The sequence below is a fragment of the Somniosus microcephalus genome, chromosome 12 (genome assembly GCF_052327205.1).
Source record: "Somniosus microcephalus isolate GS21.2 chromosome 12, FLI_Smic_1.0, whole genome shotgun sequence".
In the NCBI taxonomy this organism is placed as follows: Eukaryota; Metazoa; Chordata; class Chondrichthyes; order Squaliformes; family Somniosidae; genus Somniosus; species Somniosus microcephalus.
In genome coordinates this window covers 2,805,173-2,949,351 of record NC_140998.1, presented here as the reverse complement: position 1 = coordinate 2,949,351, position 144,179 = coordinate 2,805,173, and the positions used below count along the sequence as shown (strand labels likewise).

At 50.0% G+C, this 144,179-nt stretch overlaps 1 protein-coding gene across 2 annotated transcripts; it reads left to right on the top strand.

Annotated features, from left to right (window-relative positions):
• The first annotated feature begins 54,972 nt into the window (after positions 1-54,972).
• On the top strand, positions 54,973-126,515 carry LOC147108984 (jun dimerization protein 2-like). Of its 2 annotated transcripts, XM_086002530.1 has the most exons (4): positions 54,973-55,133; positions 120,415-120,659; positions 122,790-122,897; positions 124,022-126,515. In XM_086002530.1, exons 1-4 carry the CDS (start codon positions 55,049-55,051, stop codon positions 124,202-124,204), a joined length of 621 nt encoding a protein of 206 aa, XP_085858656.1. In that variant the 5' UTR covers positions 54,973-55,048; the 3' UTR covers positions 124,205-126,515. The 2 variants fall into 2 exon arrangements, with proteins under 2 accessions (XP_085858656.1, XP_085858655.1); XM_086002529.1 differs by lacking the exon at positions 54,973-55,133.
• Positions 126,516-144,179: the final 17,664 nt, after the last annotated feature.

Genomic DNA, 144,179 nt, shown 5'->3' with positions numbered 1-144,179 from the left:
TTCATAAATATGACATCAATAGGTGCACCAAGCAATCACATTGTTTTTGTGTTGAACTTGGAACACATAGGAGATGCCAAGTTTGCTTACAACCAGCTAAGGTGACTTAAGAATTGAATAGAAGTTCTTCGTAAAAATGGCATCGAATAAAAAACTACCGTCACCTTGTTTTTATGATAAGTTTTGAATACCTACACAGCAGACAGAATTCTGCAAGCTACCAGCCAAGTTGACTGTAAGAATAGCAGGAGTCAACAGAAAAATGACTAGAGATAATTAGCTTACATCAGCAGAAAACTTCATAGGATATACCACTAAAAAAGGGTATAAAATATAGAACTTTCAAATAGGAAGACAGAATTTGCTGGAAGGGGCAAAGTGATACTCAGCTTCAGAGACAGGCTCTGAAAGCCTACAACTCTTTGAGTCTCGGGTAATTAAAGGTATTTGATTTATGGTGGATATCCTGGATTAGAAATAAGTAAGAAATGCAAGAATGTAACGAAGTTAAGATTTGAGAATAAGGATCTCTGAGAATAAGAATTGTGAGCTATTTGTATTTTGAACTGTTAAAGTTGCGATTGAATCACCAGCTGTAATTACATGTCGGTTCTTTAATAAATCTATATATTTTTAGAATTGTCTCACATAGCACTTCTGTATCAAACTCGCAAACTCAATCTCTGTACACTCTTTGGTGAGGAGTTGCAGAATTCTGGGGTAGTTTTCCAAACCGTCATAATATCCAGAAGGTTACAGTCTAGCTAAACTTATTAAAAGTGCTATCTGGAGGACGGTAACATCTTCAGGTCGTTCCTTTCCTTTAGGGAGAGATAGTCTGGACCTTTAGACCCAATTAAGCATCTCTAGGATTCAGCTAGCTCTAACTTTAGTTGAAGGTGAACGTCTGGGGAATACGCCTGATCCGAGCTAGCCCAAAAAGGGCTAGGACTAGTAATTATCCCTTCACATCTACCTTACTATAAATGCTTTGTTTTTTTGTACTATGGCTCTATTTGTCTTATTACCATTTTTTCTTACCCGGACCCTATTTGTTAGTGCACTCCTTTGTTTGTACGCTCTGTCCCTTCTTCACACAATCTGGTTATCCTTACCCCAATCACTTTCCTGCACTGCTTCCTTGTCTTTTCTCTTTAGCATTCTAGATTTCTCTCCACTGCCCCCCCCCCCCAAACCCCTTATTTAGTCTAAAGCCCTATCTACCTCCCTAGTTGTTCGATTTGTTAGAATTCTGGTCCCAGCATGGTTCAGGTGTAGTCCGTCCCAACGGAACAGCTCTCTCTTTCCCCAGTACTGGTGCCAGTGCCCCATGAATCGAAACCCACTTCTCCCACACCAATCGTTGAGCCACACATTCATCTCCCTAATCCTATTGACCCTGTGCCAATTTGCTCGTGGCTCCGGTAATAATCCAGAGATTATGACCTTTGTGGTTCTGCTTTGTAATTTAGTCCCTAGCTGCTCAAACTCTCTCAGCAGAACCTCTTTCTTTGTCCTACCTATGTCTTTGGTACCTACGTGGACCACGACAACTGGATCCTCTCCCTCCCACTCCAAGTTCTTCTCTAACCCGGAGGAGATGTCCTTTATCCTGGCACTGGGTAGGCAACATAGCCTTCAGGACTCACGCTCCTGGCTGCAGAGAACAGTGTCTATCCCCCTAACTATACTGTCGCCTACTACAACCACCTTCCTTTTTACTCCCCCCACTTGAACGGCTTCCAGTACCACGGTGCTGTGGTCAGTTTGCTCGTCCTCCCCGCAGTCCCTGCACTTGACCACAAGGGTTGCAAGAACCTCAAAACTATTGGACAAGTGCAGAGACTGAGGCTCCTGCAATACTACCTCCTGAATCCCCATACCTGCCTCACTCGCAGTCACACCCTCCTGTCCCTGGCCATGTGTCAACACTAAAGTATTTAATCCAAGGGTTGTGGCTGCCTCCTGGAGCAAAAGGTCCAGGTAACTTTCTCCCTCCCTGATGTCTCGCAATGTCTGCAGCTCGGATTCCAGCTCCTCAACTCGGAGCCGAAGTTCCTCGAGCTGCAGACACTTACCGCAGATGTAGTCGCCCTGGACAAAAATGTCCACAAGCTCCCACATATTGCAGCAGCAACACATCACCTGTTCTCCCATTATTTTATTTGTTTAATTAATTAGTTTAGTATTCATCAAATTAATTACCTCGTTTAGTTAATTAAATTAAGTTTAATTTTTAAAATTATGTTATATGTTAACTTAAAAATTAGCCCACAGTCACTATCTTAAAACTTAGCCCACAGTCACTACCAATCACTCACCTATCTTACCTGTGATGTCACACTGCCATTTTCTCTTGTTGATGCTGGTCTGTTGCTGCTTTTATCCCCGCTCTCGGGCCTCGGTCTGCTCCCGCTCAGGTCTGCTGCCGCTCTGCGGGAGAAGTTAAGAAAAGCAAGCACCTCCTTCCCCCACTTCACCAAACTCCCTCACTTACCAAACTCCCAGTTGTTCACTCAGTGCTGGCTGCACTCACAGGTCCCTGTGTTTAAACTGTTTGTGACTCAGATGATCAGCACTGCTCTGCTACTGTTTCAGGAACCAGTTTAATCCAGTTAGCTAATTCACTATCTCCAGCGGGAGATCTTGCTTGTTTGTCTCTGCTTAAGCCTGAAGAAAGTTTAAATTTTAACTTAAACAGTTGATCTTACTTAAGAGCTACTAGCAATTACCACTAGATTTTAAAAGAGATTAACCCTTAAAACTCCCACACTTACCACTCTGTGCTCAATGACTGAGCCTCCGCAGCCCTCTGGGGTAGAAAATTCCAAAGATTCACCACCCTCTGAGTGAAGAAATTTCTCCTCATCTCAGTCCTAAATGGCCGACCCCTTATTCTGAGACTGTGACCCCTGGTTCTAGACTCCCCAGCCAGGGGAAACATCCTCCCTGCATCTACCCTGTCAAGCCCTGTAAGAATTTTGTATGTTTCAATGAGATCACCTCTCATTCTTCTAAACTCTAGAGAATATAGGCCGAGTCTACTCAATCTCTCCTCATAGGACAACCCCCCATCCCAGGAACCAGTCTGGTGAACCTTCGCTGCACTCCCTCTATGGCAAGTATATCCTTCCTTAGGTAAGGAGAACAAAACTGTGCACAATACTCCAGGTGTGGTCTCACCAGGGCCCTATATAATTGCAGTCAGACGTCTTTACTCTTATACTCAAATCCTCTTGTAATAAAGGCCAACATACCATTTGTTTTCCTAATTGCTTGCTGTATCTGCATGTTAACTTTCAGTGATTCGTGTACAAGGACACCCAGGTCCCTCTGAACACCAACATTTCCCAATCTCTCACCATTTAAAAAAAACTCTGCTTTTCTATTTTTCCTACCAAAGTGGATAACTTCACATTTCTCCACATTATATTCCATTTGTCATGTTCTTGCCCACTCACTTAGCCTGTCTACATCCCCTTGAAGCCTCTTTGCATCCTCCTCACAACTTACATTCCCACCCAGCTTTGTATCATCAGCAAATTTGGATATATTACATTTGGTCCCCGCATCCAAATCATTGATGTAGATTGTGAATAGCTGAGGCCCAAGTCACTGATCCTTGCGGTACCCCGTTAGTTACAGCCTGCAACCCGAAAATGACCCGTTTATCCCTACTCTCTGTTTTCTGTCCATTAACCAATCCTCAATCCATGCTAGTATATTACCCCCAATCCCATGAGCCCTAATTTTGTTTAATAACCTCTTGTGGGCACCTTATCGAATGCCTTCCGAAAATCCAAATTCACCACATCCACTGGTTCCCCTTATCTATTCTGTTAGTTACAACCTCAACGAACTCTAACAGATTCGTCAAACACGATTTCCCTTTCATAAATCCGTGTTGACTCGGCCCAATCCTATTGTTATTTTCTAAGTGCCCTGTTACCACGTCCTTAATAATAGATTCTAGCATTTTCCCTACTACTGATGTCAGGCTAACTGGTCTGTAGTTCCACGTTTTCTCTCTCCCTCCTTTCTTAAATAGTGGGGTTACATTTGCTATCTTCCAATCCGCGGGAACTGTTCTAGAATCTATGGAATTTTGGAAGATGACAACCAATGCATCCACTATCTCTGTAGCCACCTCATTCAAAACCCTAGGATGTAGGCCATCAGGTCCAGGGGTTTTATCGGCTTTCAGTCCCATTAATTTCTCCAGTACTATTTTTTTACTAATACTAATTTCTTTCAGTTCCTCATTCTCGCTAGAGCCTTGGTTCTCCACTATTTCCGGGTAGATTTTTGAATCTTCGTCTGTGAAGACAGACACAAAGGCTGTGATTTTACCATCAGCGACGGGTTGGAGTCAGATTGGCTGTTCGGCGGGTTCCGGTCCCGCTGCCGGTTTAATCCGCTCTGAATTAACGATTTTCCCTTAATTGGGCTGATTAAATCGTCGTACGAGCTACCTGGCCCAATCTGTGTGTTCGGGTCTGCTGCTCGCCTCTGCTGACATCTTTCATCCAGCTGCATTTAAGGGGCCCATGCAGCCTTGTTGTTTTTCATTCCTATTCTGATGCTTCTCGGTGTGGCACATAGTGAAATGACTGCTTCAAGAACAAAGGCCGCTCCAAGATTCGATGATGACTCCCTCCATGCTCTTGTGGAGGGAGTGAGAGGGTACAAAGAGGTTCTGTTCCCCTCAAATAGATGGAGGAAACCTCCTCAGCAAACCAAGGCAGCCTGGCTGCAAATTGCTGAGGAGGTTAGCGCCAGGTCATTGTGTTCACGCACCTGGGTTCAGTGCAGGAAAAGGTTCAATGATCTGCTACGCTCAGCAAAAGTGAGTATAACATCACACTTACCTTCAATCTGCTCCCCATCTCCTCTCATCACCAGCACTCTGCATTGTCAACCTACTCCTGCACATCCCATTTTACCCTTACATCCCTTGCACCCTTAACCATCCCTCTCTCTCTATGTACAGAATCACTCCACCATTCTACTATGCACCACTCACACTCGCTATCACTGTTATGCAATGACAACTGTTTTGATTTCTTTTTGGGTTCAATAAAGACTCATTTCTGAAAGAGAATGTTGTTTAATCTAAAGTCTTGTTCAAGACTTTCTACAGCTTTTTACAGAACACACTATGCTGTGATGCAGCTAGAATCAAACTGAAAGTAAAACTCCTCTGGACTGCTTGTCTCTCACATGACCTCTGCTGGTCAGGCACAAGTAATCAAAAACACAGACCAATATGCTGTAAGGCATAAGTAATCAAACACAGACAAATATCATCACTATTTGCTGATATCATTACATCTCCCTTTCTTAAAACAAAAGTATTTTACTTTTAACTAACAACATTTAATCAACTTACATTATCATTATCATGATCGAGGTTTTTTACCCTTGCTTTGTGTGTTCACATGAAATATGTCAATACACTAGAACTTGAAGAAAGAATAAGATAACATTACTTCCTTCTTTAACAATAGTCCTTAAATTTGCTCAATGAGTCTCTCAGGAGGCTTCACGTGTCTTGAGGATTTTCTGATTGATTGTCCTTGAATCTGAGTTGTTGCCTCAGATGATTGGTTCTCAGCTGTGTGATCAGGTTGTTCACCAGTATTAGTCTCTTGACCTGCTGTGGCTGGTCCCATGAGAAGATCTCGACGATTTCTTCTCAGAACAGCACCCTCATCTGTCTGAATGGTGTATGATAGAGTCATAGAGTCATAGAGTCATAGAGTAATACAGCACGGATAGAGGCCCTTCGGCCCATTGTGTCCGCACCGGCCATCAAGCCCTGTCTAATCTAATCCCATATTCCAGCATTTGGCCCGTAGCCTTGTATGCTATGGCATTTCAAGTGCACATCCAAATGCTTCTTAAATGTTGTGAGGGTTTCTGCCTCCACAACCCTTTCAGGCAGTGAGTTCCAGACTCCAACCACCCTCTGGGTGAAAAAGTTCTTTCTCAAATCCCCTCTAAACCTCCCGCCCTTTACCTTGAATCTATGCCCCCTAGTTATTGACCCCTCTACTAAGGGAAAAAGCTCCTCAGCATCCATCATATCTATGCCCCTCATAATTTTGTACACCTCAATCATGTCCCCCCTCAGCCTCCTCTGCTCCAAGGAAAACAAACCCAATCTGCCCAGTCTCTCTTCATAGCTGAAGCGCTCCAGCCCTGGTAACATCCTGGTGAACCTCCTCTGCGCCCTCTCTAACGCGATCACATCCTTCCTGTAGTGTGGCGACCAGAACTGCACACAGTATTCCAGCTGTGGCCTAACCAGTGTTTTATACAGCTCCATCATAACCTCCTTGCTCTTATATTCAATGCCTCGGCTAATGAAGGCAAGTATCCCATATGCCTTTTTTACCACCTTATCCACCTGTTCTGCCGCCTTCAGGGATCTGTGTACTTGCACACCCAGATCCCTCTGACCCTCCGTCTTGCCTAGGGTCTTTCCATTCATTGTGTATTCCTTTGCCTTGTTAGTCCCCCCAAAGTGCATCACCTCGCACTTTTCCGGGTTAAATTCCATTTGCCACTGTTCCGCCCATCTGACCAACCCATCTATATCGTCCTGCAGACTGAGGCTACCCTCCTCGCTATTTACCACCCTACCAATTTTTGTATCATCCGCAAACTTACTGATCATACCCTTTACATTCATATCCAAGTCATTAATGTAGACCACAAACAGCAAGGGACCCAGCACCGATCCCTGTGGTACCCCACTGGCCACAGGCTTCCAGTCACAAAAACAACCTTCGACCAGCACCCTCTGCCTTCTGCCACTAAGCCAGTTTTGTATCCAATGTGCCAAGGCACCCTGGATTCCATGGGCTCTTACCTTCTTGACCAGTCTCCTGTGCGGGACTTTATCGAAGGCCTTACTGAAATCCATGTATACCACATCCACTGCGTTACCCTCATCCACACACCTAGTCACCCCCTCAAAAAATTCAATCAAATTAGTCAGACATGATCTTCCCTTGACAAAGCCATGTTGACTATCCCTGATTAATCCTTGCCTCTCCAAGTGGAGACAAATTTTGTCCCTCAGGAATTTTTCCAATAATTTTCCTACCACTGATGTTAGGCTCACTGGCCTGTAGTTCCCCGGTTTTTCCCTACTACCCTTCTTGAATAATGGTACTACATTAGCAGTTCTCCAGTCCTCTGGCACATCCCCTGTGGCCAGAGAGGTCCTGAATATATGTGTTAGAGCCCCCGCAATCTCCTCCTTTGCCTCACACAGCAGCCTGGGATACATTTCATCCGGGCCTGGGGATTTATCCATTTTTAGGCCAGCTAAAACCGCCAATACCTCCTCCCTCTCGATGTTAATATGTTCGAGCATATCACAGTCCCCCCGCCCTATTTCTATGTCTACATCGTCCTTCTCCATAGTGAAAACAGATGCAAAAAATTCATTTAGAACCCCTCCTACATCTTCCGGCTCCACACACAGATTGCCACTTTTGTCCCTAATGGGCCCTATTTTTTCCCTAGTTATCCTCTTACCCTTAATATACTTATAAAACATCTTCGGATTTTCCTTTATTTTGCTCGCCAGTGTTATTTCATGGCCCCTCCTTGATCTCCTAATTTCTTTTTTAAGTATCCCCCTGCACTTTTTGTACTCCTCTAGGGCTTCCTCCGTCTTTAGCCTTTTGTATCTTCCAAAAGCCCTCCTTTTTTTCCTAATCCATTCTCGTATATCCCCTGACATCCAAGGTTCCCTGTGGGTTTTGGAACCACCCTTGACCTTTACGGGAACATGCTGCCATTGTATGATCTCAATCTCCCTTCTGAAAGCCTCCCATTGCTCCGATGCGGATTTTCCTACAAGTAGCTGATCCCAGTCCATTTTGGCCAGATCCTGCCTTATCCTATTAAAATCGGCCTTCCCCCAATTTAGAACCTTTATTTCCGGCCCATCCCTGTCCTTTTCCATGACCACCTTAAATCTTACCATATTATGGTCACTATCACCAAAGTGCTCACCTACTAGCACTTTTTCCACTTGGCCGGCCACATTCCCTAGAATTAGGTCCAGTACCGCCCCCTCTCTTGTAGGACTTTCTACATGCTGGCTCAAAAAGCTCTCCTGGATGCACTTTAAGAATTCTACACCCTCTGAGCCTTTCACACTCTGACTATCCCAGTTAATATTGGGGAAGTTGAAATCCCCCATTATTATTACCCTATTATTTGCACATTTCTCTGAGATTTGCCTACATATCTGTTCCTCTATCTCCCCCTGACTGTTTGGAGGCCTATAGTACACTCCCAGCAAAGTGCTTGCCCCCTTTTTGTTTTTAAGCTCCACCCATATGGCCTCATTAGAGGACCCTGCTAATATATCATCCCTCCTTACTGCAGTCTTGGTTGAACTTCACTCAGGACAGTTCCCTTCTGAGTCCATGTGTTTGTTTTGTCTTTCAACCTTACTTGGTCACCAGTGTGGAGTTCAGGTAGGTTTTGTGTTCCTCTGTCATAGTAGTACTTTTGCTTTTCTTTCTGTTGCTCTTTGAACTTCCTCACTTTCTCCCCCTCTTTTGTTTTCAGGAGGTTCTCCTGGATGGGTAGGTTTGACCTTAGCTGACGTCCCATCAGGAGTTGGGCTGGTGACATACCACACTCGAGCGGCGTTGTGCGGTATACAAGCATGCTTTGGTAGAAGTCAGTGCCACTGTCTTTTGCCTTGTACATCAGTCTTTTCACTGTCTGGACTGATTTTTCCACTAGTCCATTGGACTGTGGATAGTGAGGACTTGACGTTGTGTGGACAAAGTCCCACTCTTTGGCAAAGTGTCGGAAATTTGCATTGTTAAACTGGGGTCCGTTGTCTGTGAAGACCTCGCTTGCCACGCCATGTCTGGAGAATATGGCTTTCATACTTCTTATCACAGCTTCTGCAGTGGTGGTGTACAGTCTACAAACCTCTGGATACAGGGAGTAATAGTCTGTGACGACAAGATAGTCCTTCCCTTGACATACGAATAGGTCAGCGCCTACCTTCTGGTAAGGTCTGTCTAGTGCTGGGTGTGGCTTTAGTGGTTCTACCAGATTGCTTGCTCGATATTTCAGGCATATTGTGCAGTTTGACACCTCATTTGTCACATCTTGGTTGATTCGTGGCCAGTACATCACCTCTCGTGCTCTTTTCTTACACTTTTCGATTCCCAGATGTCCTCCATGGATCTTTTTTAGCATCTCTCTTCTCAGACTCTTTGGGATAACTATTTTACTTCCTTTGTAGATGATGTCTTCGACCACTGATAGTTCCGCCCTGCAGTTCCAGTACTCTGCTATATCAGGTGAGCAGTCTTGCTTCATGTTGGGCCATCCATCCAAGATGCTTTTTCTCAGTCGTCTCATTGTTTCATCTTTGTTTGTTTCAGTCTTTATGAGCTCCATTTTTGCATCTGCTATGGGCAGTGCACATGTGATCATGTCCACGTAGGCGTTCACTTTTTCATCCATTGTGGTGTTTGCGGGCTCACTTGGGTCAACAGCTCTGGACAACGTGTCTGCTGTATACACCAGCTTACCCGGTGTGTACGCAACATTCAGTTCATCATAGACTGTCTCTCTTTCGCTTTCCACAACGAGGACTCTCTTTACCAGGTTCAGTCTCTCACAGGCTTTTAAACCTAGTATGGCTTGCACTTCCTTTGGCACCACGATTAATGCTAGCGTGTGCTCTCTGTCCTTGTGTGTTACTTTGACAATGCATTTTCCTTTCACTGGTATATCAGTACCTGAGTATCCGGTCACTTTCACTTGTATTCCATGTAACTTTGGTCTGGGTCTAATTCTCTTAAAATCGGTCTCTGATATCACATTAACTTGTGCTCCAGTATCCAATTTAAATGGAATGTGTATATCGTTCACTTTTAGTGTCAACATCCAGTCTCTTTCTTCTCTTTTGTTTTCAGACACAACATCTACATAGAATTCCTCTAGGTCGCTTTCATCTACTGCATGGACCTTGCTTTGTTGCACTTGGTTCTTGCAGCAACGGGCATAATGGTTGTTCTTGTTGCAACTATTGCAAGTTTTACCATATGCTGGACACTTTCTTGGTGGATGCTGTGTACCGCATCGACTACATGACTTCCGATTGTCCCTTTCATTTTTGTTTGCTGGCCACGTCTCTTTTTTCACATTGGCGTTCTCTTTGTTAAACGGTTTGTATCCGTTCTTTCTCACTGCATCCACGTTGCAGCTACTGTCACTGAACAGCTCCTTTGCCTGCAACTTCACAGTCTCTGTAACCCTACACAGTGCTATGGCTGTTCCCAGGTCTAGATCTTGCTCTCTTAGCAGTCTTTCCCTTAGACCATTATCTCGAATACCACACACCAGTCTGTCTTTTATCAGCGAGTCTGTGAGTCCCCCAAATTCACATGATTTGCTCCGGTTTCTCAGTTCAGTCACATACTGATCAATAGTCTCACCGATTTTCTGTACACATGTGAAAAATTTGTGCCTCTCAAAGGTCACGTTGCGTTTAGGTATGCAGTAGGCCTCAAACTGTTCCATTATTTTATCTAGCTTCATTTTGTCTCCATCAACGGCAAATATGAAATTATTATATACCTCCAGCGCTGCATCACCCACTACGTGTAAAAACACGGACGATTTCTGTTTATTACTTTTATTGTCAGCTCCGATTGCTGATAAATACAACCCTACACGTTGTTTGAATCTCCTCCAATTTTCAGCCACATTACCGGTCAATTGAAGCGTCGCCGGTGGGTGTAAACCTTCCATTTTTCACTTCGTTAGCTATTCTCTAATGGTAAGCAACGATGTTCTCTTCTGGCTTGCTAATATGTGGAGAGCTGATTTCGCTTACTTGCCACAACTGCTTTCACTGTCCCATCAAGTTGCTAACTTCAGATTTTTTCTCTTTCAGCCACTTCTGACATCATGTTTTGATTTCTTTTTGGGTTCAATAAAGACTCATTTCTGAAAGAGAATGTTGTTTAATCTAAAGTCTTGTTCAAGGCTTTCTACAGCTTTTTACAGAACACACTATGCTGTGATGCATCTAGAAAGAAACTGAAAGTAAAACTCCTCTGGACTGCTTGTCTCTCACATGACCTCTGCTGGTCAGGCACAAGTAATCAAAAACACAGACAAATATGCTGTAAGGCATAAGTAATCAAACACAGACAAATATCATCACTATTTGCTGATATCATTACAACAACAACTAACAATGCACAGGGAGGGCCCTTGGTATTGGCACCTCGCTCCATCTTTGTCTCCCTCTGAGCATCTATGCTCTGGATTCTCTACACTCACTCCAACATTCTCACTCAAACTCCACTTGTGTCCCTCATTGCAGGAAAAGAGAGCCCACAATAAGAGGGAGCGGGGCAGGACAGGAGGAGGGCCACCTTCCATGGCACACTTGACCACCGCTGAGGAGGCTGCTCTCGACATCATCGGAGCTGCTGAGGAGCTGGAAGTGGGGGACAGAGAGATGGGCGCAGTAGAGCAAGCTGGTGACAGAATAGATTTGCAACTCTTTCATTTAGATTGCATGAGTGACTGGTATGGCATCTGATGTTCATACAGATTGAGTTCTGATCATCTGCACAATGGGATGTATCTGTTATGTTAATGTTACATGTCTAACTCATGCCTTTACTCCCCCACAGGACCATCGAGAGGCCCCCTCCCCACTGTCCAGGAGGAAGAGCCGGAAGACTCCTCACAGGAAGCTGCAACCTCTGAGGGTGCAGAGTTAGCAGAAATGAACGCACCCAGCACCAGCGCAGATACGCACACCTCGGTGGGTCATTCGTGAGATAGATTAGTGTTGTCACCTGGTGTATCACAGCTCACAAGTGAGCATCAGCAGATGGTGGAGACAGGGACAGCAGTGGAGAGTCCTTATCGGAGGTCGCAGGATGCTCCAACTCTGCTCAGCTGCATGTCGACCCTGTGCCTCTAGGGCCATCCAGAAAGAGAGCAGTGCTGGAGTTTCAGGACCAAGTGCAGGAGGCTCTGACAGGGTTTGCACCCATGGTAACTGCGAGTGTGCAGAGAATGGAGGAAACCATCTCAAATATGAGCAATGCCGTGGTGCACGCAATGGCGAATGTAGGTCCTGCCATGGAAAGGATGGCAACCTCCATGGAGGACATAAATCGCCAGACACAAACCAACATGGTGACTCTTCTAAATAAATGGGTTGCTATGGAGGATAGATGGGCATCTATTGAGGAGAGGAACCAGAGGTACATGGACGTCCCCATTATGAGGGCTGTCAGTACAGAGACGGGTTCTCATGGCCCCACTGATGTGCAGCAAGGTGCTCGCCAGCTACTTGCCAGCAGTGAAGTGCTGGCGACCCATGAGAGGGATGTTGGTGGTCAACAACAAGGAAGTGTGGGCTCCTCTCCAAGCGCTCACACTCCCATGCCACTGCGGAGCCCTCAGTGAGAGCCCCAGATTCCTCACCCAACTGAGATGGCCGTCTCAGCCCCTGCACAGCCGTAGGAGGAGCAGACTGTTGCCAAGCCCTCCCAGGCTCCCAAACCCAGAGGATGCCTGCCAAAGGAGCCAAAGCAGGAGCAGCATGAAAGTAAGCAAGTTGCCTGCACATCTGCACTAGCCACAGGGGAAGCACCACGCAGAAGCACGCATAAGAGAAAGTTAACACACAAATAGTCACAAAGGTAGCCACTTGGGTGTTTTGATGTAATACAAAGTGAAGATTATCATCGTTATTTCAATTGTAATAAAGAAATGCGATGGCAAAGATTCAAAGTGTTGGCCTATATGTGCCCAGAAATGGAAGTGTCACAGTGAGGTGTCAGGGCGCCTTTCATCTGTAATGATGGTGGTGAGAGTGATAGGAACCCACAGTTTATTGTACAGTTGGTGTATGGTGTGTTAAGAAGGTCGGCCAGACACTCATTTCCATGTGGCTGCCACATGTGTTTGCTTTGTAATCTTAAGCGAATCTGGCATGGATTAATGCATCCCTTGCCTCACGGCCAGTAATGTGCTCGCGTGCTGGTGGAACTGGCACATCTGCCTCCGCAAGGTCTTCCTCCTCCTCTTCCTCCTCCTCCTCCTCCTCCTCTGAGGAGGCTGTGCACTGAGCCACTTATTCCTCAGGCAGTGGTAAGCCATGCTGCTGTGCGATGTTGTGCAGTGCACAGCAGACCATGATGATTCTGGAGACCCTGGCTGGTGAGTACTGTAGGGCTCCACCTGATCTGTCGAGGCATCTGAAGAGCATTTTGAGCAAGCCGATGGTTTGCTCAATGATGCCTCTGGTGGAAATGTGCCTCACATTGTAACGTTCCTCAGGTTCATTTGATGGTCTCCTCATCGGTGTCATTAGCCACGTCTTCAGGGGATAGCCCTTGTCTCCAAGTAGCCATCCGGAAAGATGGGTTGGCAGATTGAACAGCTGAGGCACAGTAGCCTGCCGCAGGATGAACGAGTCATGGCAACTGCCAGGGAACTTTGTGCAAACGTGCATAATGTTCTTCCTGTGGTTACACACCAGCTGGACGTTAAGGGAGTGGAAGCCCTTGCGGTTGACAAATACAGCTGTGTTGTGATGGGGTGCCCTAATAGCCACATGTGTGCAGTCGATGACGCCCTGCACATTTGGCAAGCCTGCCATATTTGCAAACCCAACTGCCTGTGCGGTTACACTTGCTTCATTTGTGGAGAAGTAAATGTAATTGTGCGACTTTGCAAAGAGGGCATCGGTAACCTGCGTGATGCAAGTGTGTGCGGGTGACTGGGAGATGCCGCTGATGTCTGCTGATGATCCCTGGAAGGACCCTGAAGCAAAGAAGTTGAGTGTGGTGGTGACTTTGACAGCCACTGGTAAGGGGTGTCCACTCGCTCCTCTGGGCTCCAGGTGTTGGTGCAGCATTGTGCAGATGTCAGCGACTACCTCTCGCGAAAGTCTCAGCCTCCTTTGGCACTGTTGCTCAGTCATGTTGAGGAAGCTCATCCTCTGCCTGTAAACCCTGTGTTGGGGGTATCTCCTGCAGCGTGGTGCAGCCCTGCGCTGACGCCCTCTGCCCTGTGCAGCATCAGGTGGTTGAGGAGGAGGTTGGCGCTCCTGTTGTTGCTGCTGCTGTTGTGCCTGGTTCTGCTGCTGCCACAGCTGTTCTTCCTCCGATTCTGAGGACCAGGATGAGTGGATATAAATGGTTCCCATTCCCCTGGTATATATCTCAGTTGAGGAATAGATGTTATAAGTGCTCAGTCAATGTGGGGTGAGGGTTTTCCAAGGAGGTCACAATGCACATGGATCTCAGTAAACACTTACAAGCTCAATAGACCTGCAAAATGTGTTCCAACACCTCAAAACACAAAGTCCTGCCATCTGAAAGTCAGCCACGTTACAGGTCCGCTTTTATGATGCAGGTGCACCTGTCAAGAATTTAGGTAGTTGCTGAACCCGACACAATCAGCTGGCGTGTTTGGCGCATGACGTGGAAAACGCTGAAAATGTCATAAAATGGGAAGAGCCTGGTAAAATGGGATTATGTAGGCAGTTAACAAGCTGTTAACTGCCTTAAGTGCCTCTCCCACCGCTTGGTGTCGGGTCTGATGGGGACTCGCAGACCCGACACTTTGCAAAGTTGCATGGAGGCGGGATGGTGGTGGGTTCGCAACCCACCATCTATCATTTAGATTTTCACTCCTAACCTGCACCCAAACCCGCCCTCTGAGCGCTGGCAAAATCGCGGCCAAAGTATTTGTTTAATTTCTCTGCCATTTCCGTATTCCCCATTATAATTTCCCCTGTCTCGGCCTGTAAGGGACACACATTTATTTTTGCTAATCTTTACCTTTTTACATACCTATAGAAGCTTTTATGTCTTGCGCTAGTTTACTCTCATTCTATTTTCCCTTTATTTATCAATTTCTTGGTCTTCCTTTGCTGAATTCTAAAATCCTCCCAATCCTCAGGCTTACTACTCTTTTTGGCAACATTATAAGCCTCTTTCTTTGATCTAATACTATCTTTAACTTCTCTTGTTAGCCACGGGTTGGATCATTTTTCCTGTTGGATTTTTGAGCTTTAAAGGAAAGTATATTTGTTGTAAATTATGTATTAATACTTTAACTGCTAGCCATTGCTTGTCTACCATCATACCTTTTAATGTTGTTTCCCAATCTACCTTAGCCAACTCGACCCTCATACCTACATAGTTTGCTTTGTTTAGATTTAAGACCCTAGTTTTGGATTTAACGAAATCACTTTCATACTCAATATAAAATTCTATCATATTATGGTCACTCTTCCCTAAAGGCCCCTTTACTACAAGGTTTCTCATTGCACAATACTAGATCTAAAATAGCCTGTTCCCTAGTTGGTTCCTCAACATACTGATCTAGAAAACTATCTTATAGAAACATAGAAACATAGAAGATAGGAGCAGGAGTAGGCCATTTGGCCTCTCGAGCCTCCTCCGCCATTCAATAAGATCATGGCTGATCATCCAAATTCAGCACCCTGTCCCTGCCTTCTCCCCATATCCCTTGATCCCTTTAGACTTAAGAAATATATCCAACTCCTTCTTGAGTATATTTAATGAATTGGCCTCCACTGCCTTCTGTGGCAGAGAATAACACAGGTTCACCACTCTCTGGGTGAAGAAATTCCTCCTCATCTCAGTTCTAAATGGCTTACCCCTTATCCTTAGACTATGACCCCTAGTTCTGGACTCCCCGGCCATCAGGAACATCCTTCCTGCATCTAGTCTGTCCAGGCCTGACAGAATTTTATAGGTTTCGATGAGATCCCCTCTCAATCTTCTAAACTCCAGTGAGTATAAGCCCAATCGACCCAATCTCTCCTCATACGTCATTCCTGCCATCCCAGGTATCAGCCTGGTGAATCTTCGCTGCACTCCCTCCATGGCAAGAACATCCTTCCTCAGATAAGGTGACCAAAACTGCACACAATACTCAAGGTGCGGTCTCACCAAGACCCTGTACAACTGCAGCAAGACATCCTTGTTCCTGTACTCGAACCATCTTGCTACGAAGGCCAACATACCATTTGCCGTCTTAACCGCCTGCTGCACCTGCATGCTTACCCTCAGCGACTGGTGCACAAGAACACCCAGGTCTCTTTGCACCTCCCCTTCTCCCAATCTATTGCCATTCAAATAATAATCTGCCTTCCTGTTTTTGCCACCAAAGTGGATAACCTCACATTTATCCACATTATAGTGCATTTGCCATGTTTCTGCCCAATCACCCAACCTGTCCAAATCGTACTGGAGTTTCACGACATCCTCCTCACAGCATACCCTCCCACCCAGCTTTGTGTTGTCGGCAAATTTGGAGATACTACATCCAATTCCCTCATCCAGATCATTAATATATATTGTGAACAGCTGGGGTCCTAGGACCGATCGTTGCGGCACCCACTAGTCACTGCCTGCCACTCGGAAAATGACCCGTTTATTCTAACTCTTTGCTTTCTATCTGCCAACCAGTTCTCTATCTAAGTCAATACCTTGCCCCCAATCCCATGTGCCTTAATTTTACAAGCTAATCTCTGATGTGGGACCTTATCGAAAGCCTTCTGAAAGTCCAAATACACCACATCCACTGGTTCTCCCTTATCTATTCTACCAGTTACATCCTCAAAAAATTCCAGTAGATTAGTCAGGTATGATTTACATTTTGTAAATCCATGTTGACTTTGTTCAATCCTGTCACTGTTTTCCAAGTGCGCTGCTATTACATCTTTTATAATGGACTCTAGCATTTTCCCCACCAACGATGTCAGATTTACCGGTCTATTATTCCCCGTTTTCTACCACCTTTTTTAAATAGTGGGGTTACATTAGCTATCCTCCAATCCATGGGAACTGTTCCAGAGTCTATAGAATTTTGGAAGATGACCAGCAATGCATCTACTATTTCTAGGGCCACTTCCTTAAGTACCCTAGGATGTAGATTATCAGGTCCTGGGGATTTATTGGCCTTCAATCCCGCCAATTTCCCTAACACTATTTCCCTACAAATACTGATTTCATTCAATTCTTCCCTCTCATTAGACTCTATGTTCCCCGACATCTCTGGGAGGTTATTTGTGACCTCCTTTGTGAAGACAGAACCAAAGTATGTATTTAATTGGTCAGCCATTTCTTTGTTCCCCGTTATAAATTCCCCTGATTCTGACTGCAAGGGACCTACGCTTGACTCTTGACTTCACCAATCTTTTTCTCTTCACATATCTATAGAAGCTCTTACAGTCAGTTTTAATGTTCCCTGCAAGCTTATTCTCATAATCTATTTCCCCCCTCTTAATTAATCCCTTTGTCCTCCTTTGCTGAATCCTAAACTGCTCCCAATCCTCAGGTTTACTGCTTTTTCTGGTAAGTGTGAGATGATCCATTTTGGACCAAAAAAGGGTGAGAACCGAATATTATTTTAATGGTGAAAAGCTGGGAACAGTGGCAATCCAAAGAGATTCAGGGGTTCAAGTGAACAGATCACTAAAATGTTGTAGTCAGGTAGAAAAAAATAATCAACAAGGCTAATGGAATGTTAGCCTTTATAACTAGAGGGCTAGAATATAAAGGGAAGGAAGTTTTGCTGCAGCTATACAAAGCCCTGGTTAGACCACATCTGGAGTACTGTGAGCAGCTCTGGGCACCGCACCTTAGAGAGGATATATTGTCCTTGGAAGGAGTGCCGCGCAGATTCACCAGAATGTCACCAGGGCTCCAAGGGTTAGATTATGAGGAGAGATTACAGAAACTAGGCTTGTATTCCCTGGAGTATAAAAGGTTACGGGTGATTTGATTGAGGTTTTTAGGATTTTGAAAGGAATTGAAAGGGTAGAGAGAAACTTTTTCCACTGGTGAGGGAGTCTAGGACAAGGGTACACAACCATAAAATCAGAGCCAGGCCGTTCATAAGAACATAAGAAATTGGAGCAGGAGTAGGCCATTTGGCCCTTCGAGCCTGCTCTGCCATTCAATGAGATCATGGCTGATCTTCTGCCTCAACTCCATTCACTGGCCCTATCGCCATATCCCTTGATGCCTTTACTAGTCAGAAATCTATCGACTTCTGTTTTGAATATACCCAATGACTGAGCCTCCACAGCCCTCTGGGGTAGAGAATTCCAAAGATTCACCACCCTCTGTGTGAAGAAATTTCTTCTCATCTCAGTCTTGAATGGCCTACCCTTTACCTTGAGGCTGTGGCCCCTGGTTCTAGACTCCCCAGCCAAGGGAAACATTCTCCCAACATCCACACTATCAAGCCCTGTAATAATTTTGTATGCTTCAAAGAGATCCCCTCTCATTCTTCTGAATTCAAGAGAATACAAGCCTAGTTTACTCAATCACTTTTCACACGACAGTCCCACCATCCCAGGAATCAATCTCGTGAACCTTCATTGCACTCCCTCTATGGCAAGTATATCCTTCCTTAGGTAAGGAGACCAAAATTGTACACAGTACTCCAGGTGTGGTCTCACCAAGGCCCTATATAATTGGAGTAAGACTTCTTTACTCCTGTACTCAAATCGTCTTGTAATGAAGGCCAGCATACCATTTGCCTTCCTAATGGCTTGCTGCACCTGCACATTCACTTTCAGTGACTCATGTACAAGGACACCCAGGTCCCTTTGAGCATCTGCATTCCCCAATCTTTCATCATTTAGGAAATACTCTGCATTTCTGTTTTTTCTACCAAAGTGGATAACTTCACATTTATCCACATTATATCCCATCTGCCATGTTCTCGCCCACTCACTGAGCCTGTCGAGATCCCCTTGAAGCCTCTTCACATCCTCTTCGCAACTGACACTGCCATCTAGCTTTGTCTCATCAGCAAATTTGAAAATGTTACATTTAGTTCCCTCATCCAAATCATTGATATAGATTGTGAATAGCTGGAGCCCAAGCACCGATCCTTGTGGTACCCCACTAGTCACAGCCTGCCATCCTGAAAAAGACCCGTTTATCCCTACTCTTTGTTTTCTGTCTGTTAACCAATTCTCAATCCATGCTAGTACATTACCCCCAATTTCATGTGCCCTAATTTTGTTCACCAACCTCTTGTGTGGGACCTTATCGAAGGCCTTCTGAAAATCCAGATACACCACTTCTACCGGTTCCCCTTTATCTACTCCACTAGTTACATCATCAAAGAACTCCAATAGGTTTGTCAAACAAGATTTCCCTTTCATAAATCCATGTTAACTCTGCCCAATCTTACTATTAGTTTCTAAGTGCCCAGTTATTGCATCCTTTATAATAGATTCCAGCATTTTCCCAGCTATTGATGTGAGGCTAACAGGTCTGTAGTTCCCCATTTTCTCTCTCCCTCCTTTCTTAAATAGTGGGGTTACATTTGCTATCCTCCAATCCGGAGGAACCGTTCCAGAATCTGTAGAATTTTGGAAGATGACAACCAATGTGTCCACTATTCCAATGGCCACCTCGTTCAAAACCCTAGGATGTAGGTCATCCGGTCCTTGGGATTTATCGACTTTTAGTCCAGGAGTGACGTTAGGAAACATTTCTTCACACAAAGAGTGGTAGAAGTGTGGAACACTTTCCCACAAAAAACAGTCAATGCAAGCACAATTAATAATTTAATATCTGGAATCGATAGATTTTTGCTAGACAAGGGTACAAAAAGGATATGGAGGCGGGTGGATGGAGATAGGAAACAGATCAACCATGATCTCTTTGAATGGCGGGACAGGCTCGAGGGGCTGACTGGCCTACTCCTGTCCCTATGTTCTGAGGATGGGCCCCGTACCCCAGTGAGAGTCAGCACCTTCAGGAGAGGAGGGGACCCATACCCCAGTGAGAGTCAGCACCTTCAGGAGAGGAGGGGACCCGTACCCCAGTGAGAGTCAGCACCTTCAGGAGAGGAGGGGACCCGTACCCCAGTGAGAGTCAGCACCTTCAGGAGAGGAGGGGACCTGTACCCCAGTGAGAGTCAGCACCTTCAGGAGAGGAGGGGACCCATACCCCAGTGAGAGTCAGCACCTTCAGGAGAGGAGGGGACCCGTACCCCAGTGAGAGTCTGCACCTTCAGGAGAGGAGGGGACCCGTACCCCAGTGAGAGTCAGCACCTTCAGGAGAGGAGGGGACCCGTACACCAGTGAGAGTCAGCACCTTCAGGAGAGGAGGGGACCCGTACCCCAGTGAGAGTCAGCACCTTCAGGAGAGGAGGGGACCCGTACACCAGTGAGAGTCAGCACCTTCAGGAGAGGAGGGGACCCGTACCCCAGTGAGAGTCAGCACCTTCAGGAGAGGAGGGGACCCGTACCCCAGTGAGAGTCTGCACCTTCAGGAGAGGAGGGGACCCGTACCCCAGTGAGAGTCAGCACCTTCAGGAGAGGAGGGGACCCGTACCCCAGTGAGAGTCAGCACCTTCAGGAGAGGAGGGGACCTGTACCCCAGTGAGAGTCAGCACCTTCAGGAGAGGAGGGGACCAGTACCCCAGTGAAAGTCAGCACCTTCAGGAGAGGAGGGGACCAGTACCCCAGTGAGAGTCAGCACCTTCAGGAGAGGAGGGGACCTGTGCCCCAGGTGAGAGTCAGCACCTTCAGGAGAGGAGGGGACCTGTGCCCCAGGTGAGAGTCCGCACCTTCAGGAGAAGGCCATGTACAGCGGTTGGTGCTGTTCCCTGCATTTCTCTTGTAATTGACGTGTGGTGAAGATCATGTCCATTGTGCCCCTTAGTGGGCAGAATCTGCATTGCGACTCTGGGAGGAGCTCTTCAGCCACTGGGAGAAGGCGATTGAGAAGGATTCTTGTGATGACTTTCCCTGTGGCAGACAGCAGGGAAACTCCTCTGTAATTACCGCAATCGGACTTGTCACCTTTCTTGAAGATGGTCACGATTATGGAGTCCGAGATCCCCTGGCATGCTCTCCTCCTTCCGGATAAGAGAAATTAGTTCATCTATTCGCGCCAGTAGTGCTTCTCCATCATGTTTTAGTGCCTCGGCGGGGATTCCATCTGCTCCTGAGGCCTTGTTGGTCTTCAGTTGTCAGATGGCCTTTTTAACCTCATACCGCGCTGGGGTTGTGCTGAGGTGGTGGCAGGTAGCATGCTGCGGGATGGAGTTGAGGACTCTCGCGTCGAAGACAGAGTCTCGGTTAAGGAGATCTTTGAAGTGCTGCTTCCAGCAGGCACTGACTGCCTCTCTGCCCTTGATGAGTACCTCTCCGTTCTTGGTCCGCAGTGGGGAAGGGCTGTGGGTGCTTGGGCCGTAGGTGATCTTGACTGCGCTAAAGAATCCACGCATGTCGTGGTTGTTGGCTAGCTGCTGGAACTCCTGCACTTTCTCCACCCACCACCTGTTCTTTAGATGGCAAGTTTTTTGTTGGACCTCGGCCTTCAGGCGTCTATAGAGCTGCTTTCTTGCTCTCAAGTTCTGTTGCTGTTTCCAGATCAGGAATGCCTTGCGCTTGCAGCTTATTAGCTCCTGGATCTCCTGGTCATTCTTGTCGAACCAGTCTTGGTGTTTCCTGGTCGAGTGACCGAGCATCTCTTCACAGGTGCTGATTATGGAGGCCTTGAGTGCAGACCAGGCGCTGTGGACACTCTGGCCTAGAAATTGGGTTTTGGCGCAGCAACGGCTTTAGCGCCGGAAGTTAGTGCCGGAGCTAAGTCGCGCTGGTCGGGCCAAAAATTCACTACTTCTGCGCCCAAACGGCTGCCGGCGCTGCTGAAAGCTGTTAGCGCCTGAAAACTGGCGCTATGCGCTGAATTTCGGCGCTATTCCGGCGCTGTGGCGCCCGCTGCGGTGCGGCAGGTTCGGGAAGTGCAGGCCTCCTCCTTCCCTTAAGGAGGACCTGCCTGCACCCGGCCGCGGCCCGCGATAATCTTATTAAAAATGAGCCCGGCACCTCGGACAAGTGCCGGGCTTGCTTCTGTTCCGGGGGGGGGGTGGGGGGGAAGTCCGGGGAGGGACCTGCGGCCAGGCGGGCGGCGGGAAAGCGGCCGGCCGCCGCGGGGCCTTTAATGCGCCGGCGCAAACTTGTGCAAGGCACCTCTGCCAGAACGTTGCTTGCGGCTGCCACGGGCGAGGCGGCCGCAAGTCAATTTCCCAGTTCGGGCGGGTTACCATGGCAACCGGGATGCTGCGCACACCGATGACGTCATCGGTGCCGGCGCAGCGCTACCGGTCTACCGCGGCGGAAGGGCCCCAGGCAATTTAGGCGCCGGCGCCAATTGCAGCGCTAGGCCCTCTAGCGCCGCAAATTCGGCGCTAAGGGCACTGAATTTCTAGGCCTCTGTGTCTCTGAATCACTGGGAGTCATCAGGTTGGTTGTGAGGCACAGGCTGAATAGGGCTTTCTTAGCAGGGTCTTTGAGTGCTCCAGCGTTGATTTTCCTGCGGCATTGTTTCTGTTACCGCCGCTGTTTTGGGGGTACATTGATGGAGATGACAGAGCGGATTAGGCGGTGGTCTGTCCAGCAGTCGTCAGCTCCTGTCATGGCGCGGGTGATGTGGACGTCCTTGAGGTCCCTCGCTCGGACGATGACATAGTCCAGCAGAGGCCAGTGCTTGGAGCGAGGGTTTTGCCATGAAGCCTTGTACTTGTCTCTCTGACGGAACAAGGTGTTGGTTATGACAAGGCCATGTTCTAAGCATTTCGTACATGCCTGTATCCCAGTCAGAGTCCGCACCTTCAGGAGAGGAGGGGACCCGTACCCCAGTGAGAGTCAGCACCTTCAGGAGAGGAGGGGACCCGTACCCCAGTGAGAGTCAGCACCTTCAGGAGAGGAGGGGACCCGTACCCCAGTGAGAGTCAGCACCTTCAGGAGAGGAGGGGACCCGTACCACAGTGAGAATCAGCACCTTCAGGAGAGGAGGGGATCTGTACCCCAGTGAGAGTCAGCACCTTCAGGAGAGGAGGGGACCCGTACCCCAGTGAGAGTCAGCACCTTCAGGAGAGGAGGGGACCCGTACCCCAGTGAGAGTCAGCAGCTTCAGGAGAGGAGGGGACCCATACCCCAGTGAGAGTCAGCACCTTCAGGAGAGGAGGGGACCCATACCCCAGTGAGAGTCAGCAGCTTCAGGAGAGGAGGGGACCCATACCCCAGTGAGAGTCAGCACCTTCAGGAGAGGAGGGGACCCGTGCCCCAGTGAGAGGCAGCACCTTCAGGAGAGGAGGGGACCCGTACCCCAGTGAGAGTCAGCACCTTCAGGAGAGGAGGGGACCCGTACCCCAGTGAGAGTCAGCACCTTCAGCAGAGGAGGAGACCCGTACCCCAGTGAGAGTCAGCACCTTCAGGAGAGGAGGGGACCCGTACCCCAGTGAGAGTCAGCACCTTCAGGAGAGGAGGGGACCCGTACCCCAGTGAGAGTCAGCACCTTCAGGAGAGGAGGGGACCTGTACCCCAGTGAGAGTCAGCACCTTCAGGAGAGGAGGGGACCCGTACCCCAGTGAGAGTCAGCACCTTCAGGAGAGGAGGGGACCCGTACCCCAGTGAGAGTCAGCACCTTCAGGAGAGGAGGGGACCCATTCCCCAGTGAGAGTCAGCACCTTCAGGAGAGATGGGGACCCGTACCCCAGTGAGAGTCAGCACCTTCAGGGGAGGAGGGGACCCGTACCCCAGTGAGAGTCAGCATCTTCAGGAGAGGAGGGGACCCGTACCCCAGTGAGAGTCAGCACCTTCAGGAGAGGAGGGGACCCGTACCCCAGTGAGAGTCAGCACCTTCAGGAGAGGAGGGGACCCGTACCCCAGTGAGAGTCAGCACCTTCAGGAGAGGAGGGGACCCATACCCCAGTGTAACTGTAACAGTGAGAATGAGTAGAGGGCTGACGCTCAGCCTTGTATGGTATGTTGGTTCTAAGACCCTGGAGGCTGTGCAATGTCTAATTTTAGTTATGTTTCTTGTGAAGGCTGTAAAGCGAGTGAGCATTCACACTCCTGCTCTTGTCCCGGGCCCAGAATTCCATTCATTCCTGCTGCTTTCTGGGGGTTACAATCCACTCCAACTCCTCTCAGATGCAGACTGAAAACAGTAATGTTTGGAAACACATGAAATCATGGCACATCAATCCATTGCTCTCTCTCTCTCTCTCTCTCGAGTGGAAATCTCCAACAGAATCATAGAAGTTTATGGTGCATTCGGCCCATCTTGTCCGTGCCAGCCGACAAAGAGCTACCCAGCCTAATCCCACTTTTCAGCACTTGGTCCGTAGCCTTGAAGGTTACGGCACTTCAAGTACTTATCCAAGTACTTCTTAATGTTGTGATGGTTTCTGCCTCTACCACCCTTTCAGGCAGTGAGTTCCAGACCCCCAACAGGGGTAAAAACAATTCTCCTCAAATTCCCTCGCATTGATCTACCAATTACTTTAAATCTGTGCCCCCTGGTTATTGACCTATCTGCTTGGAGAAATCGGTCCTTCCTATCCACTCTATCTAGGCCCCTCATAATTTTATTCACCTCAATCAAGTCTCCCCTCAGCCTCCTCTGTTCTAAAAAGAACAGACCCAGCCTCTCCAATCTTTCCTCATAGCTAAAATTCCCCAGCCCAGGCAACATCCTCGTAAATCTCCTCTGCACCCTCTCTAGTGCAATCACATCTTTCCTGTAATGTGGTGACCAGAACTGCACGCAGTACTCTAGCTGAGGCCTAACTAGTGTTTTTTTTTACAGTTCTTGCATAACCTTCCTGCTCTTATATTCCATGCCTCGGTTAATAACGGAAAGTGTCCCGTATTTTTTTTTATTCATTCATTGGATGTGGGTGCCACTGGCAAGGCCAGCATTTATTGGCCATCCCTCATTGCCCTTGAGAAGGTGGTGGTGAGCCGCCTTCTTGAACTGCTGCAGTCCGTGTGGTGAAGGTACTCCCACAGTGCTGCTAGGGAGGGAGTTCCAGGATATTGACCCAGCGACGATGAAGGAATGGCGATATACTTCCACGTCAGGATGGTGTGCGACTTGGAGGAGAACTTGCAGATAGTGGTGTTCCCATGCACCTGCGTCCCTTGGGCTAGATTTTCAGTATAGGCAGTTTTGGGGCGCTAACCTTAGCGCCCGCCCGAAGTTAGCGCCCGCCCCAAAGTAGCGCCCCGTTGCCGGGAATTCAGTGGCTTCGCCCTAAGAGGTTGGTGGAGCGCTAAAAGAGGCGTTCCACTACTCTCTTTAGGCGCTAAGCCGGCGGTGCAGAGGGATAGCGCCCAGGCGGGGCGCAGCGCAGGTGCGGTCATTTTTGGACTGACAGCAGACCCCGTGGCGCCGACCAGCTCTTAAAGGGGGAAGGGACGAATTGGTCTGCTGCCACGCCCTGCACACTGCAGCCTTGCAAAGAGGCCTCAACACTGCTGCTCAGCCCCAGGGAGTCATGGCAACGCCAGAGAAGGCCCGTCAGCGTGCCCTGCGCTTCTCAGAGGGTGATCTGGACATAATGGTCACAGCTCTGGAGGTGAGGCGCAAGATCTTGTTCCCAGAGAGTGGGAGGAATCCAACCCACCACGACTACACCAAAGCCTGGAAGCAGATCGCCCAGAGGGTGACGTTCACCGGCGATGCCCCCAGGACCCACAAACAATGTCGTAAAAAATACAACGATCTGACCAGGATTGTCAAGGTGAGTAGCCTTTCCAGTCTCCTCCTCATTCTTGCATGTACACCTGACATGATGGGCAAAGGGAGCTGAAAGTCCTATTGGCCAGCCCTCAGCCAGCAGCATTGGGACAGTCATGAGCATCAAATGGCCATTCGGCACTCTACACTTTGGCCAAGCTATTCCACCATGGGAGGCTGCGCACACTACATCAGGGCTTCACTCTGTCCAAGCTATTCCACCATGGGAGGCAGTGCACACTACATCAGGGCTTCACTCTGGCCAAGCTATTCCACCATGGGAGGCAGTGCACACTACATCAGGGCTACACTGCGCACTTACAGCCCGTCCTTTCTCTTGCAGGCTAAAGTAGCATTTAATCGCCAGGCCCATGCCAGGGGTGGCCGCGCCAAGCTGCAGAAGCTCACTCGGCTGGAGGAGCGCGTGTGTGTGCTCATGGGAGCCTGTGTGATTGTCCCCACAGCGTGCGGAGTATCCGACCCTCCACTGCCCGGCAATGGTAAGGACCTCGCCTTTTGGCCCTCTCGCGTCGCACTGGCCCATCCGAGCTACCTCCTTTGCCACTGTCCCACCAATGCGCTGAATGCTACCAGTCCTAACACCCTCGCTGACGCCGTCTCCTCACTCTGAAGCTACTCTTGTGCATTCCTGCTTTCAGCTGGTGACGACCAGGACCCTGAAGCTGCCAGTGACAGCACCTCCGAGCAGGAGGAGGAGGAGGAGCAAGCCGGACCATCGGGGGAACAGTCACGTCCCGCAGGAGAGGAGGAAATGCTTGACACCTCCTCACTGGACGAGTGCCTGGAGGAACTGTCGCAGGGCAATGCAGCTTCTGGGACCAGTGGCGTCCAGCCACCCAGGAGCCGTGCGCGTGGCCCGCGGCCTTCCCCCCAAAGGGGGGAAGGATCAGAGGGGAGTGTTGCTGATCGGCACACTCGCCGCCACCAACGTGGCAAGGGTCCCTTAGTTCGGCCCCCTCCTCCCCAGCGGGAGAGTTGCGACTCCAGTCCGGACACCTTCACCTCGGAGGAGGTGCAGAAGCTGGATAAGATGGCCGAGGATTCGGACCGGTGCCACACGGAGCTCATGAGCGTGGTGGGGCGCATGCCTGAGGCCATCGAGTCGCTGGCGACCAGTGTGCGCGAGTTCGGGGCAGCAACTGCCGCGAGTGGCCGCATGCTGACTGATGCCGTCAAGACCCTGGCGGATGTGATGCGTGCGCACACCAGGACAACAGGGGCACTCACTGCTGCCACACGCGCTGTCTCAGGCAGGCATCGCCAGGGCAGCCGCCGCGCTGGACCATCCCAGCAAGCCGCCCCTCGGCTGATTGTTGCGGATCCTGCAGTGCGGGCCCGGCCGAGTGCCACCGCGCCACAGCACCAGCCAGCGCATCCCAGACGCCAGCTGGCCCACATTGCGCCATCTGTCGCCGCCATTCCCCCACTGGGGCGTCAAGGGCAATCGGCTGCAGCTGATGGTGGCCAGGCTCAGGTGCGCCACTCAGCAGACGGCCCCTCGAGGCCCAAACGCCGTGTAGGCCGCCCCCCAGCGGCATCTGGCGGAAGGGCATCTGAGCCTCAGGCACCTTCCCCCAGCCTCGCAGCAGCCACTGGGCAGAGCTTGCGAAGGAGCAGCAGGCCGGGCAGGGGAGGCAAAAGGCTGGGCAAGGTCTCGCCCTCGCGGGCCACTCAGTAGAGGGTGTGGCCAGCTTTCCTTTTATATGGCGGTGGCCATCTTTATTTTGCTCATGGTTGTGTTGTTGGAGGGCTTATTTTTTGCGTTAGGCCGACGTTGAGGCCCGGTTTGAAGAAAGGTGGAGTGACTCCTCCCCAGTTTGTGGGAGTGAGTCGTTTGTTGGGCTTTTTGTGGGGCCCGTTTATTGTTTTTGGGGATTCATGTGGGAAGGGCTTTTCATTTTTGTGTAATAAAAAATTATCTTTATTCATGCAGTCTCCATGGTTGTTCTTCTTAGTGTTTGTTGGCTTCGCCAGCTGAGGGGTTGCGGAGCGGCTGCATTCATCTTCCCTCATGGCCCCTGGCCATTCCCTGACAGGGGGCTTAGAAGTACCGTGTAATAAGGTGGCGTCGTGCGGCCCTTGGCCCTGGTCGCTCCCTCCTGGGAACGTACTCCTGCTCCTCCTCCTCCTCCTCCTCATGCTCCTCCTGCTCCTCCTCCTGAGGTGCTGGTCCAACGTCAGGTGGCAGTGCCTGAGTCCTGCGGATAGCCAGGTTGTGTAGCATGCAGCAAACCACCACAAATTGGAGACCCGGTCCGGCGAATACTGGTGGTTTGATGGCTCTCGTTGTAGGCCTCTTCAGCAGCGGTCCTGGGCGCGCGGAGTGGGGTCATGAGCCAGGTGCACAAAGGATAGCCTTTGTCCCCGAGTAGCCATCCTCTTGGGGGAGGCTGTGCCTGGAACATGTCATGCACAGTACTCTGCCGCAGGATAAAGGCATCGTGGCTGCTGCCTGGGAAGCTGGCATTGACTGCCATGATGCGCTGCTTGTGGTCACAGACCAGCTGCACATTCAGAGAATGGTAGCCCTTCCTGTTGCGATACTGCTCGCCATGCTCCAGAGGGGCCCGCAAAGCCACATGCGTACAGTCAATGGTGCCCTGCACCAAGGGGAATTCCCCGAGTCTGGAAAATCCCAATGCGCGCTGATGCTGGCTCTCCAGGGCCATGGGGAAGGAGATGAATTGGCTTCTCCTTCTGAACAGTGCTTCGGTCACCTGGCGGATGCAGCGATGCGCGCCGTACTGGGAGATGTTTGCTATGTCCCCAGCAGCGTATTGGAAGGAGCCGGTGGCATAGAAGTTCAATGCCACCGTCACCTTCACTTCCACCGACAGAGACGTCCTGCACCTGAGCTTTGGCCGCAGATCTCGGCGAAGCAGGTGGCAGATCTCTGCAATCACCTCCTTTCGGAATCGGAGCCTTTTAACACATCGCGCGGCACTCATGTTTAGGTAGGAGCGCTGCTGGCGGTATAGCCTGACTGGGTAAGGCCTACGTGGCCGACGCCTGTAGCCCCCTCTGCCTCTAGCCAGGGCTGCCCCTCTCACAATGCGTCTGCGAGCCCTACGGACATGGAGCTGCAGCTCCGCGTTGGCACCCCATGCAACCCCCATCAAATCCTGGCAAACACTCAAATTTCCAAAAGGCCACTTGCAGCGCTCTGGCCTGAGTCCAAAAATACCTGAGCTCTTGCTGCTTGAAACCAGTTAGCTATCCTCCTTGTTGTGTCTCCAGAAATGCGTTGCACAAGAGTGTTTTCTGAAAAAAGGCTGGCCTTTATACTGGAGAGCACGTCCCCTTTAATTTGCGCCCCCCGGGGCCCGCGCTGGTTGTGTTGCGTTCCTTTTTCCAAACGCTCCGGCCGCCAGCCGCACAATGGGGCGGTCCGACTGAAGTTTGGAATCGGGGCGCACAAAGGGCGTTGCACGAGGATGTGACGTCATTTTCTGCGCGCGCATCCGGGCGGGCGCTAAACTTTGCGCCGGCGCTAACGGGCAACTTAATTTGGGGCGGGGCGCAAACTGCGCTGCGCACGGGTGCTACACGCATAGCGCCCGAAAATCACTTCTCTTAAGGCGCTAACTGCTGGCGCTATCAATTGAAAATCTAGCCCCTTGTCCTTTAAGGTGGTAGCAGTCGTGGGTTTGGGAGGGGCTGTTGAAGAAGCCTTGGTGAGTTGCTGCAGTGCATCTTGTAGATGGTACACACTGCAGCCATGGTACGCCGGTGTGTAGGGTTCTCAAAATTCCCACATTCCCCAAAAGTTATGGATAAAGGGACCCTGTATGGACAAGTTATTAAAAAGGGTACCCAAAACGGCTTCTGAAACCTCATGACCAAAATGTACAGGATTTTAAAAGCAAGGCCCTGCAAAAGGCAGGCACTTTCAAAACCTGAAACGAAACCTAACATGCATGGATCTGTGAAAGACTTTGTAAAGCCAGACAGCTAGGTAAACACAGAATATGCATTATTCATCTTGGAACAGATCAAGTCAGGATGGGCCTAATCTTGAGGCCATTAACGTTCTGCATACATAATCGGTAACATATCAGAGTAGCTACCAAGCCAGGAAAAGGACAATTAAATTTCATAAATAACAAACAGCCAGGATATCGAAGCCATTAAACCAGGAGACAACCGCCCCAAAAGCCGTTAAAGTGGATGACCGTAATCACTTTGGACAAGCCTGCCAAAAATTAGACAAAGGACTGACCTGATTTGGCGCACAGATAAGGGATGAAGAACCGGGTATAATTGTAGGCCCACCGGTAGCCAAGGTCTCTTGCTTCTTGGTCTCTCCGCTCTCTCTTGCCTCTCGCCTCGTTGCGGGCTCTCTTCTCCCTCCCCGCGCTGCTCAACACCAAGGACGCCCATTACTACACCGGGGGCCATATGCGGGAGGAGAACGAGACCCGAATCGAAAACGCACAGGACACACGGGGCCATGAACGGGCAGACGAGACGAGATGAGACGAGACAAACGGTAAAACCGATAAAGGCAGAGAAGGGCAGCGGAAATGACGCATTGGGGACGAGCGGGTACACACCCCGGTCTAGTTATAAGCTGGCGTTCGAAGCATGGGTAGGAAGATCAATTGACAATACAAATCGCCAACCGAGCCCCAACTGCAACAAAAAACATCGGCGACCAAACCGCCACCAGAAGAAGAAAACCCAACGAAGACGTTAACGGAGGAAAAGGAGGGTACTTCGCTCAGACGACTCCATCGCCGCGCCCTGTGACCACGTGAGGGCAGCGGACCCCAAAGGACAACAAGTGCGAACCCCAAAACCCACAACCGGTATAATCAACAGGTTTCGAATTGGTGAGCATAAATCCCTGGCCCCTCATAGCTTAATCTAGTTAGGTATTGGGGGTGGGACAAGGGTAGGGGGATTTTAATGTGTTTGTTCCCTCGATGTGCCGTGTGTTCCCCATTCCCAAATAAGTGTACTTTTATATACCTGTAATTATCCTAGTAATTCTCAGTGTTGTGACTTTATTTTGCCTTTAATAAAAATTACGGTTTTCTTGCACCAAACCAGTTGTCTACTCTATTTTCTGTATTGCCGCCTGTACCTATGTCCAGTGTCTAGAACCCAGGGGTGTGGGGGCGATTCGAACCGCTCAGGGACAGTCAGGGGCAGAGCAGACTGGGCACACGCCGCCCCCTACAGGTGGTGGAGGGAGTGAATGTTTAAGGTGGTGGATGAGGTGTCAATCAAGCGGCTGCTTTGTCCTGGATGGTGTCGAGCTTCTTCAGTGTTGTTGGAGCTGTACTTATCCAGGCAAGTGGAGAGTATTCTATCACACGCCTGACTTGTGCCTTGTAGATGGTGGAAAGGCTTTGGAGAGTCAGGAGATGAGACACTCGCTGCATGTATAAATGTATGTGTTACTACTTTTAGTCTTTTTACCTCAGACATTCTCCTAGAGTTGAGTGCCAAAGCCCATCCTGGTAACTGAGTCCTCATTTCTTAGTATCAAGAACATCCTGCCCAATATGTAGGTAATAGCGAGCTCATGGGTTGAACAGCAACTGTATTTGGACTTGTCACTGTATTTCAGATATATCACAGTCCACCATTTGATCTCGACTCCAGAAAGCAGTAGAATAAACTCTCTGCCAGCCCATGGCCGAGGCTATAAACTACAGAATGAATTTATTAAGAATAAATATATCTGTCATTGGGAAAATGCAGGTGTCCATCATTAAGGAAGTTGTAGCAGGACATTTAGAAAATCATAATATCGTCAAGCAGAGTCAGCATGGTTTTATGAAAGGGAAATCATGTTTGACAAATTTGCTGGAACTCTTTGAGCATTTAACGAGCAGGGTGGATAAAGGTGAGCCAGTGGATGTCATGATTTGGATTTCCAGAAGGCATTCGATAAGGTGCCACATAAAAGGTTACTACACAAGATAAGAGCTCACGGGGCTGGAGCTAATATATTAGCATGGATAGAGGATTGGCTAACTAACAGAAAACAGAGAGTTGGGATAAATGGGTCATTTTCAGGTTGGCAAACTGTAACTAGTGGGGTGCCGCAGGGATCAGTGCTGGGGCCTCAACTATTTACAATCTACATTAATGACTTGGATGAAGGGACCGAGTGTAATGTAGCCAAATTTGCTGATGATACAAAGATAGGTGGGAAAGCAAATTGTGTGGAAGACGCAAAGAATCTCCAAAGGGATATAGATCGGCTAAGTGAGTGGGCAAAAATCTGGCAGATGGTGTTTAATGTGGGAAAATGCGAGGTTATCCACTTTGTTAGGAAAAATAAAAAAGCAAATTATTATTTAAATGGGGAGAGATTACAAAATGCTGAGGTACAGAGGGATCTGGGGGTCCTTATACATGAATCACAAAAAGTTAGCATGCAGGTACAGCAAGTAATTAGGAAGGGAAATGGAATGTTGGCCTTTATTGCAAAGGGAATGGAGTATAAAAGTAGGGAAGTCCTGTTACAACTGTACAGGGCGTTGGTGAGACCACACCTGGAGTACTGCGTACAGTTTTGGTCTCCTTATTTAAGGAAGGATATACTTGCATTGGAGGCAGTTCAGAGAAGGTTCATGAGGTTGATTCCGGAGATGAAGGGGTTGTCTTATGAGGAAAGGTTGAGCAGGTTGGGCCTATACTCATTGGAGTTTAGAAGAATGAGAGGTTGTAGGAATCAACGGATTCCTATCTAAATCACTGAGGTCGAGGCAGTTCAGTAAATTAATCAAATTTAATTAAACTGGTGAACAAAACAAAAACATGCAGGAGCAACAGCAAACAGGTCTACACAGTAACTAGTTCCACGAGGTCTGAACCCAGAACCTCCCACCTCTGACGTCATGACGTCATCACCTTTTCCGCCACTCGGGGCACCACGTGACCAACGTGATGACGTCATCGCGTTGTTTCAGGGTTTTTACAGAAAACTTGTTTACACTCAGCAAACGGACATAGGTGCTGTAACATTGCTTTAAAGACAGTTATTCATTTGTACAGGAGTTCATTGGTGGTTTTACCACATGCGCCCCCCCCCAGAAGTGTCTTTAATCATCAAAGTCAATCGCCGAGGAGGTCGGACAATCCTGTCGGAGCGACTCCGATATTCCCGGAGTGGAATGGATGGTGCAGGAGAGGAGCTGGGCCGCGGGGCCGATGGGCCAGGCATAGCGGCCGCGGGCGGTCGTCCACGACGCGGCGGTTGCGCTGTTTCGACTGGCTGGCCGAGGTCCAGGTGTGCAGCCTTGAGGCGGTCCACGGAAATGTAGTCAGGCGTCCCGCCGACGTCTACCAGAAAACTCTTGGAGCCCGCCTTCAGTACCCGGAAGGGGCCCGTGTATGGAGGCATGAGGGGACTACGGTAGGCATCGTGCCGTACAAAAACGAATTTAGCCCTCATGAGCGTTGGCAGAATGTGTGACGCAGGCAGTCCATGCTGTGAAGTCGGAATGGGCCGGAAAGCGTGCGCCGCGGCTCGGTGAGCCTTCAGCTGTTCAGTGGCGGACCACGGACGCGTCGGCGACGGGAGAAACTCGCCGGGGACCCTGAGCGGCTGGCCATAGACCAATTCAGTGGCCGACGCCTGCAGGTCCTCTTTAGGCGCCGTGCGCATCCCGAGCATTACCCATGGCAACTTATCCATCCACGCGGTCCCTTGGAGGGTGGCCCACAGCGATGCCTTCAGAGAACGATGGAAGCGTTCACATAACCCATTGGCCTGCGGGTGGTAAGCCGTGGTGCGATGGAGCTTGGCGCCCAATTCTGAAGCCACGGTGTTCCACAGAGCAGAAGAGAACTGCGGCCCGCGGTCCGATGAAATGTCCGACGGCACGCCGAAACGGGCAACCCAGGACGAAAGAAAAGCCCGGGCGACGTCCGCGGAGGTGGTGGACGTCAATGGAATGGCCTCTGGCCATCTGGTGGTACGGTCGACGATTGTCAGCAGATGCGTGAACCCTTGTGACGGTGGTAGTGGGCCCACGAGGTCGATATGAACATGATCGAATCGCCGCTCCAGTACCTCGAAAATGGCGACAGGAGCTTTAACGTGGCGCTGCACCTTGGCTCTCTGGCACACGACACAGGTGTTGGCCCAGTCGCGCACATCTTTTCGCATTCCCCTCCAGACAAACTTGGATGCTAACAACTTCTGTGACGCCCGCACACCCGGGTGGGCGAGGTTGTGCATGATATCGAAGACTTTCCTGCGCCAGGATGATGGAACGATCGGGCGTGGGTCTCCCAGGGAGACATCGCAGAGCAAGGATGTGCTGTCTGAGTGGAAAAGTATGTCCACTGGCTGCAGGCGGACGAATCGGAATGGAAAGCGTGCGTCTCCGGGTCAGCCGCTTGGTCGACCGCCATTAGTGAATAGTCGAGACCCAGTTGGACGGCCTGGACGGCCGCACGCGAAAGGCAGTCGGCAACCACGTTGTCCTTGCCGGCCACATGACGGATGTCGGTGGTAAACTCGGAGATGAACGTGAGTTGCCGTTGCTGTCGGGCCGACCACGGCTCAGTTGTCTTGGCCATGGCAAACGTCAGGGGCTTGTGATCCACGAAAGCGACGAATTGGCGTCCTTCTAATAAAAAACGAAAGTGGCGGATGGCCAGGAACAACGCCAACAGCTCTCGGTCAAATGTGCTATAGCTACGTTCGTTACTACGTAACTGGCGGCTAAAAAACGCCAGCGGTTGCCATGCCCCGTCGACCCATTGCTCTTGCACGGCGCCGACGGCGTAGTCCGACGCACCTGTCGTGAGCGCGATGGTGGCGCCGGGCAGCGGGTGCGCTAACATCGTCGCATTGGCGAGGGCCTCCTTCGTGTCCCCAAATGCATGGTCCATGACCGACGACCAGATCACCGGTTCTTTCCCCGGTTTCCCTCGGAGTGCCTCGTAGAGCGGCCGCATGAGCTGGGCGGCCCGGGGGACAAAGCGATGGTAAAAGTTTACCATGCCGAGGAATTCTTGGAGCGCCTTGACGGATTGCGGCCGCGGGAACGCCGCGACGGCTGCCACTTTCGCCCTGAGTGGCAGTGCCCCTTCCGCGGTGATGCGGTGGCCCAGAAAATTGATCTGCCTCAGACCAAATTGGCACTTATTTGGGTTAACTATAAGGCCGTGCTCCTGGAGACGACGGAAAAGGACACGCAGGTGACGTAGGTGTTCTTCCTTTGACGCGCTGGCGACGAGGATGTCATTGAGGCATACGAAAAGGAATTTGAGGTCCCGGAGCACTGAATCCATGAGGTGTTGGAACGCCTGCGCCGCATTTTTAAGCCCGAAAGGCATCCGTGAAAATTTAAAGAGGCCAAATGGGGTAATGACCACCGTTTTCTGGATGTCCTGAGGGTGGACGGGCACCTGGTGGTATCCGCGGACGAGGTCGATCTTGGAGAACCACTATGTGCCGACCAAATGGGCGGAAAAATCTTGAATATACGGTATCGGGTACCGGTCTGGAGTTGTGACCTCGTTGAGGCGCTGATAATCACCACAGGGCCGCCACCCGCCGCCGGGCTTTGGCACGATGTGTAGCAGGGACGACCAGGGACTGTCAGATCGGCGAACGAGGCCCAACCGCTCCATAGTGGCGAATTCCGCCTTCGCGGCCTCGAGTTTACTGGCCTCTAATCGCCGAGCCCGGGCGTAAACCGGGGGGCCGGTTGTCGCGATGTGGTGTTCAACACCGTGTTTGGCGGTCGTCGCAGAGAAAGTGGGTCGAGCGAGCTCCGGAAATTCCTTGAGCAGGCGGGCGAACTCGTCGGGCGGCGACTCGGTGCGGGCAACCGCGTGGGTCGCGCCGAGGCCCTGAAAACCGGGGATGGGGGCTCGTGAGGCGGCATGGATCAGGTGGCGATTACGTACGTCGACTAGTAGGTCATGCGTGCAGAAAAAATTGGCACCGAGGATTGCCAGTGGTATCGTGGCGGTGATAAACTCCCAGTGGAAGAGTTGGCCGCCGAGACACAATTGGATACGCCACTTCCCGTACGTACGGATGGTGCTGCCATTGGCGGCCTGTAGTGGAGGACCGCGCCGCCCAGATCGGACGTCGAGAACCGAAGCGGGGAGGATGCTGCACTGAGCGCCCGTGTCGCATAAGAAACGCCGGCCCGAAATGGAGTCAGTGATGTACAACAATTTCCCGGAATCACCAACTGTCATTGTGGAGGCAAAACCGACCTCGGGGCTTCCCTTCCGGTCGCGCAATCGGTGTTGCTGCTTTCTCGGTGCCGGTGGCACGAATTTACACGGGGGTCGGCAGCATCTGGCTTTCTGACCGAAACGGGCGTGGTAGTAGCAAAAGCCGGTCTGTGGAGGTGCCGAGGCGAGGTTCTTGGAGGCGGGGCGCGTTGAGGTGGTGCAATACTGTTGCATCACCGCGTAAATGGTGTCGGCTTCGGCCGCGAGCGCCACACCGTCCGTAGCCGTTGACCTGGCCAGGGCTGCTTGTACCTGCTCAGGGAGCTGGCTGAGGAACAGTTCACGAAATATAAGACACTGCAGCTCAGACCCGAGGAGGGTGAGCATGTGGCTCATCAACTCGGAAGGCTTAGCATCGCCTAACCCGGGGAGTGCGAGCAAGCGTCGTGCGCGCTCCGCCTTTGTGAGACCGAATACCTGCAGGAGGCGCACCTTGAGCGTTTTGTACTTGTTCTCCACGGGCGGGGTCTCCAGCAGGCTGATAATGCGGGAAGCCATCGAGCTGTCCAGTGCGGAGACCACATACGGGTAACGGGTCTGATCCAGCACTATGTTTCGCAGTTGGAACTGAGCTTCCGCTTGAACGAACCAGGATGCTGCCTGTTGTTCCCAAAATTGAGGGAGCTTCAAACTCGCTGCATTTACATCCATCTTGTTCTCGAGCTTGTCTCCGCGAAAATCGTCCGCGAAGCTTCGGGGTCACCAATGTAGGAATCAACGGATTCCTATCTAAATCACTGAGGTCGAGGCAGTTCAGTAAATTAACCGAATTTAATTAAACTGGTGAACAAAACAAAAACATGCAGGAGCAACAGCAAACAGGTCTACACAGTAACTAGTTCCACGAGGTCTGAACCCAGAACCTCCCACCTCTGACGTCATGACGTCATCACGTTTCCCGTCACTCGGGGCACCACGTGACCAATGTGATGACGTCATCGCGTTGTTTCAGGGTTTTTACAGAAAGCATGTTTACACTCAGCAAACGGACATAGGTGCTGTAACATTGCTTTAAAGACAGTTATTCATTTGTACAGCTCATTGGTGGTTTTACCACAAGGTGATCTTATTGAAACATATAAGATTCTTAGAGGGCTTGACAGAGTAGATGCAGGGAGGATGTTTCTCATCGTGGGGGAATCTAGAACTATGGGGCACAGTTTCAGGATAAGGGATCGCCCATTTAAAACGGAGATGAGGAGGAATTTCTTCTCCCAGCCAGCGGCGCCCAGATCCCATAAACGAATTAGAAAAAATGGTCCTTTTTCATCCCTGACTTTTCTTATCTGCTGAAACTTTGCAAGATGTTCTAAAGGTGGTCGTCCAGTGATTTCAGTGTTAAAATGACCAAATCAAATCCTTCTCCCCCAAAATCATCCAAAGCTTGAGCTCCCTGGATGACTAAAGATATAGAGATTAAAATGAAACAGAAAAAAGATTATGATAAATGTCAGACTCATAATTCAGAAGAGAACCAAGCGGAATACAAAAATTGCAGGGGAGAACTGAAAAAGGAACTAAGAGGGGGCAAAGGGAGTGTACGAGAATAGATCAGCGGGTAACATAAAAGGGAATCCAAAAGTCTTTTATAAATACATCAATAGTAAAAGGGTAGACAAAGGAAGGGTGGGGCCGATTAGGGACCAAAAAGGAGACCTTCTTGTGGAGGCAGAGGGCATGGCTGAGGTACTGAATGAGTCCTTTGCATCTGTCTTCACTGGAGAGGAGGATGCTGCCAGTGTAGCAGTAAAGGAAGAGGTAACAGCGATATTGGAGAGGATAAAACTAGATAAAGAGGAGGTACTTAAAAGTTTGGCCGTCCTCAAAGTAAAAAAGTCACCCAGACTGGATGGGATGTATCCTAGGTTGCTGAGGGAAGTAAGGATGGAAATTGCAGAGGCTCTGACCACAATCTTCCAATCCTCCATTGATATGGGAGTGGTGCCAGAGGACTGGAGGATTGGAAATGTTACATCCCTGTTCAAAAAAGGGGAGAGGAATAAATGTGGAAACTACAGGCCAGTCAGCCTAATGTCAGTGGTGAGGAAACTTTTAGAGACAATAATCCAGGACAAAATCAATTGGCATTTGGAAAAGCCTGGACTAATAAATGAAAGCCAGCACGTATTTGTTAAAGCCAAATCCTGTTTGACTAACTTGATCGTGTTCTTTGATGAAGTAACGGAGAGGGTTGATGAGGGTAGTGCGGTTGATGTTGTGTATATGGACTTTCAAAAGGTGTTTGACAAAGTACCACATAATAGACTTGTTAGTAAAATTAAAGCCCATGGATTAGAGGGACACTGGGAGCGTGGACACAACATTGGCTGAGGGACAGAAAGCAGAGAGTAGTGGTGAACGGTTGTTTCTCAGACTGGAGGGAAGTGTACAGTGGTGTTCCCCAGGGGTCGGTATTAGGACCGCTGCTCTTTTTAATGCATATTAATGAGCTGGCACAGAAGAGATTTTCTAGAATAGTACCAGGGATGAGGGACTTCAGTTATGTGGAGAGACTGGAGAAGCTGAGGTTGTTCTCCTTGGAGCAGAGAAGGTGAAGAGGAGATTTGATAGAGGTGTTCACAATCATGAATGGTTGTAAGAGAGTAAATAAGGAGAAACTGTTTCCAGTGGCGGGAGGGTCAGTAACCAGAGGACACAGATTGAAGGTGATTGGCAAAAGAACCAGAGGGGAGATGAGGAAACAGTTTTATTATGTAGCAAGTTGTTATGACTCTGGAACAGTTCCCATAGATTTGAGGGTAGCTATTGTAACCCCACTATTTAAAAAAGGTGGTAGAGAAAAAACAGGGAATGAAAGACTGGTAAGCCTGACATCGGTGGTGGGGAAAATGCTAGAGTCCATTATAAAAGATGTAATAGCAGAGCACTTGGAAAACAGCGACAGGATCGGACAAAGTCAACATGGATTTACAAAAGGTAAATCGTGCTTGACTAATCTACTGGAATTTTTTGAGGATGTAACTGGTAGAATAGTTAAGGGAGAATATAGAAACATAGAAGATAGGAGCAGGAGTCGGCCATTCGGCCCCTCGAGCCTGCTCCGCCATTCAATGAGATCATGGCTGATCATCCAAATTCAGTACCCTGTCCCTGCCTTCTCCCCATATCCCTTGATCCCTTTAGCCTCAAGAAATATATCCAACTCTTTCTTTACTATATTTAATGAACTGGCCTCCACCGCCCTCTGTGGTAGAGAATTCCACAGGTTCACCACTCTCTGGATGTGGTGTATTTGGACTTTCAGAAGGCTTTCGATAAGGTCCTGCATAAGAGACTAGCGTGCAAAAAAAAGCACATGGGATTGGGGGTAAGGTACAGACTTGGATAGAAAACTGCTTGGCAGACAGGAAGCAAAGAGTTGGAATAAACGGGTCTTTTCCGAGTGGAAGGCAGTGACTAGTGGGGTACCGCAGGGATCGGTCCTAGGACCCCAGCTATTCACAATATATATTAATGATCTAGACGAGGGAACTAGATGTAATATCTCCAAGTTTGCAGACGACACAAAGCTGGGTGGGCGTGTGTGATGTGAGGAGGATGCAGAGAAACTCCAGTATGATTTGGACAGGTTGGGCGATTGGGCAGCTGCATGGCAGATGCAGTATAATGTGGATAAATGCCAGGTTATCCACTTTGGTGGCAAAAATAGGAAGGCAGATTATTATCTGATCGGCAATAGATTGGGAAAAGAGGAAGTGCAACGAAACCTGGGTGTCCTTGTGCACCAGTCGCTGAAGGTAAACATGCAGGTGCAGCAGGCGGTTAAGAAGGCAAATGGTATGCTGGCTTTCATAGCGAGAGGGTTCGAGTACAGGAGCAAGGATGTCTTGCTGCAGTTGTACAGGGCCTTGGTGAGACCACACCTTGAGTATTGTGTGCAGTTTTGGTCGCCTTATCTGAGGAAGGATGTTCTTGCTATGGAGGGAGTGCAGCGAAAATTCACCAGACTGATACCTGGGATGGCAGGAATGACGTATGAAGAGAGATTGGGTCGATTAGGCTTATATTCGCTCGAGTTTAGAAGAATGAGAGGGGATCTCATCGAAACTTATAAAATTCTAACAGGACTAGAGAGACTAGATGCAGGAAGGCTGTTCCCAATGGCGGGGGGAGTCCAGAACCAGGGGTCACAGTCTAAAGATAAGGGGTAACCCATTTAGGACTGAGATGAGGAGGAATTTCTTCACCCAGAGAGTGGTGAACCTGTGGAATTCTCTACCACAGAAGACAGTTGAGGCCAATTCATTAAATATATTCAAGAAGGAGTTGGATATATTTCTTAAGGCTAAGGGGATCAAGGGATATGGGGAGAAGGCAGGGGTATGGGGAGAAGGCAGGGACAGGGTACTGAATTTGAATGATCAGCCATGATCTCATTGAATGGCGGAGCAGGCTCGAGGGGCCGAATGGCCTACTCCTGCTCCTATCTTCTATGTTTCTATGATCTGGAATGCGCTGCCTGAAAGGGCGGTGGAAGCAGATTCAATAGTAACTTTCAAAAAGGAATTAGATAAATACTTTAAGGTGGAAAAAAGAGTCGGGGAGTGGGAAGAATTGGATAGCTCTTTCAAAGAGCCGGCACAGGCACGATGGGCTGAGTGGCCTCCTTCTGTGCTGTATCCTTCTATGATTCTACGAACGGGAGAGAAACAAACACAGAGAATGAGAGAAACAAAGGCCGCGAATTAAATCGCGCTGAGGGGGCGGGTTTGGAGGCGGGTCCACTGTCAAAATCGCAAAGATTGAAAGCGGGTAGGAAACCTGCAGTCAACCCGCCTCCATGCGAGTGTCCCAGGTGTCGGGTCTGTCAGCGCAGAACTGACCCGACACCAAGCGGCGGGGGAGACAATTCAACTACTTAAATAGCTTGTTAAGAGCCAATTTAAGAGTATTTTGAGGCTTACTTGTAATTTTACCTTCTCCCCCACTGGTTACCCGCTGTTCAGGGAACACACCAGTGTTTTGAGTCTGCACTGATGTTTGTGAAAAGCTGACCGCTGCAGAAGTGGTGTCAAGGATGCCATGTTGCAGATGGTGAGTTTCAGAGCACAGAAAATATTGGTTACTGCATTTGTAATACATATACAGATTTCTTTAGCTTAAAAGTTTTTAGTTCCATATGTATGTCCAGTGCCACCTCATTGGGAGAACCTCTCTCACCAGTGACAGATCGCTTCTGTCATCTCACCTGCAGCTGCCTCTATTGCAGCAACATCGGAGCCAATGAAACAATCAGACCGTGGTCCTCCGAATCCTTCCACCATCAGCCCCAACACCAACATCACCAGGCACACCAACACCACCAACAACATCACCAACCTGCTCCGCCATCACCTGATGCTGCACTGGACACAGGGCATCAGCCCCTGACAACATTGCTGCCCGGGAGGCCATGATGGCATCACCATGGCCAGATTTTCTTCACTTGACGCTGTAAACCCACGCCAGCACCGTGAAGGATCCCTTTAATGTCCAAGCCATTCCATGCACACTCATCACTACAGCCAGCGGGGTGGGTGGGGGGGGGGGAGGGGGGTGGGGGGGGAGTTATGACTGAACAATCACTGGAACTCAGTAAGACACTTCTCAAGGTGCGCTCAGATCTGTCCAATAAGGGGCACTTTTTGAAAAAGAGATTTCTCTGTATGACAACACATTGCCAGAAACTTCACATGGACATTGGCTAAACCTATCAAGTGCCTACCCTTGTGTGTTGTTAGTTGGTATGCTTGCAGTAGGATGAGGGTGAGTGTGAGGGGTGGCTAGTGAGATGGGGAAGTGATAAAGTAGATAGAGAGGGTTGGGTGGAGGTGCAAAGTAAGTTGATGTCCTGGGGAGGTCTCTTCCACCCTTGGAAGGGAAGAGAACCTCCCTACGTGCTGTGACTCCCTCCATATCATTGGAGAGCCTGGGTGCAAGTGTTCACCTTTATGCAGTGCTTATCAGTGTTTGCATCACCTGAATGTTGTCAAACACTGACAGAACAACTGTCAAACTCCATGTGGACGTGATCCCTCAAAGGAAACCGGCTGATGACGTGTCATCAAATGACATCATCAGACCCGCTTCCTGTTAATTGGCCGGTAAGCCCGCAGGGCGGGACTTAACCAGGCCAATCAAGGTAAAATCACTTCTGCAGCTGGGAGCGGGACCGGAAACCGGAAACCAGCTGTCCTGCCCCGATTCCCGCCTCCTTCATTAAATTCGCGAGCCAAGACAGAGAAGTGAGCTCGACAAAAGGGAGGATAGACATACATGGGGAGATTAGACCTGTACACGGGGAGATTAGACCTGTACACGGGAAGGTTAGACCTGTACACGGGAAGATTAGACCTGTACACGGGGAGATTAGACCTGTACACGGGAAGATTAGATCTGTACACGGGGAGATCAGACCTGTACACGGGAAGATTAGACCTGTACACGGGAAGATTAGACCTGTACACGGGGAGATTAGACCTGTACACGGGAAGATTAGACCTGTACACGGGGAGATCAGACCTGTACACGGGGAGATTAGACCTGTACACGGGGAGATCAGACCTGTACACGGGGAGATCAGACCTGTACACGGGGAGATCAGACCTGTACACGGGGAGATTAGACCTGTACACGGGGAGATTAGACCTGTACACGGGGAGATTAGACCTGTACACGGGGAGATTAGACCTGTACACAGGGGAGATTAGACCTGTACACGGGGAGATTAGACCTGTACACGGGGAGATTAGACCTGTACACGGGGAGATTAGACCTGTACACAGGGGAGATTAGACCTGTACACGGGGAGATTAGACCTGTACACGGGGAGATTAGACCTGTACACGGGGAGATCAGACCTGTACACGGGGAGATCAGACCTGTACACGGGGAGATCAGACCTGTACACGGGGAGATCAGACCTGTACACGGGGAGATCAGACCTGTACATGGGGAGATTAGACCTGTACACGGGAAGATTAGACCTGTACACGGGAAGATTAGACCTGTACACGGGGAGATTAGACCTGTACACGGGGAGATTAGACCTGTACACGGGGAGATCAGACCTGTACACGGGGAGATCAGACCTGTACACGGGGAGATTAGACCTGTACACGGGAAGATTAGACCTGTACACGGGAAGGTTAGACCTGTACACGGGGAGATTAGACCTGTACACGGGGAGATCAGACCTGTACACGGGGAGATCAGACCTGTACACGGGGAGATCAGACCTGTACACGGGGAGATCAGACCTGTACACGGGGAGATCAGACCTGTACACGGGGAGATCAGACCTGTACACGGGGAGATCAGACCTGTACACGGGGAGATTAGACCTGTACACGGGGAGATCAGACCTGTACACGGGGAGATCAGACCTGTACACGGGGAGATTAGACCTGTGCACAGGGGAGATTAGACCTGTACACGGGGAGATTAGACCTGTACACGAGGAGATTAGGCCTGTACACGGGGAGATTAGACCTGTACACGGGGAGATTAGACCTGTACACGGGAAGATTAGACCTGTACACGGGGAGATTAGACCTGTACACGGGGAGATTAGACCTGTACACGGGGAGATCAGACCTGTACACGGGGAGATTAGACCTGTACACGGGGAGATCAGACCTGTACACGGGGAGATTAGACCTGTACACGGGAAGATTAGACCTGTACACGGGGAGATTAGACCTGTACATGGGGAGATTAGACCTGTACACGAGGAGATTAGACCTGTACACAGGGGAGATTAGACCTGTACACGGGGAGATTAGACCTGTACACGGGGAGATTAGACCTGTACACGGGGAGATCAGGCCTGTACACGGGGAGATCAGACCTGTACACGGGGAGATCAGACCTGTACACGGGGAGATCAGACCTGTACACGGGGAGATCAGACCTGTACACGGGGAGATTAGACCTGTACACGGGGAGATTAGACCTGTACACGGGGAGATTAGACCTGTACACGGGGAGATTAGACCTGTGCACAGGGGAGATTAGACCTGTACACGGGGAGATTAGACCTGTACACGAGGAGATTAGACCTGTACACGGGGAGATTAGACCTGTACACGGGGAGATTAGACCTGTACACGGGGAGATTAGACCTGCACACAGGGGAGATTAGACCTGTACACGGGGAGATTAGACCTGTACACGGGGAGATTAGACCTGTACACGGGGAGATTAGACCTGTGCACAGGGGAGATTAGACCTGTACACGGGGAGATTAGACCTGTACACGGGGAGATTAGACCTGTACACGGGGAGATTAGACCTGTACATGGGGAGATTAGACCTGTACACGGGGAGATTAGACCTGTGCACAGGGGAGATTAGACCTGTGCACGTGGAGATTAGACCTGTGCACGGGGAGATTAGACCTGTACACGGGGAGATTAGACCTGTACACGGGGAGATTAGACCTGTACACGGGGAGATTAGACCTGTGCACAGGGGAGATTAGACCTGTACACGGGGAGATTAGACCTGTACACAGGGAGATTAGACCTGTACACAGGGGACAATGAGGCCTAATTTATCTGGATTTTCAAAAAGTTTTTGATAAGGTACCCCATAATAGACTGATGAACAAGATCAGAGAATGCGGAGTCAGGGGACAAGTAGCAGAATGGATTGTTGGCTGGCTTCAGGACAGAAAGCAGAGAGTGGGAGTAAAGGGTAGCTATTCACAGTGGCAGAAGGTGGGTATTGGTGTTCCACAAGGATCAGTGCTGGGACCACTGCTGTTCACAATTAACATTAACGATTTAGACTTTGGAATCAAAAACACAATTTCTAAATTTGCGGATGACACCAAATTTGGGGGGATAGTCAATACTGAGGAGGACTGCAACAAGTTACAGGAGGACATTAATAAACTTGCAGAATGGGCATATAATTGGCAAATGAAGTTCAACATAGATAAATATGAGGTATTACATTTTGGTAGGAAGAATAGGGAGGTCACTTATTACTTGGAGGGTGCGAGTCTAGGTGGGGTAGAGGAACAAAGGGATCTCGGAGTACAAATACACAAATCACTAAAAGTAGCGACACAGGTTAGCAAGGCCATAAAAAAAGCAAACCAAGCACTAGGGTTTATTTCTGGAGGGATAGAATTGGAAAGTAGGGAAGTTATGCTAAACCTGTATCGAACCTTGGTTAGACCACACAGAAGTGCCAGGCAATGACTATCTCCAACAAGCGAGCATCTAACCACCTCCCCTTGACATTCAACAGCATTACCATCGCTGAATCCTCTACCATCAACATCCTGGGGGTCACCATTGACCAGAAGCTTAACTGGACCAGCCACGTAAATACTGTGGCAACAAGAGCAGGTCAGAGGCTGGGTATTCAGCGGCTAGTGTCTCACCTGCTGACTCCCCAAAGCCTTTCCACCATCTACAAGGCACAAGTCAGGAGTGTGATGGAATACTCTCCACTTGCCTGGGTGAGTGAAGCTCCTGCAACACTCAAGAAACTTGACACCATCCAGGACAAAGCAGCCCGCTTGATTGACACCCCATCCACCACCTTAAACATTCACTCCCTCCACCACCGGCGTACCGTGGCTGCAGTGTGTACCATCTACAAGGTGCACTGCAGCAACTCGCCAAGGCTTCTTCGGCAGCACCTCCCAAACCCGCAACCTCTTCCACCTAGAAGGACAAGGACAGCAGGCGCATGGGAACACCATCACCTCCAAGTTCCTCTCCAAGTCACACATCATCCTGACTTGGAAATATATCACCAATCTTTCATCATCGCTGGGTCAAAATCCTGGAACTCCCTCCCTAACAGCACTGTGGGAGTACCTTCACCACACGGACTGCAGCGGTTCAAGAAGGTGGCCCACCACCACCTTCTCGAGGGCAATTAGGAATGGGCAATAAATGCTCGCCTTGTCAGCGACGCCCACATCCCATAAACATAAGAAATAGGAGCAGGAGTACACCATTCGGCCCCTCGAGCCCGCTCCGCCATTCAATAAGATCATGGCTGATCTGATCTTGGCCTGAACTCCACTTTCCCGCTCTCTCCCCATAACCCTCGACTCCCCTGTAGCTCAAATATCTGTCGATCTCCGCCTTGAATATATTGGCCCTGAAATTAGGATTGGGGGCTTGCCGCGCGTGCAAGCCCCCGATGTGCACTCACCCTGCGCGCCGACATCTGAAGCCCGGGCCTGCTCGCATTTCCTGTCACAGGCCCGGTTCAGATGTCGGCGCGATGTGCTTACCTGATCCAGCGGCGTAGTTAGTGCGATGTGCCAGCTGGGATCAGGTGAGCACTGTGCAGCCAATCAGGGGAGGGGAAACTCATTCATGAGTTTGACAGTAAGAACTGTCAAACTCATGAAAAGTATGGGCTGCCAAAACACTACTTTAACTTTAAATAAAATTTAAAAAAAATCCCACTGATTATATTAACTATAAATAAGTTTTTAAAAATGTTTTAAACAATTAATCAATTTTTTGAAAAAAATAAATTTTTTAAAAATAGGGTCTAAAACTAAACTTACCTTACTGTAAATTCTTTAAAAATAACAAACCTGTGGAAAAAAAATTCTACATTGTACTAAAAGCCCACTTACCTGTAAAACTAAGTACTTACGTCTGGTTTTTCCACCCGTAAAAACCGGAGGCCTTTACACTCGGGCAACTCTGGAAAAAAAAAGGAATTTCACTGCGCACGCGCTGCCTGTGCAGTCGCACGCGTTCTGCCTCTTAACCCCTTGGGTCAGAGGACAGGAAATGCCGGTTTTCAGCGCATGCGCTGTGCATGCTGAAAACCAGCAATTCCTCCAGGCACACGCGTGAGTACCCCGTCCGTACTCACACGTTGTGCCCGGAATTACTGGGCCATTCAATGGCTTCGCCTCCACAGCTTCACGACCCTCTGAGAGAAGAAATTCCTCCTCATCTCCGTTTTAAATGGGCGACCCTTTATTCTGAAACTGTCCCACAGCCCCGCTTTCTGTGGGGAACCCTGTCAGTGCCTCATCCTCCAGGACCATCCAACTCCCGTTTAAAATTACTGCTGGGATCAGCTTCCACCACCTGTTCAGGTCGAGCGTTCCCGATCCCCACAACTCTCAGTGAAAACATTTCTCCTCATCGCCCCTCGAGATCTTTTACCAATGATTTTAAATCTGTGACCTCTGGTTATTGACCCACTCGCCTGAGGGAATCGTTTCTCGATCTACTCGATCAGAACCTCGGATCATCTGGAAAACCTCGATTCGGTCACCTCTTCACCTTCTCTGCTCCAAGGAGAACAGTCCGAACTTTTCCAACCTCTCCGATAACTGAAGTCCCTCATCCCTGGTAACATCCTGGTAAACCTCCTCTGCACCCGTTCTAAGGCCTTTACATCTTTCCTGAAGTGTGGGGCCCAGAGTTGTCCACAATACTCCAGCTGAGGCCGAACCAGTGATTTATAAAGTTCCAGCAGGATCTCTTTGCTTTTATATTCTATTCCTCTATTTATAAACCCATGGAACCCGTATGCTTTTTTAACCACCTTATCATATGTGAATAGGCAGCCTGCCTATCCCGAGGGGTTGTGCGCAAGCAGCCTAATGCACGACTTGGATGTGGAAGTCAGCGAGTTGGAGCCGGCTTCGTGACGCGCTGGTATATTTACCGGATTGAACCCCCCCACCTGCCCCCAAACCCACGCGCTCCTCCAGGTTAAAATCCCCCCCACCCCGATGTTTTTCTCTTCCTTTGTTCCACACCCGGTTTCTTTCTCTGCTCCACTCTCTCTGTTTGTTTCTCTCTATTCCCACTTGGGATGTTTTTTCTCAGTCTGTTCTCTCTTTTTATTTCTCTCCCCCTCTCTTTCTGTTTTTCTCTCTTGTCTGTTTCTCCCCCTTTCTTTCTCTCTCTCTGTTTTTCTCTCCTCTCTCTCTCTCTCTGTTTTTCTCTCCTGCTCTCTCTCTCTCTCTCTCTGTTTTTCTCTCCTGTTCTCTCTCTCTCTCTCTGTTTCTCTCTCTCTGTTTCTCTCTCTCTGTTTTTCTCTCTGTTTCTCATAAGAACATAAGAACATAAGAAATAGGAGCAGGAGTAGGCCAATCGGCCCCTCGAGCCTGCTCCGCCATTCAATAAGATCATGGCTGATCTGATCCTAACCGCCAATCCACTGTCACAGAACCATCTCCTGAATCTAACAGAATTAGACACACGAAATAGGAGCAGGATCAGGCTACACGGCCCCTGGGCCCGCTCCGCTACCCACAGGGCCATGACCGATCCGAACCTAGACTCATGTCCAAATTCCTGCCCGCTCCCCATAACCCTTTATTCCCTTTACTTCTAGGAAACTGTCTATTTCTGTTTTAAATTTATGTAATGATGTAGCTCCTACAGCTTTTTGGGGCAGCATATTCCATGGACCTACCACCCTCTGAGTGAAGTAGTTCCTCCTCATCTCAGTTTTGAAAGAGCAGCCCCTTATTCTAAGACTATGCCCCCTAGTTCTAGTTTCACCCATCATCGGGAACATCCTCCCCGCATCCACCCGATCCAACCCCTTCACAATCTTATATGTTTCAAAAGGATCGCCTCTCATTCTTCTGAACTCCAATGAGTAGAGTCCCAATCTACTCAACCTCTCCTCATATGTCCATCCCCTCATCCCCGGGATTAACCGAGTGAACCTTCTTTGTACTGACTCGAGAGCAAGTATGTCTTTTCTTAAGTATGGACACCAAAACTGTACGCAGTATTCCAGGTGCGGTCTCACCAATACCTTGTACAACTGAAGCAATACCTCCCTATTTTTATATTCTATCCCCCTAGCAATGAAAGCCAACATTCCATTGGCCTTCTTAATCACTTGCTGCACCTGCATACTAACCTTTTGAGTTTCGTGCACCAGGACCCCCAGATCCCTTTGTACTTCAGTACTTTCCAGTTTCTTGCCATTAAGATAATAACTTGCTCTGCGATTTTTCCTGCCAAAGTGCATAACCTCACACTTTCCAGTATTGTATTCCATCTGCCAAATCTCTGCCCACTTACTTAGCCTGTCGACGTCCCCTTGCAGGTTTTTTATGTCCTCCTCACTCACTACTTTCCCTCCCATCTTAGTATCATCTGCAAACTTTGATATGTTACACTCAGTCCCCTCCTCCAAATCGTTAATATAGATTGTAAAGAGTTGGGGACCCAGCACTGACCCCTGCGGAACACCACTAGTTACTGATTGCCAGTCTGATAATGAACCATTTATCCCAACTCTCTGCCTTCTGTTAGATAGCCAATCCTCTATCCATGCCAGAATATTACCCCCAATTCCGTGATTTTTTATCTTAAGCAATAATCTTTTGTGTGGCACCTTGTCAAATGCCTTTTGGAAGTCTAAATACACTACGTTCACTGGTTCCCCTTTATCCACCCTATATGTTACTTCCTCAAAGAACTCCAGCAAATTTGTCAAACATGACTTCCCCTTCATAAAACCATGCTGACTTTGTCCTATTAAATTATGATTATCCAAATGTCCTGTTACTGTCTCCTTAATAATGGACTCCAAAATTTTACCTACCACAGATGTTAGGCTAACCGGTCTATAGTTTCCAGCCTTCTGTCTACTGCCCTTTTTAAATAAGGGTGTTACATTAGCAGTTTTCCAGTCTGCCGGGACCTTTGCCGAGTCCAGGGAGTTTTGGAAAATTATTACCAATGCATCCACAATCCCTACCGCCACTTCCCTCAAGATCCTAGGATGTAAGCCATCAGGTCCAGGTGATTTATCTGCCTTGAGTCCCATTATTTTACCGAGTACCACTTCCTTAGTGATTTTGATCGTGTTTAGCTCCTCCCCCCCTTTAGCCCCCTGTTTGTCCAGTGTTGGGATATTCTTAGTGTCTTCTACTGTAAAGACTGATATAAAATATTCATTCAGTGTTTTTGCCATCTCCATATTTCCCACCATTAATTTCCCGGTCTCATCCTCTAACGGACCAACATTTACTTTAGCCACCCTTTTTCTTTTTATATAACTATAAAAACTCTTACTATCTGTTTTTATATTTTTTGCTAATTTACTTTCATAATCTATCTTCCCTTTCTTAATCAAACTTTTTGTTATTTTTTGCTGTCTTTTAAAGTTTTCCCAATCCTCTATCCTCCCACTAGATTTGGCTACCTTATATGCCCTTGTTTTTAGTCAAATATTATCCTTAATTTCTTTACTTAGCCACGGATGGCTGTCTTTTCTTTTACACCCTTTTCTTCTCAGTGGAATATATATTTTTTGGAAGTTGTAAAATAACTCCTTAAATGTACACCACTGATCATGTATCGTCTTACCCTTTAATCTATTTTCCCAATCCACTCTACTCAATTCCGCTCTCATACCTTCATAGTCTCCTTTATTCAAGCTTAGCACGCTTGTTTGAGATCCAACCTTCTCACCCTCTAATTGAATATGGAATTCAACCATGTTATGGTCACTCATTCCAAGGGGATCCTTTATTAGGACATTTTTAATTAATCCTGTCTCGTTACACAGGACCAGATCTAAGGTTGCTTGCCCCCTGGTCGGTTCAGTTACATACTGCTCAAGAAACCCATCCCTAATACACTCAATGAACTCATCCTCAAGGCAGCCCTGCCCAATTTGATTTGTTCAATTAATATGATAGTTAAAATCCCCCATAATTATAGATGTTCCCTTATTACAAGCCTCAACTATTTCCTGATTGATACTCTGTCCAACAGAGTTGCCACTGTTCGGAGGCCTATAGACTACGCCCACTAGTGTTTTTTTCCCCTTATTATTCCTTACCTCCACCCAAACTGTTTCATTATCCTGATCTTTTGACCCAATATAATTTCTCTGTATTACAGTGATTTCTTCCTTTATTAACATAGCCACCCCACCTCCCCTTCCTTCCTGCCTGTCCTTCCTGATCGTTAAATAACCTGGTATGTTTAATTCCCAGGCATTGTCACCCTGCAGCCATGTTTCTGTAATGGCCACAAGATCATACCCATATGTAGTTACATGTGCCATTAACTCGTCTATTTTGTTACGAATGCTACGTGCATTCAGATAGAGAACTTTCAAATATGTTTTGTGACACTTAGTTCCTGCTTTTGCCCTTTTTATTACTTTACCTTTTACTCCATACCTTCTGCCCCTTCCTGACACGCTCTGGTTTTTAATTTCCCCACTGCTACCTAAGTCTATGACCTTCTCTGTTGTCATTTTTATTATTTGCTCTCTAGGAACCTCCCCCCCACTAGTTAGTTTAAAGCCCTCTCTACAGCCCTAGTTATATGATCCATAGAAACATAGAAACTAGGAGCAGGAGTAGGCCATTCGGCCCTTCGAGCCTGCTCCGCCATTCAACGAGATCATGGCTGATCATCCAAACCCTAGCACCCGGTCCCTACACCGACAGCCATCCCACCCAAGCCCTATCCCCGTAACCCCGTAACCCCACATATTTTAATCTCCCCTAACACTAATGGCCAATTTTTTTATCATGGCCGATCAATCTAACCCGCACATCTTTGGACTGTGGGAGGAAACCGGAGCACCCGGAGGAAACCCACGCAAACACGGGGAGAATGTGCAAACTCCACACAGTCACCCGAGGCCGGATTTGAACCCGGGTCCCTGGCGCTGTGAGGCAACAGTGCTAACCACTATGCCACTATGCCACCCATCTGCCAGGACTCTAGTCCCAGCACTGGCCAAGTGAAGCCCGTCCCAACGGAACAGCTCCCTCCTGCCCCAGTACTGGTGCCAGTGTCCCAGGAAGCAAAACCCATTTCTCCCACACCAGTCTTTGAGCCACGCATTTAACTCTCTGATTTTCTTTGTCCTAGCCAAATTCGCTCGTGGCTCAGGTGATTATTACCCTTGTGGTTATGCTTTTTAATTTGGCCCCTAGCTGCTCAAACTCCCTCAGCAGAACCTCCTTCCTTGTCCTATCTATGTCGTTGGTACCAACATGGACCACGACAACTGGATCCTCCCCCTCCCACTCCAAGTTTCTCTCCAGTCCAGAGGAGATGTCCTTAACCCTGGCACCGGGCAGGCAACACAGCCTTCGGGACTCACGCTCTCGGCTGCAAAGAACTCTATCTATCTCCCTAACGATACTATCCCCTACCACTACAACATTTCTTTTAACTCCCCCCACTTGAATGGCCCCCCGCTCCACGGTGCTGCGGCCAGGTTGCTCATCCTCCCCGCAGTCCCTGTTCCCTCTCTCTGTTTTCCTCTCCTGTTCTCTCTCTCTGTTTTTCTCTCCTGTTCTCTCTCTCTCTCTGTTTTTCTCTCCTGTTCTCTCTCTCTCTCTCTTTTTTCTCCCCTGTTCTCTCTCTCTCTCTGTTTCTCTCTCTCTCTCTCTCTGTTTCTCTCTCTCTCTCTGTTTCTCTCTGTTTCACTCTCTCTGTTTTTCTCCCCTGTTCTCTCTCTCTCTCTCTCTGTTTTTCTCCCCTGTTCTCTCTCTCAATTCAATTCACAATTCAAATCGCTTTATTGGCATGAGAAGTTACATCTTATGTTGCCAAAGCATCAAAATACATTTATGGTTTAGCACATAAACGCAGTTCTATTCATACAGTGTATAAACAGGTATATCCCTGAGTGTATAAATATACATTCGCATTGTTTATATATATTCTTTTCTTAGTTTACTGGTTGTCCCTCTGTTCATGGCAAGCTGTAACATAGTGTGCCGCCAGTGTTATACAGCTTCTCTCCTCTCCCAGTAGGAATGGGAGTTTTTGGTTGTCATTCAGATTTCTGAAATCAGGGCATATTTGTGAGAATTTTTGGTAGAAATTCTCCCTGATGCCCTGATATTTTCCACAAGCTGTGAGGAAGTGCATCTCTGTCTCCACCACTCCCTGACTGCAGTGAGAGCATATCCTGTCCTCTCTTGGCAGCCTGGTCTGCCTGTGTCTGCCTTTTTCGATCGCTAGGCTATGTTCGCTAAGTCTGTACCTTGTCAAGGTTCTTCTCAGTTTGTTATCCTTTACCATGGTCAGGTAATCAGCTATGTTGTATTGTCTGTTTAGGGCCAAGTAGCAATTGAGTTTGCTTTGGGTTTTTGTTGTTTCTGCCCAATATGTCAGATATTTTTCCTTTTGCTTAGCGACGATTGTGTTGGGTCGAATTCTTTGTGTTGCCCTGTCACTGTCCTGGGGCTGGTTATTGTTAGTATTGTTAGTAGTTACTTCACTGAGTCCCAGGACTAGTTGACTGAGGGTATTCTTCTTTATGGTCAGCTCTTGGCATTTCAGGGCGTCGTAGTGATAGCATTGGGGATTGCTCATTTGTAGGTGATTCCAAAATTTGGTGGCTCTTTTTTGGATAGTGATTATTAATGGATATTGGCCTAGTTCCGCCCTGCATGCATTGTTTACTGTTTTCCTTTGAGTCCGGAGGATACTTTTACAGAATTCTGCATGTAGGATCTCAATTGGGTGTTTGTCCCATTTTGCAAATTCTTGTTGAGTTAGCGGTCCCCATACCTCACTGCCATAGAGTGCAATTGGTTCAATTACTGATTTGAAAATTTTGAGCCAAATGCTAATTGGGATTTCTATTTGGATTGATTTTTTGATGGCATAGAAAGCCCTTCTTGCTTTCTCTTTCAGTTCATTCACAGCCAGTTTGAAGTTTCCCGTAGAACTGATTTTTAAGCCCAAGTATGTGTAGTTAGTGGTTTGTTCAATTTTGGTTGTTCCTACTGTGAAATTTATTTTGGGTCCCTGATGTTTGGATCTTTGCTGGAACACAAGGACTTTGGTTTTTTGGGGATTTATTGTCAGGGCCCAAGTCTGGCAGTACGACTCCAGCAGGTCCAGGTTTTGCTGTAGCCCCTCTTTAGTAGGTGACAGCAGAACCAGGTCGTCTGCATAGAGGAGGAATTTAACCTTGGATTCATATAGGGTGAGGCCGGGTGCTGTAGATTGTTCAAGTAGTTTTGCCAATCCATTTATGTAAATATTAAAGAGTGTCGGTGAGATTGGCGAGCCCTGCGTCACCCCCCGCCCCTGTGGGAAGTATTTTGTTTGTTTGTCTCCAATTTTAACTGCACATTTGTTGTTTGTATACATTGATTTAATTACATCATATGTTTTCCCTCCTACCCCACTTTCGATAAGTTTCAGGAATAAACCGTCATGCCAGATGGAGTCGAAAGCCTTCTGGAAATCTACAAAGCATGCGTAGATTTTGCTTTTGTTATGGTGAACGTGTTTGTCAATTAGGGTCTGTAGGGTGAAGATATGATCGGATGTTCTATAGTTTGGCAGGAATCCAATTTGGCTTTTACTCAAGACATTGTGCTCTTCAAGGAAGTTTATAAGTCTTTTGTTTATGATGCTACAGAATACCTTCCCCAGGTTACAGTTTACACAGATGCCTCGATAGTTGTTTGGGTCGATTTTGTCCCCACTTTTGTATATGGGCGTTATGAGTCCTTTGTTCCAGATATCAGGGAAATAACCGACACTCAGAACCAAGTTGAAGAGTTTTAGGATAGCCAGTTTCATTTTGTTGTCTGTGTGTTTAATCATCTCGTTTAGTATGCCGTCTGTCCCGCAGGCTTTTCCTGGCCGCAGGTCCTTGAGTTTTTCAAGAAGTTCTTTTTCTGTTATTATGGCGTCCAGCGGGTTTTGGTTATCTTTTATGGCCATTTCTAGCTTTTCCAGTTTTTTGCATATTTGGTGTTGCTCTGGTCTTAGTGTGTTTTTCTGGTATAATTTTTCAAAGTGGTTTACCCATGTGTCCCCATTTTGAATGGCCAAATCGTCGTGTTGTTTTTTGTGTAGTGTTTTCAAGTTGTCCCAGAAACAATTGGAATCAATGGATTCCTCCATGGAGCTGAGTGTATTCTTAATATATTGCTCTTTTTTGGTCCTGAGTCTCTCTCCTGTTCTCTCTCTCTCTCTCTGTTTTTCTCCTCTGTTCTCTCTCTCTCTCTTGTTCTCTCTCTCTGTTTCTCTCTCTCTCTCTCCTGTTCTCTCTTTTGCCCCGGTTTACTCTCTCCAGTATTGCTGAGGTTGCTGTGTTGTTTTGGTCGCTAGGGCAGAGTTTTGGAGACGGAATGACGTGAGTTGGGAGACGGACTGGTTCCGCATTCCCAAACCCTCCCAGCCTTTCGGATCCGCATAAACAGGGTGATGCAACGGCTCGGTGTCCCGCACCTCCTCCGCCGACCGTGCAGCGAGCCCACAGCAAGGACCGCGGCATCGCCGACACTCGCAGGTATTTCCAGCGCTCGCTGCAGCCGCGGCTCCAAAATCTCGGCAAACCCCGAACCGCCCGCCCGCTCCCCGCAACTCCCGCGGTGAACTCCTCGCTTTCTCTGCTTTGATCCATCGCCCCCCAAAAAAGTTTTTAGAAGCTTGCGATAAAGTTGCGAAGTTTCCTTTTTTTGAAACTTTGCTCAGTTCCTGAAAGTTGAGTTCGGACAAATCGCCGCCAGTGGGAGCAGGAGCAGGAGCCCGGGGGGGCCGCCGCCGCTTCCTCGCCATAATTTCCAGCCGCCACGCGTTAACTTCCCACCAAACCACCGCCAATTTCACAATTAAATTAACAAAAACTCGCCCACAAAACCGGCACCCCTTGAAAAACTCAGCCTCAGACTGTAACCCACCCCTAAAATATTATCCACAGTCTATATTGCACCCCCAGTCTGCAACTCCACCGCCCCCCAGCACCCCGACCCCCCCCAACATCGCGACCCCCCCCAACATCCCGACCCCCCCCAACATCCCGACCCCCCCCAACATCCCAACCCCCCCCAACATCCCGACCCCCCCCAACATCCCGACCCCCCCCAACATCCCAACCCCCCCCCAGCACCCCGACCCCCCCAACATCGCGACCCCCCCCAACATCCCAACCCCCCCAACATCGCGACCCCCCCCAACATCCCAACCCCCCCCAACATCCCGACCCCCCCCAACATCCCAACCCCCCCCCAACATCCCAACCCCCCCAACATCGCGACCCCCCCCAACATCGCGACCCCCCCCCAACATCCCGACCCCCCCCAACATCCCAACCCCCCCCCAACATCCCAACCCCCCCCAACATCCCGACCCCCCCCAACATCGCGACCCCCCCCAACATCCCAACCCCCCCCAACATCCCGACCCCCCCCAACATCCCGACTCCCCCCCAACATCCCAACCCCCCCCAACATCCCGACCCCCCCCAACATCCCGACCCCCCCCAACATCCCGACTCCCCCCCAACATCGCGACCCCCCCCAGCATCCCGACTCCCCCCCAACATCGCGACCCCCCCCAACATCCCGACTCCCCCCCAACATCGCGACCCCCCCCAACATCCCGACCCCCCCCAACATCCCGACCCCCCCCAACATCCCGACTCCCCCCCAACATCGCGACCCCCCCCAGCATCCCGACTCCCCCCCAACATCTCGACCCCCCCCAACATCCCGACTCCCACCAACATCCCAACCCCCCCAGCATCCCGACCCCCCCCAACATCCCGACCCCCCACCAACATCCCGACCCCCCCCAACATCGCGACCCCCCCAGCATCCCGACTCCCCCCCAACATCTCGACCCCCCCCAGCATCCCGACCCCCCCCAACATCCCGACCCCCCCCCAACATCCCGACTCCCCCCCAACATCGCGACCCCCCCCAGCATCCCGACTCCCCCCCAACATCCCAACCCCCCCAGCATCCCGACTCCCCCCCCGACATCCCAACCCCCCCCAACATCCCGACCCCCCCCAACATCCCGACCCCCCCCAACATCCCGACTCCCCCCCAACATCGCGACCCCCCCAACATCCCGACTCCCCCCCAACATCCCAACCCCCCCCAACATCCCGACCCCCCCCAACATCCCAACCCCCCCCAGCATCCCGACTCCCCCCCAACATCTCGACTCCCCCCAACATCCCGACCCCACCAACATCCCGACCCCCCCCAACATCCCAACCCCCCCCAGCATCCCGACTCCCCCCCAGCATCCCGACTCCCCCCCAACATCCCGACCCCCCAGCATCCCGACTCCCCCCCGACATCCCGACTCCCACAACATCCCGACCCCCCCCCAACATCTCGACCCCCCCCAACATCCCGACCCCCCCCCAACATCTCGACCCCCCCCAACATCCCGACTCCCCCCCAACATCGCGACCCCCCCCAGCATCCCGACTCCCCCCCGACATCCCAAACCCCCCCAACATCCCGACCCCCCCAACATCTCGACCCCCCCCAGCATCCCGACTCCCCCCCAACATCTCGACTCCCCCCAACATCCCAACCCCCCCCCAACATCCCGACCCCCCCAACATCCCAACCCCCCCAACATCCCGACCCCCCCAACATCCCGACTCCCCCCCCAACATCCCGACCCCCCCCCAACATCCCAACCCCCCCAACATCCCAACCCCCCCCCAACATCCCAACCCCCCCCAACATCCCAACCCCCCCCAACATCCCGACCCCCCCAACATCCCGACCCCCCCAACATCCCAACCCCCCCCAACATCCCAACCCCCCCAACATCCCGACCCCCCCAACATCCCAACCCCCCCCAACATCCCGACCCCCCCCAACATCCCGACCCCCCCAACATCCCGACCCCCCCAACATCCCAACCCCCCCAACATCCCGACCCCCCCAACATCCCGACTCCCCCCCCAACATCCCGACTCCCCCCCAACATCCCGACCCCCCCAACATCCCAACCCCCCCCAACATCCCGACCCCCCCCCAACATCCCGACCCCCCCCCAACATCCCGACCCCTCCAACATCCCGACCCCCCCAACATCCCGACCCCCCCAACATCCCAACCCCCCCCAACATCCCGACCCCCCCAACATCCCGACTCCCCCCCAACATCCCGACTCCCCCCCAACATCCCGACCCCCCCAACATCCCAACCCCCCCCAACATCCCGACCCCCCCCAACATCCCAACCCCCCCCAACATCCCGACCCCCCCAACATCCCGACCCCCCCAACATCCCAACACCCCCCAACATCCCAACCCCCCCAACATCCCGACCCCCCCAACATCCCAACCCCCCCAACATCCCGACCCCCCCAACATCTCGACTCCCCCCCAACATCCCGACTCCCCCCCAACATCCCAACCCCCCCAACATCCCGACCCCCCCAACATCCCGACTCCCCCCCCAACATCCCGACTCCCCCCCAACATCTCGACTCCCCCCAACATCCCAACCCCCCCCAACATCCCGACCCCCCCAACATCCCGACCCCCCCCAACATCTCGACCCCCCCCAACATCCCGACCCCCCCAACATCCCAACCCCCCCCAACATCCCGACCCCCCCAGCATCCCGACTCCCCCAACATTCCGACCCCCCCCAACATCCCAACCCCCCCCAACATCCCGACTCCCCCCAACATCTCGACCCCCCCCAACATCCCGACCCCCCCCAACATCCCAACCCCCCCCAACATCCCGACCCCCCCCAACATCCCGACCCCCCCAACATCCCAACCCCCCCCAACATCCCGACCCCCCCCAACATCTCGACCCCCCCCAACATCTCGACCCCCCCCAACATCCCGACCCCCCCCAACATCCCAACCCCCCCCAACATCCCGACCCCCCCAACATCCCGACTCCCCCCAGCATCCCGACTCCCCCCCAACATCTCGACCCCCCCAGCATCCCAACCCCCCCAACATCTCGACCCCCCCAACATCCCGACCCCCCCAACATCTCGACCCCCCCAGCATCCCAACCCCCCCAACATCCCGACCCCCCCAACATCCCGACCCCCCCAACATCCCGACCCCCCCCAACATCCCAACCCCCCCCAACATCCCGACCCCCCCCAACATCCCGACTCCCCCCAACATCCCGACCCCCCCAACATCTCGACCCCCCCCAACATCCCGACCCCCCCCAACATCCCGACCCCCCCAACATCCCGACCCCCCCCAACATCCCGACCCCCCCCAACATCCCAACCCCCCCCAACATCCCGACCCCCCCAACATCCCGACTCCCCCCCAACATCCCGACCCCCCCCAACATCCCGACCCCCCCAGCATCCCGACCCCCCCAACATCCCGACTCCCCCCCAACATCCCAACCCCCCCCAACATCCCGACCCCCCCAACATCTCGACCCCCCCAACATCCCGACTCCCCCCCAACATCCCGACCCCCCCCAACATCCCGACCTCCCCAACATCCCGACTCCCCCCCAACATCCCGACCCCCCCCAACATCCCGACCCCCCCAACATCTCGACCCCCCCAACATCCCGACCCCCCCAGCATCCCGACCCCCCCAACATCCCGACCCCCCCAACATCCCGACCCCCCCCAGCATCCCGACCCCCCCCAGCACCCCGACCCCCCCCAACATCCCGACCCCCCCAACATCTCGACCCCCCCAGCACCCCGACCCCCCCCAACATCCCGACCCCCCCAACATCTCGACCCCCCCAACATCCCAACCCCCCCCAACATCCCGACTCCCCCCCAACATCCCGACCCCCCCCAACATCCCGACCCCCCCAACATCCCGACCCCCCCCAACATCCCGACCCCCCCTCCAGCATCCCGACCCCCCCCACAACATCCCGACCCCCCCCAACATCCCGACCCCCCCCAACATCCCGACCCCCCCAACATCCCGACCCCCCCAACATCCCAACCCCCCCCAACATCCCGACCCCCCCCAACATCCCGACCCCCCCAACATCCCGACCCCCCCCCAACATCCCGACCCCCCCCAACATCCCGACCCCCCCCAACATCTCGACCCCCCCAACATCCCGACCCCCCCCAACATCCCGACCCCCCCCAACATCCCGACCCCCCCCAGCATCCCGACCCCCCAAACATCCCGACCCCCCCTCCAGCATCCCGACCCCCCCTCCAGCATCCCGTCCCCCCCCCAACATCCCGACCCCCCCCAACATCCCGACCCCCCCAGCATCCCGACCCCCCCCAACATCCCGACCCCCCCAACATCCCGACCCCCCCAGCATCCCGACCCCCCCCAACATCCCGACCCCCCCCAGCATCCCGACCCCCCCCAACATCCCGACCCCCCCCAACATCCCGACCCCCCCAACATCCCGACCCCCCCCAGCATCCCGACCCCCCCCAACATCCCGACCCCCCCCAGCATCCCGACCCCTCCCCAACATCCCGACCCCCCCTCCAGCATCCCGACCCCCCCCACAACATCTCGACCCCCCCAACATCCCGACTCCCCCCAACATCCCGACCCCCCCCAGCATCCCGACCCCCCCCAACATCCCGACTCCCCCCAACATCCCGACCCCCCCAACATCCCGACTCCCCCCAACATCCCGACTCCCCCCAACATCCCGACCCCCCCCAACATCCCGACTCCCCCCAACATCCCGACTCCCCCCCAGCATCCCGACTCCCGCCCCCCCAGCATCCCGACTCCCGCCCCCCAGCATCCCGACTCCCGCACCCCCAGCATCCCGACTCCCGCCCCCCCAGCATCCCGACTCCCGCCCCCCAGCATCCCGAGACTCCCGCCCCCCCAGCATCCCGACTCCCGCCCCCCCAGCATCCCGACTCCCGCCCCACCAGCATCCCGAGACTCCCGCCCCCCCAGCATCCCGACTCCCGCCCCCCAGCATCCCGACTCCCCCCCGCCCCAGCATCCCGACTCCTGCCCCCCCAGCATCCCGAGACTCCCGCCCCCCCAGCATCCCGACTCCCGCCCCCCCCAGCATCCCGACTCCCGCCCCCCCCAGCATCCCGACTCCCGCCCCCCAGCATCCCGAGACTCCCGCCCCCCCAGCATCCCGACTCCCGCCCCCCCAGCATCCCGACTCCCCCCCGCCCCAGCATCCCGACTCCCCCAGACTGCAACCCAGTCTCAGCTAGAGTACTGCGTGCAGTTCTAGTCACCACATTACAGGAAAGATGTGATTGCGCTAGAGAGGGTACAGAGGAGATTTACAAGGATGTTGCTGGGAGTAGAGAATCTTAGCTATGAGGAAAGACTGGACAGGCTGGGTCTGTTTTCCTTGGAACAGAGGAGGCTGAGGGGAGACCTTATTGAGGTGTATAAAATTATGAGGGGCACAGATAAAGTGGATAGAAAGGACCTATTTCCCTTAGCAGAGGGGTCAAAAACCAGGGGGCACAGATTTAAAGTAATTGGTGGAAGGTTTAGAGGGGATTTGAGGGGAAATTTCTTCACCCAGAGGGTTGTGGGGGTCTGGAACTCACTGCCTGAAAGGGTGGTAGAGGCAGGAACCCGAACCACATTTAAAAAGTACTTGGATGTGCACTTGGGATGCTGTAACCTGCAGGGCTACGGACCAAGAGCTGGGAAGTGGGATTAGGCTGGATAGCTCTTTGTTGGCCGGCGCGGACACGATGGGCCGAAATAGCCGCCTTCCGTGCTGTAACTTTCTGTTATGCTATGAGTCTCCCATCTCCCCTGAGTCTGAGCTCCTCTTGTCCATGAGATGCACCTAATGCTCCCTTCACCCCATTCTCACAAAACTGCTGACCAGTCCGCCTCCCTTCCTGGCCCTCATGCTAGCTGACACTGTAAATGGTGCATCCCAGTGAGGGTGGCCGAGTACAACCACAACAACTTGCATTTAGATAGCGCCTTTAACATAGTAAAAGGCGTTTCACAGGAACAATTATCAGACAAAATTTGACACCGAGCCACATAACAAGATATTAGGGCAGGTGACCAAAAAACGTGGCCAAAGAGGTAGGTTTTAAGGAGCGTCCTAAAGGAGGAAAGAGAAGCAGAGAGGTGGCGAGGTTCAGGGAGGGAATTCCAGGGCTTGGGGCCCAGGCAGCTGAAGACATGACCACCAATGATGGAACGATTAAAATCAGGGATGCGCAAGAGGCCAGAATTGGAGGAGCGCAGAGATCTCGCGGGGGGGTGGTGGGGGGGGGCGCGGCTGAAGGAGATTACAGAGATAGGGAGGGGCGAGGCCATAGAGGGGTTTGAAATCGAGGATGAGAATTTTGAAATTGAGGTTTTGCTTAACCGGGAGCCAATGTAGGTCAGCGAGCACAGGGGTGATGGGCGAACAGGACTTGGGGCGAGTTAGGACACGGGGCAGTGAGCACAGGGGTGATGGGCGAACAGGACTGGGTGTGAGTTAGGACACGGGGCAGTGAGCACAGGGGTGATGGGCGAACAGGACTTGGGGCGAGTTAGGACACGGGGCAGTGAGCACAGGGGGCGATGGGTGAACGGGACTGGGTGTGAGTTAGGACACGGGGCAGTGAGCACAGGGGGTGATGGGTGAACGGGACTGGGTGTGAGTTAGGACATGGGGCAGTGAGCACAGGGGTGATGGGTGAACGGGACTGGGTGTGAGTTAGGACACGGGGCAGTGAGCACAGGGGGTGATGGGTGAACGGGACTGGGTGTGAGTTAGGACACGGGGCAGTGAGCACAGGGGGTGATGGGTGAACGGGACTGGGTGCGAGTTAGGACACGGGGCAGTGAGCACAGGGGGTGATGGGCGAACAGGACTCGGTGCGAGTTAGGACACGGGTCAGTGAGCACAGGGGTGATGGGTGAACGGGACTGGGTGCGAGTTAGGACACGGGGCAGTGAGCACAGGGGTGATGGGTGAACGGGACTGGGTGCGAGTTAGGACACGGGTCAGTGAGCACAGGGGTGATGGGTGAACGGGACTGGGTGTGAGTTAGGACACGGGTCAGTGAGCACAGGGGTGATGGGTGAATGGGACTGGGTGTGAGTTAGGACACGGGGCAGTGAGCACAGGGGGTGATGGGTGAACGGGACTGGGTGTGAGTTAGGACACGGGGCAGTGAGCACGGGGTGATGGGTGAACGGGACTGGGTGTGAGTTAGGACACGGGTCAGTGAGCACAGGGGGTGATGGGTGAACGGGACTGGGTGAGAGTTAGGACACGGGGCAGTGAGCACAGGGGTGATGGGTGAACGGGACTGGGTGTGAGTTAGGACACGGGTCAGTGAGCACAGGGGTGATGGGTGAACGGGACTGGATGCGAGTTAGGACACGGGGCAGTGAGCACAGGGGGTGATGGGTGAACGGGACTGGGTGTGAGTTAGGACACGGGGCAGTGAGCACAGGGGGTGATGGGTGAACGGGACTGGGTGTGAGTTAGGACACGGGGCAGTGAGCACAGGGGGTGATGGGTGAATGGGACTGGGTGTGAGTTAGGACACGGGGCAGTGAGCACAGGGGGTGATGGGTGAACAGGACTTGGGGCGAGTTAGGACACGGGCAGCCGAGTAAAAAGTGGTAAAAGCAGAAAAGGAACCTTATCAATCCCCCATGAGTTACTAAGTACTTTTTTGAAGTGTAGTCATTGTTGTAATGTAGGAAACGCGGCAGCCAATTTGCGCACAGCAAGCTCCCACAAACAGCAATGTGATAATGACCAGATAATCTGTTTTAGTGATGTTGGTTGAGGGAAAAATATTGGCCAGGACACCGGGGAGAACTCCCCAGCTATACTTTGAATAGTGCAGTGTGATCTTTTATGTCCACCTGAGAAGGCAGACGGGGCCACGGTTTAACATCTCATCTGAAAGACAGCCCCTCCGACAATGCGGCGCTTCCCCAGTACTGCCCCTCCAATAGTGCGGCACTCCCTTAGTACTGCCCCTCCGACAGTGCAGGGCTCCCTCAGTACAGCCCCTCCGACAGTGCGGCGCTCCCTTAGTACTGCCCCTCCAATAGTGCGGCACTCCCTCAGTACTGCCCCTCCGACAGTGCAGGGCTCCCTCAGTACAGCCCCTCCGACAGTGCGGTGCTCCCTTAGTACTGCCCCTTCAACAGTGTGGCGCTCCCTCAGTACTTCCCCTCCAACAGTGCAGCGCTCCCTCAGTACTGCCCCTTCAACAGTGTGGCGCTCCCTCAGTACTGCCCCTCCGACAGGGCAGCACTCCCTCAGTACTGCCCCTCCGACAGTGCGGCGCTCCCTTAGTCCCCGTCTAGCCTATCCAAACCCATCATAATATTGTACACCTCTATCAAATCACCCCACAACCTCCTTTGCTCTAATGAAAACAAATCCAGCTTACCCAACCTGTCCTTGTAGCTAAGAACCCCCATCCCCCATCCATGTTCAAGGGGATCTCGACAGGCTCAGTGAGTGGGCGAGGACATGGCAGATGGAATATAATGTGGATAAATGTGAAGTTATCCACTTTGGTAGAAAAAACAGAAAGGCAGAGTATTTCCTAAAATGGTGAAAGATTGGGGAATGCAGATGCTCAAAGGGACCTGGGTGTCCTTGTACATGAGTCACTGAAAGTGAATGTGCAGGTGCAGCAAGCCATTAGGAAGGCAAATGCTATGCTGGCCTTCATTACAAGAGGATTTGACTCCATAGAAACATAGAAGACAGGAGCAGGAGTAGGCCTTTCGGCCCCTCAAGCCTGTTCCGCCATTGAATGAGATCATGGCTGATCATCCAAATTCAGTACCCTGTCCCTGCTTTCTCCTCATATCCCTTGACCCCTTTAGCCTTAAGAAATATATCTAACTCCTTCTTGAATATATTTAATGAATTGGCCTCAACTGCCTTGTGTGGTAGAGAATTCCACAGGTTCACCACTCTCTGGGTGAAGAAATTCCTCCTCATCTCAATCGTAAATGGCTTACCCCTTATCCTTAGACTGTGACCTCTGGTTCTGCACTCCCCCGCCATCGGGAACATCCTTCCTGCATCTAGTCCTGTTAGAATTTTATAAGTTTCAATGAGATCTCCTCTCATTCTTCTAAACTCCAGCGAATATAAGCCTAATCGACCCAATCTCTCTTAATACATCATTTTGCCATCCCAGGTATCAGTCTGGTGAATCTTCGCTGCACTCCCTCCATGGCAAGAACATCCTTCCTCAGATAAGGCGACCAAAACTGCACACAATACTCAAGGTGTGGTCTCACCAAGGCCCTGTACAACTGCAGCAAGACATCCTTGCTCCTGTTCTCGAATCCTCTCGCTACAAAGGCCAACATACCATTTGCCTTCTTAACCGCCTGCTGCACCTGCATGCTTACCTTCAGCGACTGGTGCACACGGACACCCAGGTCTCATTGCACTTCCCCTTTTCCCAATCTATTGCCGTTCAGATAATAATCTGTCTTCCTGTTTTTGCCACCAAAGTGGATAACCTCACATTTATCCACATTATACTGCATCTGCCATGCATCTGCCCAATCACCCAACCTGTCCAAATCATACTGGAGTTTCTCTGCATCCTCCTCACAGCACACACGCCCACCCAGCTTTGTGTCGTCTGCAAACTTGGAGATATTACATCTAGTTCCCTCGTCTAGATCATTAATATATATTGTGAATAACTGGGGTCCTAGCACCGATCCCTGCGGTACCCCACTAGTCACTGCCTGACACTCGGAAAAAGACCCGTTTATTCCAACTCTTTGCTTCCTGTCTGCCAACCAGTTCTCTATCCAAGTCAGTACCTTATCCCCAATCCCATGTGCTTTAACTTTGCACGCTAATCTCTTATGCGGGACCTTATCGAAAGCCTTCTGAAAGTCCAAATACAGTACACCACATCCACTGGTTCTCCCTTATCTATTCTACCAGTCACATCCTCAAGAAATTCTAGTCGATTAGTCAAGCATGATTTACCTTTTGTAAATCCATGTTGACTTTGTCCGATCCTGTCACTGCTTTCCAAGTGCTCTGCTATTACATCTTTTATAATGGACTCTAGCATTTTCCCCACTACCGATGTCAGGCTTACCGGTCTATAATTCCCCGTTTTCTCTCTACCACCTTTTTTAAATAGTGGGGTTACATTAGCTACCCTCCAATCCATGGGAACTATTCCAGAGTCTATAGAATTTTGGAAGATGACCAGCAATGCATCTATTATGTCTAGGGCCACTTCCTTAAGTACCCTAGGATGTAGATTATCAGGCCCTGGGGATTTATCGGCCTTCAGTGCCGTCAATTTCCCCAACACCATTGCCCTACAAATACTGATTTCATTCAATTCATCCCTCTCATTAGACCCTATGTTCCCCGACATCTCTAGAAGGTTATTTGTGTCCTCCTTGGTGAAGACAGAACCAAAGTATGTATTTAATTGGTCTGCCATTTCTTTCTTCCCCATTATAAATTCCCCTGACTCTGACTTCAAGGAACCTACACTTGACTTCACCAGTCTTTTTCTCTTCACATATCTATAGAAGCTTTTACAGTCCGTTTTTATGTTCCCTGCAAGCTTGCATTCATAATCTATTTTCCCCCTCTTAATTAATCCTTTTGTCCTCCTTTGCTGAATCCTAAACTGCTCCCAATCCTCAGGTTTGCAGCTTTTTCTGGCCAATTTTTATGTCCTCTCCTTGGATGTTATGCTATCCCCAATTTCCCTTGTTAGCCACGGTTGAGTCACCTTTTTTGTTTTATTTTTATGCCAAACAGGGATGAACAAATTCTGTAGTTCATCCATGCGATCTTTAAATGTTTGCCATTGCGTATCTACCATCAACCCTTTAAGTAATGTTCCCCAATCCATCCTAGCCAACTCGTGCCTCATACCATCGTAGTTTCCTTTATTTAAATTCAGGCCTCTAGTATCTGAGTCAGCTACTTCACTCTCCATCTTAATGAAGAATTCTATCATATTATGATCGCTCCTCCCCAAGGGGCCTCGCACAACAACATTGCTAATTAATCCTTTCTCATTACATAATACCCAGTTTAAGATGGCCTGATCTCTGGTTGGTTCCTCGACATATTGGTCCAGGAAACCATCCCGTATACACTCTAGGAATTCCTCCTCCACAGTATTGTTACTAATTTGGTTAGCTCAATCTATATGTAGATTAAAGTCACCCATGATAACTGCTGTGCCCTTATTGCACGCATCTCTAATTTCCCATTTAATGCCATCCCCAACCTCAGCATTACTGTTTGGGGGTCTGTATACAACTCCCACTAATGTTTTCTGTCCCTTGGTATTTCTCAGCTCCATCCATTCAGATTCCACATCATCAGAGCTAATATCCTTCCTTACTATTGTGTTAATCTCCTCTTTAACCAGCAATGCTACCCCACCTCCTTTTCCTTTTTGCCTGTCCTTCCTGAATATTGAATACCCCTGGATGTTGAATTCCCAGCCTTGGTCACCCTGGAGCCATGTTTCCGTAATCCCAATTATATCATATCCGTTTACATCTATTTGCGCAGCTAATTCATCCACCTTATTACGAATGCTCCTCGCATTAAGACACAAAGACTTCAGGCTTGTTTTTTTAACACTCTTAGTCCTTTTAGAATTATTATTTACTGTAGCCCTGTTTGATTTACACCCTTGATTACTCTGCCTTCCACTTTTGCTTTTCTCCTTCCTGTCTTTTGTTTCTATCCTTGCTTCCCTTTCCTCTGTCTCCCTGCACAGGTTCCCAACCCCCTGCCATTTTAATTTAAACCCTCCCCAACAGCACTAGCAAACACTCCCCCGAGGACATCGGTCCCAGTCCCACCCAGGTGCAAACCGTCCAGTTTGTACTGGTCCCACCTCCCCCAGAACCGGTTCCAATGTCCCAGGAATTTGAATAGCTCCCCCTTGCACCATTCCTCTAGCCACGTATTCATCTGAAATATCCTTCTATTTCTACTCTGACTAGCACGTGGCACTGGTAGCAATCCTGAGATTACTACCCTTGAGGTCTTATTTTTTAATTTACCTCCTAACTCCCTATATTCAGCTTTTAGGACCTCATCCCGTTTTTTTACCTATATCATTGGTACCTATATGCACCACGAGAACTGGTTGTTCACCCTCCCCCTCCAGAATGCCCTGCAGCCACTCTGAGACATCCTTGACCCTTGCACCAGGGAGGCAACATACCATCCTGGAGTCTCGTTTGCGGTCGCAGAAACGTCTATCTATTCCCCTTACAATAGTATCCCCTATCACTATAGCTCTCCCACTCTTTTTCCCCCGTCCTGTACAGCAGAACCACCCATGGTGCCAGGAAGTTGGCTGCTGCTGCCTTCCCCCGATAAGCCATCTCCCTCAACAATATCCAAAGTGGTATATCTGTTTGAGAGGGGGATGGCCACGGGGTACCCCTGCACTACCTGCCTGTGCCTACTACTCTGCCTGGTGGTCACTCATTCCCTTCCTGCCTGTGCAGACTTTACCTGAAGTGTGACCAACTCCCTAAATGTGCTATCCACGATGTCCTCAGCATCACGAATGCTCCAGTATTTATCCATTCGCAGCTCCAGCGCCACAATGCGGTCTGTCAGTAGCTGCAGCTGAATACAGTTCCTGCACACATGGTCGCCAAGGACACAGGAAGTGTCCCTGATTTCCCACATAGCGCAGGAGGAGCATGCCACGGGGCCGAGCTGTCCTGCCATGACGTACCCTTTAATTAATTTAAATTAAATCAAATCAGTACCACTAATTACACTACAATTAAATGATATACTCAAGGGCCCTTGGTTACTAGCACGCCCTGATAAACAACAGAGACCTTATAAACTATAACCACAAAAATTAAGACCTACGAAACTTTATAAACTATTAATCTTAACTGTCAAACTATAGAGTAGTATAAATACTCACCCACCCAATCAGCTGCTTCCTCTTGCCCGCGTCACTTTTTGAATCGTGACGTGGCTCTGGAACGCCGTCGCCGGTCTGTGTGATTGGTAATCCTTGTAGCGCTGCTCTCTGCTCCTCCCGACACTGGCCTCTGTACAGGAGTAAAGAAGTCATACTCCAATTATATAGGGCCTTGGTGAGACCTCAAGTATTGTGTACAATTTTGGTCTCCTTACCTAAGGAAGGATATACTTGCCATAGAGGGAGTGCAACGAAGGTTCACGAGATTGAACCCTGAGATGGCGGGACTGTCGTATGAGAAGAGATTGAGTAAACTAGGCCTGAATTCTCTTGAATTCAGAAGAATGAGAGGGGATCTCATTGACGCATACAAAATTATTACAGGGCTTGATAGGGTGGATGCTGGGAGAATGTTTCCCTTGGCTGGAGAGTGTAGAACCAGGGGTCACATCCTCAAGATAAAGGGTCGGCCATTCAGCACTGAGATGAGAAGAAATTTCTTCACACAGAGGGTGGTGAATCTTTGGAATTCTCTACCCCAGAGGGCTGTGGAGGCTCAGTCATTGGGTATATTCAAAACAGAAGTCGATAGATTTCTGATTAGTGAGGGCATCAAGGGATATGGCGATAGGGCCGGTGAATTGAGTTGAGGCAGAAGATCAGCCATGATCTCATTGAATGGCGGAGCAGGCTCGAATGGCCGATTGGCTGACTCCTGCTCCTATTTCTTTGGTTCTGGGGATGAACATAAGAATATTTCTGGTAAATCTCCTCTGAACCCTCTCAAGGGCCTTCACATCCTTGTGGCCTAACTAGCGCTTTATAAAGGTTCAGTATAACGTCTCTACTTTTGCACTCAATACCTCTATATGAAACCCAAGATCCCATATGCTTTGCTAACCACTCTCTCAATATGTCCTGCCACCTTCAGGGACCTATGCACATTAACTCCCAGGTCCCTCTGTCCCTGTACACTCTTTAAAACTGTGCCATTAAGTGTAGATACATAGATACACAGAAGATAGGAGCAGGAGTAGGCCATTCGGCCCCTCGAGCCTGCTCCGCCATTCAATGAGACCATGGCTGATCATCCAAATTCAGTACCCTGTCACTGCCTTCTCCCCATATCCCTTGATCCCTTTAGCCTTAAGAAATATCTCTAACTCCGTCTTGAATATATTTAATGAATTGGCCTCTACTGCCTTCTGTGGTAGAGAATTCCACAGGTTCACCACTCTCTGAGTGAAAAAGATTCCTCCTCATCTCTGTCCTAAATGGCTTACCCCTTATCCTTAGACTGTGACCCCTGGTTCTGGACTCCCCGGCCATCGGGAACATCCTTCCTGCATCTAGTCTGTCTAATCCTGTTAGAATTTTATAAGTTTCAATGAGATCTCCTCTCATTCTTCTAAACTCCAGCGAGTATAAGCCCAATCGACCCAATCTCTCCTCATACATCATTCCTGCCATCCCAGGTATCAGCCTGGTGAATCTTCGCTGCACTCCCTCCATGGCAAGAACATCCTTCCTCAGATAAGGCGACCAAAACTGCACACAATACTCAAGATGTGGCCTCACCAAGGCCCTGTACAACTGCAGCAAGACATCCTTGTTCCTGTACTCGAACCCTCTCGCTACGAAGGCCAACATACCATTTGCCTTCTTAACCACCTGCTGCACCTGCATGCTTACCCTCAGCGACTGGTGCACAAGGACACCCAGGTCTCATTGCACTTACCCATCTCCCAATCTATTGCCATTCAGATAATAATCTGCCTTCCTGTTTTTGACACCAAAGTGGATAACCTCACATTTATCCACGTTATAGTGCATCTGCCATGCTTCTGCCCAATCACCCAACCTGTCCAAATCATCCTGGAGTTTCTCGGCATCCTCCTCACAGCACACACGCCCACCCAGCTTTGTGTCGTCTGCAAACTTGGAGATATTACATCTAGTTCCCTTGTCTAGATCATCATCTATATATTGTGAATAGCTGGGGTCCAAGGACCGATCCCTGCGGTACCCCACTAGTCACTGCCTGGCCTGCTGAGTATTTCCAGCATTTTCTGTTGTTATTTCTCCTACAGATCCCTGGCCCACCTCATTCCCCAGCACCAGATCCAGCAATGCCTGGCCCACCTCATTCCCCAGCACCAGATCCAGCAATGCCTGGCCCACCTCATTCCCCAGCACCAGATCCAGCAATGCCTGGCCCACCTCATTCCCCAGCACCAGATCCAGCAATGCCTGGCCCACCTCATTCCCCAGCACCAGATCCAGCAATGCCTGGCCCACCTCATTCCCCAGCACCAGATCCAGCAATGCCTGGCCCACCTCATTCCCCAGCACCAGATCCAGCAATGCCTGGCCCACCTCATTCCCCAGCACCAGATCCAGCAATGCCTGGCCCACCTCATTCCTCAGCACCAGATCCCTGGCCCACCTCATTCCCCAGCACCAGATCCCTGGCCCACCTCATTCCCCAGCACCAGATCCCTGGCCCACCTCATTCCCCAGCACCAGATCCCTGGCCCACCTCATTCCCCAGCACCAGATCCCTGGCCCACCTCATTCCCCAGCACCAGATCCAGCAATGCCTGGCCCACCTCATTCCCCAGCACCAGACCCAGCAATGCCTGACCCACCTCATTCCCCCCCACCTCATTCATAAGAACATAAGAACATAAGAACATAAGAAATAGGAGCAGGAGTAGGCCAATCGGCCCCTCGAGCCTGCTCCACCATTCAATAAGATCATGGCTGATCTGATCCTAACCTCAAATCTTCTATCACTCTGCATCCACCCAAACCCATGTGATCTCCCGGGAGAGGCGAAAAACCAGATAAAGACCCAATGGCCAATTTGGGAGAAAAAAATCTGGGAAATTCCTCTCCGACCCATCTAGGCGATCGAAATTCTTCCAGGAGATCACTCTGTCCCTATATTTTCTACAGTACTTACCTTCTGTAAAGGCGATCTCCACCCCAGCCAGGAACAGGAATAAAACCATCTCCTGAAATCTAACAGAATTAGAACACAGTAGGAGCAGAACAAGGCTACACGGCCCCTGGGCCCACTCCACTACCCACAGGGCCATGACCATTCCGAACCTAGACTCATGTCCAATTTCCTGCCCGCTCCCCGTAACCCTTAATTCCCTTTACTTCCAGGAAACTATCTATTTCTGTTTTAAATTTATTTAATGATGTAGCTTCCACAGCTTTCTGGGGCAGCAAATTCCACAAACCTACCACCCTCTGAGTGAAGAAGTTTCTCCTCATCTCAGTTTTGAATGAGCAGCCCCTTATTTTAAGATTATGCCCCCTAGTTCTAGTTTCACCCATCATTGGGAACATCCTCACTGCATCCACCCGATCAAGCCCCTTCACAATCTTATATGTTTCAATAAGATCGCCTCTCATTCTTCTGAACTCCAATGAGTAGAGTCCCAATCTACTCAACCTCTCCTCATATGACCACCCCCTCATCCCCGGGATTAACCGAGTGAACCTTCTTTGTACTGACTCGAGAGCAAGTATGTCTTTTCTTAAGTATGGACACCAAAACTGTATGCAGTATTCCAGGTGCGGCCTCACCAATACCTTGTACAACTGCAGCAATACCTCCCTGTTTTTATATTCCAACCCCCTAGCAATAAAAGCCAACATTCCATTGGCCTTCTTAATCACTTGCTGCACCTGCATACTAACTTTTTGAGTTTCGTGCACCAGGACCCCCAGATCCCTTTGTACTACAGTACTTTCCAGTTTCTTGCCATTAAGATAATAACTTGCTCTATGATTTTTCCTGCCAAAGTGCATAACCTCACACTTTCCAGTATTGTATTCCATCTGCCAAATCTCTGCCCACTTACTTAGCCTGTCTATGTCCCTTTGCAGGTTTTTTATGTCCTCCTCACTCACTACTTTCCGTCCCATCTTTGTATCATCTGCAAACTTTGATATGTTACACTCGGTCCCCTCCTCCAAATCGTTAATATAGATTGTAAAGAGTTGGGGACCCAGCACTGACCCCTGCGGAACACCACTAGTTACTGGTTGCCAATCTGAGAACGAACCATTTATCCCAACTCTCTGCTTTCTGTTAGAGAGCCAATCCTCCACCCACGCCAGAATATTACCCCCAATCCCGTGATTTTTATCTTGAGCAATAATCTTTTGTGTGGCACCTTGTCAAATGCCTTTTGGAAGTCTAAATACACTACGTCCACTGGTTCCCCTTTATCCACCCTGTATGTTACTTCCTCAAAAAACTCAAGCAAATTTGTTAAACATGACTTCCCCTTCATGAAACCATGCTGAGTTTGCCCTATTAAATTATGTTTATCCAAATGTCCCGTTACTGTCTCCTTAATAATGGACTCTAACATTTTACCAACCACAGATGTTAGGCTAACAGGTCTATAGTTTCCAGCCTTCTGCCTACTACCCTTTTTAAATAAGGGTGTTACATTAGCAGTTTTCCAATCTACCGGGACCTTTGCTGAGTCCAGTGAGTTTTGGAAAATTATTACCAATGCATCCACAATCCCTACCGCTACTTCCCTCAAGACCCTAGGATGCAAGCCATCAGGTCCAGGGGATTTATCCGCCTTGAGTCCCATTATTTTACCAAGTACCACTTCCTTAGTGATTTTAATTGTATTTAGTTCCTCCCCCCCTAGAGCCCCCTGTTTGTCCAGTGTTGGGATATTCTTAGTGTCCTCTACTGTAAAGACTGATACAAAATAATTGTTCAGTGTTTTTGCCATCTCCATGTTTCCCACCATTAATTTCCCGGTCTCATCCTCTAAGGGACCAACATTTACTTTAGCCACCCTTTTTCTTTTTATATAACTATAGAAACTTTTACTGTCTGTTTTTATATTTTTTGCTAATTTACTTTCATAATCTATCTTCCCTTTCTTAATCAATCTTTTTGTTATTTTTTGCTGTCTTTTAAAGACTTCCCAATCTTCCATCCTCCCACTAGATTTGGCTACCTTATATGCCCTTGTTTTTAGTCGGATACTATCCTTAATTACTTTACTTAGCCACAGATGGCTATCTTTTCTTTTACACCCTTTTTTCCTCAGTTGAATATATTTTTTTTGGAAGTTGTAAAATAACTCCTTAAATGTACACCACTGGTCATGTACCGTCTTACCCTTTAATCTATTTTCCCAGTCCACTCTAATTAATTCCGCTCTCATACCTTCATAGTCTCCTTTATTCAAGCTCAGCACGCTTGTTTGAGATCCAACCTTCTCACCCTCTAATTGAATATGGAACTCAACCATGTTATGGTCACTCATTCCAAGGGGATCCTTTACGAGGACATTTTTAATTAATCCTGTCTCATTACACAGGACCAAATCTAAGGTTGCTTGCCCCCTGGTCGGTTCAGTTACATACTGCTCAAGAAACCCATCCCTAATACACTCAATGAACTCTTCCTCAAGGCTGCTCTGCCCAATTTGATTTGTCCAGTTAATATGATAATTAAAATCCCCCATAATTATAGCTGTTCCCTTATTACAAGCCTCAACTATTTCCTGATTAATACTCCGTCCAACAGAGTTGCAACTGTTCGGAGGCCTATAGACTACACCCACTAGTGTTTTTTTCCCCTTATTATTCCTTACCTCCACCCAAACTGTTTCACTATCCTGCTCCTTTGACCCAATATCATTTCTCTGTATTATAGTGATTCCTTCCTTTATTAACATAGCCACCCCACCTCCTCTCCCTTCCTGCCTGTCCTTCCTGATTGTTAAATAACCTGGTATGTTTAATTCCCAGTCATGGTCACCCTGCAGCCATGTTTCTGTAATGGCCACAAGATCATACCCATATGTCATTATTTGTGCCGTTAACTCATTCATTTTGTTACGAATGCTACGTGCATTCAGATAAAGAACTTTCAAATATGTTTTGTAACACTTAGTTCCTGTTTTTTCCCTTTTTAGTACTTTACTTTTTACTCCATACCTTCTGTCCCTTCCTGACACATTCTGTTTTTTAATTCCCCCACTGCTACCTAAGTCTATGACCTTCTCTGTTGTCATTTCTATTATTTGCTCTCTAGAAACCTCCCCCCCACTAATTAGTTTAAAGCCCTCTCTACAGCCCTAGTTATATGATTCGCCAGGACTCTAGTCCCAGCACTGGCCAAGTGGAGTCCGTCCCAACAGAACAGCTCCCTCCTGTCCCAGTACTGGTGCCAGTGTCCCAAGAAGCAAAACCCATTTCTCCCACACCAGTCTTTGAGCCACGCATTTAACTCTTTAATTTTATTTATCCTAGCCAAATTCGCTCGTGGCTCAGGTAATAACCCAGAGATTATTACCCTTGAGGTTCTGTTTTTTAATTTGACCCCTAGCTGCTCATACTCCTTTAACAGAACCGTCTTCCTTGTCCTATCTACGTCGTTTGTACCAACATGGACCACGACAACTGGATCCTCCCCCTCCCACTGCAAGTTTCTTTCCAGCCCAGAAGAGATGTCCTTAACCCTGGCACCAGGCAGGCAACACAGCCTTCGGGACTCCCGCTCTTGACTGCAGAGAACCCTATCTATCCCCCTAATGATACTATCCCCTACCACTACAACATTTCTTTTTACTCCCTCCACTTGAATGGCCCCCTGTACCACGGTGCTGTGGCCAGGTTGCTCATCCTCCCTGCAGTCCCCGCTCCCGTCCTCACAGGGAGTAAGAACCTCGATCCTGCTGGACAAGAACAAGGGCTGCGTCTCCTTCAACACTACATCCTGGATCCCTGTACCTTCCTCACTCGTAGTCACACCGTCCTGTCCCTGACCACGGACTACATCTGCAGTAATTAACTTCATAGGTGTGACCATCTCCTGAAGCATAGAGTCCAGGAACTTCTCCCCCTCCCTGATGTGTCGCAGTGTCTGAAGCTCGGTCTCAAGCTCCATAACATGGAACTTGAGTTCCTCTAGCAGCAAACACTTGTCGCAGATGTAATCACCGTTAGCCTCAATGGGGTTCACCGGCTCCCACATCTCGCAACAGTAACACATCACCTGCTCCATTCTATATAATTAATTTAATTTCTTATTATTAGTTATGAAGACCCTGCCCGGATATATATGATAATATCACACCACTATTCAATAGGACTTACCAACTTAAAGGTATGAAAGAGAAGAGAAGGAAGAAAACCAACCAACCAGCTGATCACCAACCTCCTCCTTGAATACTGTCTGTGGAGCCTGTTTGGTTGACTCGTTTCGCTGCTCCGCCTCCGCAGTGCTGTCTAAGCCTGGGAGTGGGGAATAAAACAGAGCAAAAAACACACCCTCACCTCCCACTTATCCGAACTCTCCCACTTAGCAAAACTCCAACAGCACTCAATGCACAAAGAGGCTTCCCCAGCAAAGAGGCTTCAAGGGGATTTAGACAGGCTAAATGAGTGGGCAAGAACATGGCAAATTGAATATAATTTGGAGAAATGTGAAGTTATCCACTTTGGTAGGAAAAATAGAAAAGCAGAGTATTTTTTGAATGGTGAGAGATTGGGAAATGTTGGTGTTCAGAGGGACCTGGGTGTCCTTGTACACGAATCACTGAAAGTTAACATGCAGGTATAGCAAGCAATTAGGAAAGCAAATGGTATGTTGGCCTTTATTACAAGAGGATTTGAGTATAAGAGTAAAGACGTCTTACTGCAATTATATAGGGCCCTGGTGAGACCACACCTGGAGTATTGTGTACAGTTTTGGTCTCCTTACCTAAGGAAGGATATACTTGCCATAGAGGGAGTGCAATGAAGGTTCACCAGTCTGGTTCCTGGGATGGGAGGATTGTCCTATGAGGAGAGATTGAGTAGACTCGGCCTATATTCTCTAGAGTTTAGAAGAATGAGAGGTGATCTCATTGAAACATACAGAATTCTTACAGGGCTTGACAGGATCGATGCAGGGAGGATGTTTCCCCTGGCTGGGGAATCTAGAACCAGGGGTCACAGTCTCAGAATAAGGGGTCGGCCATTTAGGACTGAGATGAGGAGAAATGTCTTCACTCAGAGGGCGGTGAATCTTTGGAATTCTCTACCACAGAGGGCTGTGGAGGCTCAGTCGTTGAGTATATTTAAGACAGAGATCGATAGATTTTTGGATATTAAGGGAATCAAGGGATATGGGGATAGTGCAGGAAAGTGGAGATGAGGTAGAAGATCAGCTGTGATCTTGGTGAATGGCGGAGCAGGCTTGAAGGGTCAAATGGCCGACTCCTGTGCCTATTTCTTATGTTCTTATGTTCAGTTCTGAGGTAGAAATATATTACTCGATAGCAACCACCACATTGGGGTCTAATTGAGGGGTTTATATATAGCCGGGAGTGAGTTTCAGGCTGGAGTCTAATCGAGGGGTTCGGGGGGGGTTTATATATAGATTAACAGATACCTGGGAGTGAGTTACAGGCTGGAATCTAGTGACTTGTGTACATGAACGCCTAATTCTCTTTGATCCTCTGCAGTTCCTAGTCTTGCGCTAGTAAGAAAATATTGTGATTTATTTTTGTCGGTTGCATAGAAACATAGAAACATAGAAGATAGGAGCAGGAGTAGGCCATTCGGCCCTTCGAGCCTACTCCGCCATTCAACGAGATCATGGCTGATCATCCAAACCCTAGCACCCGGTCCCTACACCGACAGCCATCCCACCCAAGCCCTATCCCTGTAACCCCGTAACCCCACGTATTTAATCCCCCCTAACACTAACGGCCAATTTTTATCATGGCCAATCAACCTAACCCGCACATCTTTGGACTGTGGGAGGAAACCGGAGCACCCGGAGGAAACCCACGCAAACACGGGGAGAATGTGCAAACTCCACACAGACAGTCACCCGAGGCCGGATTTGAACCCGGGTCCCTGGCGCTGTGAGGCAACAGTGCAGAGTGGATGACCTCATACTTCCCCACATTGAACACCATCGGCCATAGTTTTGCCCTAATACTTCAACATCTACTGATTTTCCCTGCCTCGCCCATAGACTTCACTTTGTATTGGTGCTGATGTCAAGATACAGAGCTCTGCAGCCTATGACTACGTTTGTGTGTCTGGAACGTCACAGCAACAGAACTGGGCTGTGCCCCTGCCCCTGCAGGCGCCTGTGGGCCAGCGCACCAATGGACCTGTTGCAGCAGCAGAGCTGGGCTGTGCCCCTGCCCCTGCAGGCGCCTGTGGGCCAGAGTGCCAATGGATCTGTTGCAGCAGCAGAACTGGGCTGTGCCTGTACCTGTACCAGGCTCGTTCGCTCACAAACCTAGCTGCAGAGTGAAGACCCGCAGTGCAGAATAGCATCAGGAAGAGGAATGGAGGCGGATCAGGATGAGTGTGTGACTCCAATCATGTGGAATGTCGGAGGAAGGGAGAGTTATGGTAAGAGCAAGTTAGAGTAGATTTCAATACAGGGAGGGGGGAACAACAACAACAACTTGCATTTATATAGCGCCTTTAACACAGTAAAACATCCCAGGGCGCTTCACAGGAACGTTATCAAATAACATTTGACACCGAGCCACATGAGATAGTAGGACAGCTGACCTCCTGATCTCATTAAATGGCGGAGCAGGCTCGAGGGGCCGAATGGCCTACTCCTGCTCCTATCTTCGATGTTTCTATGACCAGGTTTTTATTATGGTTACGGATTTTTTCCCCCCCTTTTTTACAGCACAGAGGGGGGCCATTCGGCCCCTCGTGCCTGTGCCGGCTCTTTGACAGAGTCCCACTCCTGTGCTCTTTCCCCACAGTCCTGCACAGTTTTTTCTTTCAAGTACTTTTCCAATTGAAGTTATTATTGAATTTGCTTCTAACACTGTTTCAGGCAGTGCAACTCGCTGCGTAAAAGTGTTTTTCCTAATGTGGCCTCTGGTTCTTGTGCCAATCACCTTAAAACTGTGTCTTCTGGTTATCGACCCTCCTGCCACTGGAAACAGTTTCTCCTTATTTGCTCTGTCCAGACCCCTCATGATTTTGAACGCCTCTATCAAATCTCCTCTTAACCTTCTCCGCTCTAAGGGGAACAACCCCAGCTTCTCCAGTCTCTCCACATAACTGAAGTCCCTCATCCCTGGAACCATTCTAGTAAATCTCCTCTGCACCCTCTCCAAGGCCTTGACATCCTTTCAAAAGTACGGTGTCCAGAATTGAACACAATATCCAGCTGAGGCCTAACCAGTGTTTTATAAAGGTTTAGCCTAACTTCCTTGCTTTTGTACTCTAAGCCAAGGAGCCCGTATGCTTTATTAACAGTCTTCTCAAGTTGTCCTGCCACCTTGAAAGATTTGTGCACAGACACTCCCAGGTCTCTCAGTTCCTGCACCCACTGTATAATTGTACCCATTAGTTTCTATTGCCTCTCCTCATTCTTCCTACCAAAATGTATCACTTCACACTTCTCTGTATTAAATTTCATCTGCCATGTGTCTGCCTATTTCACCGGTCTGTCGGTGTCCTCCTGAAGTCTGCTACAATTCTCCTCATTGTTTACGACATTTCCGAGTTTCGTGTCATCCGCAAACTATGAAATTATGCTCTGTATACCCAAGTCCTGATCAAAAAGAGCAGTGGTCCTAATACCGACCCCTGGGGACACCACTGTACACTTCCCTCCGCTCTGAAAAACAACCGCTCACCACCACTCTCTGCTTTCTGTCCCTCAGCCAGTTTCATACCCATGCTGCCCCTGCCCCTTTAATCCCATGGGTTTTAATTTTGCTGAGAAACTTTATCAAACGCCTTTTAAAAGTCCATATACACAACATCAACCGCACTACACACATCAACCTTAAAATCATAGAATCATAGAAATTTATGGCACAGAAGCAGGCCATTTGGCCCATCTTGTCCGTGCCGGCCGACAAAGAGTGATCCAGCCTAATCCCACTTTCTGGCTCTTGGTCCGTAGCCCTGTAGGTTACGGCACTTCAAGTGTATATCCAAGTACTTTTTAAATGTGATGAGGGTTCCTGCCTCGACCACCCTTTCAGGCAGTGAGTTCCAGACCCCCACCACCCTCTGGGTGAAAAATTTCTGCTCATCTCCCCTCTAATCCTCCTACCAATTACTTTAGCTCTATGCCCCCTGGTTATTGACCCCTCTGCTAAGGGAAATAGGCCCTCCCTATCCGCTCTATCTAGGCCCCTCATAATTTTATAAATCTCCCCTCAGCCTCCTCTGTTCCAAAGAAAACAACCCAACCGATCCAATCTTTCCTCATCGCTAAAATTCTCCAGTCCTGGCAACATCCTTGTAAATCTCCTCTGTACCCTCTCTAGTGCAATCACATCTTTCCTGTAATGTGGTGACCAGAACTGCACGCAGTACTCTAGCTGAGGCCTAACTAGTGTTTTATACAGTTCAAACATAACCCCCCTGCTCTTTTATTCTATGCCTCAGCTAATAAAGGCAAGCATTCCGTATACCTTCTTAACCACCTTATCTACCTGGCCTGCTACCTTCAGGGATCTGTGGACATGCACTCCAAGGTCCCTTTGTTCCTCTACACTACTCAGTGTCCGACCATTTAATGTGTATTCCCTTTCCTTGTTAGCCCTCCCCAAATGCATTACCTCAGACTTCTCCGGATTGAATTCCATTTGCCACTTTGCTGCCCATCTGACCAGTCCATTGATATCTTCCTGCAGTCTACAGCTTTCTTCCTCATTATCAACCACACAGCCAATTTTTGTATCATCTGCAAACTTCATCATTATGCCCCCTACATTGAAGTCTAAATCATTGATATATAACACAAAAAGCAAGGGACCCAGTACTGAGCCCAGCGGAACCCCACTGGAAACAGCCTTCGATCATCACCCTTTGCTTCCTGCCACTGAGCCAATTTTGGATCCAACTTGCCACTTTCTCTTGGATCCCATGGACTTTTACTTTTCTGACCAGTCTGCCGTGTGGGACCTTACCAAAAGACTGACTAGCCTGCAATTACTCAGTCTATCCCTTTCTCCCTTTTTAAACAACGGTATAATGTTAGCAGTCCTATAGTCCTCCGGCACCACACCTGTAGCCAAAGAGAATTGAAAAATGATGGTCAGCGCCTCCGCAATTTCCTCCCTTGCCTCTCTTAACAGTCTGGGATACATTTCATCGGGGCCTGACGATTTATCTACTTTCAAAGATGCTAAACCCCTCAATACTTCCTCTCTCACTATGCTTATCTCATCTAATATTTCACGCCCCTCCTCCCTGATAGCAATGTCTGCATCGTCCCTCTCTTTTGTGAAAACGGACGCAAAGTATTCATTAAGAACCATACCCATGTCTTCCGCCTCCACACACAGGTTACCTTTATGGTCTCTAATAGGCCCTACTCTTACTTCAGCTATCCTCTTGCTCTTAATCTATCTATATATATAAAGCGGTTTGTCTGTTTGTCTCTCTGTTTGTCTCTCTGTTTGTCTCTCTGTCCGCTATACACTCAAAAGTTATAGAGCGTACCTACACGCATGTTATATCAAAAGAAAGCTTATCATTAGGGGAGACTAATAGGTGTATTTACTTTTTGGTCAGACAAAAATTGTTCGGACAGTATACAAAAAACGTTCAAAAATCCTCAAAAATCCGCTCATTAGCGGTTGACCAATCCTACCTCTCATTAGCATTGAGTGACGTGCTGGTTGACCAATCCTACAGTTCAGTGACCTGATGGTTGACCAATCGGTGCATCACGGGCGGAACCTAATTCTCCAGCCTCCCGAAACTTCGCCGCCATTTTTTCCCCTCAAACTGCCGTTAGTCAGGTGAGTGGCGGCCATTACAGACCGGCCGGGCCTCAAGCTCAAAAAATTTCTCTCTCTCTCTCTCTCTCCTCTTCCCTCTCTTCTTCCCTCTCTCTCTCTCCTTCCCCCTCTCTCTCTTGCCGTGAGTGCGGGACGGGCAAAACCGGGCTTTCCAACCAGCCGTCCCCGACCGCAATCGGACACTGGAGTCCGCAGCGAAAAGCGTTCCTCTGCCGCCCGGCCAACCGGGTCCAAACACCCGCCGCGTTAACCATCAGCAACCCCGGCCTCCCGTTGTCGGACTGACTCCGTTCTGCTACCGAGGTGAGTCCGGCCGGGCCTGAGGTGCTAGCGACGGACAGGTGAGGCACGGAGAGAAATGAAAGGAGGGAGAGACATGCAGAGGGAGAGGAGAGGGGGAGAGGGAGAGAGAGGGGACAGACAGGGGCAGGGAGAGAGAGCGGGTCAGAGAGGGAAAGAGTGACACAGAGCGGGGGAGTGGCAGCGCCCGGCCGTAAACCGCGCGGCCCAAAATTGCCCTGGCAACGCCGGGCACCCCCAGCTAGTGTACTTATAAAACATCTTTGGGTTTTCCTTGATTTTACTCACCAATATTTTTTCATGCTCTCTCTTAGCTTTCCTAATTTCCTTTTTAATTTCACCCCTGCACTTTCTATACTCCTCTAGGTTTCTGCAGTATTGAGCCCTCGGTATCTGTCATAAGCTTCCCTTTTTCTCTTTATTCTACCCTGTATGCCCCTTGACATCCAGGGGGTGGGATTTGAGAGTCCCATCCTTTTTTTTAAGGGAACATGCTTGCTCTGAACCCTCACTATCTCCTCCTTGAATGCCTCCCACTGCTCTGACACTGATTTACCTTCAAGTTTCTGTCTCCAGTCCACTTTTGCTAAATCACATCTCAGCTTAGTAAAATTGGCCTTTCCCCAATCGAGAACTTTTACACCTGGTCTATCTTTGTCCTTTTCCATAACTACACTAAATCTAACTGAATTACGATCACTACCACCAAAATGCTCTCCCACTGATACCCCTTTCACCTGCCCAGATTCATTCCCTAAAACTAAGACCAAAACTGCCCCTCTCTTGTTGGGCTTGTTACGTACTAGCTAAAAAAGTTCTCCAAAATTAATTTTAAAAATTCTGCTCCCTCTATTCCTTTTACACTGATTCTATCCCAGTTAATATTAGGGAAGTTGAAATCCCCGACTATTACTGCCCTGTTGTTTTTGTACGTCTCAAAAATTTGCCAACATTTTTGCTCTTCTATCTCCCTCTGTTCGGGGGTCTATAGTACACCCCCAGCAGTGTGATTGCCCCTTTTTTGTTCTTCAGTTCAACCCACATGGCTTCATTTGATGATCCTTCTAAGATATCCTCCCTCCTCACAGCTGTAATTGTTTCTTTAATCAATAATGCGACCCCCCTCTCTATTGCGTCTGAAAACCCTGTAACCAAGAATGTTGAGCTGCCATTCCTGCCCTTCTTTCAGCCAAGTCTCAGTAATAGCTAGATACAGGAAACTTTGTGTTATCCGGAGGCTAACTGTCCGGAATGCTCGAGCCACCGGCAAAAATCAGGAGCCGTTTTCGTTACTTTTTTTTTCTAGTTGCTTTTTTCCTCAACAGTCAAGCTCTGCAAGGTCTGCTGAAGCTGTTGCTAAGCTACAGAGATGCTACAGAGACGCTTGGACTGTTTAGAAGCTGTTACATAGAAACATAGAAGATAGGAGCAGGAGTAGGCCGTTCGGCCCCTCGATGAGATCATGGCTGATCATCCAAACTCAGTACCCCGTACCTGCCTTCTCCCCATATCCCTTGATACCTTTAGCTCTAAGAAATATATCTAACTCCTTCTTGAATATATTTAAAGACTTGGCCTCAACTGCCTTCTGTGGTAGAGAATTCCACAGATTCACCACTCTCTGGGTGAAGAAATTCTTCCTCATCTCTGTCCTAAATGGCTTACCCCTTATCCTTTAGACTATGACCCCTGGTTCTGGACTCTCCGACCATCGGGAACATTCTACCTGCATCTAGTTTGTCCAGACCTGTCAGAATTTTATAAGTTTCGATGAGATCCCCTCTCATTCTTCTAAACTCCAGCGAGTATAAGCCCAATCGACCCAATCTCTCCTCATACGTCATTCCTGCCATCCCAGGGATCAGCCTTGTGAATCTTCGCTGAACTCCTTCCATGGCAAGAACATCCTTCCTCAGATAAGGCGACCAAAACTGCACACAGTACTCAAGGTGTGGTCTCACCAAGGCCCTGTACAACTGCAGTAGGACATCCTTGCTTACCTTCAGCGACTGGTGCGCAAGGACACCCAGGTCTCGTTGCACTTCCCCTTCTCCCAATCTATTGCCATTCAGATAATAGTCTGCCTTTCTATTTTTGACACCAAAGTGGATAACCTCGCATTTATCCACGTTATATTGCATCTGCCACGCTTCTGCCCAATCACCCAACCTGTCCAAATCATCCTGGAGTTTCTCGGTATCCTCCTCGCAGCACACATGCCCACCCAGCTTTGTGTCGTCTGCAAACTTGGAGAGATTACATCTAGTTCCCTTATCTAGATCATTAATGTATATTGTGAATAGCTGGGGTCCAAGGACCGATCCCTGCGGTACCCCACTAGTCACTGCCTGCCGCTCGGAAAAAGACCCGTTAATTCCTACTCTCTGCTTTCTGTCCGCCAACCAGTTCTCTATCCAAGTCAATACCTTGCCCCCAATCCCATGTGCCTTAACTTTACACGCCAATCTCTTATGCGGGACCTTATCAAAAGCCTTTTGAAAGTCCAAATACACCACATCTACTGGTTCTCCCTTATCTATTTTCCCAGTTACATCCTCAAAAAATTCCAGTAGATTAGTCAAGCCGATTTACCTTTTGTAAATCCATGTTGACTTTGTCCGATCTTGTCACTGTTTTCCAAGTGCTCAGCTATTACATCCTTTATAATGGACTCTAGCATTTTCCCAACTACCGATGTCAGGCTTACCGGTCTGTAATTCCCCGCTTTCTCTCTACCGCCCTTTTTGAATAGTGGGGTAACATTAGCTACCCTCCAATCCATGGGTACAGTTCCAGATTCCAGCGAATTTTGGAAGATGATCAGCAATGCATCTACTATTTCTAGGGCCACCTCCTTAAATACCCTAGGATGTAGATTATCAGGCCCTGGGGATTTATCGGCCTTCAATCCCGTCAATTTCCCTAACACCATTTCCCTACAAATACTGATTTCTTTCAGTTCCTCCCTCTCATCAGACCCTATGTTCTCCAACATCTCTGGGAGGTTATTTGTGTCCTCCTTTGTGAAGACAGAACCAAAATATGCATTTAATTGGTCTGCCATTTCTTTGTTCCCCATTATAACTTCCCCTGCTTCTGACTGCAAGGGACCTACACTTGATTTCACTAATCTTTTTCTCTTCACATATCTATAAAAGCTCTTACAGTCAGTTTTTATGTTCCCTGCAAGCTTACTTTCATATTCTATTTTCCCCTTCTTAATTAGTCCCTTTGTCCTCCTTTGTTGAATCCTAAACTGCTTCCAATCCTCAGGGTTACCGCTTTTTCTGGCCAATTTATATGCCCTCTCCTTGGATCTTATGCTGTCCCTAATTTCCCTTGTTAGCCACGGTTGAGTCACCCTTTTTGTTTTATTCTTATCCCAAACTGGGATGAACAACTTCTGTAGTTCATCCATGCGGTCTTTGAATGTTTGCCATTGCCTATCCACCGTCAACCCTTTGAGTGACATTCCCCAATCAATCCTACCCAATTCGCGCCTCATAGAGTCATAGAGTTTTACAGCACAGAAAGAGGCCCTTCGGCCCATCGTGTCTGCGCCGCCCATCCATCCCTGTCCAGTCTAATCCCATTTTCCAGCATTTGGTCCATAGCCTTGTATGCAATGGCATTTCAAGTGCTCATCCAAATGCTTCTTGAATGTTGTGAGGGTTCCTGCCTCTACCACCCTTTTAGGCATTGAGTTCCACATTCCAACCACCCTCTGGGTGAAAAAGTTCCTCCTCAAATCCCCTCTAAATCTCCTGCCCCTTACCCTGAATCTATGCCCCCTTGTTATTGACCCCCCTACTAAGGGGAAAAGTTCCTCTTTGTCTACCCTATCTATGCCCCTCATCATTTTGTACACCTCAATCAGGTCCCCCCTCAGCCTTCTTTGCTCCAAGGAAAACAACCCCAGCCTGTTTAGTCTTTCTTCATAGCTGAGGCGCTCCATCCCAGGTAACATCCTGGTGAATCTTCTCTGCACCCTCTCCAAAGCAATCACATCCTTCCTATAGTGAGGCGACCAGAACTGCACACAGTACTCCAGCTGTGGCCTCACCAGCGTTTTGTACAGCTCCATCATAACCTCCCTGCTCTTATATTCTCATACCATCGTAGTTTCCTTTATTTAAATTCAGGACCCTAGTCTCCGAGTCAACTACTTCACTCTCCATCCTAATGAAGAATTCTATCATATTATGATCGCTCTGACCAAGGGGCCTCGTACAACAAGATTGCTAATTAATCCTCTCTCATTACATACTACCCAGTCTAAGATGGCCTGATCTCTGGTTGGTTCCTCGACATATTGTTCCAGAAAACCATCCCGTAAACATTCTAGGAATTCCTCCTCCACGGTATTCTTACTAATTTGGTTAGCCCAATCTATATGTAAATTAAAGCCACCCATGATGACTGCTGTGCCCTTACTGCATGCTTCTCTAATTTCCCTTTTAATGCCATCCCCAACCTCCGTATTACTGTTTGGAGGTCTATATACCACTCCCACTAACGTTTTCTGCCCCTTGATATTTCTCAGTTCTACCCATACAGATTCCGCATCATCAGAGTTAATACCCTTCCTTTCAATTGTGTTAATCCCCTCTTTAACCAGCAATGCTACCCCACCTCCCTTTCTTTTTTGCCTATCCTTCCTAAATATTGAATACCCCTGGATGTTGAGTTCCCAGCCTTGGCCACCCTGGAGCCATGTTTCTGTAATCCCAATCAAATCATATTCGTTTACCTCTATTTGCGCAGCTAATTCATCCACCTTGTTCCGAATGCTCCTTGCATTAAGACACAAAGCCTTCAGGCTTGTTTTTTTAATGCTCTCAGACCTATATGAATTATTATTTACTGTGACCATGTTTGATTTAAACCGTTGAGTTCTTTGCCTTCTAATTTTGTTTTTCTCCTTCCTGTCTTTTGCTTTTTTCCTTATTTCCCTTTCCTCTGTCTCCCTGCTCAGGTTCCCGACCCCCTACCACTTTAGTTTAAACCCTCCCCAACAGCACTAGCAAACACTCCCCCTAGGACATCGGTCCCGGCCCTGCCCAGGTGCAAACCGTCCCGTTTGTACTGGTCCCACCTCCCCCAGAACCGGTTCCAATGTCCAAGGAATTTGAATCCCTCCCCCTTGCACCATTCCTCTAGCCACGTATTAATTTGAAATATCCTCCTATTTCTACTCTGACTAGCACGTGGCACTGGTAGCAATCCTGAGATTACTACCTTTGAGGTCCTATTTTTTAATTTACCTCCTAACTCCCTATATTCTGCTTTTAGGACCTCATCCCGTTTTTTACCGATATCGTTGGTGCCTATGTGCACCACGACAACTGGCTGTTCGCCCTCCCCCTCCAAAATGTTCTGCAGTCGCTCCGAGACGTCCTTGACCCTTGCACCAGGGAGGTAACACACCATCCTGGAGTCTCGATTGCGGCCGCAAAAACGCCTATCCCCCTTACAATTGAGTCCCCTATCACTAGAGCTCTTCCACTCTTTTTCCTCCCAGCCTGTGCAGCAGAGCCACCCATGGTGCCAGGAAGTTGGCTGCTGCTGCCTTCCCCTGATGAGTCATCCCCCCCAACAGTATTCAAAGTGGTGTATCTGTTGGAGAGGGGGATGGCCGCAGGGGATTCCTGCACTACCTGCCTGCGCCTCTTACTCTGCCTGCTGGTCACCCATTCCCTTCCTGCCTGTACACCCTTTACCTGCGGTGTGACCAACTCGCTAAATGTGATATTCACGACGTCCTCAGCATCGCGAATGCTCCAAATTGAATCCATCCGCAGCTCCAGTGCCGCAATGCGGTCTGTCAGTAGCTGCAGCTGGACACACTTCCCGCACACATGGTCGTCAGGGACGCAGGAAGCGTCCCTGATTTCCCACATAGAGCAAGAGGAGCATACTACGGGGCTGGGCTGCCCTGCCATGACTTACCCAATGAATCCCACCAATTTCACTTCAATTAAATGATATACTCAAAGGCCCTTGCTTAATAGTGATCCCCGGTACACAACAGAGACCTTAGAAACCACAAAATTTAAGTTTAGAAAAATTTAGAAAGAAAATACTCACCAACCTGCTTCTTGATGACGTCACACTTCGATTACTTTTTGCTTCCCTCTCCCGGAACCTGGATTGGTAAGCTGCCTCTGGTGCTCCCTCGCAGGTCCGCCGCCTCTCCGCTGTCGGGGCTCTGGGCCTCGCTGCCTCGGGCTGCTCCTTTTATCCTCCGCCGCCTCTGGTGCTCCCTCGCAGGTCTGCTGCCTCTCCAGTCTCGGGGCTCTGAGCCTCGCTGCCTCGGGCTGCTCCTTTTATCCTCCGCCGCCTCTGGTGCTCCCTCGCAGGTCCGCCGCCTCTCCGCTGTCGGGGCTCTGGGCCTCGCTGCCTCGGGCTGCTCCTTTTATCCTCCGCCGCCTCTGGTGCTCCCTCGCAGGTCCGCTGCCTCTCCAGTCTCGGGGCTCTGAGCCTCGCTGCCTCGGGCTGCTCCTTTTATCCTCCGCCGCCTCTGGTGCTCCCTCACAGGTCCGCCGCCTCTCCGCTCTCGGGGCTAAGCAACAGGGTTTGTTGACAGATACGGAGCTCAGAAGCTTCCATATCTTTCAACATTAGCGCTGGAGTGTCCGGCAGTTTTGAGGGAACGGCAACAGCTCGGTCCCGTCGGTGCCGGATAGCACAAAGTTTCCTGTATCAGACTCCCACATGTCTATCTGTGCCCTCAGCTCATCTGCTTCATTCACTAGACTCCTTGCGTTGAAGTATTTGCCATTTAGCACTGCCAAACTCCCTTCTTGTTTATTTTCTAGCCTTTGTTTCCTCTGCCTTCCAAACTCACTTACTAATTTTCTACCTTCCATTTCCAGCTTTGCTTCTCTTCCTTCTGAATCCACTCTCAGGTTCCCATCCCCCTGCCAAGCTAGTTTAAACCCTCCCCAACAGCACTAGCAAACCTCCCCGCAAGGATATTGGTCCTGGCTCTGTTGCGCTGCAACCCGTCCGGCTTGTACAGGTCTCACCTCTCCCAGAAACCATCCCAATGCCTCAGGAATCTAAAGCCCTCCCTCCTGCACCATCTCTCCAGCCACACATTCATCTGCTCTATCCTCCTATTTCTGTACTCACTAGCACGTGGCACCGGGAGTAATCTGGTGATTACTACCTTTGAGGTCCTGCTTTTTAATCTCTTTCCTAGCTCCCTAAACTCTGCCTGCAGAACCTCATCCCTCTTTCTGCCTATGTCGTTGGTACCGTTGTGAACCACGACCTCTGGCTGTTCACCCTCCCCCCTCAGAGTGTTCTGCAGCCGCTCAGTGGCTTCCTTGACCCTGGCACCAGGGAGGCAACTTACCATCCTGGAGTCACGTCTGCGGCCGCAGAAACGCCCGTCTGTTCCCTAACTATCCAATCCCCTACCACTATTGTTTTTCTGACCTTCATCCAACCGCCCCGCAACCACTGTATTGTCGAGCCACCCATGGTGCTGTGGACACTGCTGGGAGTGTACCATAGACCCTCAAATATCCGAGGGAGATACAAGAGCAAATATGCAGGCAAATTTCTGAGAAGTGCAAAAACAATAGGGCAGTAATAGGGGATTTCAACTACCTTAATATTAACTGTGATAGAATCAGTGTAAAAGGTATAGAGGGCACAGAATTCTTAAAATGCATTCGGGAGAAATTTTTTAGCCAGTATGTAGCAAGCCCAACAAGAGAGGGGGCGGTTCTGGATGTAGTTTTAGGGAATGAAGCTGGGCAGGTGGAAAGGGTATCAGTGGGAGAGCATAGAATCATAGAATGGTTACAACACAGAAGGAGGCCATTCAGCCCGTCGAGCCCGTGCCGGCTCTCTACAAGAGCACTTCAGCTAGTCCCACTGCCCCGCCCTTTCCCCATAGCCCTGCAATTTTTTTTCCTTCAGGTATTTATCCAATTCCATTTTGAAAGCCATGATTGAGTCTGTCTCCACCACCCTCTCAGGAAGTACATTCCAGATCCTAACCACTCGCTGAGTAAAAAAGTTTTTCCTCATGTTCTTTTGCCAATCACCTTAAATCTGTGTCCTCTGGTTCTCAACCCTTCCGCCAATGGGAACAGTTTCTCTCTATCTACTCTGTCTAGACCCCTCATGATTGTGAACACCTCTATCAAATCTCCTCTCAACCTTCTCTGCTCCAAGGAGAACAACCCCAGCTTCTCCAGTCTATCCATGTAACTGAAGTCCCTCATTCCTGGAACCATTCTTGTAAATCTTTTCTGCACCTTCTCTAAGGCCTTCACATCCTTCCTAAAGTGCAGTGCCCTGAATTGGACACAATACTCCAGTTGAGGCCGAACCAGTGCTTTATAAAGATTCATCATAACTTCCTCGCTTTTGTACTCTATGCCTCTATTTATGAAGCCCAGGATCCCGTATGCTTTTTTAACCACTTTCTCAAACTGCCCTGCCACCTTCAATGATTTGTGCACATATACCCCCAGGTCTCTCTGTTCATGCACACTCTTTAGGATTGTACCCTTTAGTTTATATTGTCTCTCCCTGTTCTTCCTACCAAAATGTATCACTTCGCACTTTTCTACTGTTAAATTTCATTTGCCACGTGTCCGCCCATTCCACCAGCCTGTCAGTCTTCTTGAAGTCTATCACTGGCCTCCTCACTGTTCACTATACTGCCAAGTTTTGTGTCATCTGCAAATTTTGAAATTGTGCCCTGTACACCCAAGCCCAAGTCATTATATATATCAAGAAAAGCAGTGGCCCTTGTACCGACCCCTGGGGAACACCACTGTATACCTTCCTCCAGTCCGAAAAACAACCGTTCACCACGACTTTGTTTCCTGTCATTTAACCAATTTCATATCCATGCTGCCACTGTCCCTTTTACAAGCGCTCTACTCGGAGCTCCAACACGGCCAGAAAGCCCCAGGTGGGCAGAGGAAACGCTTCAAGGACACCCTCAAAGCCTCCTTGAAAAAGTACAACATCCCCACCAACATCCCCACTGACACCTGGGAATCCCTGGCCCAAGTCCGCACAAAGTGGAGCAGAAGCATCCGGGAAGGCGCTGAACACCTTGAGTCTCTTCGCCAGGAGCAAGCGGAAGCCAAGTGCAAGGAGCGCACGTCAACCCAAGCACCCTACCCACCCGCCCCTTCAACCACCGTCTGCCCCACCTGTGACAGAGACTGTAGGTCCCACATTGGACTCATCAGTCACCTGAGAACTCATTTTTAATGTGGAAGCAAGTCATCCTCGGTTCTGAGGGACTGCCGAAGAGAGAAGAAGAGTGATCCATGGGCTTCAACTTTGCTGACAAGTCTATTCTGTGGCACTTTTACCAAATGCTTTTTGGAAGTCCATGTACACCACATCAACTGCAATACCCTCATCAACCCTCTCAGTTACCTCATCAAAAAACTCGATCAAGCTAGTTAAACACAATTTGCCTTTAAGAAATCCGGGCTGGCTTTCCTATATAATCCATACTGGTCCAAGTGCCTGTTAATTTTGTCGCAGATTATTGTTTCTCAAAGCTTCCCCAGTACCGAGTTTAAACTGACTAGCCTATAGTTGCTGGGTTTATCTTTACACCCTTTTTTGAACAAGGGTGTAACATTTGCAATTCTCCAGTCCTCTGGCACAAGCCCCGTATCTAAGGAGGATTGGAAGATTATGGCCAGTACCTCCGCAATTTCCACCTTTACTTCCCTTGGCACCCTAGGACGCATCCCATCGGGTCCTGGTGACTTATCTACTTTAAATACAGCCAGCCTTTCTAGTACCTCCTTTATCAGTTTTTATCCTATCCAGTATCTCAACTACCTCCTCCTTCACTATGACTTTGGCAGCATCTTCTTCCTTGGTAAAGACAGATGCAAAGTACTCGTTTAGTACCTCAGCCATGCCCTCTGCCTCCATGCGTAGGTCTCCATTTTGGTCCCTAATTGGCCCCACCCCTCCTCTTACTACCCGCTTAGTATTTTATATGCCTATAGAAGACTTTTGGATTCCCTTTTATGTTGGCTGCCAATGTATTCTCATAATCTATCTTTGCCCCTCTTATTTCCTTTTTCACTTCCTCCTCTGAACTTTCTATATTCAGCCTGGTTCTCACTTGTATTCTCAACCTGACATCTGTCATACGTGCTCTTTTTCTGCTTCATCTCACTCTCGATCTCTTTCATCATCCAGGGAGCTCTGGCTTTGGTTACCCTACCTTTCCCCCTCGTGGGAATGTACCTGAACTGTACGCAAACCATCTCCTCTTTAGAGGCAGCCCATTGTTCAATTACAGTTTTGCCTGCCAATCTTTGATTCCAATTTACCCAGGCCAGATCACGGATTAATCAAGGATAGTCAGCACGGATTTGTTAAGGGAAGGTCGTGTCTGACAAACTTGATTAAATTTTTTGAGGAGGTAACATTGAGGGTAGTGCATTTGAGGTACTGTATATGGACCTTAGCAAGGCTTTTGATAAGGTTCCACATGGCAGACTGGTCACAAAGTTAAAAGCCCATGGGATCCAGGGCAAAGTGTCAAGTTGGATTCAAAACTGGCTCGGAGACAGGAAGCAACGGGTAATGGTTGATGGGTGTTTTTGTGACTGGAAGGCTGTTTCCAGTGGGGTTCCGCAGGGTTCAGTACTCGGTCCCTTGCTTTTTGTGGTATATATCAATGATCTAGACTTGAATATAGGGGGTATGATTAAGAAGTTTGCAGATGATACTAAAATTAACTGTGCGGTTGATACTGAAGAAGGAAGCTGTAGACTGCAGGAAGATATCAATAAATTGGTTAGGTGGGCAGAACAGTGGCAAATGGAATTCAATCCGGAGAAGTGTGAGGTTAAAGCATTTGGGGAGGGCTAACAAGGAAAGGGAATACACATTAAATGGTAGGACACTGAGTAGTGTAGGGGAACAAAGGGACCTTGGAGTGCATGTCCACAGATCCCTGAAGGTAGCAGGCCAGGTGGATAAGGTGGTTAAGAAGGCATACGGAATGCTTGCCTTTATTAGCCGAGGCATAGAATACACGAGCAGGGGGGTTATGCTTCAACTGTATAAAACACTAGTTAGGCCTCAGCGAGAGTACTGCGTGCAGTTCTGGTCACCACATTACAGGAAAGATGTGATTGCACTAGAGAGGGTACAGAGGAGATTTACAAGGATGTTACCGGGAGTAGAGAATCTTAGCTATGAGGAAAGACTGGATAGACTGGGTCTGTTTTCCTTGGAACAGAGGAGGCTGAGGGGAGACCTTATTGAGGTGTATAAAATTATGAGGGGTCTAGATAAAGTGGATAGAAAGGACCTGTTTCCCTTAGCAGAGGGGTCAAAAACCAGGGGGCACAGATTTAAAGTAATTGGGGGAAGGTTTAGAGGGGATTTGAGGGGAAATTTCTTCACCCAGAGGGTTGTGGGGGTCTGGAACTCACTGCCTGAAAGGGTGGTAGAGGCAGGAACCCGAACCACATTTAAAAAGTACTTGGATGTGCCCTTGGGATGCTGTAACCTGCAGGACTACGGACCAAGAGCTGGGAAGTGGGATTAGGCTGGATAGCACTTTGTTGGCTGGCGCGGACACGATGGGCCGAAATGGCCTCCCTCCGTGCTGTAACTTTCTGTGATTCTATGAGATCCATTCTCAACCCACTGAAGTTGGCCTTCCTCCAGTTAAGTATTTTTACTCTAGATTGCTCCCTGTCCTTTTCCATAGCTAGTCTAAACCGTATGATACTATGATCACTGTTCCCTAAATGCTCACCTACTGACACTTGCTCCACTTGCCCCACCTCATTCCCCAGAACCAGATCCAGCAAAGCCTCATTCCTCGTTGGGCAGGAAACATACTGATCAAGAAAGTTCTCCTGAACACACTTCAGAAATTCTTCCCCCTCTGCCCTTTACAATATTACTATCCCATACAATATTACTATCCCAGTCTATATTAGGATAGTTGAAGTCCCCCATTATCACTACTCTATACTTCTTGCATCTTTCTGTAATTTCCCTGCAAATTTGCTCCTCCATATCTTTCCCACTGGTTGGTGGTCTATAGAATACACCTAGTAGTGTAATGGCACCTCTATTGTTTCTTAACTCTAGCCAAATTAATTCTGTCCTTGACCCCTCCAGGACATCCTCTCTCTCCAGCACTGTAACATTCTCTTTAATAAATACTGCCACCCCACTTCCTATCTTTCCTACCCTATCTTTCCTGAACACCTTATAACCAGGAATATTTAATACCCAATCCTGCCCTTTTTTGAGCCAGGTCTCCGTTATTGCCACGACATCATATTCCCATGTGGCTATTTGCACCTGCAGCTCACCAACCTCATTTACCACGCTTCGTACGTTTACACACATGCCCTGTAAACCTGCCCTAGACCGTCTTGTCTTCTCTCTTAGTCTGACCCCACCTAATACCGTACTATTTCTGACTCTAATATTATCTGTCTCTCCTAATCCTTTGTGCACCTTGTTTCTCGTTTCGAATGCTACATCCTGGTGCCCATCCCCCTGCCAAATTAGTTTAAACCCTCCCCAACAGCGCTAGCAAACCTCCCTGTGAGGATATTGGTCCCAGCTCTGTTGAGGTGCAACCTGTCCAGCCTGTACAGGTCCCACCTCCCCCAATGTCCCAGGAATCTAAAGCCCTCCCTCCTCCACCATCTCTCCAGCCACGCATTCATCTGTTCTATCCTCCTATTCCTGTACTCACAAGCTTGTGACACCAGGAGTAATCTGGAGATTACTACCTTTGAGGTCCTGCTTTTTAATCTCTTTCCTAGCTCCCTAAAATCTGCCTGCAGGACCTCATCCCTCTTTCTACCTATGTCCTTTGTACTAATATGGATCACAACCTTTAGCTGTTCACTCTCTCCCCTCAGAATGTTCTGTAGCCGCTCAGTGACATCCTTGACCCTGGCACCAGGGAGGCAACATAGCATCCTGGATCACATCTGCGGCTGCAGAAATGCCTGTCTGTTCCCCTAACTATCCAATCTTCGATCGCTATTGCTTTCCCGACCTTCCACCTCCCCCCTGTACAGCTGAGCCACCCGTGGTGCCATGGACTTGGCTCTGACTGTACTCCCCAGAGGCACCATGGCCCTCACCAGTACTGGTTAGAGAGTGAGATGCACTCGGGGGACTCCTGCACTACCTGCCTGGTCCTCCTTATCTGTCTGACAGTCATCCATTTACTCTCTGCCTGCACACTCATACGTTGAGGGGTGACCACCTCCTGAAATATGCTATCCACGTAGCTCTCAATGTCGCAAATGCACCACAGTGACGCCAGCTGCTGCTCAAGCTCCGAAACCCAGCCAGTCAGTTCTGACGAAGGGTTATCGACCTTAAACGTTAACTCTGTTTCTCTCCACGATGCTGCCTGACCTGCTGAGTGTTTCTAGCATTTTCTGTTGTTACTTTTAACTTCTCTTGTTAGCCACGGTTGGACCACTTTTCCTGTGGGATTTTTATGCCTTAAAGGAATGTATATTTGTTGTTAATTATGTATTCATTCTTTAAATGCTAGCCATTGCTTGTCTACTGTCATACCTTTTAATGTAGTTTCCCAATCTACCTTAGCCAACTCACCCCTCATACCTACGTAGTTTGCTTTGTTTAGATTTAAGATCCTAGTTTTGAATTTAACGAAATCACTTTCAAACTCAATATAAAATTCTGTCATATTATGGTCACTCTTCCCCAAAGGCCCCTTTACTGCAAGGTTATTGCACAATACTAGATCTAAAATAGCCTGTTCCCTAGTTGGTTCCTCAACATACTGATCTAGAAAACTATCTTGCATACATTCCATGAATTCGTCCTCCACACTAATACTGCAAATTTGTTTGCCCAGTCTATATGTAGATTAAAGTCCCCCATGATCACTGTATTACCCTTGTTACATGTGCTTCTAATTTCCTGATTTATACTCTGCCCTACATTACAACTACTGTTTGGGGGCCTATAAACAACTCCCACCAATGTTTTCTGCCCCTTGCTGTTTCTTAGCTCCACCCAAACTGATTCTACTTATTGATTTTCTGAGCCACGATCCTTTCTCTCTACTGTCTTTATCCCATCCTTTATTATCAGGGCTACCCCTCCTCCTGTTCCATTTTGCCTATCTCTTTTAAAAGTTAAGTATCCTGGAATGTTTAGTTCCCAACCTTGGCCACATTGCAACCACATCTCTGTAATGGCGATCAGGTCAAACCTATTAAATTTTATCTGCTCTATTAATTTATCTATTTTGTTGCGAATGCTTCGCGCATTCAGATATAGTGCCTTTAACTTTGACATTTCTATTTTTCCCTGATGTCAGCTTAGTCACTGATGCCTTATAACCTTTGTTACTCTCTCCTGACCCACTCTGCTTATTTTCACCCGAAACTCTACTCTGCTGTAGAGCTTTGACATTTCTCTCGTTGCTTTTAAATTTACTAGAACATAATAAGAACATAAGAAATAGGAGCAGGAGTAGGCCAATTGGCCCCTCGAGCCTGCTCCACCATTCAATAAGATCATGGCTGATCTGATCCTAACCGCCAATCCACTATGACAGGACTATCTCCTGAATCTAACAGAATTAGACACACGAAACAGGAGCAGGATCAGGCTACACGGCCCCTGGGCCCGCTCCGCTACCCACAGGGCCATGACCGATCCGCACCTAGACTCATGTCCAAATTCCTGCCCGCTCCCCGTAACCCTTAATTCCCTTTTCTTCTAGGAAACTGTCTATTTCTGTTTTAAATTTATGTAATGATGTAGCTTCGACAGCTTTTTGGGGCAGCATATTCCATGGACCTACCACCCTCTGAGTGAAGTAGTTCCTCCTCATCTCAGTTTTGAAAGAGCAGCCCCTTATTCTAAGACTATGCCCCCTAGTTCTAGTTTCACCCATCATCTGGAACATCCTCCCCGCATCCACCCGATCCAACCCCTTCACAATCTTATATGTTTCAATAAGATCGCCTCTCATTCTTCTGAACTCCAATGAGTAGAGTCCCAATCTACTCAACCTCTCCTCATATGTCCATCCCCTCATCCCCGGGATTAACCGAGTGAACCTTCTTTGTACTGACTCGAGAGCAAGTATGTCTTTTCTTAAGTATGGACACCAAAACTGTATGCAGTATTCCAGGTGCGGTCTCACCAATACCTTGTACAACTGAAGCAATACCTCCCTATTTTTATATTCTATCCCCCTAGCAATGAAAGCCAACATTCCATTGGCCTTCTTAATCACTTGCTGCACCTGCATACTAACCTTTTGAGTTTCGTGCACCAGGACCCCCAGATCCCTTTGTACTTCAGTACTTTCCAGTTTCTTGCCATTAAGATAATAACTTGCTCTAGGATTTTTCCTGCCAAAGTGCATAACCTCACACTTTCCAGTATTGTATTCCATCTGCCAAGTCTCTGCCCACTTACTTAGCCTGTCTATGTCCCCTTGCAGGTTTTTTATGTCCTCCTCTCTCACTACTTTCCCTCCCATCTTAGTATCTGATAAGCCTATCAATTAGTCCAATAAAAGGCGACGAGTTAAGAACGTAACTGAAGGTTTTTATTGGCTAAATAACAGAGCCCACCCTCGTGGGTGATCCGATCCAACAGGGAGGAATACTAGCCAGTCAGCTACCTTTGTACCTGGGCAGGTAATGGGCGGAGTCGGAGGTGGTCAGCCCAGGTATAACAGTGCGACAAGAGGCGACCTCGTGTAGTGATGTGACAGTGAGAACAGTGAGAACAATATACAGTGATAACTATAACAGTGGTTTACCACATTCACCCCTTGTTTAGATTAGAGTCCGGCGGGGTGAAGTGTATTACCAGCTCTGGTATGTCAGTCTGTCCGGAGGCTTCGTTAGCCTCTCCGATCGTCGCAGCGGCGGTGTTACATTATCCGGTGTTAAAGCTGGTGTCTGCGTAGTCGGCAAAGGCTCGTGGGGTTCCGGCATGCCGTCTACCTCGGCTGGACTCGGGGGGTTGGGAGGGGGGGGTGAGGGTGCGAGGTCTCGTAAGGAGACAGTGTCCTCCCGTCCGTCTGGGTAAGCCACATAGGCGTACTGGGGGTTGGCGTGCAGGAGGTTCACCTTCTCGACCAGGGGGTCCGTTTTATGGGCCCTCACGTGCTTTCGCAGCAAGACGGGTCCCGGAGAGGTCAGCCAGGTTGGTAGGGTGGTTCCCGTAGTCGACTTCCTGGGGAAGACAAACATTCGAGCATGGGGGGTGGTGTTAATGGCAGTGCAAAGTAGTGACCGGATGGAGTGCAGCGCAATCGGGAGGACCTCTTGCCAGCGGGAGGTTGGGAGGCCCTTAGACTTTAAGGCTAAGAGGGTGGCCTTCCATACCGTCGCGTTCTCTCTTTCCACCTGGCCGTTCCCTCGGGGGTTGTAGCTGGTGGTCCTGCTTGCTGCAATACCCCTCTCCAATAGGAACTGACGGAGTTCCTCGCTCATGAAGGAGGCGCCCCGGTCACTATGTATATAGTTCGGGAACCCGAACAAGGCGAAGAGTTTGTTCAGGCATTTAATGACCGTGTTACTGGTCATGTCTGGGCAGGGGAAGGCAAAGGGGAAACGGGAGTACTCATCAACGATGTTGAGGAAGTACACATTACGGTCGGATGACGGTAGGGGCCCCTTGAAGTCGATGCTCAGACGCTCGAAGGGGCGGGTGGCCTTGATCAGGCTTGCTCTGTCCGGCTTATAGAAGTGCGGTTTGCACTCAGCACAGATCTGGCAGTTCCTGGTCATGGTCCTGACCTCCTCGATGGAGTATGGCAGGTTGCGGGCCTTAATGAAATGGTAGAGTCTGGTGACTCCGGGGTGGCAGAGGTCATTGTGGAGGGTCTGAAGTCTATCACTTTGCGCGCTGGCGCATGTAATGCGTGAAAGAGCATCAGGGGGGTCGTTCAGTTTACCGGGCCGGTACAAGATCTCATAATCATAGGTGGAAAGCTCGATTCTCCACCTCAAGATTTTGTCGTTCTTGCTCTTGCCCCTCAGCTTGTTATTAAACATGAAGGCAACCGAGCGTTGGTCGGTGAGGAGGGTAAATCGTTTGCCTGCCAAGTAGTGCCTCCAGCGCCGTACTGCCTCCACAATTGCCTGGGCTTCCTTCTCGACCGACGAGTGTCGGGTCTCGGGGCCCTGTAGGGTCCTTGAGAAGAAGGCTACCGGCCTACCCTCCTGGTTAAGGGTAGCGGCTAGGGCGAAGTCGGATGCATCGCTCTCCACTTGGAAGGGGATTGACTCATCCACTGCGTGCATTGTGGCCTTGGCTATGTCTCCCTTAATGAGGGAGAAGGCCGCGCACGCCTCTTCCGTGAGGGGGAAGGATGTGGTTTTCAGGAGGGGTCTGGCTTTGTCCGCATAATTGGGTACCCATTGGGCATAGTAGGCGAAAAGCCCCAGGGTTCTCCTAAGTGCTTTTGGACAGTGGGGGAGGGGTAGCTCCATGAGGGGGCGCATTCTTTCGGGGTCGGGGCCGATGACTCCGTTCTCTACTACACAGCCAAGGATGGCAAGGCGCGCTGTGTTAAACACGCATTTCTCCTTATTGTAGGTGAGGTTCAGCCGTTGGGCCGTACGGAGGAATTTCTCCAGATTCACGTCATGGTCCTGCCGGTTGTGGCCGCAGATGGTGACGTTATCGAGATAGGGGAAAGTGGCCTGTAGTCCGTTCTGGTCAACCATCCGGTCCATCTCCCGTTGGAAAACCGAGACCCCGTTGGTGACACCAAAGGGGACCCTAAGGAATTGGTAGAGGCGGCCATTCGCCTCGAAGGCGGTGTACTGGCTGTCCTCCGGGCTGATGGGGAGTTGGTGGTAGGCCGACTTGAGGTCGATGGTCGAGAATACGCGGTATTGTGCAATCTCATTGACCATGTCCGATATGCGGGGGAGGGGGTATGCGTCCAGCTGGGTGTATCTGTTTATGGTCTGGCTGTAGTCGATAACCAGGCGATTTTTGTCGCCGGTCTTGACTACCACCACCTGGGCACGCCAGGGGCTGCTGCTCCCCTCAATAATGCCCTCTTTCAGGAGTCGCTGCACCTCAGAGCTAATGAAGGCTCTGTCCCCAGCGCTGTACCGCCTGCTCTTAGTAGCGACAGGTTTGCAGTCGGGGGTGAGGTTAGCGAACAGGGAAGGTGGCGGTACCTTGAGGGTGGATAGGCTGCAGGTGTTACGCGGTGGGCGGTTTAACTTTCGCTGGTTGTCGACTGTGAGTGGGGGGAGGGGTCCACCGTATGCTAGGGTTACACTTTGGAGGTGGGATTGGAAGTCCAGCCCTAGTATGACGGCAGCGCACAGCTGGGGGAGTACGAGGAGTTTAAAATTTTTATACTCTGTCCCTTTAACCGACAATGTCACGACACAGTAGCCGCTGATGTCTGTGGCGTGCGACCTCGATGCCATCGAGATGCGGCTGCGCGTTGGCAGGACGGGGAGGGAGTAGTGGCTCACCGTGTCTGGGTGGATGAAGCTCTCCGTGCTTCCGCTGTCGAACAGGCAGGTCGTGGCGTGGCCGTTGACTTTGATGTCCATCATTGAGCTGGCCAGGTGGTGCGGGCGGGCTTGATCCAGGGTCACGGAAGCTAGGGTGTAGATGAGCGCGTCGTTGTCATGACAAGATGGCGGCGAAGATGGCGGCCCCCGTAGTTCACATGAGGCTCTGTTTAAATCGTTTGCCCCGCACAAAGATGGCCGCCCCTGCTGTTCCCATGAGGCTCTGCAGGCTTCGGCTGCCCCGCACAAAGATGGCCGCCCCTGGTTTTCCCATGAGGCTCTGCAGGCTTCGGCTGCCCCGCACAAAGATGGCCGCCCCTGGTTTTCCTATGAGGCTCTGCAGGCTTCGGCTGCCCCGCACAAAGATGGCCGCCCCCAGGGTTCGCATGAGGCACTGCTGGCTTCTGAGGATTTGCTTCTGCAGGCCTTGGAGAAGTGGCCTTTCTTGAGGCAGGTTTTGCAGGTCGAGTTTTTGGCTGGGCAGCGCGACCTCGGATGCTTCTCCTGGCCGCAAAAGAAGCAGCCAGCGGCCCGATCGGGGTTGCCTGATGTCGGGGCCGGTACCGGGGCTAGCGGGCCCGGTCGGATCCGTGATGCAGACGCTGAGGTAGGTCCCGGGGGCAGCGCTGTGAAGGGTGGTGGGGTGGGGGTCGGGCCCGAGTCCCAGGGTCGCGAATAGTACCTGGCAAACGCTTCCTGGTCTTGCTGGGTGGCCTCTAGGGTGAGGGCGAGGGCTTCGGCCTTGTCCAGGTCTATGTCCTTAGCTTCAAGCAGTCTTTGCCGTGTGTAGTCGGAACGTAGGCCTCTCACCAAGGCGTCGCGGACATTGTCCTCCATGTTCGCAGTAGCCGTCACCGCTTTAAAGTCACAGTTCCTGCCGAGTTGTCTCAGCGCTCGTGAAAATTCAGCTATCGATTCTCCTGGCTGTTGCTGGCGAGATCTTAAGAGATGCCTAGTGTACATGTAGTTTACCGGGCTCCGGTACTGCTGTTTCAGTAGGTTGATGGCGTCGTCGTACGTAGTCATGTCCTGGATGAGTGTATATACTCTCGGGCTCGCTTGGGCTTTCAGGACTCTTAGTTTGGATCTCTGAGGGACGACGGCTTCCTCCAGGTACGATTCGAAGCAGTCCAGCCAGTGTTTGAAGTCGTTGGCTGAGTTTGGTGCCTGTGGGTTTAGATCCAGGTATGGTGGTTTCAAGGCTTGCAGCCAAGCCGGCTGGTGTGGCCCGTTGTCTGGAGGCTGCTGTTGCTGTGCTGCTGGGTGAGCTCCTTGCTGTTGCTGTTCATTATCAGACATCTTTAAAATTTAGTCAATAAAATTGATAAGCCTATCAATTAGTCCAATAAAAGGCGACGAGTTAAGAACGTAACTGAAGGTTTTTATTGGCTAAATAACAGAGCCCACCCTCGTGGGTGATCCGATCCAACAGGGAGGAATACTAGCCAGTCAGCTACCTTTGTACCTGGGCAGGTAATGGGCGGAGTCGGAGGTGGTCAGCCCAGGTATAACAGTGCGACAAGAGGCGACCTCGTGTAGTGATGTGACAGTGAGAACAGTGAGAACAATATACAGTGATAACTATAACAGTGGTTTACCACAGTATCATCTGCAAACTTTGATATGTTACACTCGGTCCCCTCCTCCAAATCGTTAATATAGATTGTAAAGAGTTGGGGACCCAGCACTGACCCCTGCGGAACACCACTGGTTACTGATTGCCAGTCTGAGAATGAACCATTTATCCCAACTCTCTGCCTTCTGTTAGATAGCCAATCCTCTATCCATGCCAGAATATTACCCCCAATCCCGTGAATTTTTATCTTAAGCAATAATCTTTTGTGTGGCACCTTGTCAAATGCCTTTTGGAAGTCTAAATACACTACGTCCACTGGTTCACCTTTATCCACCCTGTATGTTACTTCCTCAAAGAACTCCAGCAAATTTGTCAAACATGACTTCCCCTTCATAAAACCATGCTGACTTTGTCTTATTAAACTATGATTATCCAAATGTCCTGTTACTGTCTCCTTAATAATGGACTCCAAAGTTTTACCTACCACAGATGTTAGGCTAACCGGTCTATAGTTTCCAGCCTTCTGTCTACTGCCCTTTTTAAATAAGGGTGTTACATTAGCAGTTTTCCAGTCTGCTGGGACCTTTGCTGAGTCCAGGGAGTTTTGGAAGATTATTACCAATGCATCCACAATCCCTACCGCCACTTCCCTCAAGACCCTTGGATGTAAGCCATCAGGTCCAGGCGATTTATCCGCCTTGAGTCCCATTATTTTACCGAGTACCACTTCCTTAGTGATTTTGACCATGTTTATCTCCTCCCCCCCTATAGCCCCCTGCTTGACCAGTGTTGGGATATTCTTGGTGTCCTCTATAAAGACTGATGCAAAATATTCATTCAGTGTTTTTGCCATCTCCATATTTCCCACCATTAATTTCCCGGTCTCATCCTCTAAGGGACCAACATTTACTTTAGCCTCCCTTTTTCTTTTTATATAACTATAAAAACTCTTACTATCTGTTTTTATATTTTTTGCTAATTTACTTTCATAATCTATCTTCCCTTTCCTAATCAATCTTTTTGTTATTTTTTGCTGTCTTTTAAAGTTTTCCCAATCCTCTATCCTCCCACTAGATTTGGCTACCTTATATGCCCTTGTTTTTAGTCGAATACTATCCTTAATTTCTTTACTTAGCCACGGATGGCTGTCTTTTCTTTTACACCCTTTTCTTCTCAGTGGAATATACTTTCTTTGGAAGTTGTAAAATAACTCCTTAAATGTACACCACTGATCATGTATCGTCTTACCCTTTAATCTATTTTCCCAATCCACTTTGCTCAATTCTGCTCTCATACCTTCATAGTCTCCGTTATTCAAGCTTAGCACACTTGTTTGAGATACAACCTCCTCACCCTCTAATTGAACATGGAATTCAACCATGTTATGGTCACTCATTCCAAGGGGATCCTTTACTAGGACATTTTTAATTAATCCTGTCTCGTTACACAGGACCAGATCTAAGGTTGCTTGCCCCCTGGTCGGTTCAGTTACATACTGCTCAAGAAACCCATCCCTAATACACTCAATGAACTCATCCTCAAGGCAGCCCTGCCCAATTTGATTTGTCCAGTTAATATGATAGTTAAAATCCCCCATAATTATAGATGTTCCCTTATTACAAGCCTCAACTATTTCCTGATTGATACTCCGTCCAACCGAGTTGCAACTGTTCGGAGGCCTATAGACTACGCCCACTAGTGTTTTTTTCCCCTTATTATTCCTTATCTCCACCCAAACTGTTTCATTATCCTGATCTTTTGACCCAATATCATTTCTCTGTATTACAGTGATTCCTTCCTTTATTAACATAACCACCCCACCTCCCCTTCCTTCCTGCCTGTCCTTCCTGATCGTTAAATAACCTGGTATGTTTAATTCCCAGGCATTGTCACCCTGCAGCCATGTTTCCTGAATCCTCCTATCCCCCCCTTCATTAGTTTAAAGCCCTATCTACTGACTGGCCTACAATTACTTGGTCTGTCCCTTTCTCTTTTTTAAGTATAGGAGCAGGAGTAGGGCATTCGGCCCCTCAAGCCCGCTCCGCCATTCAATAAGATCATGGCTGATCTTCTGCCTCATCTCCACTTTCCTGCACTATCCCCATATCCCTTGATTCCCTTAATATCCAAAAATCTATCGATCTCTGTCTTAAATATACTCAACGACTGAGCCTCCACAGCCCTCTGGGGGAGAGAATTCCAAAGATTCACCACCCTCTGAGTGAAGACATTTCTCCTCATCTCAGTCCTAAATGGCCGACCCCTTATTCTGAGACTGTGACCCCTGGTTCTCGACTCCCCAGCCCGGGGAAACATCCTCCCTGCATCGACCCTGTCAAGCCCTGTAAGAATTTTGTATGTTTTAATGAGATCACCCCTCATTCTTCTAAACTCCAGAGAATATAGGTCTAGTCTACTCAATCTGTCCTCATAGGACAATCCACCCATCCCAGGAATCAACCTCATGAACCTTCGTTGCACTCCCTCTATGGCAAGTATATCCTTCCTTAGGTAAGGAGACCAAAACTGTCCACAATACTCCAGGTGTGGTCTCACCAGGGCCCTATATCATTGCAGTAAGACGTCTTTACTCTTATACTCAAATCCTCTTGTAATAAAGGCCAACATACCATTTGCTTTCCTAATTGCTTGCTGTACCTGCAGGTTAACTTTCAGTGATTCGTGTACAAGGACACCCAGGTCCCTCTGAACACCAACATTTCCCACTCTCTCACCATTTAAAAAATACTCTACTTTTCTATTTTTCCTACCAAAGTGAATAACTTCACATTTCTACACATTCCATTCCATTTGCCATGTTCTTGCCCACTCACTTAGCCTGTCGATATCCCCTTGAAGCCTCCTTGCATCCTCCTCACAACTTATACTCCCACCCAGCTTTGTATCATCAGCAAACTTGGATATATTACATTTGATCCCCTCATCCAAATCATTGATGTAGATTGTGAATAGCTGAGGCCCAAGTCACTGATCCTTGTGGTACCCCACTAGTTACAGCCTGCCAACCCGAAAACGACCCGTTTATTCCTACTCTGTTTTCTGTCCATTAACCAATCCTCAATCCATGCTGGTATATTACCCCCAATCCCATGAGCCCTAATTTTGTTTAATAACCTCTTGTGTGGCACCTTATCGAATGCCTTCTGAAAATCCAAATACACCACATCCACTGGATCCCCCTTATCTATTCTGTTAGTTACAACCTCAAAAAACTCTAACAGATTCGTTAAACACGATTTCCCTTCCATAAATCCGTGTTGACTCTGCCCAATCCTATTATTATTTTCTAAGTGCCCTGTTACCACATCCTTAATAATAGATTCTATAATTTTCCCTACTACTGATGTCAGGCTAACTGGTCTGTAGTTCACCTTTTTCTCTTTCCCTCCTTTCTTAATTAGTGGGGTTACATTTGTCACAGAGCCATAACGGCACAGGAGGAGGCCATTCGGCCCATCGAGTCGGTGCCGGCTCTCTAGAGAAATCCAGTCAGTCCCATTCCCCCGCTCTATCACCACAGCCCTGCAAGTTTATTTCCCTCCAGTGCCTATCCAGTCTCCCCCTGAAAACACTGAGTGTCTCCGCTTCCACCACTTCCGTCAGCAGCAAATTCCAGGTCCTCTTCTCTCGCTGCGTAAATTTTTTTTTCCTCACATCCCCCCTGTATCTCTTGCCCAAAACCTTAAATCTGTGTCCCCTAGTCCTTGTGCCATTAACTAGTGGGAACAGCCTTTCCCCGTCATAATCTTGTACACCTCTATCAAATCACCCCTCAACCTCCTTTGCGCTAATGAAAACAAATCCAGCTTCTCCAACCTGTCCTTGTAATTAAGATCCCCCATCCCCGGAACCATTCTGGTAAATCTCCTCTGCCCCCTCTCAAGGGCCTTCACATCCTTCCTAAAGTGTGGTGACCAGAACTGGACGCAATACTCCAGTTGTGGCCTAACCAGCGCTTTATAAAGGTTCAGCATAACTTCCCTACTTTTGTACTCAATACCTCTATTTATGAAGCCCAAGATCCCATATGCTTTGTTAACCACTCTCTCAATATGTCCCGCCACCTTCAGGGACCTATGCACATTAACTCCCAGGTCCCTCTGTCCCTGCACACTCTTTAAAACTGTGCCATTAAGTGTATATTGCCTCTCCCTGTTCCTTCTGCCGAAATGCACCATCTCACACTTCTCTGTATTAAATTCCACCTGCCACTTGCTACCTTCCAATCCGTGGGAACCGTTCTAGAATCTATGGAATTTTGGAAAATGACAACCAATGCGTCCACTATCTCTATAGCCACCTCTTTCAAAACCCTAGGATGTAGGCCATCAGGTTCCAGGGATGAGGGACTTCAGTTATGTGGAGAGACTGGAGAAGCTGGGGCTGTTCTCCTTAGAGGCAGTGTAGAGAAGGTTCACTAGGTTAATTCCTGGGATGAAGGGGTTGACGTATGACGAAAGGTTGAGCAGGTTGGGCCTATACTCATTGGAGTTTAGAAGAATGAGAGGTGATCTAATTGAAACATATAAGATTCTGAAGGGGCTTGACAGGGTAGTTGCTGAGAGGATGTTTCCCCTTGTGGGGGTATCTAGAACTAGGGGTCATAGTTTCAGAATAGGGGGTCGCCCATTTAAGACGGAGATGAGGAGGGTCGTGAATCTTTGGAATTCTCGACCCCAGAGAGCTGTGGAGGCGGAGTCAGTGAATATATTCAAGGCGGAGATTGACAGACATTTGAACTACAAGGGAGTCAAGGGTTATGGGGAGAGAGCGGGAAAGTGGTGCTAAGGCCAAGATTGGATCAGCCATGATCTTATTGAATGCCGGAGCAGGCTCGAGGGGCCGACTGGCCTACTGCTCCTGTTCTTATAGAGCAGAGAAGATTGAGAGGAGATTTGATAGAGGTGTTTAAAATCATGAAGGTTTTAGATGGAGTAAATAAGAGAAACTGTTTTCAGTGGCTGAAGGGTCGATAACCAGAGGACACAGATTTAAGGTGATTGGCAAAAGAACCAGAGGCGACAGGAGGAAACTTTTTTACGCAGCGAGTGGTTAGGATCTGGAATGTGCTGCCTGACAGGGCGGTGGAGGCAGATTCAATACCAGCCTTCAAAAGGGAATTGGATAAATACTTGAAGGAGTAAAAATTTCAGGGATTTGGGGAAAGAGCGGGGGAGTGGGACTGACTGGGTCGAGTGGGACTGACACTTGAAAGAGTCGGCAAAGACTCGATGGGCCGAATGGCCTCCTGTGCTGTATGATTCCGTGATAATCGCAGGTGGTAAATTGTGCCTTCAGCTCACCAACCTTATGAATCACACTTCATTCATTTACAAACATGCACTCCAAACCCACGGTCCGCTTCGCATTTCACCCCGTCTGAATCTTCCTCTTTAAGAAGATCCCCGAGAGGGCATTGGTCCCAGCCCTGTTCAGGTGCAACCCATTCATCTTGAACAGGTCTCTCCTGCTCCAGAACTGGTCCCAATGCCTCAGAAAACACAGAAACATAGAAAAATAGGAGCAGGAGTAGGCCATTCGGCCCTTCGAACCTGCTCCGCATTCAATATGATCATGGCTGATCCTCTATCTCAATACCTTATTCCAGCTCTCTCCTCGTACCCTTTGATGCCTTTTGTGTCTAGAAATCTAACTATCTCCTTCTTAAATATATTCAGTGACTTGGCCTCCACAGCCTTCTGTGATAGAGAATTCCACAGGTTCACCACCCTCTGAGTGAAGAAATTTCTCCTCCTCTCAGTCCTAAATGTCCTACCCCATATCCTGAGACTGTGACCCCTCGTTCTAGACCCCCCCAGCCAGGGGAAACATCCTCCCTGCATCCAGTCTGTCTAGCCCTGTCAGAATTTTATACGTTTCAATGAGATCCCCTCTCATTCTTCTAAACTCTAGTGAATACAGGCCTAGTCGACCCAATCTCTCCTCATACGACAGTCCTGCCATCCCAGGAATCAGTCTGGTGAACCTTCGCTGCACTCCCTCTATGGCAAGTATATCCTTTCTTAGGTAAGGAGACCAAAACTGCACACAGTACTCCAGATGTGGTCTCACCAAGGCCCTGTATAACTGTAGTAAGACATCCTTGCTCCTGTACTCAAATCCTCTTGCAATGAAGGTCAACATACCATTTGCCTTCCTAACTGCTTGCTGCACCTGCATGTTTGCTTTCAGTGACTGGTGTACAAGGACACCCAGGTCCCTTTGTACATCAACATTTCCCAATCTATCACTATTTAAATAATACAGGAAACTTTCGATTAACCGGCCCCTAAATAACCGGAACGCTCTATTCTCCGGCAAAATTCAGGAGTCGGTTCAGGTAACTTTTTTTACTTTTAGTTACTTTTTTTACTCCATTTGTTGCTGTGCAAGGGTGTAGCTGAAGCTGTTGCTAAGCTACAGAGATGCTTGCAACTTGTGCCGATTGTTTTGAAGCTGGCAACAGGGTTTGTTGCTTTATACGGAGCTCTGAGCTCCGTATCTTTCACTATAGCGTTCGGTTATCCGGAATTGTTGATGAACCGGCACCACGTCGGTCCTGTCCGTGCCGGATTCCAGAAAGTTTCCTGTACTCCGCTTTTCTCTTTTTTCCTACCGAAATGGATAACTTCACATTTATCCACGTTATACTGCATCTGCCATGTATTTGCCTACCTACTCACTCAAGTTGTCTAAGTCACCTTAAAGCCTCTTTGCATCTGCCTCACAACTCTCAATCCCACCTAGTTTCGTGTCATCAGTAAACTTGGAAATATTACATTTGGTTCCCTCATCCAAATCATTGATATATATTGTGAATAGCTGGGGCCCAAGCACTGATCCCTGCGGTACCCCACTAGTCATTCCTTCTCTCTGTTTCCTGTCTGTTAACCAATTTTCAATCCATGCCAGTATATTACCCCAATCCCACGTGCTTTAATTTTGCACACTAACCTCTTAAGGCCTTCTGAAAATCCAAATACACCACATCCACTGGTTCTCCCTTATCTATTCTTTCAGTAGGTTTGTCAAACACGAGTGCCCTTTCATAAATCTATGTTGACTTTGTCTAATCCTGTTGATATTTTCTAAGTGTCCTGTTATCACATCCTTTATAATAGACTCTAGCATTTTCCCTACTACTGATGTTAGGCTAACCGGTCTGTAGTTCCCTGTTTTCTCTCTCCCTCCTTTTTTAAATAGTGGGGTTACATTTGCCACCCTCCAATCTGCAGGAACTGTTCCATAATCTATAGAATTTTGGAAGATGACAACCAATGCATCCACTATTTCCATGGCTACCTCTTTTAGTACTCTGGGATGCAGATTATCAGGCCCTGGGGATTTATCACCTTTCAGTCCCATTAATTTCTCCAGCACTATTTTTTTTACTAATACTAATTTCCTTTAATTCCTCCTTCTCTAGAACCTTGGTTTCCTGGCATTTCTGGGAAGCTACAGGTAGACTATCCCTTATCCGCACTTCCGAAAACCTCTGAAAACCGAAAGTTTTTTCGTGGAGCGTCTCTTGGTATTTCCGGTGTAGTTGTAGGGTAAACCGGGAATCTCATAAGGTAAAAGGAGGTGCGATGTCCGACTCCCCCCCCGCGATGTCTGACTCCCCCCCCCCACGATGTCCGACTCCCCCCCCCGCGATGTCCGACTCCCCCCCCGCGATGTCCGACTCCCTCCCGCGATGTCCGACTCTTTCCCCCCCCACAGAATCACAGAAACCCCACAGTGCGGATAGAGGCCATTTCGGCCCATCGAGCCTGCACCGACACATATCCCACCCTATCCCCGTAACCCCACGTATTTAATCCCCCTAACACTAAGGGTCAATTTATCATAGCCAATCAACCTAACCCGCACATCTTTGGACTGTGGGAGGAAACCGGAGCACCCGGAGGAAACCCACGCAAACACGGGGAGAATGCCAGGGTCAAGGATGTCACTGAGCGGCTGCAGGGCATTCTGGAGGGGGAGGGAGAACAGCCAGTGGTCGTGGTCCACATTGGTACCAACGACATAGGTAAAAAGAGGGATGAGGTCCTGCAGCAAGAATTTAGGGAGCTAGGTGAAGGATTAAGGAGCAGGACCTCAAAGGTTGTAATCTCTGGATTACTCCCGGTGCCACGTGCTAGTAAGTATAGGAATAGGAAGATAGAACAGATGAATGCGTGGCTAAAGGGATGGTGCAAGGGGGAGGGCTTTAGTTTCCTGGATCACTGGGTCTGCTTCTGGGAAAGGTGGGACTTGTACAAGTCGGACGGTTTACACCTGAACCAGGGGGGAACCAATATCCTTGCGGGGAGGTTTGCTAGCACTGCTGGGGAGGGTTTAAACTAACTTGGCAGGGGGTTGGGGTACAGAGTGGAGCTATAGTAGGGGGTGATTTACGGCCAAATACAGAGGGAAAAACAAGTCAGCTGGGAAGGCAGAGCAAATATGTGAAGGCAAAAGAGAATATGGCAGGGCTGGAAGGCATTTATTTTAATGCAAGGAGTCTTGCAAATAAGGTGGATGAACTGAAGTTGTTGTTGAACACATGGGAGTACGATATTGTTGCTATCACGGAGACATGGTTGAGGGAGGGTCAGGACTGGCAGCTCAATATTCCGGGGTATAGAATCTTCAGGCGAGACAGAGGGGGGTGTAAAAGGGGAGGGGGTGTTGCAATATTAATTAAGGAGTCAATTACTGCTGTAAGGAGGGATGATATATTAGCGGGTTCCTCTAATGAGGCCATATGGGTAGAACTTAAAAACAAAAAGGGGGCAAGCACTTTGCTGGGAGTGTACTATAGGCCCCCAAACAGTCAGGGGGAGATAGAGGAACAGATATGTAGGCAAATCTCCGGGAAGTGCGAAAATAATAGGGTAATAATAGTGGGGGATTTCAACTTCCCCAATATAAATTGGGACAGTCAGAGTGTGAAAGGCTTAGAGGGTGCAGAATTCTTAAAGTGCATCCAGGAGAGCTTTTTGAGCCAACATGTAGAAAGTCCTACAAGAGAGGGGGCGGTACTGGACCTAATTCTGGGGAATGTAGCCGGGCAAGTGGTGGAAGTGTCAGTAGGAGAGCATTTTGGCGACAGTGACCATAATTCGGTGAGATTTAAGGTGGTCATGGAAAAAGACAAAGACGGCCCGGAAATAAGGGTTCTAAATTGGGGGAAGGCCGATTTTAATATGATAAGGCAGGATCTGGCCAAAGTGGACTGGGAGCAGCTGCTTATAGGAAAATCCACATCAAAACAGTGGGAGACTTTCAGAAGGGAAATAGAGAGAGTACAACGCCAACATGTTCCTGTAAAGGTCAAGGGTGGGACCAACAAGCAAAGGGAACCTTGGATGACAAGGGATATACAAAAATGCATTAGAAATAAGAGGGGGGCTTTTGGCAGTTACAAAAGACTAAAGACAGAAGAAGCCCTAGAGGAGTATAAAAAGTGCAGGGGCATACTTAAAAAAGAAATTAGGAGGGCGAGGAGGGGCCATGAAATAACACTGGCGAGCAAAATAAAGGAAAATCCTAAGATGTTTTATAAGTATATTAAGGGCAAGAGGATAACCAGGGAAAGGGTAGGGCCCATTAGGGACCAAAGTGGCAATCTGTGTGTAGAGCCAGAGGATGTAGGCGGGGTTTTAAATGAATTTTTTGCATCTGTGTTCACTATGGAGAAAGACGATGCAGACATAGAAATCGGGCAAGGGGACTGTGACATACTTGAACATATTAGCATCGAGAGGGAGGAGGTGCTAGCGGTTTTAGCGGGCCAAAAAGTGGATAAATCCCCAGGCCCGGACGAGATGTATCCCAGGCTGCTGTGGGAGGCAAGGGAGGAGATTGCAGGGGCTCTGACACTAATTTTCAGAACCTCTCTGGCCACAGGGGATGTACCAGAGGACTGGAGAACAGCTAACGTAGTACCATTATTCAAGAAGGGTAGCAGGGATAAACCAGGGAATTACAGGCCAGTGAGTCTAACATCTGTGGTGGGGAAATTATTGGAAAAAATTCTGAGGGACAAAATTAATCTCCACTTGGAGAGGCAAGGATTAATCGGGGATAGTCAGCATGGCTTTGTTAAGGGTAAATCATGTCTAACAAATCTGATCGAATTTTTCGAGGGGGTGACTAGTGGGGTGGATGAGGGAAATGCTGTGGATGTGGTGTACATGGACTTCAGTAAAGCTTTTGACAAAGTCCCGCATAGGAGACTGATCAAGAAGGTAAGAGCCCATGGGATCCAGGGTGCCTTGGCGCGTTGGATCCTAAACTGGCTGAGTGGCAGGAGGCAGAGGGTGATGGTCGAAGGTTGCTTTTGTGACTGGAAGCCTGTGTCCAGTGGGGTACCTCAGGGATCGGTGCTGGGTCCCTTATTGTTTGTGATCTACATAAATGATTTGGATGAAAATGTAAAAGGTATGATCAGTAAGTTCGCAGATGACACGAAAATTGGTGGGGTGGTAAATTGCGAGGAGGAAAGCCTCCGGCTACAGGACGATATAAACGGGTTGGTCAGATGGGCGGAAAAGTGGCAAATGGAATTTAACCCTGAAAAGTGCGAGGTGATGCATTTTGGACGGACAAATAAGGCAAGGGAATACACAATGAGTGGTAGGACCCTAGGAAGTACAGAGGGTCAGAGGGACCTTGGTGTACATGTACATAGATCCCTGAAGGCAGCGGAGCAGGTAGATAAGGTGGTTAAAAAGGCATATGGGACACTTGCCTTCATTAGCCGAGGCATAGAATATAAGAGCAGGGAGGTTATGATGGAGCTGTACAAAACGCTGGTGAGGCCACAGCTGGAGTACTGTGTGCAGTTCTGGTCGCCTCACTATAGGAAGGATGTGATTGCTTTGGAGAGGGTGCAGAGAAGATTCACCAGGATGTTACCTGGGATGGAGCGCCTCAGCTATGAAGAGAGGCTGGACAGGCTGGAGTTGTTTTCCTTGGAGCAGAGAAGGCTGAGGGGGGACCTGATTGAGGTGTACAAAATAATGAGGGGCATAGATAGGGTAGATAAAGAGGAACTTTTCCCCTTAGTGGGGGGGTCAATAACAAGGGGGCATAGATTCAGGGTAAGGGGCAGGAGATTTAGAGGGGATTTGAGGAGGAACTTTTTCACCCAGAGGGTGGTTGGAATGTGGAACTCAATGCCTGAAAGGGTGGTGGAGGCAGGAACCCTCACAACATTCAAGAAGCATTTGGATGAGCACTTGAAATGCCATTGCATACAAGGCTATGGACCAAATGCTGGAAAATGGGATTAGACTGGACAGGGATGGATGGGCGGCGCAGACACGATGGGCCGAAGGGCCTCTTTCTGTGCTGTAAAACTCTATGACTCTATGACTCTAATGTGCAAACTCCACACAGACAGTCACCCGAGGCCGGATTCGAACCCGGGTCCCTGGCGCTGTGAGGCAACAGTGCTAACCACTATGCCACCGTGCCGCCTCTTGTCCATTTCATCCGTTCTGAAATCCGAAAGATTCCAAATTCCGAAACACAGTTAGTCCCAAGGTTTTCGGATAAGGGATAGTCTACCTGTATTTGTGTCCTCTTCCGTGAAGACACAACCAAAGTATTTGTTTAATTGCTCTGCCATTTCCTTGTTCCACATTATAAATTATCCCGTTTCTGACAGTAAGGGACCGACATTTGTCTTCACTAATCTTTTTCTTTTTACATACTTGTAGAAGCTTTTACAATCCGCTTTTATGTTCTTGTAAGTTTATTCTCATACTCTATTTTTCCCCTTTTAATCAATCTTTTGGTCCTTTTTTGCTGAACTCTAAACTGTTCCCTATCCTCTGGCTTGCTACTTTTTCTAGCAACTTTATATGACTCCTCTTTGGATCTAATACGATCCTTAATTTATTTTGTTAGCCACGGTTGGGCCGCTTTTCCTTTTGTGTTTTTGCGCCAGAAAGGAATGTATAACTGTTGCAATTCATGCATTCGTTCCTTAAATGTTAGCCATTGTCTATCCACCGTCATGCCTTTTAATGAAGCTCCCCAATCTATCATAGCCAACTTACTCCTCATACCTTCCTAGTTTCCTTCATTTAGATTTAGGACCCTAGTTTCAGATTGGACTACTTCACTTTCCATCTTAATGAAGAATTCTATCATGTTATGGTCACTCTTCCCTAAAGAACCCCGCACAAGAAGATTATTAATTAACTCCTTCTCATTGCACAATACCCAATCTAGGATAGCCTGTTCCCTAGTTGGCTCCTCAACGTACTGGTCTAAAAAACCATTTCGTACACACTCCAGGAATTCATCCTCCACAGTATTATTGCTAATTTGGTTTGGCCAGTCTATATGTAGATTAAAGTCACCCATGATTACTGTAGTACCCTTGTTACATGCATCTCTAATTTCCTGTTGGATGCCATTCCCTACATTACCACTACTGTTTGGAGGCCTATAGACAACTCCCACCAGTGCTTTCTGCCCCTTGGTGCTTCTTAGCTCCACCCAGACTGATTCTACACCGTGATTTTCTGAGCCAGTATCCTTTCTCACTATTGCTCTGATTTCATCCTTTACTAACAACGCCACCCCACCTCCTTTTCCTTTTTATCTGTCCTTCCTAAATATCGAATATCCTTGGATATTCAGCTCCCAGCCTTGGTCACCCTGTAGCCATGTCTCTGTAATCGCAATTATATCGTATCCGTTTACATCTATTTGCACTGTTAATACGTCTACCTTATTACGAATGCTTTGTGCATTCAGATACAGTGTCTTTTTAACATTTTTAGACATCTTAACATTTTTTGGTACTATGGCCTATTTGTCTTATTACCATTTGTTCTTACCCGGACCCTGTTTGTTAGTGCACTCCTTTGTTTGTACGCTCTGTCCCTTCCTGACACAATCTGGTTATCCTTACCCCAATCACGTTCTTGCACTGCTTCCTTGTCTTTTCTCTTTAGTATTCTAGATTTCTCTCCACTGGGACCCTCCCCCACCCCTTATTTAGTTTAAAGCCCTATCTACCTCCCTAGTTGTTCGATTCGCTAGAACTCTGGTCCCAGCATGGTTCAGGTGTAGTCCGTCCCAACAGAACAGCTCTCTCTTTCCCCAGTACTGATGCCAGTGCCCCACGAATCGAAACATAGAAACATATAGAAACATAGAAGATAGGAGCAGGAGTAGGCCATTCGGCCCTTCGAGCCTGCTCCGCCATTCAATGTGATCATGGCTGATCATCCAAATTCAGTACCCTGTCCCTGCCTTTTCCCCATATCCCTTGATCCCTTTAGCCTCAAGAAATATATCCAACTCTTTCTTGAATATATTTAATGAACTAGCCTCCACCGCCCTCTGTGGCAGAGAACCAACTTCTCCCACGCCAATCTCTGAGCCATGCATTCATCTCCCTGATCCTATTAACCCTATGTCGATTTGCTCGTGGCTCCGGTAATCAGAGATTATGACCATTGTGGTTCTGCTTTTTAATTTAGTCCCTAGCTGCTCAAACTCTCTCAGCAGAACCTCTTTCTTTGTCCTACCTATGTCTTTGGTACCTACGTGGACCACGACAACTGGATCCTCCCCCTCCCACTCCAAGTTCATCTCCAGCCCGGAGGAGATGTCCTTTACCCTGGCACTGGGTAGGCAACATAGCCTTCGGGACTCACGCTCCAGGCTGCAGAGAACAGCGTCTATCCCCCTAACTATACTGTCGCCTACTACAACCAGCTTCCTTTTTACTCCCCCCACTTGAATGGCTTTCTGTACCACGGTGCCGTGGTCAGTTTGCTCGTCCTCCCCGCGGTCCCCGCACTTGACCACAAGGGTTGCAAGAACCTCGAATCTATTGGACAAGTGCAGGGACTGAGGCTCCTGCAATACTACCTCCTGGTTCCCCGTACTGGCCTCACTCGCAGTCACACCCTCCTGTCCCTGGCCATGTGTCAATTCTAAAGTATTTAATCTAAGGGGTGTGGCTGCCTCCTGGAGCAAAAGGTCCAGGTAACTTTCTCCCTCCCTGATGTCTCGCAATATCTGCAGCTCGGACTCCAGCTCCTCGACTCGGAGCCGAAGTTCCTCGAGCTGCAGACACTTACCGCAGATGCAGTCACCCTGGACAAAAATGCCCACAAGCTCCCACATATTGCAGCAGCAACACATCTCCTGTTCTCCCGTTATTTAATTAATTTAATTAATTAGTTTAGTGTTAATCAAATTATTTACCTCGTTTAGTTTATTAAATTAAGTTTTGTTTTTAAAATTTAGTTATATGCTATATGTTAACTTAAAACTTAGCCCACAGTTACTACCAATCACTCACCTGCCTTACCTGTGATGTCACACTGCCATTTTCTTTTGTTGATGCAGGTCTGTTGCTGCTTTTATCCCCGCTCTCGGGCCTCGGTCTGCTCCCGCTCAGGTCCGCCGCCGCTCTGCGGGAGAAGTTAGGAAAAGCAAGCACCTCCTTCCTCCACTTCACCAAACTCCCACACTTGCCAAACTCCCAGTTGTTCACTCAGTGCTGGCTGCACTCACAGGTCCCTGTGTTTAAACTGTTTGTGACTCAGATGATCAGCACTGCTCTGCTACTGTTTCAGGAACCAGTTTAATCCAGTTAGCTAATTCACTATCTCCAGCGGGAGATCTTGCTTGTTTGTCTCTGCTTAAGCCTGAAGAAAGTTTAAATGTTAACTTAAACAGTTAATCTTACTTAAGAGCTACTAGCAATTAACACTAGATTTTAACCCTTAAAACTCCCACACTTATGAAACTCCCAGTAGTTCACTCTGTGCTCGCTGCACTCAGGAATCTAAAGCCCTCCCTCCGCCACCATTTCCCCAGCCACACATTAACCTGCTTTATCTTGCTGTTCCTATACTCACTAACACGTAGCACTGAGAGTAATCCAGAGATTACCACCCTTAAAGGTCCTGATCTTTAAATTCTTCCCTAGCTATCCCTTGACTACTGAGTCCCCTATAACTACTGCATTTTTACACTTTGCTGTGCTCCCCTGTGCAGTCATTAGCCTCATGGTGCCATGGATGTGCTCTCGACTGCACTCTCCTCACGGGTATTCAGCACTGAAAAACCATTTAAGAGTGCTACACTTCCGGAAGATTCCTGCACTGCCTGCCTCTGCCTACCCTGCTGGATGGCCACTCACTTACTCTCCTCCTGAACTCTGTAGCTGCATGGTGACCACCTCTTGGAACGTGTGCTCCAGGACACTCTCAGCCTCCCGGATGCCCTGCAGTGACTCCAGCTGCTCCTCAAGCTCAGAAACCTGTGTGTCTCTCTCCACAGTTGCTGCCTGACCTGCTGAGTATTACTTAGTCCTCTTTACTTGCACTAAGTGTCAGCTGTGGCTCAGTGGGCAGCGCCCTTGTCTCTGAATAAAACGCTTGTGGGTTCAAGTCCCACTCCAGAGACTTGAGCACAAAAATCTAGGTTGACACTCCAGTGCTGAGGGAGCGCTCTCCCTCTTTTTGTTTTGCTTTTGTCCTTCAGTTTAAATTACTTAGCACCTCCTTCCCCCTCTGTACCTAATTCCCACTCAACAGCTTCTCATTTAAAGCCATAACTCTGTTTGCAATTCACTCTGTTTAGAAGTTCACTCTCTCTGTGCTTGAGCCCTCTTATAGGGCAGCTGGTCAGTGAGGGGTGAGTGAGCTCCACTGGTCAGTGAGGGGTGAGTGAGCCCCACTGGTCAGTGAGGGGTGAGTGAGCTCCACTGGTCAGTGAGGGGTGAGTGAGCTCCACTGGTCAGTGAGGGGTGAGTGAGCCCCACTGGTCAGTGAGGGGTGAGTGAGCTCCACTGGTCAGTGAGGGGTGAGTTGTTTCTGGGACAACTTGAAAACACTACACAAAAAACAACACGACGATTTGTCCATTCAAAATGGGGACACATGGGTAAACCACTTTGAAAAATTATACCAGAAAAACACACTAGGACCAGAGCAACACCAAATACGCAAAAAACTTGAAAAGCTTGAAATGGCCATAAAAGATAACCAAAACCCGCTAGACGCCATAATAACAGAAAAAGAACTTCTTGAAAAACTCAAGGACCTGCGACCAGGAAAAGCTTGCGGGACAGACGGCATACTAAACGAGATGATTAAACACGCAGACGACAAACTGAAACTGGCTATCCTAAAACTCTTCAACTTGGTTCTGAGTGTCGGTTATTTCCCTGACATCTGGAACAAAGGACTCATAACACCCATATACAAAAGTGGGGACAAAATCGACCCAAACAACTATCGAGGCATCTGTGTAAACAGTAACCTGGGGAAGGTATTCTGTAGCATCATAAACAAAAGACTTATAAACTTCCTTGAAGAGCACAATGTCTTGAGTAAAAGCCAAATTGGATTCCTGCCAAACTATAGAACATCCGATCATATCTTCACCCTACAGACCCTAATTGACAAACACGTTCACCATAACAAAAGCAAAATCTACGCATGCTTTGTAGATTTCCAGAAGGCTTTCGACTCCATCTGGCATGACGGTTTATTCCTGAAACTTATCGAAAGCGGGGTAGGAGGTAAAACATATGATGTAATTAAATCAATGTATACAAACAATAAATGTGCAGTTAAAATTGGAGACAAACAAACAAAATACTTCCCACAGGGGCGGGGGGTGACGCAGGGCTCGCCAATCTCACCGACACTCTTTAATATTTACATTAATGGATTGGCAAAACTACTTGAACAATCTACAGCACCCGACCTCACCCTATATGAATCCAAGGTTAAATTCCTCCTCTATGCCGACGACCTGGTTCTGCTGTCACCAACTAAGGAGGGTCTACAGCAGAACCTGGACCTGCTGGAGTCGTACTGCCAGACTTGGGCCCTGACAATAAATCCCCAAAAAACCAAAGTCCTTGTGTTCCAGCAAAGATCCAAACAACATGGACCCACAATAAATTTCACAGTAGGAACAACCAAAATTGAACAAACCACTCACTACACATACTTGGGCTTAAAAATCAGTTCTACGGGAAACTTCAAACTGGCTGTGAATGAACTGAAAGAGAAAGCAAGAAGGGCTTTCTATGCCATCAAAAAATCAATCCAAATAGAAATCCCAATTAGCATTTGGCTCAAAATTTTCAAATCAGTAATTGAACCAATTGCACTCTATGGCAGTGAGGTCTGGGGACCACTAACACAACAAGATTTTGCAAAATGGGACAAACACCCAATTGAGATCCTACATGCGGAATTCTGTAAAAGTATCCTCCGGACTCAAAGGAAAACAGTAAACAACGCATGCAGGGCGGAACTAGGCCAATACCCATTAATAATCACTATCCAAAAAAGAGCCACCAAATTTTGGAATCACCTACAAATGAGCAACCCCCAATGCTATCACTACGACGCCCTGAAATGCCAAGAGCTGACCATAAAGAAGAATACCCTCAGTCAACTAGTCCTGGGACTCAATAAAGTAACTAATAACAATACTAACAATAACCAGCCCCAGGACAGTGACAGGGTAACACAAAGAATTCGACCCAACACAATCGTCGCTAAGCAAAAGGAAAAATATCTGTCATATTGGGCAGAAACAACAAAAACCCAAAGCAAACTCAATTGCTACTTGGCCCTAAACAGACAATACAACATAGCTGATTACCTGACCATGGTAAAGGATAACAAACTGAGAAGAACCTTGACAAGGTACAGACTTAGCGAACATAGCCTAGCGATCGAAAAAGGCAGACACAGGCAGACCAGGCTGCCAAGAGAAGACAGGATATGCTCTCACTGCAGTCAGGGAGTAGTTGAGACAGAGATGCACTTCCTCACAGCCTGTGGAAAATATCAGGGCATCAGAGAGAATTTCTATCAAAAATTCTCACAAATATGCCCTGAATTCAGAAATCTGACTGACAACCAAAAACTCCCATTCCTACTGGGGGAGGAGAGAAGCTGTGTAACACTGGCGGCACACTATGTTACAGCTTGCCATGAACAGAGGGACAACCAGTAAACTAAGACAAGAGTATATATAAACAAGGCGAAAATATATTTATAAACTCAGGGATATACCTGTTTATACACTGTATGAATGGAACCGCGTTTATGTGTTCAACCATAAATGTATTTTGATGCTTTGGCAACATAAGATGTACCTTATCATGCCAATAAAGCGATTTGTATTGTATTGTATTGTATTGAGTGAGCTCCACTGGTCAGTGAGGGGTGAGTGAGCCCCACTGGTCGGTGAGGGGTGAGTGAGCCCCACTGGTCAGTGAGGGGTGAGTGAGCTCCACTGGTCAGTGAGGGGTGAGTGAGCCCCACTGGTCAGTGAGGGGTGAGTGAGCCCCACTGGTCAGTGAGGGGTGAGTGAGCCCCACTGGTGAGTGAGGGGTGAGTGAGCCCCACTGGTCAGTGAGGGGTGAGTGAGCCCCACTGGTCAGTGAGGGGTGAGTGAGCCCCACTGGTCAGTGAGGGGTGAGTGAGCTCCACTGGTTAGTGGGGGAAAAAAAACGTGCATTTATATAGCACCTTCCACAACCTCAGGTCGTCCCAAAGCTCTTCACAACAAATGAAGTATTTTTGCAGTGCAGTCGCTGTAATGTAGGTTAATGAGTTCCTCTGGTTACTGAAGGTTGTTATTGTTTAAAGTAGGTTGAGATTTGTCCTGTGACCTCTAACATGACCTCTCTCTATCACAGGGGTTTGGAGAGGTTCTGAGACCCGTACTTTGTATTTTCTGGAGATGATGCCTGGACAGATCCCAGATCCCTCGCTAACTGCCGGATCTCTCCCAGTCATTGGAACGCTAACGGGAATGCCCACAAACACACTAACAGCCGAGGAGCTGAAATTCACAGATCTCCGGCACGTGAGTGGGATAATCTCGCCTCTGCACTTCCTTGGAGTGAAATACGGGAAGCGGCCACAGTCGGTGAAGAGCGAGGTGAGGTTTGGAAATGACATGTTGCAGAGGCTTGCTGGAAGGGGATGTGAAGGATGAACAACTACAAAGGACTATTAATTCTACTGTCTCATCATTGTGTTCGACGACCTCAGGACACAGGCATTGCGTCACAGCCCTTACCCCTTCTGTAAGATGACCGGGGATGAAGCAGACACTGGGATCTGGGAGTGTCTGGTGGGACAGTGTAAAGGGAGCTTTACTCTGTATCTAACCCGTGCTGTACCTGCCCTGGGAGTGTTTGATGGGACAGTGTAAAGGGAGCTTTACTCTGTATCTAACCCGTGCTGTACCTGCCCTGGGAGTGTTTGATGGGACAGTGTAGAGGGAGCTTTACTCTGTATCTAACCCGTGCTTTACTGCCCTGGGAGTGTTTGATGGGACAGTGTAAAGGGAGCTTTACTCTGTATCTAACCCGTGCTGTACCTGCCCTGGGAGTGTTTGATGGGACAGTGTAGAGGGAGCTTTACTCTGTATCTAACCCGTACTGTACCTGCCCTGGGAATGTTTGATGCGACAGTGTAGAGGGAGCTTTACTCTGTATCTAACCCGTACTGTACCTGCCCTGGGAGTGTTTGATGGGACAGTGTAGAGGGAGCTTTACTCTGTATCTAACCCGTGCTGTACCTGCCCCGGGAGTGTTTGATGGGACAGTGTAGAGGGAGCTTTACTCTGTATCTAACCCGTGCTGTACCGGCCCTGGGAGTGTTTGATGGGACAGTGTAGAGGGAGCTTTACTCTGTATCTAACCCGTGCTGCACCTGCCCTGGGAGTGTTTGATGGGACAGTGTAGTGGGAGCTTTACTCTGTATCTAACCCGTGCTGTACCTGCCCTGGGAGTGTTTGATGGGGCAGTGCAGAGGGAGCTTTACTCTGTATCTAACCCGTGCTGTACCTGCCCTGGGAGTGTTTGATGGGACAGTGTAGAGGGAGCTTTACTCTGTATCTAACCGGTGCTGTACCTGCCCTGGGAGTGTTTGATGGGACAGTGTAGAGGGAGCTTTACTCTGTATCTAACCCGTGCTGTACCTGCCCTGGGAGTGTTGGATGGGACAGTGCAGAGGGAGCTTTACTCTGTATCTAACCCATGCTGTACCTGCCCTGGGAGTGTTTGATGGGACAGTGTAGAGGGAGCTTTACTCTGTATCTAACCCGTGCTGTACCTGCCCTGGGAGTGTTTGATGGGACAGTGTAGAGGGAGCTTTACTCTGTATCTAACCGGTGCTGTACCTGCCCTGGGAGTGTTTGATGGGACAGTGTAGAGGGAGCTTTACTCTGTATCTAACCCGTGCTGTACCTGCCCTGGGAGTGTTTGATGGGACAGTGTAGAGGGAGCTTTACTCTGTGATATGCCTATCAATTAGTCCAATAAAAGGCGACGAGTTAAGAACGTAACTGAAGGTTTTTATTGGCTAAATAACAGAGCCCACCCTCGTGGGTGATCCGATCCAACAGGGAGGAATACTAGCCAGTCAGCTACCTTTATACCTGGGCAGGTAATGGGCGGAGTCGGAGGTGGTCAGCCCAGGTATAACAGTGCGACAAGAGGCGACCTCGTGTAGTGATGTGACAGTGAGAACAGTGAGAACAATATACAGTGATAACTATAACAGTGGTTTACCACACTCTGTATCTAACCCATGCTGTACCTGCCCTGGGAGTGTTGGATGGGACAGTGTAGAGGGAGCTTTACTCTGTATCTAACCCATGCTGTACCTGCCCTGGGAGTGTTTGATGGGACAGTGTAGAGGGAGCTTTACTCTGTATCTAACCCGTGCTGTACCTGCCCTGGGAGTGTTGGATGGGACAGTGTAGTGTAGTCACTCTGTATCTAATCAATAGAAGTGTTTGCGTTGTTTTTCTGTGCTATTTAACGCGATGAAGGGCATTGATGATGTGTGGAGGATGTATATTGTGCTCGGCTAATTCCAGGAGATGATATGTTGAAGGGGTAAGTATTATTTGGCAAGTTTTTAAAAACCAACCTTGCATATATTAAAACCCAGCCGCATGATGCTGTTCCCAGCACAGGCACAACAGGCCGAATGGCTTCCTTCTGTACTGCGTGATTCTATGTGACGGAGAGACGTTTATATTTATAATTCTCTTCAGACAGATCAGGAGGATGACGAACGACGGAAACGAAGGAGAGAGAAAAACAAAGTGGCAGCAGCTCGATGCAGAAATAAGAAGAAAGAGAGAACGGAGTTCCTGCAGAAGGTGAGCGCTGCTCCAGTGCAGACACGGGTTCACTGACAGTCTGCCGCTCAATGCTTACACCGTTCATTGAATGTTAGACTAACGCACCGCCGCTTCCTGGGTGTGCTGTAGATTGACTCTCTCTTTGTGTAAATCTCCCACCGTTCCTGCAGCCACATTGCAGCAGTAATAGGCTGTCATTGAGGCTGTGCTGCCGGGACACTGGGAGTGATGGGGTTTGGCAGCGACTGACCTGATGTGGAAAGGTTGACTCCCTTGGCCTGTGCCAATCTCCCAGTGCTGCTGGTTGGACCTTCATATTGTGGGTTTTTATACTGTTGATTATTGATGCTTTGTTGGCGAGTGTTAGCAGGTTAAAGTTGTTTAGCTGTGACATTCCTACTTTCATTGTGCCCAGCTTACAGTGAACAAGAATATTTTTAGTTTGGTTTGCATAATCTCTACGAGCTTTAACAAGGTATTTGTAGTACCATTGCTGGCTCCTGTACACATTTACACAGATATGTTCATGTATCCTTATCTGAGGAAGGATGTCCTTGCCATGGAGGGAGTGCAGCGAAGATTCACCAGGCTGATACCTAGGATGGCAGGAATGACGTATGAGGAGAGATTGGGTCGATTGGGCTTATACTCGCTGGAGTTTAGAAGAATGAGAGGGGATCTCATTGAAGCTTATAAAATTCGAACAGGACTGGACAGACTAGATGCAGGAAGGATGTTCCCGATGGTTGGGGGAGTCCAGAACCAGGGGTCACAGTCTAAGGATAAGGGGTAGGCCATTTAGGACTGAAATGAGGAGGAATTTCTTCACCCAGAGAGTGGTGAACCTGTGGAATTCTCTACCACTGAAGACAGTTGAGGCCAATTCTTTAAATATATTCAAGAAGGAGTCGGATATATTTCTTAAGGCTAAGGGGATCAAGGGATATGGGGAGAAGGCAGGGCCCGGGTACTGAATTTGGATGATCAGCCATGATCTCATTGAATGGCGGAGCAGGCTCGAGGGGCCGAATGGCCTACTCCTGCTCCTATCTTCTATGTTTCTGTGTTTCTCCGAGAGTGTTTAAATGGGAGATGTGCTGTGCCCAGAAGGACACTCAGAGCTTCCTATTCTGTGCCCACAGGAGTCTGAGAGGCTGGAGCAGATGAACAGTGAGCTGAAAGCACAGATTGAGGAACTGAAACAGGAACGACAGCAGCTCATTCATATGCTGAACAGACATCGGCCCACGTGTATCGTGAGGACAGACAGCGTCAAAACCCCAGAGACAGAGAGCAATCCACTCCTTGATCAGCTGAAGAAGTGAGGGACCCTCCTGCCCTCCAGCAGCTCTGAAATCACATTACAGTACAAAGCTGCTATCTAACACAGACTCTGCCCTTGCATTGGTGCATCGTTCCAGGTGAACACTGGGCAATCGCTCTCAGCCAGGGAACTGCCTGAGGATTCAAAAGCAAAATACTGCGGATGCTGGAAATCTGAAATAAAAACAGAAAATGCTGGAAATACTCAGCAGGTCAGGCAGCGTCTGTGGAGAGAGAAACAGAGTTAACGTTTCAGGTCTGGGACCTTTCGTCAGACAGCCTGAGGATCCAGTTCTGGTCATAATGTTTCTTACAGGACTCTGTCTGGTTTATATTTGGCGTGCAGGAACTTCACTGTTGGAGCGACATGAATTGAGTCTCACTCTGGCCCATGTTTGGCTGGCTGTACAAATACTTTTAAAGTGCCGTGTGCTGGTTCACACGGACCGAATGGTGGCACGTGGCACAATTCTGGGCCATGGGCTGACGTGCACTACACACAGATACCACGGACAAGAGAACCTTTTGGGAGGGAGGGAGAGAATGGAATAGACAGCGTGGGTACAGACCAGGGTTTGGGGCTGGGAGTGAAAGTGTCTCTTTCTTTGATGTTCTTGTGCCTGAGTGACACAGGGAGCTGCTTCGCTTGCTGCCATTGCACGGCTCAGTTCTTCCAATCTGAGATCCGCTGCTTAGAAGTGAATCCAGCAAAACTGTATTGATGAAGGAGGAGGTGGGACAGATTGCTGAAGAGGTCACTGATACTTTGTTCATTTAAAAGAGATTGATACTTGGGAAAGAAGGGATATGGAGAAAGGACAAGGAATAGAGGAAGATGCAAGTAGCTGCTGTGGTGACCAGGAGTAGCCTGGATGGGCTGAGATTCTTCACCCGAGGAAATCCTTTTACAAACTGGTCAAAGTGGAGCGGTGGATGTTTTCTGGAACCTGGAACTGCAGAAATGCCCACTTTGAGGCCCATGAGAATTATAAAGGCTGCAGTGAAGGTTCAGGCTGCAGTGAAGGTTCCCCCCCACAGGAGCATTGATTAGTATTGACCATCGGTGAGCAGCACAGGTGAAATAATAAAAAAATGCCTCTCTGCCTGTGTCTGTCTCTTGAACAGATGCAAGGAGCTGATGTGCTTGAAAGGCAGGAGTCCCTCACACTGCCATGTGCTGTACACAGTTAGCACCGAGATCCTTATTTCGGGCGTCCTTTCAAGGTCCTGCTCCTCAATGTTTCCATGTCCAACAGCAGGCTCGAGGGCTCAGTAGAGAGCATCTTGTTTTGGTGATGATACTCAGGGGTTCACTTCCTGGGATAGTGCTCACAAGGTGCCCCTGGCCTGATGGAAGGTGCTATCAGATATAAACCAGCCTGCCCCACATCACCCCCAGCTACTTCTCACTCACGCCACTCCCCAATCTCCCGGGAGAGGCAGGAAACCTCCGGCCAATACAGGAAACAAGATGACTCTGGGAAATTCCTCTTCAAACCCCGAAGGCGATCTGGCAAGGTCCAGGAGACCAAGGTGACTGGGAGACATTCCCCAATACCCACCTACCCTCTGTAGGCAGTGTTGTCACTCACTGCAGGAGCTGACAACTTGTTCCAGGGGTCAACAGCTCTCTGTGAAAAGAAAACCCCCTGACATTTAACCTGCTTCTGTGCTCTCATGGCTGTTGCTCCTGATCTCACTAACCAAATATCTCTTCCACCTGGACCCAGTCTAATAATGTGGGTGTGTGTTGCCCACTACTCTCCATGCCAGTGGAGTAACCAAAGCCAACATGTTGTCAATGAGCAACACGGTGGGTCAGGAGCAGGAAGTGGAAAGGTGAAGGAGTCCAGCAAGCTCTGGAGCAATCAGGTGCGCGTGGCGGGCTGGCATTTCTGCCCTGCAGTGGATGATTGCTGCCTGGTTACTGATCGGAGACCAGGGTCGGTCTCTCCCCAGGAGTTGGTGGCCAATGACAATTGCAGCTCGTTGAATCGTGTGCAGGAGAACTGACACTGAGCAACATACATTTTCTGTTACTTAACCCCGTGGTTTGTGACGCAGGCGTCCAAATGGTGCAGCGTGTTTACAGCCGAGCAACAGGCCGGGAACGTTCCCGGTTCCACTGCCGCCATCTGTGTCTTTCCGTGTTTTTATAGCTCTGTGCGCGATTGTCGCCCGACACTCTCTGTGTTCTAGCTCGGTGCTGGCGGCAGCAGCAACGCTTTCGTTTTTTTTTACTTTGTAATAGAGTTTTGTTTGACAGATCTGATTTTTATTCTGTTTAACAATCAGTAAACATTCATTGTCATATATTTGTGCTGTGGTAGCCTCCATTTAAAAATAAAGCTGCTGTATAAAAGGTGAGTATTTCTGCAGCAGGTGAGTGCTGGATCGAAAAAGTGTCGTCTCCCCGGCCCGTCCCCGTCATCCCGGCCCATTCCCGTCTCCGTCTCCCCGGCCCGTCTCCGTCTCCCCGGCCCGTCTCCGTCTCCCCGGCCCGTCCCCGTCATCCCGGCCCATTCCCGTCTCCGTCTCCCCGGCCCGTCTCCGTCTCCCCGGCCCGTCTCCGTCTCCCCGACCCGTCCCCGTCTCCCCGGCCCGTCTCCGTCTCCATCTCCCCGGCCCGTCTCCGTCATCCTGGCCCGTCTCCGTCCCCGTCTCCCCGACCCGTCTCCGTCTCCCCGGCCCGTCTCTGTCTCCCCGGCCCGTTCCCGTCTCCCCGGCCCGTTCCCGTCTCTGTCTCCCCGACCCGTCCCCGTCTCCCCAGCCCGTCTCCGTCTCCCCGACCCGTCTCCGTCTCCCCGGCCCGTCTCCGTCTCCCCGGCCCGTCTCCGTCTCCCCGACCCGTCCCCGTCTCCCCGGCCCGTCTCCATCACCCCGTCTCCGTCTCCGTCTCCCCGGCCCGTCTCCGTCTCCCCGGCCCGTTCCCGTCTCCATCTCCCCGGCTCGTTCCCGTCTCCCCGGCCCGTCTCCGTCTCCCCGGCCCGTCTCCGTCTCCCCGGCCCGTTCCCGTCTCCGTCTCCCCGGCCCGTCTCCGTCTCCCCGACCCGTCCCCGTCTCCCCGGCCCGTCTCCGTCCCCCCGGCCCGTTCCCGTCTCCCTCTCCCCGGCTCGTTCCCGTCTCCCCGGCCCGTCTCCGTCTCCCCGGCCCGTCTCCGTCTCCCCGGCCCGTTCCCGTCTCCGTCTCCCCGGCCCGTCTCCGTCTCCCCGACCCGTCCCCGTCTCCCCGGCCCGTCTCTGTCTCCCCGGCCCGTTCCCGTCTCCCCGGCCCGTTCCCGTCTCTGTCTCCCCGACCCGTCCCCGTCTCCCCAGCCCGTCTCCGTCTCCCCGACCCGTCTCCGTCTCCCCGGCCCGTCTCCGTCTCCCCGGCCCGTCTCCGTCTCCCCGACCCGTCCCCTTCTCCCCGGCCCGTCTCCATCACCCCGTCTCCGTCTCCGTCTCCCCGGCCCGTCTCCGTCTCCCCGGCCCGTTCCCGTCTCCATCTCCCCGGCTCGTTCCCGTCTCCCCGGCCCGTCTCCGTCTCCCCGGCCCGTCTCCGTCTCCCCGGCCCGTTCCCGTCTCCGTCTCCCCGGCCCGTCTCCGTCTCCCCGACCCGTCCCCGTCTCCCCGGCCCGTCTCCGTCCCCCCGACCCGTCCCCGTCTCCCCGGCCCGTCTCCGTCTCCCCGGCCCGTCTCCGTCTCCCCGACCCGTCCCCGTCTCCCCGGCCCGTCTCCGTCTCCCCGGCCCGTCTCCGTCTCCCCGGCCCGTTCCCGTCTCCGTCTCCCCGACCCGTTCCCGTCTCCCCGGCCCGTCTCCGTCTCCCCGGCCCGTCTCCGTCTCCCCGGCCCGTTCCCGTCTCTGTCTCCCCGGCCCGTCTCCGTCCCCCCGGCCCGTCTCCGTCTCCCCGACCCGTCCCCGTCACCCCGACCCGTCTCCGTCTCCCCGACCCGTCCCCGTCTCCCCGGCCCGTCTCCGTCTCCCCGGCCCGTCTCCGTCTCCCCGACCCGTCCCCGTCACCCCGACCCGTCTCCGTCTCCCCGACCCATCCCCGTCTCCCCGGCCCGTCTCCGTCCCCCCGACCCGTCCCCGTCTCCCCGCTCCGTCTCCCCGACCCGTCCCCGTCTCCCCGGCCCGTCTCCGTCCCCCCGACCCGTCCCCGTCTCCCCGGCCCGTCTCCGTCTCCCCGACCCGTCCCCGTCTCCCCGGCCCGTCTCCGTCACCCCGACCCGTCTCCGTCTCCCCGACCCGTCTCCGTCTCCCCGGCCCGTCTCCGTCTCCCCGGCCCGTTCCCGTCTCCATCTCCCCGGCTCGTTCCCGTCTCCGTCTCCCCGACCCGTTCCCGTCTCCGTCTCCCCGACCCGTTCCCGTCTCCCCGGCCCGTCTCCGTCTCCCCGGCCCGTCTCCGTCTCCCCGGCCCGTTCCCGTCTCTGTCTCCCCGACCCGTCTCCGTCTCCCCGGCCCGTTCCCGTCTCTGTCTCCCCGACCCGTTCCCGTCTCTGTCTCCCCGACCCGTTCCCGTCTCCGTCCCCCCGACCCGTCCCTGTCTCCCCGGCCCGTCTCCGTCTCCCCGACCCGTCCCCGTCTCCCCGGCCCGTCTCCGTCCCCCCGACCCGTCTCCGTCACCCCGACCCGTCTCCGTCTCCCCGGCCCGTCTCCGTCTCCCCGGCCCGTTCCCGTCTCCATCTCCCCGGCTCGTTCCCGTCTCCGTCTCCCCGACCCGTTCCCGTCTCCGTCTCCCCGACCCGTTCCCGTCTCCCCGGCCCGTCTCCGTCTCCCCGGCCCGTTCCCGTCTCTGTCTCCCCGACCCGCCTCCGTCTCCCCGGCCCGTTCCCATCTCTGTCTCCCCGACCCGTTCCCGTCTCTGTCTCCCCGACCCGTTCCCGTCTCCGTCTCCCCGACCCGTCCCCGTCTCCCCGGCCCGTCTCCGTCTCCCCGGCCCGTCTCCGTCACCCCGACCCGTCTCCGTCTCCCCGACCCGTCCCCGTCTCCCCGGCCCGTCTCCGTCCCCCCGACCCGTCCCCGTCTCCCCGGCCCGTCTCCGTCTCCCCGGCCCGTCTCCGTCACCCCGACCCGTCCCCGTCTCCGTCTCCCCGGCCCGTTCCCGTCTCTGTCTCCGTCTCCCCGGCCCGTTCCCGTCTCTGTCTCCCCGGCCCGTCTCCGTCTCCCCGGCCCGTCTCCGTCACCCCGACCCGTCCCCGTCTCCGTCTCCCCGGCCCGTTCCCGTCTCTGTCTCCGTCTCCCCGGCCCGTTCCCGTCTCTGTCTCCCCGGCCCGTTCCCGTCTCCCCGGCCCGTCTCCGTCACCCCGACCCGTCTCCGTCACCCCGACCCGTCCCCGTCTCCGTCTCCGTCTCCCCGGCCCGTTCCCGTCTCTGTCTCCGTCTCCCCGGCCCGTTCCCGTCTCTGTCTCCCCGGCCCGTTCCCGTCTCCCCGGCCCGTCTCCGTCACCCTGACCCGTCCCCGTCCCTGTCTCCGTCTCCCCGGCCCGTCCCCGTCTCCCCGGCCCGTTCCCGTCCCCGCCTCTGTCTCCCCGGCCTGTTCCCATCTCCGTCTCCCCGGCCCGTCCCCATCTCCCCGGCCCATTCCCGTCTCCGTCTCTGTCTCCCCGGCCCGTTCCTATTCCCATCTCCGTCTCCCAGTCCCGTCTCTGTCTCTATCTCCCCGTTCCGCCAGTTTTGTATCCATGCAGCCACTGCTCCTTTAAATCCATGGGCTTTAATTTTACTAACAAGTCTATTATGTGGTACTTTGTCAAACGCCTTTTGAAAGTCCATATACACAACATCAACCGCACTACCCTCATCAACCCTCTCCATTACTTCATCAAAGAACTCAATTAAGTTGGTCAAACAGGATTTGCCTTTAACAAATCCGTGCTGACTTTCATTTATTAGTCCATACTTTTCCAAATGCCAATTAATTTTGTCCCAGATCATTCTCTAAAAGTTTCCCCACCACTGACGTTAGGCTGACTGGCCTGTAATTGCTGAGATTATATCCCTTTGCCCTCTTTTTGAACAGGGCTGTAACATTTCCAATCCTCCAGTCATCTGGCACCACTCCCATATCTAAGGAGGATTGGAAGATTGTGGTCAGAGCCTCCACAATTCCCCACCCTTCCATCAGGAACCTAGGATGCATCCCGTCTGATCTGGGTGGTTTCTCTACTACTTCACTGTGACATTGGTAGCATCCTCTTTAATGAAGACAGATGCAAAGATCTCATTCCATACCTCAGCTCTGCCCTCGGCTTCCTTAAGAAGCTTTTTTTGGTCCCTAATCAGCCCCACCCTTCCTTTGTTGACCCTTTTACTATTTATGTTTATAAAAGACTTTTGGGTTCCCTTTTAGATTAGCTGCTAATCTATTCTCTCACTCTCTTTTTGCCCCTCTAAAGTTATTTTTTTCATTCTCCTCTGATCTTTCTATATTCAACTTGGTTCTCCATTGTATCAGGAACCTGACCTTTATCATAAGCCCAGAAAATGCTGCAAATGCTCAGCAGGTCAGGCAGCATCTGTGGAGAGAGAAACAGAGTCAATGTTTCGGGTCAATGACCTTTCGTCAGGACTGCAAGATGTTCGAGATGTAACAGGTTTTACATAACATAAGAAATTGGAGCAGGAGTCGGCCATTTGGCCCCTCGGGCCTGCTCCGCCATTCAATAAGATCATGGCTGACCTTCTACCTCATCTCCACTTTCCCGCACTATCCCCATATCCCTTGATTCCCTTAATATCCAAAAATTTATCGATCTCTGTCTTGAATATACTCAACGACTGAGCCTCCACAGCCCTCTGGGGGAGAGAATTCCAAAGATTCACCACCCTCTGAGTGAAGAGATTTCTCCTCATCTCAGTCCTAAATGGCCGACCCCTTATTCTGAGACTGTGACCCCTGGTTCTAGATTCCCCAGCCAGGGGAAACATCCTCCCTGCATCTACCCTGTCAAGCCCTGTAAGAATTTTGTATGTTTCAATGAGACCACCTCTCATTCTTCTAAACTCGAGAGAATATAGGCCTAGTCTACTCAATCTCTCCTCATAGGACAATCCCCCCATCCCAGGAATCAGTCTGGTGAACCTTCGTTGCACTCCCTCTATGGTAAGTATATCCTTCCTTAGGTAAGTTTTGATCTCTGTAATTGCAGTAAGACGTCTTTACTCTTGTAATAAAGGCTTGAGCAAGTTATAAAGCGGGTGCAGAGTTGGGAAAAGGGGGAGGGGAGGAAAGAACAAAAGGGGAAAGTCTGTGATAGGGTGGAAGGTAGGAGAGATTAAATGACAGCCCTCCATCATGTCCGTTCCATTTCCCGAACTTCTGCTCTCACTCCTTCCCCTCCCTCCCAAAACCACGATAGGGTCCCCTTGTCCGCACCTTCCACCCCACCAGCCTCCACATTTAACAGATCATTTTCCACCACCTCCAGCGTGATGCCACCGTCCAAACACACCTTCCCCTCCTCTCCACTTTCAGCATTCCGGGGGGACCATTTCCTCCGCGACACCCTGGTCCACTCTTCAATCACCCCCAACACCCGCCCCCCTTCCCACGGCACCTTCCTGTGCAAGCACAGGAGATACGAACATAAACATACGAACAATGACAGACAGGTAAAGACCCTCTGGTCCATCCAGCCTGTCCCATACAATGGCGATACCTTGTGTATCAGAATATATACACTCCAGCCCACCCCAAACCATGTGATCTGGAAGGGGCGAAAAAACAGATAAACACTCGGGCCAATTTGAGGAAAGAAATCCGGGAAATTCCTCTCCGGCCCATCTAGGCGATCAAACCTAGTCCAGGAGATCACTCTGGCCCTGAATTCGCTGCATGCCTCCTGTCTGTAAGAGGTGATCTCCGCCCCAGCCAGAAACAGGTCCAGCTCTCGCTTGAAGGAATTCAGTGATTCGGCATCCACCGCACAAGATGGCAGTCTGTTCCAGAGGCCCACTATTCTCTGGGAAAAGAACCACCTCCTGACACCTAACCTCGATCTCACCTTGTACAACTTAATTTGTGACCCCATGTCCTGTCTAACCTGTTTAATTGAAATAAACTGTCAGCTGGAACATAATTGATTCCCTTCATTATCTTAGAAACCTCAATCAGTTCACCTGTACATCTACGCTTTTCTAAAGTCCCAACTCTTTTAGCCTATCCTGATAACTAAGATGCTTTAAATGGGGAATTGCTCTAGTGGCCCTCCTCTGCACTCTTTCCAAAGCCTCAATATCACCCACCATGTGAGGAGACCAAAACTGGACACCATATTGCAAATGTGGCCTGACTAAGGTCTTGTGCATGGACAAAACTGTCTGCCTCGTCTTGCACTCAATTGTCCTATGGCTACACGGCATAGCTCATGTACCTTTAAGGATGTATGCACTAGAATGTCCAAATCTCTATCTCTACCGTCTTTGATGCCTTTCCCTGAAGGGTCAATGAACGTTGAGCATTTGTCCTGCCCACCTGCATAAAACTACACTTATCTAAGTTATACATCATTTTCCAGTCATGAGCCCAAACTCCCAACATATTAGGATCTGCCTGAAGCAGACGAGCACGATCTAAACTCGCACAAAATCTTGGTATCATCTGCAGATTTGCAGATCGTGCCCCCAACACCTGCCCTTTCACCTCCTCTCTTCCCACTGTCCAGGGCCCCAAACACCACTTCCAGGTGAAACAGCGATTTACTTGTACTTCTTGCAATTTAGTATACTGTATTCGCTGCTCACGATGCGGTCTCTGCTACATTGGGGAGACCAAACGCAGATTGGGCGACCGCTTTGCGGAACATCGCCGTTCAGTCCGTAAGGGTGACCCTGAGCTTCCGGTCGCCTGTCATTTTAATTCTCCACTTCACTCTGACCTCTCTGTCCTCGGCCTCTTACACTGTTCCAATGAAGCTCAACATAAGCTCGAGGAACAGCACCTCATCATTCGATTAGGCACTTTTTAGCCTTCTGGACTCAACATCGAGTTGAACAATTTCAAGTAATAACTACTGCCCCTCCTTTTTCCTTTCTTTCCCTCTCATGGCAGCTATTGATGATTCTGCCATCGCCATTTACACCTCATCTAGAGCCATCTTTTGTTTTTTAACTTGTTCCATTACCATCTCCTTCTGCCTTGCACCATCATTCCTTTTGTCTTTTAATCTCCCCTGCCTTCCAGCCTATCACAGACCTTCCCTTTAGTTCTTTCCTCCCCTCCTCGCTTTCCCTGCCTCTATAGAATCACAGAAAGTTACAGCACGGAAGGAGGCCATTTCAGCCCATCGTGTCTGCGCCGGCCAACAACGAGCTATCCAACCTAATCCCACTTCCCAGCTCTTGGTCCGTAGCCCTGCAGGTTAGAGCATCCCAAGTGCACATCCAAGTACTTTTTAAATGTGGTTAGGGTTCCTGCCTCTACCACCCTTTCAGGTAGTGAGTTCCAGACCCCCACAACCCACTGGGTGAAGACATTTCCCCTCAAATCCCCTCTAAACCTTTCCCCAATTACTTTAAATCTGTGCCCCCTGGTTTTTGACCCCTCTCCAAAGGGAAATAGGTCCTTTCTATCCACTTTATCTAGGCCCCTCATAATTCTATACACCTCAATAAGGTCTCCCCTCAGCCTCCTCTGTTCCAAGGAAAACAGACCCAGCCTATCCAGTCTTTCCTCATAGCGAAGATTCTCTGCTCCCAGCAACATCCTTGTAAATCTCCTCTGTACCCTCTCTAGTGCAATCACATCTTTCCTGTAATGTGATGACCAGAACTGCACGCAGTACTCTAGCTGAGGCCTAACTAGTGTTTTATACAGTTGAAGCATAACCCCCCTGCTCTTGTATTCTATGCCACGGCTAATAAAGGCAAGCATTCCGTATGCCTTCTTAACCACCTTATCTACCTGGCCTGCTACCTTCAGGGATCTGTGGACATGCACTCCAAGGTCCCTTTGTTCCTCTACACTACTCAGTGTCCGACCATTTAATGTGTATTCCCTTTCCTTGTTAGCCCTCCCCAAATGCATTACCTCAGACTTCTCCGGATTGAATTCCATTTGCCACTGTTCTGCCCACCTGACCAATTTATTGATATCTTCCTGCAGTCTACAGCTTCCTTCTTCAGTATCAACCACACAGCCGATTGTAGTATCATCTGCAAACTTCTTAATCATACTCCCTATATTCAAGTCTAGATCATTGATACCACAAAAAGCAAGGGACCCAGTACTGAGCCCTGCGGAACCCCACTGGAAACAGCCTTCCAGTCACAAAAACACCCATCAACCATTACCCTCTGCTTCCTGTCTCCGAGCCAGTTTTGAATCCAACTTGACACTTTACCCTGGATCCCATGGGCTTTTAACTTCATGACCAATCTGCCATGTGGAACCTTTCTTAAAAATCTGTTCCATCTCTAGCTTTTTCCAGGTCTGACGAAGGGTCATTGAACTGAAACGCTAACTCTGTTTCTCTCTCCACAGATGCTGGCTGACCTGCTGAGTGTTTCCAGCATTTTCTGTTTTTATCTCGGATTTCCAGCATCGGCAGTATTTTACTTTTGCATTGAAAAAGCTGGTCCCGGGCTGCATGGGACCAGCAGAGAGCTGCGTGGCCGCGCAGCTTAGAGGGAACGTTGCCGTGTTCCCTCTGAACACCAACAGTTCCCAGTCTCTCACTATTTAAAAAATATTCTGTTTTTCTATTTTTCCTACCAAAATGGATAACTTCACATTTCTCCACATTATATTCATAGAAACATAGAAGATAGGAGCAGGAGTAGGCTATTCGTCCCCTCGAGCCTGCTCCGCCATTCAATGCGATCATGGCTGATCATCCAAATTCAGTACCCTGTCCCTGCTTTCTCCCCATATCCCGTGATCCCTTTAGCCTTAAGAAATATATCCAACTCCTTCTTGAATATATTTAATGAATTGGCCTCTACTGCCTTCTGTGGTAGAGAATTCCACAGGTTCACCACTCTCTGGTTGAACAAATGCCTCCTCATTTCTGCCCTAAATGGCCTACCCTTTATCCTTAGACTGTGACCCCTGGTTCTGGACTCCCCGACCATCGGGAACATCCTGCATCTAGTCTGTCCAGACCTGACAGAATTTTATAAGTTTCAATGCGATCCCCTCATTCTTCTAAACTCCAGCGAGTATAAGCCTAATCAATCCAATCTCTCCTCATACGTCATTCCTGCCATCCCAGGTATCAGCCTGGTGAATCTTCGCCGAACTCCTTCCATGGCAAGAACATCCTCAGATAAGGCGACCAAAACTGCACACAATACTCAAGGTGTGGTCTCACCAAGGCCCTGTACAACTGCAGCAAGACATCCTTGTTCCTGTACTCGAACCCTCTCGCTACGAAGGCCAACATACCATTTGCCTTCTTAACCGCCTGCTGCACCTGCATGATTACCTTCAGCGACTGGTGCACAAGGACACCCAGGTCTTGTTGCATTTCCCCTTCTCCCAATCTATTGCCATTCAGATAATAATCTGCCTTCCTGTTTTTGCCACCAAAGTGGATAACCTCGCATTTATCTACATTATATTGCATCGGCCATGTTCTTGCCCACTCACTTAGCCTATCCCCTTGCAGCTCCTTGCATCCTCCTCACAACTTACTTACCCACCCAGCTTTGTATCATCAGCAAATTTCGATACATTACACTTGGTCCCCTCATCTAAGTCATTAATATAGATTGTGAATAGCTGAGGCCCAAGCCCTGATCCTTGTGGTACCCCACTAATTACAACCAGCCAACCCAAAAATGACCTGTTTATTCCTACTCTCTCTTCTGTCCGTTAACCAATCCTCAATCCACGCTAGTATATTACCCCCAATCCCATGAGCCCTAATCTTGGGTAATAACCTCTTGTGTGGCACCTTATCGAATGCTTTCTGAAAATCTAAATACACCACATCCACTGGTTCCCCCTTATCTATTCTGCTAGTTACAACCTCAAAAAACTCCATTAGATTTGTCAAACACGATTCCCCTTCCATAAATCCATGCTGACTCTGCCCAATCCTATTATTATTTTCTAAGTGCCCTGTTACCATGTCCCTAATAATAGATTCCAGCATTTTCCCGACTACTGTTGTCGGGCCAACTGGCCGATAGTTCCCTGTTTTCTCTCCTCTTCTTGAATAGGGAGGTTACATTTGCTACTTTCCTATCTGCAAGGACCATTCTAGAATCTAGGAATTTGTGGAAGATCAACACCATTACATCTACTATCTCTATAGTCACCTCTTTTAAAAACCCTAGGATGTAGGCCATCCGGTCCAAGGGATTCGATGGCTTTTAATCCCATTAATTTCTACAGTACTATTGCCTTAATATTAGTTTCTTTAAGTTCCTTATTCCCACTAGATCCTTGATTCTCCACTATTTGCAGGAAGTTTTTTGCGTCTTCTTCCATGATGACAGTTACAAAGTATTTGTTTAATGCCTCTGCCATTTCCTTATTCCATATTATAATTTCTCCTGTCTCTGCCTGTAAGGTACATACGTTTACTTTCGCTAATATTTTCCTTTTTACATACCTACAGAAGCATTTACAACCTGTTTTTATGTCTCTCGCTAGTTTACTCTCACATTCTATTTTTTCTCTTTCCTTATCAATTTCTTGGTCCTCCTTTGCTGAATTCTAAAATCCTCCCAATCCTCAGGATTCTTCTTGGGCAGTCTCCAGGATTACTACTCTTTTTGGCCACATTATAAGTCTCTTCCTTTAATGTAATACGATCTCACATTCTTTTGTTAGCAAACGTTAACTCTGTTTCTCTCTCCACAGATGCTGCCTGACTTGCTGAGTATTTCCAGCATTTTCTGCTTTTATTTCAGATTTCCAGTATCCACAGTATTTTGCTTTATCATAAGTATCCTTTTTCTGTTCAGTTTTAATCTCTATACCTTTAGTCAGCCAGGGAGCTCTAACTTTGGATGCCCTTTCCCCTTCGTGGGAATGTGTCTACTCTGTACCCGAACCATCTCCACTTTTGAAGGTTTCCCACTGTTCATATTCTGTTTTACCTAACAATCTATCATTCCAATCCACCCTGGGCCAGATCCCTTTTCAGCTCACTGAAATTAGCCCTCCTGCACTTGAGTATTTTCACATTTGATTGTTCCTTGTCCTTTTTCATAACCCTGTAAACCTGATGATGTTATGATCACTGTTCCCGAAATACTCCCCCACTGAAACATGCTCCACTTACCCAACTTCATTCCCCAGAACTAGAACCAGCATTGCTTCCTTCCTCGTCAGGCTGGAAACACACTGATCAAAAAAGTTCTGTTGTACACATTTCAGGAATTCCTCCCCGTCTTTGCCCTTCACACTGTTACTATCCCAGTCCATATTAGGATAATTGAAGTCCCCCCATTATCACTACTCTGTAGTTCTTGCATCTTTCTGCAATTTGCTCCTCTATCTCCTTCCCACTATTTGGTGGCCTATAGTATATACGCCATAGCATAATAGCTCCTCTATTGTTCCTTAATTCTAACCAAATAGACTCTGTCTTTCACCCTCAACTACATCAACCCTCTCCAGTGCTATAAGTTTCTTTGATCAATATTGCAATTGCCCCCCTCCTTTATTTCCTTCTCTATCTTTCCTGAATACCTTGTAGCGAGGGATATGAAGTTCCCAATACTCCCCTTTGTTGAGGCAGGTCTCTGTTATTGCCAGTGTATCATAATCCCATGTGGCGACTTGTGCCTGAAGCTCATTGACCTTATTAACCACACTGCGGGCATTTAGGGCACATGCACCATTGGGACAGGTAGTGGCAATGCCCTGGAGGAAGAGGGAGCGATTGACCCTATCAAGAGAAGGAGGGGCAATGCCCTGGCTCAGTTTAGCCAGGGGGAGCTCCGTGCTGTCGGTGGGACAGAAAAGTTTTGAACAAAGAGTGAGGAGAGCTGGAGATTGGGTACAGGATTGGACGTATTCCTGGAAGTTTGAACACTGGACCTCCTGCCTTGTCCAGTCAAACAGCCAATTCCCCCGAGCTCCAATACTGTAATAACAAATACACCAAAGTGTGAGAAACACCCACGATGTTTAGTAAGGCCCCGATGAGCTTTCTCCAGTTTTGCTCACGGCAGTGTCTGGAGATTAATCTTTCAATACTGCAGACTCCAGCACAGTCCGTGAGGGGCAGTGACCCGACTTGGGAAGCAGGTTGTGTGGACAGCAGTGGGAGAGGACTGGGTAAAGGGGCTTCTTTAGGAGCATTGGGCCTCTGGTGGGATTTAGCAGCTGGTTACTGAGGAGCCGAGACTGCTCATTGTTTTCGATGGCATTGCTTTAAACATCCAATCAAACACTCGGAACCCAACATCCCACAGCCTGATTGGCTCAGGATCTCTTCACAGCAGCGGTTCCAATGCTGGTCCCGGAGCGCCATCCAGTGGACACAGAGCAGCACAACACCCGCACTCACCGACACACACCCGCACTCACTGACACACCGCACTCAGCGACACACACCGCACTCACTGACACACCGCACTCACCGACACACACCGCACTCACCGACACACACCCGCACTCACTGACACACCGCACTCAGCGACACACACCCGCACTCACTGACACACCGCACTCACCGACACACACCGCACTCACCGACACACACCCGCACTCACTGACACACCGCACTCACCGACACACACCCGCACTCACCGACACACACCCGCACTCACCGACACACACACCGCACTCAGCGACACACACCCGAACTCACCGACACACACCGCACTCAGCGACACACACCCGCACTCACTGACACACACCCGCACTCACCGACACACACCGCACTCACCGACACACACCCGCACTCACTGACACACCGCACTCACCGACACACACCCGCACTCACCGACACACACCCGCACTCACCGACACACACACCGCACTCAGCGACACACACACCGCACTCACCGACACACACCCGCACTCAGCGACACACACCCGCACTCACTGACACACACCCGCACTCACTGACACACACCCGCACTCACTGACACACACCCGCACTCAGCGACACACACCCGCACTCACCGACACACACACCACTCAGCGACACACACCGCACTCACTGACACACCGCACTCAGCGACACACACCGCACTCAGCGACACACACCCGCACTCAGCGACACACACCGCACTCAGTGACACACACCGCACTCAGCGACACACACCGCACTCACCGACACACACCCGCACTCACTGACACACACACCGCACTCACCGACACACACCCGCACTCAGCGACACACACCCGCACTCAGCGACACACACCCGCACTCACCGACACACACCGCACTCAGCGACACACACCCGCACTCACTGACACACACACCGCACTTACCGACACACACCCGCACTCAGCGACACACACCCGCACTCAGCGACACACCGCACTCAGCGACACACACCGCACTCAGCGACACACACCGCACTCAGCGACACACCGCACTCAGCGACACACACCGCACTCAGCGACACACACCAGCACTCACCGACACACACCCGCACTCACCGACACACACACCGCACTCACCGACACACACACCGCACTCAGCGACACACACCCGCACTCACCGACACACACCCGCACTCAGCGACAGACACCCGCACTCAGCGACACACACACCGCACTCACCGACACACACCCGCACTCAGCGACACACACCCGCACTCACCGACACACACCCGCACTCACCGACACACACCAGCACTCACCGACACATACCCGCACTCAGCGACACACACACCGCACTCACCGACACACACCCGCACTCAGCGACACACACACCGCACTCAGCGACACACACCCGCACTCACCGACACACACCGCACTCAGCGACACACACCCGCACTCACCGACACACACCGCACTCAGTGACACACACCCGCACTCACTGACACACACCCGCACTCAGCGACACACACCGCACTCAGCGACACACACCCGCACTCAGCGACACACACCCGCACTCACCGACACACACCCGCACTCACCGACACACACCCGCACTCACTGACACACACACCGCACTCAGCGACATACACCCGCACTCAGCGACACACCGCACTCACCGACACACACCCGCACTCACCGACACACACACCGCACTCACCGACACACACCCGCACTCACCGACACACACACCGCACTCAGCGACACACACACCGCACTCACCGACACACCGCACTCAGCGACACACACCGCACTCACTGACACACACCCGCACTCACCGACACACACACCGCACTCACCGACACACACCCGCACTCACCGACACACACACCGCACTCAGCGACACACACCCGCACTCAGCGACACACACCGCACTCACTGACACACACACCGCACTCACCGACACACACCCGCACTCAGCGACACACACCCGCACTCACCGACACACACCCGCACTCAGCGACACACACCCGCACTCAGCGACACACCGCACTCAGCGACACACACCCGCACTCACCGACACACACCCGCACTCAGCGACACACCGCACTCAGCGACACACACCCGCACTCACCGACACACACCCGCACTCACCGACACACACACCGCACTCACTGACACACACACCGCACTCACCGACACACACCCGCACTCAGCGGCACACACCCGCACTCACCGACACACACCCGCACTCAGCGACACACACCCGCACTCAGCGACACACACCCGCACTCACCGACACACACCCGCACTCAGCGACACACACCCGCACTCAGCGACACACCGCACTCAGCGACACACACCCGCACTCACCGACACACACCCGCACTCACCGACACACACACCGCACTCAGCGACACACACCCGCACTCAGCAACACACACCCGCACTGAGCGACACACACCCGCACTCAGCGACACACACCCGCACTCAGCGACACACACCCGCACTCAGCGACACACACCCGCACTCAGCGACACACACCCGCACTCAGCGACACACACCCGCACTCACCGACACACACCCGCACTCAGCGACACACGCCCGCACTCACCGACACACGCACCGCACTCACCGACACACATCCGCACTCACCGACACACACCCGCACTCAGCGACACACACCGCACTCACCGACACACACCCGCACTCAGCGACACACACACCGCACTCAGACACACACACCGCACTCACCGACACACACCCGCACTCAGCGACACACACCTGCACTCACCGACACACACACCGCACTCACCGACACACACCCGCACTCACCGACACACACCCGCACTCAGCGACACACACCCGCACTCACCGACACACACCCGCACTCACCGACACACACCCGCACTCAGCGACACACACCGCACTCACCGAAACACACCCGCACTCACCGACACACACACCGCACTCAGCGACACACACCGCACTCAGCGACACACACCCGCACTCACCGACACACACCCGCACTCAGCGACACACACCCGCACTCACCGACACACACCGCACTCACGACACACACCCGCACTCAGCGACACACACCCGCACTCACCGACACACACCGCACTCAGCGACACACCCGCACTCACTGACACACACACCGCACTCACCGACACACACCCGCACTCACCGACACACACACCGCACTCACCGACACACATCCGCACTCACTGACACACACCCGCACTCAGCGACACACACCCGCACTCACCGACACACACCGCACTCAGCGACACACCCGCACTCACCGACACACACACCGCACTCACCGACACACACCCGCACTCACCGACACACACCCGCACTCAGCGACACACACCCGCACTCAGCGACACACACCCGCACTCAGCGACACACACCCGCACTCACCGACACACACACCGCACTCAGCGACACACACCCGCACTCAGCGACACACACCGCACTCACCGACACACACCCGCACTCACCGACACACACCCGCACTCACCGACACACACCGCACTCAGCGACACACACCCGCACTCAGCGACACACACCCGCACTCACCGACACACACACCGCACTCACCGACACACACCTGCACTCACCGACACACACCCGCACTCACCGACACACACCCGCACTCAGCGACACACCGCACTCACTGACACACACCGCACTCACCGACACACACCCGCACTCAGCGACACACACACCGCATTCACCGACACACACCCGCACTCACCGACACACACACCGCACTCACCGACACACACCCGCACTCACCGACACACACCCGCACTCACCGACACACACCCGCACTCACTGACACACACCCGCACTCACCGACACACACCCGCACTCAGTGACACACACCGCACTCAGCGACACACACCCGCACTCAGCGACACACACCGCACTCAGCGACACACACACCGCACTCAGCGACACACACCCGCACTCAGCGACACACACCGCACTCAGCGACACACACCCGCACTCAGCCACACACACCCGCACTCAGCGACACACACCCGCACTCACCGACACACACCCGCACTCACCGACACACACCCGCACTCAGCGACACACACCCGCACTCAGCGACACACACCCGCACTCAGCCACACACACCCGCACTCAGCGACACACACCCGCACTCAGCGACACACACCCGCACTCACTGACACACACCCGCACTCACCGACACACACACCGCACTCACCGACACACACCCGCACTCACCGACACACACACCGCACTCAGCGACACACACCCGCACTCAGCGACACACACCGCACTCACTGACACACACACCGCACTCACCGACACACACCCGCACTCAGCGACACACACCCGCACTCACCGACACACACCCGCACTCAGCGACACACACCCGCACTCAGCGACACACCGCACTCAGCGACACACACCGCACTCACTGACACACACACCGCACTCACCGACACACACCCGCACTCACTGACACACACCCGCACTCACCGACACACACCCGCACTCAGCGACACACACCCGCACTCACCGACACACACCCGCACTCAGCGACACACACCCGCACTCAGCGACACACACCCGCACTCAGCGACACACACCCGCACTCAGCGACACACACCCGCACTCAGCGACACACACCCGCACTCACCGACACACACCCGCACTCAGCGACACACACCCGCACTCAGCGACACACACCCGCACTCAGCGACACACACCCGCACTCAGCGACACACACCCGCACTCAGCGACACACACCCGCACTCAGCGACACACACCCGCACTCACGGACACACACCCGCACTCAGCGACACACACCCGCACTCAGCGACACACACCCGCACTCAGCGACACACACCCGCACTCAGCGACACACACCCGCACTCACCGACACACACCCGCACTCAGCGACACACCGCACTCAGCGACACACACCCGCACTCACCGACACACACCCGCACTCAGCGACACACCGCACTCAGCGACACACACCCGCACTCACCGACACACACCCGCACTCACCGACACACACACCGCACTCACTGACACACACACCGCACTCACCGACACACACCCGCACTCAGCGGCACACACCCGCACTCACCGACACACACCCGCACTCAGCGACACACACCCGCACTCAGCGACACACACCCGCACTCACCGACACACACCCGCACTCAGCGACACACACCCGCACTCAGCGACACACCGCACTCAGCGACACACACCCGCACTCACCGACACACACCCGCACTCACCGACACACACACCGCACTCAGCGACACACACCCGCACTCAGCAACACACACCCGCACTGAGCGACACACACCCGCACTCAGCGACACACACCCGCACTCAGCGACACACACCCGCACTCAGCGACACACACCCGCACTCAGCGACACACACCCGCACTCAGCGACACACACCCGCACTCACCGACACACACCCGCACTCAGCGACACACGCCCGCACTCACCGACACACGCACCGCACTCACCGACACA

Bases quoted from the DNA above. Each gene is read 5' to 3' on its own strand.
- LOC147108984 (XM_086002530.1), top strand. From the start codon at position 55,049: ATGCAACGGCTCGGTGTCCCGCACCTCCTCCGCCGACCGTGCAGCGAG. The intron at 120,660-122,789 runs GTGAGGTTTGGA...AATTCTCTTCAG, and splicing joins CACAGTCGGTGAAGAGCGAG to ACAGATCAGGAGGATGACGA. The intron at 122,898-124,021 runs GTGAGCGCTGCT...CTGTGCCCACAG, and splicing joins GAACGGAGTTCCTGCAGAAG to GAGTCTGAGAGGCTGGAGCA.